General features: G+C 52.9%; 6 protein-coding genes across 7 annotated transcripts; 3 read left to right on the forward strand and 3 right to left on the reverse strand.

The window, feature by feature from the left end:
* Positions 1–6,406: 6,406 nt before the first annotated feature.
* On the reverse strand, positions 6,407–8,882 carry PROCR (protein C receptor). Its single transcript, XM_075417288.1, has 4 exons — positions 8,798–8,882; positions 8,444–8,680; positions 7,007–7,273; positions 6,407–6,923 (listed from the first exon to the last, which is right to left on the reverse strand). Exons 1-4 carry the CDS (start codon positions 8,850–8,852, stop codon positions 6,811–6,813), a joined length of 672 nt encoding a protein of 223 aa, XP_075273403.1. The 5' UTR covers positions 8,853–8,882; the 3' UTR covers positions 6,407–6,810.
* Positions 8,883–10,254: 1,372 nt separating this feature from the next.
* Positions 10,255–16,636, forward strand: PFKL (phosphofructokinase, liver type). Its single transcript, XM_075417705.1, has 22 exons — positions 10,255–10,381; positions 10,890–10,963; positions 11,069–11,146; positions 11,240–11,429; positions 11,609–11,774; positions 11,856–11,900; positions 11,997–12,105; positions 12,353–12,448; positions 12,553–12,645; positions 12,786–12,911; positions 13,015–13,079; positions 13,256–13,319; positions 13,408–13,554; positions 13,669–13,739; positions 13,849–13,936; positions 14,083–14,235; positions 14,395–14,559; positions 14,775–14,836; positions 15,204–15,315; positions 15,396–15,495; positions 15,606–15,711; positions 15,814–16,636. Exons 1-22 carry the CDS (start codon positions 10,297–10,299, stop codon positions 15,959–15,961), a joined length of 2,343 nt encoding a protein of 780 aa, XP_075273820.1. The 5' UTR covers positions 10,255–10,296; the 3' UTR covers positions 15,962–16,636.
* A 1,765-nt stretch (positions 16,637–18,401) lies between these two features.
* Positions 18,402–24,571, reverse strand: CFAP410 (cilia and flagella associated protein 410). The gene is made up of 7 exons (XM_075417706.1): positions 24,470–24,571; positions 24,323–24,341; positions 23,660–23,706; positions 22,647–22,876; positions 21,894–22,065; positions 21,172–21,265; positions 18,402–20,062 (listed from the first exon to the last, which is right to left on the reverse strand). Exons 1-7 carry the CDS (start codon positions 24,544–24,546, stop codon positions 19,937–19,939), a joined length of 765 nt encoding a protein of 254 aa, XP_075273821.1. The 5' UTR covers positions 24,547–24,571; the 3' UTR covers positions 18,402–19,936.
* A 9,355-nt stretch (positions 24,572–33,926) lies between these two features.
* On the forward strand, positions 33,927–53,996 carry TRA2B (transformer 2 beta homolog). 2 transcript variants are annotated; one of them, XM_075417707.1, is made up of 9 exons: positions 33,927–34,042; positions 40,793–40,926; positions 44,971–45,133; positions 45,981–46,169; positions 47,581–47,696; positions 48,903–48,986; positions 52,126–52,188; positions 52,694–52,767; positions 53,581–53,996. In XM_075417707.1, the coding sequence occupies exons 1-9, from the start codon at positions 34,007–34,009 to the stop codon at positions 53,589–53,591; spliced, it is 870 nt and encodes a 289-aa protein (XP_075273822.1). In that variant the 5' UTR covers positions 33,927–34,006; the 3' UTR covers positions 53,592–53,996. The 2 variants fall into 2 exon arrangements, with proteins under 2 accessions (XP_075273822.1, XP_075273824.1); XM_075417709.1 differs by lacking the exon at positions 53,581–53,996 and having other exon boundaries at positions 52,694–52,775.
* A 7,424-nt stretch (positions 53,997–61,420) lies between these two features.
* On the forward strand, positions 61,421–88,710 carry IGF2BP2 (insulin like growth factor 2 mRNA binding protein 2). Its single transcript, XM_075417710.1, has 16 exons — positions 61,421–61,634; positions 62,163–62,223; positions 72,027–72,075; positions 72,457–72,508; positions 72,913–72,976; positions 75,513–75,785; positions 79,810–79,944; positions 80,384–80,506; positions 80,791–80,926; positions 81,113–81,241; positions 83,966–84,034; positions 84,203–84,319; positions 85,734–85,808; positions 85,951–86,082; positions 86,385–86,498; positions 87,070–88,710. Exons 1-16 carry the CDS (start codon positions 61,445–61,447, stop codon positions 87,163–87,165), a joined length of 1,815 nt encoding a protein of 604 aa, XP_075273825.1. The 5' UTR covers positions 61,421–61,444; the 3' UTR covers positions 87,166–88,710.
* A 2,367-nt stretch (positions 88,711–91,077) lies between these two features.
* SENP2 (SUMO specific peptidase 2) lies at positions 91,078–113,614 on the reverse strand. The gene is given in 18 exon segments (XM_075417848.1): positions 91,078–92,084; positions 92,659–92,754; positions 93,459–93,543; positions 94,998–95,077; positions 95,208–95,411; positions 95,826–95,957; positions 97,308–97,457; positions 98,162–98,225; positions 99,935–99,992; positions 101,221–101,318; positions 103,185–103,288; positions 104,190–104,334; positions 106,335–106,413; positions 106,951–107,026; positions 107,875–108,017; positions 109,495–109,550; positions 112,504–112,633; positions 112,636–113,614. Coding segments are annotated over 18 exon segments (2,784 nt in total). The 3' UTR covers positions 91,078–91,979.
* Positions 113,615–129,603: the final 15,989 nt, after the last annotated feature.

The following is a 129,603-nucleotide window of genomic DNA, read 5'->3' on the forward strand; positions in this document are numbered from 1 at the left end:
GGAGGGCAGCTCTGGCCCGGCCCTTGTGCTGCCCTTGGTCTAGCAATGTCCCACCCAAGCATTAAACTCCAAAGGGAGCTGACGCAGCGGAAGCCAGCAGTACCGGGAAGGTTTCCTGTTGGATCCTTTGTTCGTTTGCCTTGGCAGAGCGAAGCGGGGTCTTTGGGAACAGCAGAGAGAGGGGGGCGAGGGAAACCCGGGATGCCAAACCCTTGGTCTCAGTGCTCGTCTTCCTCAAAATCCGTAAGCATAAGCTGTTAATCTCAGCTGAGGCCGCTGCCTTGAGCGTCTGCTTATTCCATGACCAGCTCTTCCCAGGTGTCTGTAGGCAGCACTGTCCCTGCTTCCTGCCTGAACTTAGATTTGCAAGGAACCTCAGATTTCAAAGAAACTCTGCTTCCGATATCCCTGTGCGTGGGGCTGGTTCCTGTTATCTCAGTCCCTCGAGGGTCCGATTACCTTTCTGTCTTCCTATTTCACTGGCACACGACCACGCTGCTGGTGTTCGCCTGTAGCAGTAAAGCCAAAAAGCTGGGACTTCACACCAAATTCTCAACTTCTGCACAGGAGAGTCTGGCTGTGGTGTAGCCTTTCCTACCTGCACCCCTAACAGGAGGCAGTGCATTTATTTCAGGCATGAGTACTTGTTCCTGCTGCTGCTTTTCCCTTCCCTGCTAATTATTTTCCTTCCTGTGGTTTCTTTGTTTTTTCTTTTTCATTGTGGGTCTGTACTCCTCTGAGAGGTCAGTGCTATGCAGAACAGCAGCAATAGTCAAAAGCCTCAGCTTTTACCACAGTGAAAAGAAAAACAGAAGAAAGCCCCAAATCATACCAAGCAACCCCGCTTCCTTGTTTTCCTTTCCTTGCTGCGGTGGGTGTGTGCGGAGCTGGGGCTCCCCGCCTTGCCCACCTTCAGGCAGCGCTTCCAGGGTTTCCGTGCTTTCTCTGCAGGCTGCAGCTTACACGAGCTTTTGCAGGGTCTGGCTCAAACATTTCCACTTGGTTTGGTTTTGGCCTGCTTGTCTGAGGAAAGTTGTGTGGCTTCTAGGATCGTGGGGAGGTATTTGTCCTCCAAGGGCCCCAGGGTGTCTGGCCAGGGGATGCAGAAGCTGTTTGGTGGCTGTGACATCCTGTGTCCCCTATTTCAGTAACATTTAGCTAGTGTGAGTGAGTCATAGCACATGTGGACTTGTCTATCTCCTATAAATGCTTCTTAGGAAGCTTAGATGTTCGCATTGCGTCGTCTTGGTTTGGGACCAAGCAGGCATCCTGAAAGTGCAGACTTCTGAGCTGGGAATCCTATAATGCAGAGTCTTAATTTCCAGCCCCTTCTCTGCAGTGCTGTTCCCAAATTAGATCAAATCAAAAACCCCTAATTTCTTGGTCCACTTTACCCTAAATCCTTGCACAGGTCAAGGATTGTTGATGGTTTAGATTCAGGCATGTTGTTCAGTTCTTCTAGCAAAACACTTGTCCTTGAATATTATTTCTAGAAGTCCTTGCTCTTTTGAGAAGGGGGTGTTTAAACCAGCATGTGGTCCTTGCCTGGCTAAAATGGGATCCTGGTTTCTGAAGGGAATGGTTTTGATTGTCTCCAGAGGTTGTGTGTGTTCCTCCAGGGCTGAACCCCAGGCTCCCTTTAGGATATCGTCTCCTGTCAGTGCTGTGTTACCACCCTTCGGCTGGATCCCGCCCATCCCAGGAGAGCCAGGGAGCAGCTGGTGTGAGGACTCCACAGCGGATAGACGATGGGGGTGAAAACAGAGTTCGGAACCGCTTTTGCAGAAAGCATCCTGCCAACCTGCCTCTTCTCAGGAGGGAGAGGCAAAGCCGGCTGCCCTAGCAGCCTTGTCCAACCCTCCTGTCGCTCCACCCTCCGGGCTTGCTGCCTCTGAAGCTCCTTTGCCCATCCCAGACCAGCTGTTGAAGTTTCGGGGCTGCACATGGGAACATCAGTGTTAGGTACGTGGGTCCTGTGGAGCAGTCTGGCCCCAGAGCGGTTTGTTCCCTGTGGGTTCAGCCACGCAGAGGGCCACTGCTGGCTTATTTCTCGCCACAGAGCATCCCCTCCTCCCCGAGTCCGGGCAGGGGCTGAGAGTGTTCCCAAACAGTGATTTCTTTTCCATGGAAACTTCTCTGCAAGTACAGGGATTGGGTTTTTTCCGAAGAGCTTGTTATTTTAAAGTGCTTATCTATATCTAAACTTTTCTGCCTCTTAGAGACAGGCAGTGGAGATAGGAGGGAAGTGGCTGGTGCCAGGAGAAAATTGCTCTGAGGGCACATAGATCTGCAGTGTTCCTGGATTCAGCCGCTCAGATGTGCATCTGAAGACTTTGGTGGTGTGGACCTGGCTAGGAAGGAAAGGTGAAGCAACAGTTCCTTGCTGGAGTCTTTAATGTGCTCATTGGGCTGAGGAGCAGCGGTTGGAGCATCTCAAGAGGCATGGCTTGCTCAGACAGACGCGGTCCCCAGGGAGGGGGACAGCCCAGTGAGGGCAGGGCAGGAGGTGTGGTGGGACTGGTGCTATCCCGCTGCCCAGAAGCCTCCCTGCATCCCGCCTGCCACGTACCCCTGCTTGGTGTTGACTGTGGCTGGCAGCCAGCCTTCTCCTCCCGTTTCCTCTGGCTCAGTCAGCACTCTGACCTGGGAGGTGAGAGGAAAAGGAAGAGGGCAGCGATGGGTCCTGGGCACCCGTATGCCCTGCAGGGAGGGATGCGCCAGCACAGCCCTTTGCTGTTAAATATTTCCAGGGACCTGCCTGTTCTTGTGTGGGAGGCTGCTAGAAAGCAAATACCAAGCCAGCCCAAACAGCCTCCACCCCAAAACTATGTTGCCCCCCCCAAAAAAATATGTCCCTTGCTCAGGGAGGGCTGGCTGGAGGCTGCGCGTGTTGCAAATCCCCTTGTCCCATTGCAGCCCCTGGGTTAAAAGGGATGTTTGGAAACTGGTGATGCCAGGAATGAAAACATCTGGGGCTGTGACGGTGTGACCTCTGGGGGAATTCAGAAGGACAGAGCTTGTTTAGTCCAGAAAAGCCGTGATGACACCAGCACAGGCAGCGAGTGCATAAGGGGTTGTTCAGTGATAATAATCATCCCTTCTTCCTCTCCCCGGAGACTTAAACCCAGTGCTACCCATTTTCATGATAAGCACTGATGCTTTTTTTTTTTTCCCCACCCAACCCGAGCAGGCGCTGGAGCCCACTGCTGTGGTTTTGGGCAGCTCCTGCAGCCGTCCAGCCCTTTGCCCCAGGGACGGGCAGAGCACTGCAGCTGCCGGCCGGGACACAGGGCTGGTGATGCTGTGCTGGAGGCTCCCGAAGGGCATGGCCAGGGACACCGACCCTGGGGCAGGAGCTGATGTCCCAAGGGCAGCCTTGTGGGATGTGGGCGCAGGGGAAAGCTGGCTCTTCGCTCATTGGCATCGTCTTACTCACTGGAACAACGTTCAAGGCTTGGGCGTCTTATCTCAACCCTTATCCAAGCCAGTGCTAGCAGAGCTGAGTGATGGAAACCATGAGGCACAGGGAAAGCAAAGCCTCACCCGGCGATCGGTGCGGATAACCGGGATGGTGCTCCGAGGGATATGCTGCGTAGGGGGGTTGGTTAAGGCCTTCAAAGGTCTGTGTGCGTGTTTGTTCACCCTCTTGCAGAAAGGAAAGGAAAAAATAATGAGGAGCAAATTAAAAACAACCCTTGGTTGACAGGATGTGCGGTGAAGTGTTGGCCTCTGTCCCATGCTGTGATCAAGGGTGGAAGAACAGCCCAATGTGGGAGAGGATCGGCCACGGATGTGGTGACCAGCTGCTGGAGAGATGGTTCATGTTGGCTCGGCAGCAGGGAGGCAGCCCACCTCCCAGACTGGGGCAGCCAGGCCCCACGTCCCCAGCGTACGGCTCCAGGACAAGTGCTAGTGGCCCTGCGCTGAGGCAGTTTGGGGATGAGGAAGACCCATGCATCAGTACAGGCTTGGGGCGGACCTGCTGGAGAGCAGCTCTGCAGAGAGGGACCTGGGTGTCCTGGTGGACGACAGGTTGACCATGAGCCAGCAGTGTGCCCTGGCTGCCAAGAAAGCCAATGGGATCCTGGGGTGCATTAGGAGGAGTGTGGCCAGCAGGTCGAGGGAGGTTCTGCTTCCCCTCTACACTGCCCTAGTGAGGCCCCATCTGGAGTGCTGTGTCCAGTTCTGGGCTCCCCAGTTCAAGAAAGATGAGGAGCTACTGGAGAGAGTCTACAAGGATGATGAGGGGACTGGAGCATCTCTCCTACGAGGAGAGGCTGAGGGAGCTGGGCTTGTTCAGCCTGAAGAAGAGAAGGCTGCGAGGGGACCTAATGCTTGCAAATGTCTCAAGGGTGGGTGTCAGGAGGATGGGGCCAAACTCTCTTCAGTGGTGCCCAGTGACAGGACAAGGGGCAACGGGCACAAACTGAAGCAGAGGAAGTTCCAGCTGAACATGAGGAAGAACTTCTTTCCCCTGAGGGTGACGGAGCGCTGGCCCAGGCTGCCCAGGGAGGTTGTGGAGTCTCCTTCTCTGGAGATATTCAAGACCCGCCTGGACAAGGTCCTGTGCAGCCTGCTGTAGGTGACCCTGCTTTGGCAGGGGGTTGGGCTGGGTGACCCACAGAGGTCCCTTCCAACCCCGACCATTCTGTGAGTCTGTGAAGAGAAATTTTTGGGCGGGGTGTGGATGTCATTGGCATAGCCCCTTAGCTCTTGGCCACCGTGCCCACATTGGACACAGGTGCTGGTCACTGCCGGGGAGGTGGCCCTGGGGCAGAGGGGCGGCAGCTTTGGGTACGTTGCCTGTGGGCACGGCTCGGCATCAGGCTGTGGTTTTGGGGGGGATCCCCAATTGAGGGGTGCTGCCCCATCCCCTTGCGATTGCTGGTGGAGATTTGAGACCAGCAGCAACGTGGGCTCCTTTCTGGAGCGCTCTCCTGCTGCGACTGACACGCAGAGGGGGCCCAGGGGCAGGAAAAAGGCTTTTCCAGAACTTTTTCAAGCAGAGACTTCCTCATCTGTCCAAAAGATGACGCATTTCAGAAGCGAAAAGCAAAACAAGCCCTGTTGTTCCAAACGTCCCCAGTTTCTCCAGCCCGGGTCTCTCCCAGCTGCCAGCCCGTGTCCGACGGCACCATCGCAGCCCTGGGCCATCACTCTCCCACGGGATCTGTGCTCTGCCCTCCCAGATGGAGCAAGGAGCTGCAGCCCGGGGTGGGACTTGGCATGAGAATCGCTCCGGGTCTTGGAACCAGGGTGCACCGTCTGCCTCCGCGTGCGGGCAGCAGCGATGCCCCAATTCCAAAAACCGAAGCAGAGCTGTGGATGCAGCAGTTTCTTCCCGCTGGAAGCTGGCTGCAAGTGTTTTTATGCCTTGGTGGGAGCAAACCTACCGTGTTTGACCTTCAACATCAGCCTCGTGTCCCCTGATGCCCGCAGCATGGACACGCAGCGTTCGGCCCGCAGCAGAGCTCCTGCTAAGGGCTCTTCTTCAGGGGCCGAGCAATGACTTCCACGTGCCTCAGCCTCCTTGTTTTGGATCCTGAGGCCTCTTGGCTGCCATTTCCCTGTCGCAAAGGAGCCCACTGAAGGGTGGGGAGGGCCCTGGCCCCTGGCCCGGGAACCTGGTGGAGGCGGGGGCTGCTCGGGGGGTGGCCAGCGGCCGGGGTGAGGAGATGTGGACTTTGGAGACCTCCTCCTCCATCCCTCCTTAAGGACAACCGCTATGTCATCTTCCCATCACCCTTCTGTCCTGCGTCTCTTTTCCCGTCTTCCCCCCTGCCTGCCCTTTCTTTCTTGCTTTGAGCCATTGGGAAATGGTATTTAGAAAGGAATGAGCTGGAATTTAATCCAGGAAAGCTCCCTGCTCCCGTGCTGTCCCCACTTGCACTAGCCCAAGCCAGCTCCTGGCTCATGCCCAGCCCTTCCTGCGCTTGGGGCAGCGGAGGTGAGCGCCAGAGGGGTGTTGTGCTCAAAATCCTGCTATGGGCGCAAGGGAAGCGCAGCCAAGAATTTATAACTAATATAACCGAAGCCTGAACAGTCGAAGAGCGGTTTTTAGCTCGCATCTAGATTGCACAAAAGGAAAATAAAGCAGTGCATGGTGTGGTACAGCACTAGGGGTACAGCTCTGCGCTGCTTTAGCTGGTCTGTGGGGAGCGGTTTCTCACCTTGGTGTCCCCAGCGCATCGCCCCGTGCCTGCCCTGCCCCTCGCCCCGTGTCCCCACGCTCCCGTATCCCTCCGGGCAGCATCCTTACGGGATGAAGACGAGGAAATGAAAAATAAACGAAGCGTGCCTGTCCCCGCGATGGACCCGCAGCCCCACGTAGGTGCTGCTGGGGGAAATGAGAGAGACCAAACACGGTGGGAGAGCTGGTGGGCGGTTTTATTGCAGGACATCTCCAAGCAGTGTCACAAAGGTGTGACATCCTCCCTCCCGGGCATTTATCCCCAGGAACAGGGATAAATGAGGGTTTCAGTGCCATCCTTTTAACCCTTTCTTGGCTGTTTCTCCTGCCACTTCCCCACCACCATTTCTTCCATCCGTGCCAAGCGTATTTCTGCGTGAAGTCTCAGTGCATCTCGCCAGCCCGGCGTGGGGACCGTCCCCAGGGCAGGGTGCTGCTGCTGGTGGGTCAGCCCAGCGGGGACCGGGCAGGAAAGCCACCGGTGTCCTGTGGGAGCAAAGCCTGTGGTGCTGGGAGGCTGCATCGCTCGCAGGGTGCAGGCTCGGTTCCCTGCCTCCATGGGGTGACAGCAGGTCTGTCCCCAGCCTCCACAGGGTGACGTGGGACGGCTCCCAGCTCCGCTAGCAGCTCCCTCCCGTGCACAGGAAGATCCCCACGGCCATGCCCAGCAAGGCGAAGGTCCCCAGGATCAGGCCCAGCACCAGTGGGGCGTGCGACCGGCTGCTCTGTTTTCCTGCAAGAGGCAAGAGGGATGGAGGTGACAACTGCGGTCACCCCCACCGTGCCACCGTGTCCCCCCCCAGCCCCGGCACAGACCCGTCGCGGCGCTCCGAGCCCGCAGGATGCCGACGCAGGTGGTGTTGAGGAAATGCTGGAGGTCCCGGGTGGTCTTGGGGTACTTCATCAGCTCCCGCTCGGCAAAGGTGGCCACGGCGTCCGCGCCGGGCCAGCGCCGCTCCCAGGTGGCGTTGGGGACGTGGAAGCTGAGGAAAGCCGTCCCGTTGAGGGTCACCTCGTAGAAGCTGTGGGCCGTGCCGTTGGGGAAGAGGCGGCAGCCCAGGCGGCAGCACAGGCTCTGGGTGTCTGCGGGGACAGAGGGAGGGGGTCAGGGTGAACCCACTGCAGTCGCCAGCACCAAGCTGTGCATTGAGTTTGCCAGGCAGCAGCCCTGCGCCGCCCGACCCCCCCCCAGCTTTGCTTTCACTCGGTTCAGCTTCAGCAGTGACTTTTCCTACGGCTGGGCAGCCGTGCTGACTTTTCCCTTCCTTCTCTGCGCGGAGCACAGCTTCGGTTTTATAGAAACAGGAGGTTTTCCAGTGCAGAGTGAGACGCCCATCGCTCTCACGGAAGGATGCGGTGCTGAGGGGCGAGGGGACGCGTGGGGCTCACGCCAGGGACCCCGAGGTGAGAAAGTGCTCCCCAAGGGCCAGTAAAGAAAAAAACTGGTTCGGGGGTAACAAAGGAAACGAAGGTAAAACACACTCTGGGCAGGAACATCAGAGCTCAGGTGGGCTTGCAGAGCTACGCAGGCGGGAACACGAAACGATGGCCGTCAGCGTCCCATGCCTGCCGCGGAGGATGTGGGGTGCGGGCAGCGTGCAGGCAGGGTGCAGGCAGGGTGCAGGCAGGGATGCAGGCGGGGTGCAGGTGGGGTGCAGGCAGGATGCAGGGGGATGCAGGGGGGATACAAGCAGGGTGCAGGTGAGCCACAGGCAGGGTGCAGGGGGGATGCAGGGGGGATGCAGGCAGGGTGCAGGCAGGGATGCAGGCGGGGTGCAGGGGGGATACAAGCAGGGTGCAGGGGGGATGTAGCCAAGGTGCAGGCAGGGTGTAGGCGGGATGCAGGGGGGATACAAGCAGGGTGCAGGTGAGCCACAGGCAGGATGCAGGGAGGATGCAGGGGGGATGCAGGCAGGGTGCAGGCAGGGTGCAGGCAGGGTGCAGGCAGAGTGCAGGGGTTATGCAGCCAGGGTACAAGTAGGGTGCCTCCACCCCACCACCCCTGCACGCTGCAGCCCCCAGCCCTTCTGCCAAGGGGCAGCGGGAGGTTGAGCATCGCCCTGTTCCCGAGGTGGGCTCCGGGTAAGAAATTCCCAGCTCCGCAGAAGGGCTCCTTTTGCCTAGAGCGAGGTTTTGCACATGGCCATGTCCCCATCCCTTTGCCCACTGAGCTGTCGTGGTGCCCAGGCAGTGCAGGGGGGGCTCCCCTTCCCCCGTGGGACCCGTCCCTGTGCCCCCCCGGGTACCACTTACAGTTGATGGGCCTCTCCTTGCTGAAGAGCTTCACCAGCTGCCTGAAGTAGAGCAAGTAGGTGGTCACGTCCTCCTGCCGCCTGGCCCAGGCGTCCGGGGGCTCCAGCGGCAGCACCTGGGTGACATTAAACCCTTCCAGGAGATGGCTGAGCTGCCCATCCAGGCTGGCGTTCCCCCAAAAGACGGAGCTGCCTTTGGAGACGCGGGTCCGTTGCAGCATGGTGAAGGTGAACGGGGCTGCAAGAGACGCCGGACATCACCCACCGCGCCGTCACCTCCCCATAAGCCGTGCGTGTCCCCCCCGTGCCAACCCCAAGCCTCTCCAACCCCACCGCCACCGTCTCCTTGCCTTACCCGCCTGGTCCGCCCCGCAGCCCAGGGCCCCACAGAGCAGCAGCAACGGGAGCATCGTGTGGACAGGGACAGGATGGGGACGGACGGGAATGGTGGCCCCAGCGCTGGCCTGGCGGGGAGTTAAGCTGGACCGGGGAGGTGGGGCTGCGGGAGGAGGAGAGTGGGAGTCCGGCCAGGTCTCTCCCATTTCCTTAGCCCGAGCCACCCGCACCCCTTCCCTGCCGGACATGGGGTGCCCAGCCCTGCAGCGACTGGCGATGGTGAGGTGGGACAGGCTCTCAGCTGACCCCAAGGCCTGTGAGGGCGTACGGCACCGCTCCAGCCGGCGGGGGAGCGAGTAGCCAGCACCTGCCTCAGTTTCCCTATCATTGGCTGGGCAGAGGCCCCGTCCCCGCTCCCCCCAGGCACTGCGGGAGGCCAGCGGGGAGACAGCAGTGCGGACCACTCCAGGAGAAGGTAGGAATGGAGGGGAGCAGCCTCGCAGCACCACGCTGCACCCATCGGGGCACACGCCCAGCGCCGGTGCTCCCAGCGAGCGCTGGCACGATGAGACCCCTATCCCCAAAGGGGTGCGAGCCCCGGGATGCAGCATCCCTGCAAGCCCCTGGAACAGGCTGGGTGGGAGACCAAGAAAACCCTGGACAGGCTAGCTCTGTATGCTTGATTTTTACATTCACCTAAAATAATTCTAGATTAAAATCTTTAAAAGATATGTTTTCTACTGAAATATCCAGCTCGTCCCGCCAGCATGGCGTGGCGCAGCCTGGGGCGACAGATACCGGCACCGCACCGCCTGCCATGGCATGGTACGGCACAGTATGGCCCTGTATGGCTCGGTACAGCGCTGTATGGCATGGTATGGCCCTGCATGGCTCGGTATGGCCCTGTATGGCTCGGTACCGTGCTATATGGCACCGTATGGCCCTGTATGGCTTGGTATAGCCCTGTATGGCTCGGTATAGCCCTGTATGGCTTGGTACGGCGCTATATGGCACAGTATGGCCCTGTGTGGCTCAGTATGGCCCTGTATGGCTCAGTACAGCGCTATATGGCACGGTATGGCCCTGTATGGCTCAGTATGGACCTGCATGGCTCAGTATGGACCTGTATGGCCCTGTATGGCTTGGTCCGGCACTATATGGCACAGTATGGCCCTGTATGGCTCGGTATGGCTTGGTATGGCCTGTATGGCTCATTATGGCCCTGCATGGCTCAGTACCATGCTATATGGCACGGTATGGCCCTGCATGGCTCGATATGGCCCTGTGTGGCTTGGTATGGCCCTGCATGGCTCGGTACGGCACTGTACGGCCCGCCATGGCGCGACATGGCGCGCCGCGGGTGCGGAGAGGGGCGTGTCGCGGGGTGAGGGGGGCGTGGCCTCCAGGCGGGGGGCGTGTCGCAGCGGGCGGTGGGCGTGGCCTCGCGGCGAGGGGGCGTGTCGCGGCGGGCGGCGGGGCGGGGGCGTGGCCGGCGGCGCCGGTGCCGGGAGCGCAGAGATGGCGGCGGCGGAGCTGGAGCGGCTGCGGATGGCGGGGGCCGGCATGGCCATCGCCGTCCTCACCAGCGGCGGGGACGCGCAAGGTGGGAGCGGCGGGAGGAGCGGGGGCGGCGGGGGGGGCTCGGCCCGGCCCCGTGGGCCCTGCGTGTCCGTGTCCGCCCGGCCCCGCGGGGCCGCAGTCCGCGGGGCACCCGGCCCACGCTGCTCCCCGGGCAAACGGGGCGGGGGGGGGGGGGAGCGGGGACCCCCCCCCATCCCGTTTTCCCCCACCGGGAAGCGGCCGGTGCCTCCCACCCGCGGCGTTTCACCACCCGCATCGAGAACCCTCCGGGGGGGGGGGGTCACGGAGGACCCCCCCGCGTTGCGGGTGTCACGGCGGACCCCCCCACCCGGGGAGAAGCGGCTGTTCCTGACACGTCTCGCTCCGGGGCGGTCGCTCATCCGCAGCACCCACCCGTGCACCGAGTTTCCCCGGTCTCTGCCTGCGTGGGTCGTGTGTCCCCCCACCCTCCCCCGCGAGGTCACCTATGGGATCCGGTCCCCCGTGGGGTCCCTCGGTGCTCCCCCCACACTCACGTCTTGCCTTTCCAGGGATGAACGCCGCCGTCCGCGCCGTCACCCGCATGGGGATCTACGTGGGAGCCAAGGTCTTCCTCATCTACGAGGTTGGGGTACACCCCCCCGCTGCTCCCTGCCACGGGTGGGGGGGAACCGACCCCCCCTGCCCCGTGCCAGGGCACCCCTCACCTCCGCCCTCCGCTTCTCCGCAGGGCTACGAGGGGCTGGTGGAGGGGGGAGACAACATCAAGCAAGCCAACTGGCTCAGCGTCTCCAACATCATCCAGCTGGTGAGGCTCACCGGCGGGGCCGGTGGACCCCCGAAACCCACCCGCCCCCCAAATCTGCGCGACGAGCTGCGTCTCACCCCTTTATCTCTCCAGGGGGGGACGGTGATCGGCAGCGCCCGCTGCAAAGCCTTCACCACCCGCGCCGGCCGGCTGCGGGCCGCCCGTAACCTGGTGGAGCACGGCATCACCAACCTCTGCGTCATCGGCGGGGACGGCAGCCTGACGGGCGCCGACATCTTCCGCTCCGAGTGGGGTGGGCTGCTGGAGGAGCTGCTCCAGGACGGTGGGTGAACCCCTCTCCCCAAAATCCCTGCCTGGAGTCGCAGAAGCATTCAAGGGGTGTTGAGGGCCAGAGGTCCGCCCCATCGCTGGGACCCCCGGGGAGGGCTCTGCGGGATCCGGGCCGATGCCGGGTGGGAACAGCCCTAAAATAACGGGTGGCGCGGGCATAACCCCCCGCAGGGCAGATCAGCGAGGAGGTGGCGCGGCAGAACTGCCGCCTGAACATCGTGGGGCTGGTGGGCTCCATCGACAACGACTTCTGCGGCACCGACATGACCATCGGCACTGACTCAGCGCTGCACCGCATCATGGAGGTGATCGACGCCATCACCACCACGGCGCAGAGGTGAGCGGGCTGGGGGGCCGGGGGCCGGCCCGCCCTGGGGGCATCGCGCCCACCCTCCTTCTCCCACCCGTGTCCTTGCAGCCACCAGCGGACGTTCGTGCTGGAGGTGATGGGCCGCCACTGCGGGTAAGCCCTCCCGGGCGGGGAAGCCCATCGGTGGGACGGGTTGCCATGTTTTGGGGCTGGCGCTGCCACCACCGTGTCCCTGTCCCCCCCCCCCAGGTACCTGGCGCTGGTGTCCGGCTTGGCCTCGGGCGCCGACTGGCTCTTCATCCCCGAGTCCCCTCCGGAGGACGGCTGGGAGGACCTCATGTGCGAGAGGCTGGGGGAGGTGAGCCAGGAGCTGGGGGGAGCTTCCCGCGGCCCCGGCGAAGCTTCGGGAGCTGCCGCCATTGTCCCTGTGAAACGGGGCACTCAGCCGAGCGCAAAGCCAGCCCTCGCCTGCCGGGCCTCGCTTGGCCGCCCCAACCCGAGCCGCCCTCGGGGCTGTGGCCGGTGGGCGCAAAGGATGCTCGGGGCTCGGCTGCCGGTGAGTTCCGGCTAAGCCGCGGCGGCCATTTTCCTCCCCTTCGCGCCAGACGCGCAGCAGAGGGTCGCGGCTCAACATCATCATCATCGCCGAGGGGGCCATTGACCGCAGCGGCAAACCCATCTCCTCCAACTACGTGAAGGACGTAAGCGCCCGCTCCGGCACCCGCTCCGGCACCCGCTCCGGCACCCGCTCCGGCACCCGCGGTGACCGGCGGGTCCCCGGCGTGACGTCCTCTCTGCTCTGCAGCTGGTGGTGCGACGCTTGGGCTTTGACACCAGGGTCACCGTCCTCGGCCACGTGCAGCGCGGAGGGACCCCGTCAGCCTTTGACCGGGTGCTGGTAGGTCCGGGCAGGGGGTCACCCTGCAGAAACCGCATGGTTTCCGAGCCTGGAGGGGTGTCCCCACGCGAGCCGAGGGGAGCGTCTCACCCGGGTGGCCCTGGCGTCACGCAGCGGTGGGCGCCCCGTCCCCTCTGCAGAGCAGCAAGATGGGGATGGAGGCGGTGATGGCGCTGCTGGAAGCCACGCCGGACACCCCGGCCTGCGTGGTCAGCCTCTCGGGGAACCAGTCGGTGCGGCTGCCGCTCATGGAGTGCGTCCAGGTGGTGAGTACGGCGGGGACCGGGCACGCCAGCCCGCGGGGCGGGGGTCCCACTCCCCTCCCCGTGAGCGTGGGGGTCACGGCGCTGTGTCTCTCCCCCTGCGAAGACAAAGGATGTGCAGAAGGCCATGGATGAGAAGAGGTTCGAGGAGGCCATCCAGCTCCGTGGGAGGTGAGGAGCGGGGACCAGGATGGGGGAAGGCATCCATAGCGCGAGGCCAGAAGGACGTGCTGGGATGGGGGCTTCTTTCTGGGGGGAAACCAGTGGCTCCTGCAGCCGGGGAGGGTCGCCGCCATGCTCCCTGGGGTCCAGGAGCACCCCGGGGCCACGCTGCCGTGTCCTTGCAGGAGCTTTGAGAACAACTGGAACATCTATAAGCTGCTGGCACACCAGAAGCCGGCGCAGGAGAAGGTGAGGAGGGGTGGGGAGGGGCAGGGGACGCCATCTCCCTGCCCTGGGGACACGCACCGACATGCCGACCCCACCCCCGGTCCCGCAGAGCCCCTTCAGCCTGGCCATCCTGAACGTGGGTGCCCCCGCCGCCGGCATGAACGCGGCCGTCAGGTCGGCCGTGCGGATCGGCATCTGCCGGGGACACACCGTCTACGTGGTGAGCGACGGCTTCGAGGGCTTGGCCAAGGGGCAGGTAAGGGGAACGGCGAGCCCGGGTGCCGTGGGTTTCCCAGGGGGACAGGTCTGGGGCTCGGACGGGGGTGGCGGGGCGCTCCCCCACCCCGAAACTGAGCGCTGCTGGTTGCAGATCCGCGAGGTGGGCTGGCACGACGTGGCGGGATGGCTGGGACGCGGCGGGTCCATGCTGGGCACCAAGCGGTAAGCACAGCCCCGGGGGGGGGGGAGCAGAGCGGACGCCGCTGTCCCTGGGGCTTGCAGGGACCCCCTGCCCTCACCCCACGCTCTCTGCTCCCCTTCCCCGCCGCAGGACGCTGCCCAAGACCTGCATGGAAAAGATCGTGGAGAACGTGCGGAAATTCAACATCCAGGGGCTGCTGGTCATTGGGGGCTTCGAGGTGCGGGGAAGATCCTCAGCCCCTTTTCGGCAGGGGCCAGGGTGGGCTGTCGGCATCCCAGGCGGTGCGGACACCCCGGGCCGTCCCTGCTGGGATGCGGATCCGGCCCCAGAGCCCGCACGTCCCCAGCCCTGGGCTGCTTGCAGGCGTACGAGGGGGTGCTGCAGCTGGTGGAGGCCCGCGGGCAGTACGAGGAGCTCTGCATCATCATGTGCGTCATCCCCGCCACCATCAGCAACAACGTGCCCGGGACCGACTTCAGCTTGGGCTCGGACACGGCCGTCAACGCAGCCATGGAGGTGCGGGACAGGGCAGGGGGCAGCTCACGGGGCCGTCCCGCTCCGCCATGTTTCGGGATGACACGTGGGAATGAACCAGCATCGCGTCCCGGGCAGCAAAGATGGGTTTTCCTGGTGTGACCACCCCCATACACACCCACACACTTTCTCCCGGCGCAGAGCTGCGACCGCATCAAGCAGTCGGCCTCGGGCACCAAGCGCCGCGTCTTCATCGTGGAGACGATGGGGGGCTACTGCGGGTACCTGTCGACCGTCACCGGCATCGCGGTGGGCGCCGACGCGGCTTACGTCTACGAAGATCCCTTCACCATCCACGACCTGAAGGTGAGCGGGGCAGGGGGGGCTGCTTTCTGGCAGCGTTGTTTGAGTAAAATAAGAAGGAAAACCAGGAAAGAGAGGGCTCTGGGGCGGGGCAGGATTTGGAGGAGCGTGGCCAAGCCCCACAAAGCTGCTGGGTTGACGCTGGTGGCACTTGGGTCCGAATGAAAGGACCAGAGGGACCCCGGGTAGCTGCCAGCATCCCGGCGTTCATCTTGCAGGCCAACGTGGAGCACTTGACCGACAAAATGAAGACGGATATCCAGAGAGGGCTGGTGCTGCGGTGAGCTGGGGACCCCCGGGGACGCTTGCTGAAGAACCCAGCCCCGTGGCGGGGAGTGAGGCCGGAGCTGAGCTCTTGCCGCAGCCGGAGAGGGGTGCCCGGGCGCAGCGGGGTTTGGCAGGGCGGGCGCACGGCGTCCTGCCTGGGGATGCCACGCTCGGCCCGGGGGACAGCCCTGTGCTGGGTGCTTCCGCTGCCGTCCCCACCCCGGCCGCAGGGTCCTGCTGGGGAGGTGGGCTGGGGCTCTGGGCCTCAGGGAGAACAAAACAGCCAAAAAAAAAAAGGTGCTTAGGAGAGCATGGAGGGACTCCCTGGGGATGCCAGAGTAAGGAGCAGCCCCCCCAATGCCTTCCCTCTGCTCCCCCAGTAATGAGAAGTGCCACGAGCACTACACCACCGAGTTCCTCTACAACCTCTACTCCTCCGAGGGCAAAGGCATCTTCGACTGCAGGATTAACGTTCTGGGCCACCTCCAGCAGGTACGGGGGACAGGGCCACACGGGCCACCGCTGTCCCCAAGAGTTGGGCGGGCTTGACATCGCCATTTCCTTGTCCCCAGGGGGGAGCCCCGACCCCCTTTGACCGCAACTATGGGACCAAGCTGGGAGTGAAGGCGGTGCTGTGGATGTCGGAGAAGCTGCAGGAGGTCTACCGCAAGGGTGAGCCGAGGGCTGGGGGGCCGTGGTGGGGCAGGGGGAGGCTGGTGGCACCGGGCAGCCCCTGCTGCCCCAGGCGAGGTGGCCACGGTCGGCTGTGTCCCCCCTCCCAGGGCGCGTGTTTGCCAACTCGGGCGACTCTGCCTGCGTGATCGGGCTCAGGAAGAAGGTGGTGGCCTTCAGCCCCGTGACGGAGCTCAAAAAAGTCACTGATTTCGAGTAAGTCCCCGTCCCCACACCCCAGTGGTTCTCCAGCTCCCAGGGGGACCTTCCCAGGTCGTCCCCAGGGTCGCTTGAGAGCCACATGTCCCCCCCGTGCAGGCACAGGCTGCCCCAGGAGCAGTGGTGGCTGAACCTGCGGCTGATGCTGAAGATGCTGGCCAACTACCAGATCAGCCTGACCGAGTACATCTCGGGGACGATGGAGCACGTCACCCGCCGCACGCTCAGCATCGAGAAGGGCTTCTAGTCCCGGCAGCCCGAGCTGTAGCCCCCCTCCGCGCCCTCCCCATCACCACGTGCTGCTCGGGGAGCACCAGGTCCCCCCGTGTTCTCAGTAGCCCTGTAGCTTTGCCACCGACCCCTTAAAGCAGGCAGAGCCTGGTCCCGGCTCCCAGACCGGCACAATCCTGCCTGAAATCACTGGTCCGGGGTCTGGTCCCTGTGCAGATGCAGAAAAGCAGTGTTGCTAGAGCCCAGCTGCACAGCCCTGACCCTTAATCATCTCTTAATAGTTTATTCCTGTTATTTAATTGTGGGGCATCTTGATTCCTTACTGAGCCAGCTGCTGCTTTTAGTCGCCTGCCCTGCGTGCGGGAGGGGAGCTGAGGAGGATGCGGTGCCGTCCCGGAGCGGGTAGGGGCTGGTCCCGGGGGCTTTCGGCTGCCCCGGCGAAGCCCCGTCCTCCCGTGGCGTTTGCCCGGTGGGGTGTCTCGAGGGCTCAGCACAGAGCACCGGTCCTGGCAAGCCCCTCTTCCCCGGCCACCCTGCATGATGCTTGGCTGCGACCGTCACCGCGTGGCCCCGGGTGCCACCGAAGGGGCCGTGCCCATCATCTCACCGCTGCTCTGTGACCCCCCCCCAAATCTTGTACCGTTCGCGGCGCTGCTCTCCTCCTCCTGAGATAAAACCCGCTGGAGCCAAACCTGCCTCGCTGGAGAGTGGTCACTGCACGCCGAGTCCCCGCGGGGAGGAACGGGGAGCGAGACCTGGGGTTAGGGTGGGGATGAGCAAAGCCGGCCGGTTTGCCGGAGCCGGATTAATGGCAGGCCAGGATGTTTCCCTGCTTCGTGCGTCGTCAAAGCCTGGGAGAGTGGGACCGCGGGCAGCTTCTCCCTGGCCGGGTGCAAGGTCAGCATCCCTCCGCGGGCGGACTTCGCAATCCTGCAGAAAAATTGCTTCTCCCTTGTTTTGGTTCCCACCTTCAAAGAAGGCGCCGAGGCGATTTATCAAGGCGATGTGTGTGTTTGTTAAGGCAGTTTCTCAGGGCGGCTGCCAAGCGTGCCGGCTCCCGCGTGCAGCGCTGGGGCTTGGCTGAGCTCCGCCGCGCTCGGCCGATGCCAGACGGCTGCGTGCAGCCCCTTTCCCAGGCCGCGTTCCTCCCGGGGCTTTCGGCTGACGGCTCCAGCCCCTGGGACATCGCCAGCACTGGGACGCATCACGGTCTTCTGGGTCGAACGTGATTTTTTTCCTCCCTGTGGAGTTGTCCCCAAGTGACAAATCCCCCTTGATTTCAGTGCTTTTCCCCTAGCTGGCCATGTTACTTGTTTTAGGCTCTGGAGGAAGATGATGATTATTGTGTCTTCCCTGCCAGAGCTGGACATGTAGATGAATAGCAGCCTTGCTGATGGAGGCGGCATTGCTGCTATTCCAGGGCGAGCTATCTGCTCTGGGGACCCCAGGCAGAGACCTGGCTGCTCATCCCAACGCTGGGAAGGCGGTGGGCGGGAAATGGGCTCTTCCACCGTCCCATGTGCTGCTTTGAAGGATCTCCTATCAGCCACGGACCCCTGCGCCGCAGCGGTCCCGCACGCCTGCCTCACCGTCGGCCTCCGAGAGTCCCCGAGGATGCTTTGAACGCGAGCTGCTCTGGATCTGCACCCGCAGGCAGCCAGCCACTGGCATCTTCCGCCTGCCCTCACCGCTCCATGTCCCCTGCCGAGGCAGGTCAGGGCGAGCGCAGGTCACGCTGAAAAGCCCCGACGTGGAACCGTAGCCAGGGTGGAACCTCATGCCCGGGCGCAGCAGGCAGGCCTCGGGCGTTCGGCTCCTCGCCGGCACGCGTTTTTCTTCCCCAAAGAGCGGGCAGAGCACAACGCCACGAGCATCTTGCAGCGGAAGGCAGGCTGCCAGGTCCCCAGAGCGAAGAGGGATGAGCCGAAGGGGCCAGCTCCCCCCGGCCGGTGCCGAGAGCGAGTGGGACGCTGCGGGGTCAGCCGGCACGGAGCAGTCCGGAGCACCAGGGGCAGCTTGCCTGGCAGCAGGAGCACCGGCACCGGCCAAGTATGACGAGAACGGCACGTAGGCGTCAAGCTCTCCTCAGGGACCGTCGTGCCGTTGGGGATTAACAGCCCAGCTTCTCCAGCAGAGAGGGGAGGAACTGTGCCAGAGCAGCCTCCAGCCACAGCGATTGCTCCATTAACCACCTTCACCGCAATCGAGTCCCGCTGACAAATGATGACGCTTGCTTTGATCACCCTCCTCCCAGCAGAGCTGGGCGATTCCGGCACACCCAAACGGCAGCTCCCCGACGCGGACAGGCACGACTTCTGCCACCGAGCAAGCTCTCGAGACAGCCTGGGAGAAGACTTGCCCTCAGCACAGGGGCAAGACGCAAAGAAGATGATGGGTAAGTCTCTCGGGCCCTGGCTGTCAGGCAAAGTCTGGTGTGTCATAAATCACACTGGCCATTTCAATGCAGCTGGGTTTAATGCAAAAGGCAAGAACTAGGTCACTGGAAGAGTTTAAGGCATCGGCACTCTTCAACCAAGTGATGAGGGACAAATTGTGCCCCCTCCCACCAAGGTCAAGTAAACAAACTTATGGACACAAGGCTGTCACGGTCCCCGAGTAGCGGTCCTTCCCGGCAGCGCGACCTGGGACCGGGGGGCTCAGGCACCTGTACAAACAGGAGGGGGGACACAGAAAGGCCACAGGTCAGGGGACACAGGGAGGGGGGACATGGAAAGGCCACGCTGCCCGGCTCAGCTCTGCTCACCGTCCCTTTCACTGCCTGCACTCAGTGGCCTTGCCAGGAGGTTCCCAAACAGCACAGTGCCGTGGCACGGCAGCCCCGCAGCAGCTCGGCGCCGCACCGCGGCACGGGGAGTGGGCGAGCCATTCCACGGGCCCAGCGAGGCGGGAAGGCGCAGGGGCCCGCGGGCCTCCTCCTGCTCCACAGGGCCCACAATGCAAGCCCTGACCCAGACGTAATGGAGCCGTGCCCGCAGTCAGTTGTTCTCACTGTGTTCGCTGAACCCCGGCCGCAACTTACGTGCCCTAGAGGGATAACTGGTTTTATTTGGTACGTCAAACGCAAACTGAGACCTTGTAAGGGCTCTATAAAATCCTGGTAAATGCAGCTTTTTCAGTTAAAGAGATAACGCCACCCCTGATGCCCGTGCAAACCGGGCCGTGACGCTTGGCTTGTTTTCTCCTAACTGCAAAGCGCACAGGGGCTTTTTACTCCAAGGTTAAGTTTCCTTAAGCTGCTCTAATGCCTGCAGGGGCATGTGGGGGTGAGAATACAGCTGAGCGTTCAGGATCTAGGAGAGAGTAATTTCTGCTTCACCTAGACTGCGCTGAGCTTTTCTTTGGGCTGCCCGACCACCAAGTCAGACGCTGCATGCGCTAGCGAGGACCAGAAGTAGTCAGGGGCTGAAGATAAATTAAGAATTTGACCTTGACCTTCACAATCTGCACCAGACGGTTCCTGGTGATCGTTTCAGGCAGTGGCTCCCTGTCAGACTTCACAAAACCAAATCTTCGCAGTAGAAACTGCTGCTACACCCAACCAGGGGCAGCCGAGGGTTAGTCTGGCAGCCAGCCACCGACGAGCAGCGACCTTTCTAGCCGTCAGCAGGCTTTGCCATCCCCCTTCGATCACGCAGCACAGCAGCACTTCTCACTGCAGCCCTGCTCACTTTTGCTGATTCCCCTGCAGCTGCCCCAGCAACACTGAGATAAAAACGTTAACGGAGCCTGCTACGTGAGCAGGAATGCTCCCGAGAGCCGGACGAGGTGCTGCCAGCCCCAGGGCGATGTACAGAGCCGAGGGGATGCCAGGAGCTACAGGGGCAGCCGGCAGCCCCCCGTCCCAGCCCCTCCGCAGGGGAAGCGCAGCGGGAAACGCCGGGGCTTTGGCTGGAGCCAGGCACGTGCGGGCAGAACGGCGCTGCGGGTCTGGGGCTGGCTGGTGCTCCAGGGAGGTTTGGGACAGGCACAGTCACTCCTCCTGCAGCTCCTTCTTCCGACAGGCCTGGAGCCTCCTCCCCACCGTCTGCTGGATGATCTCCAGACCCTCCGCGTCCAGCTCCTTCACGAGAAGCAGGATGGCATTCAGGACGTTGTTCTGTCGGGACAGGACAGACCCCGCTTTATACAAGGACATTAATGCCAGCCCGGACAAGGACACTTGATTTTCAAAGAGCTGCTCTTTCTAGGAACCCCACCACCACTCCCAGCAGCAGTTTGCAACAGCCACCTGCAGCTGCAGGGACAGAGCAGCCAAGCCCCCGGAGCAACCATGGGCAGAGACCGCCGTGACGAAGCTAACTGGAACGCAGGACAAACCCGTCCGCCCAGTCCCTCGCAGACTGCCCACACGCCCCTGGCTCCCGGCCGCCCTCCCAGCCGCCTTCTGCCAGGAAAGGCGCAGTCAGGAGCAGCCACCCTCTCTCTCCAGCGTGACCGTGTGTAGGATGGGAAAGGACAGGAACCCTCTGATCTGAGGAATAAGATGAGCTTGCAGAATCGGGAAAGCAGGAGCTGGAAGGAACCCTTGAGTGTCCCCAGCCCAGCCTCCCACCAGTGCAGGACTACTGCCAACACCAGGCCACGGCTCTGTCAAACGACGTCTTGGAAAACTCCAGGGAGGGACTGTGCAGCCTCTCTTACGTAACTGTCCTTCTAGGGAAAAATCTTTTCCCTCACATCCAACCTGAACGTCCCCAGCTGCAACCTGTGGCCACTTCCCCTTCTTTAATGTTTTCCTTGCCCGAAGGCCAGGTAGCTCTCATGCTGCTGCAAAGCAATACACTCCAGTATGCTCAACACAGGAACGTAAGAGAGATTGCAGGCAACTAAGAACGAAGCAGAATGTGATCTAGACCCCACTCTGGCCTTCCCGTGCCGACTGAAGTGACGGCACCGAGCCCAGCAGACATCAGCTCTCAGCTGAAGAGCCAAGATCCATGAGGTTCATCCAAGGCTACACCATGGAGGGTTCTGAGGAACCACTAAACCGTCAATCCAGCAGTCTCCTGTCTGCCAGGTGAACAGTCTGCCGGCTGCATTTCACCCGCCGCCCAGCTACTACCACGTGTTCTTCAGACAGCCCCAGCGGAGGGACACCCATGAGCTCGTGTGCAGACAGATCAAGAGGACAAGCCCCATCGGGCTTTCTTTACGTCTCATGACATCTTAAAGATGAAAAGCAATTTGGTCTTTAAAGGTACTCACTCTCTTCTTTCGGCTGCAGTCTGACTCTCGAGGTGAGAAGGAGGAAAACTTATCCCTGGGAACAGGCTTCATACCAAGCTCCTCTCGAATTTTGCTAAAGAAGGGGAGGAAGAGCAAGCGTTATTACGACCAGCTGGCAGAACCTTCTAATCCTTTCTAATCAGGGGCAACCATGCAAGAAGTATCTGGCTGAAGGACTCCAGGCACGTCTATTCACTCATCACCACTGCCTACAGACCACAGCACCCCAAGTGAAACTCCCACACGTAGCAAGAGCCTCACAGCTATAAAATATAAACGAGCACGCTGCCACAAGGACTCTGCTCCCAGCTCCCCTGGGGATGACACATTCCCACGCCCGATGCTAGCTGGGACCGCAGACCGTGTAACACTTGAACAGCACACGCCACAGCGCGTCGCGGACGCGGAGCTAAGCAGGAGCGGACTGGAGCTCACGCTTCAGAGAGGATCCATCTCTGTCTGCACGTGCAGCTGCCACCTGAGAGTAAGCACCCACCTACAGCAGAGCCTGTTCTGCAGATACAGAACCAGACCCACGAGTGCTATTAAGCCAGCACAGCTCCACCGTGGTGACTGGAAGACGGGAGTTCACACCAGCTGCAGGCCTGGCCCATGGAACGTCAGGGCTGGCTGGCAGGGTCCCTTCATGCTACACGCAAGTTCAGCCCAGAAATCCCAACAGCTCACAAGCAAGTCCTCACTTTGTCTCCTCCAGACTGAAGTTCAGCAGTTCGCTCTCGGTCTCCGTTGTGGATTCAGCAGCACTGGATTCAGTGGACTCGGGGCAGCTGTCCTTCGCGCTCCTCCTGGCTGGTGGGGCCGTGATCTCCTCGCCATCTACCAGGGCCTGGGACAGTTCTTCCTCTGTCACAGCTGCAAAAGCCAAAACGGGGCATGTACTGCTGCTGCAGAGCTAAACCGTGGGGGTTTGGTCCAAAGATTGTCCCTTGTACCAGTCTTTTGCTTTCATTCTCCTGCTGCAATAAAGGTGGCACAGGAGAACGCCAGCAGCTGTCACCAGTCTCTGGAAGTGGGAAAGGTATCAGGGAGGGATGCAAGCATGCCTTCCCATTTCTTGTCTCTAGAGAAGGCTCCAAAAGCCACCAAATTACTGCTACCAGACGGAAAAGCTTCTCATTTTTTTACAGCAGCAGATCCAATTACAGAATCTGTTTTGCCACAGCAAAGGAGAGAGCTCTGAAAAAACTCTTATTAGTGGTACTGTCTCAGCTATAATGAGGCTCTCAGCTAGCATTAACTCTGGCACTGCAGGGAAGGGAAGGGAGAAAACAGCTTAGGAAAGGTGGATCTGCCAGAGGGGACACTCAACCTCTAACACATCCTGGCTCAAGGAAGAGTCAGAGGAGGCCTCAGCGAGAGGAACCAGCACGGCACCGGTTTCCAGTTGACCACGGCCATGGCTCGGGGCTGTTTTTTTACCTGCGAACACCCACCTTGGTTATCAAGCTTCTGCAGGCTGGGCAGGTTACGCAGCACGGTCATTCGGTAGCGGTGGGGGTCCGACCCACAACAGGGATTTTCAGACAGCCACAAGACCCTCAGCCGGGGTAGGTTTTTGAGGTAGAAGAGCTCATTTAGGCTTGTAATGTTGTTCTTCCTCAGATAGAGTTCGCTCAGATTCTGGCACTGATTCAGCGGCTCGAGGTCTGAGATGCCATTCACGCTGACGAGAGATCACGGGATCAGAGCCCAGCGAGCCCACCCCTCCCTCGCTGCACTGTTCAGGCAGGAGCACAGCGGATCTCCAGCCCCCTTTCCTGCAACGGCTTCACTGAGGAGCCTCACCCCGGCACAGCACAGCAAGGGACGTTCAGGGGCCTAGGGTTTATAGCACTTTATCTTTTTAAACAGAAGAAAGAATTCAAAAAGCAGGCTCTCCTCTCTGCTAAGCATGACAAACAGCTTCTGCTTCCCCCAAACACCCACGACACTCGCACCCTGTTCTGTAGCAGCTTCTCACACTCACTGAAGGAGAACCCATGTAAGACTTTCAAGCTAAACAGCTCCAATCGGCAGACAGCATAGGCTCCACGGGATCCCCGGGACAGGTGAAGGACGGGTGTGCTGGGGGGAAGCTTACAGAAACCAAAAGCTTTTTGAGATCCAAGCAGGATTTCAAGAAGCTTTCTGCAAACTGGCCCTACACAGAGGCCCAGAAGATCCCATCTGAACTACGGAATAGGACTTAGGGAGCAACATTCCTAGGAGGTTTTGACACTTCTTGAAACCAGGATTATTTTCTCAAGTAGCAAAGGGAAAGGTGCAGAGGAGCTAGCAGACAAGAAATCTTTTCCGCATCTCTGCCGCTTGAGAAATCGGGCGCGAAGAGCCTGGCAGCTCAGACACACAACCGCAGGAAGGTGGTGAGAAACCGAGGGCCAGGCTGCAGCCCCGTGAGCAAGGCGATTTCCCCGGCCCTCTCCGAGGCCAGCAGCCTGACATTCACCTGAACGTGATCACCTCGATGTTGGGCAAATCCCGGCATATCGATATCTGGGCAGGGAGAGACAGAAACAGTAAGTTGCGCTCCCAGAAAACCAAACACAAACACGAAGCAGTTTACACCACCACCAAGCCAGATAAAGGCAAGAACAGGAATTCGGGTTTGCTTCAGTCTGACCCAGGCTTAACACCACCGCAGAGGCTCGCGGCCGGCGCAGGCAGCAGCTCGGGAGCGGGAACCCAGTCGCCAGCCGTCATCGCACCGGTGCTCCGGCAGCCCCGCAGCCTGCACGCAGGGACCCCCGCTGCCCCGGCCGGCCCCATCCAGCGGGACCCCCTCCAGCGGGTCCCGACCGGACGAGGCTCCGCTCTCCAGGGCTCCGCGCAGGGCCTGGGAGAGGAATTTTCCAGGCGCCCTCCGGGAACAACAGCAACCCTCCTCCGCTTTTCTTTTTTTATTTTTCCGCATGAGGTGCTGATCGCTCCCGACAAGCCCCGCCGCTCGCCCGCCGGCCCCAACCCCGGCCCGCGCCCTCCCCGCCAGCCCCATCCCCTCCCCGCTGCGGCTGCCGGCCCGGGCGCAGGCTTCCCCCCGGCGGGCCGGACCATGGCGGCGGGGCGGGGGGGGGGTCCCTCCTCGCTGGCGGCGGGGCTGCGCGGTACTCACGTCCGTCAGGCGGCTGCCCCTGCGGGAGAAGAGCGGGGGGGTCACCGGGAGCGGGGCGCGGCACGACCCGCCCGCGCCCCCCGCAGCTACTTGGGCCCGCCCGTCCGACCCCCCCCGGCCCCGGGCCGCCCCCCTGCCGCCGCCCACCAGCAGTTGAGGCGGCGGACGCCGTCGAGCGCGGCAGCCTTGGCCCGCGCCAGCACGGCCACCCGCGTCAGCCTCATGGCGGGCCGCGCAGGCTCCTCCCGGCCGGGGCGGGCACCGGCACCGGGACCGGCGGGCCGCGGGGCGTTCCCCCGCCGGGGAGGGCGGGCCGTGAGGCGGGGACCGGCGGCAGGAGGAGCGGCTGAGGGAGCCGGGGCTGTTTAGTCTGGAGGAGGCTGAGGGGGGACCTTACTGCTCTCTACAGCTACCTGAGAGGAGGGTGTAGTGAGGTGGGGGTGGGTCTCCTCTCCCAGGTAACTAGCGGTAGGACGAGAGGCAATGGCCGCAAGCCGGGTCAGGGGAGGTTTAGATTGGATATTAGGAAAAATTTATTTACTGAAAGAGTGGTCAGGCATTGGAACAGGCTGCCCAGGGCAGTGATGGAGTCACCATCCCTAAAGGTGTTCAAAAAACGTGTAGATGTGGCACTTCAGGATATGGTTTAGCAGGCATGGTGGTGTTGGGCGCATGGTTGGACTTGATGATCTTAGAGGTCTTTTCCAACCTATGATTCTATGTATTTATATCCAGCGTTACGTGTGAGCGTACCTAATATATGCTTACAAATATCTGCAGGGTGGGTGTCAGGAGGATGGGGCCAGACTCTGTTCAGTGGTGCCCAGTGACAGGACAAGGGGCAATGGGCACAAACGGAAGCACAGGAAGTTCCAGCTGAACACGAGGAAGAACTTCTTCCCTCTGAGGGTGACGGAGCCCTGGCACAGGCTGCCCAGGGAGGTTGTGGAGTCTCCTTCTCTGGAGATATTCAAGACACGCCTGGACAAGGTCCTGTGCAGCCTGCTGTAGATGACCCTGCTTCTGTGGGGGGTTGGACTGGGTGACCCACAGAGGTCCCTTCCAGCCCCCACCATTCTGTGATTCTGTGATTCTGGGTAGGTACATATCTATGAAGATAGATAGGTACACATCTGTGAAGTGTGCATAAATAAAATGTATCTTTATACATATTTCTACACTGCCTTATGTATTAAGACACAGGCAGCACCGCTGAGTGCAGCGGGAGCCCTAGGCCAGTCCTCCTCCGTCACGCCCCGGGCTGAGGCCCCCGTGTTGTCAGCTCGGCGGCTGCGGGGGTTAAGACGTGGCGGCGGCGGTGCGGATGGCAAGGCCTGGAGGAGCCGGTGGCGAGCGCAGGTGCAGCCCAAAAGAAGGGGTTAATGCAGAGTTCCCTAAGTTTTCTTCTGCATGTTTCCACTTTGCCCGGCAACAGAAACAACCGCAGGATGGGCGCTGGCGGTTATTTAGTTGTTCACGCTGGTGGTTTTTGGGTAAGCGAAGGGCCAAGAGATGCATTTATTGGGATCGACGGGCATGCATTTTTTAGGAAAAATGTGGGATAAGTGGGTTAGGCAGAGCACCCCTCCGCATTTTCTTGTCTCTGTCTCTCAGCATTGGGCTGCCGTCACACCCCCGGACAGCAAGCCGGGCCCTGGGGCTGGGAGGCCAGAGCGCAGGTGTCGCGCTGAGGTTTTCAGAGCGGGGTGGACAAGCACTTGGAGGCGGCTGAAGGAATTTTGGGAGTTCTTGACTTTTCTGCGCGCAGCTGTTCGCGGGCCAGCTGGCGCGAGGTGGCTGCTGAGACGCGGGATTTGGCCGCGTGGGCCGTGGCTCGGTGAAGGCAGCTGGAGGATCCGAATCCTCGGCGTCGCGGGAGGTACACGGCTTTGCTGTGCTTTCGTTGTCCAAAGCCCGGGCTGTTTTCACTTTCAGTGGAACATGGACACACCCAAGCACGCTTTCAGCTGTCCGGCTGAGCAATCCCAGCCCCAGGCATGGTTTGCTGCACTGTTGGCATCGAAGCCTGGCCCTGAAACCGGCTAAGTAGATTAAGGAATCTTCTCTAGGTGCCACAGAGAGATTTTTCTTACTCATCCTGCTGACAAAAGTACAGTTCAGTCAGTGTAAACATATACATCCTCCTCAGTCTGCTCTGACACCGCTCCTGCAACTGAAATATGCACAAAAGATTGTTTTGTTCAGGTTAATTGAATAAAATCAATTTTAATCCCCAGTTCAAGATTGCAAGTAGTATCAATAACAATCTCAGGCAAACCCCCTCCCTGGTCTTTTAAAAAGGTGAGAGCGTAATAGTGTATATAGATATTAAAGTGCGTTAAAGTAGCAGCCTGGAGAGAAGAACAAAAGAACCGCTGAGGTTTGGGACCACACGGTCTTGGGAGGTTGCATAGGACCACCTACAGTCCCTGGCATGTCCCCCTCCCGCTCGCAGCCCTGCAGGGTCACCCAACAGATCTTCCAAGGCTCCGGTGCGGAGATTGGACCTCCCCAACACAAGTTCCCCAGGCTCTCAGATTGTCTCATGAGCAAGATAGCTAAAAAAATTTCGTACCCTTGGGCTCTTATCTAGAGTATCTTCAGTTTGGGCTGCACTACGTGGTAGCCACACATTCTCTTCTTCGTTTAATTGCTTTGTGGAGAGTCCAGGAAAGCCATTTTGTTCACATAATCCTTATATGTATTTTCTCATTTCAGAAAATCTCTCATTTCTGACCAGCTGCTTTTGCTGTGACCCATGATTCCTCCATGCAGGCTCTCAAACACCCACAGCAGCTTCAGAAAGAGGTGCTTGAACCCCTGAGCATGCTGGCTTCTAAACCGAACCTTCCCTGGACGTGCTGTGGGATTGCTGTTGGTGTGTGAGTCACAGCAAAGGGAATTTGAGGGAGCTGGGAGCTGCCACTGATGACGACGACAAGAAGTGCTGCTGGTAGTAATCCTGAGTGTCATCGTTGCTGCCAGGATCAGCACCTTCATGCTTGTCACCACCATCACTGATGGGGTATCAGCGGTTACTTCCTCCGGTGGCCACGGCGGTGCTCATTAACACCCCTGTGCAGATGGCACTGCCTGTGCGGACACGCTCCTCTCGAGTCTTGGCAGCAGGCAGCTACAGGGAGGGCAACCAGATCCACCTCTCATGGTGCAACCCCACATGGTAACAGTGATATCTGCTGACAGCAGGTTTATGTAGCCCAGAAGTTGATCCCTACCAAGCACCATCCTGGTCAGGAAGATCTGCTAAATGGGGTAGAAGGAGCAGGATGGATTTGGGGGAGGCATTCAGAGAACCTGTTTCATCTTCCTGGTATCACGGGAGAGGTGGTCAGCACTCCTGGAGGTGGGCTCTGCTCCCTCCCCTCCTGCGTGGTGGGTGGCAGGGAAGGGCAGTTACTGGGGTTGTTCTTGGGAAAACCCCACGTGTTTGAGGACGTCTCAGCAGTTGTCTCTGGCCGGCAAGTTGTTCCTGTAACTGCTCCAACGTAGTTTAGCGTCATGGCAAGCTTGAGCATGTTGTGGTTCAGAAGATGCTCTGCTCGTGGCAGCCCTCCAGCAGCTATTCCACCCACAGGACATTGCTTCTGTGCAACTGTCACTGCTCCGGGCTCAGCAACACTGGATGGGATCACTGTTTGGATGTTGGCAGGAAGCGCCGTGGTTTGGTAAGAGATAATAAAAAAAATCTGGTCATCATGGAGGCAGACATGTCACCATAGACCCACGCAGGCTCTGTCAGAGGCTCGGGTTTCTCTTTGGGAAGCACCCCCTTCAGCCGCTCTGAGAAGCCAGGCAGGAGGAACACCAGTGTCTACAAGGCCCTGCCAGAGCCAGTGAAGAAGATGAGCGCTCCTGGGGCGCCAGTTGTGCCCAGTCAACAGAGGAGCTTCAACAGAAATTCTGGAAAAGAGCTTTGGAGAGGGCTTCCAGGAAAGCTCCTGCTACCTACAAAAGGGAGGAGCAGCAGAGATTTTCCCGTATGATCACACCAGCCCTAGCACTGTTTCACTGGAGAGCTATACGGACACCACGGCACGTGCTCCTGCAGCCACCCTGGGACATCGCATAGGTCCCGTGGTCGGGCCAGGGCGAGGGATTTCATGACAGCCAAGACCCGTCTAACCCAACAAATAGGAATTCTTAAGACAGCCATCCACAGTAAAAGGAAATCAAACCAGGCCACTTCAATAAACAATAGCTTAAAATTACAACCCTGTCATGTCAAGCAGACTAAAACATAGAAAGCATTAAATCAAGAACTGGCAAGTTATTCATATAGCAAATTGCTGTATTATTAAAAGCTAATCTCATTGGAGCAGCTTGCTGTCCTCATAGCCAGCTGGGTAGAACAAGTATTCAATTTACTGTGTGGACTACAAAAGGACGAGTGAAGAGGCAAAGGCCACTGGGTATGTGGAAGACATCTTTCTCCAGACTCCTCCTCACTCCCGTGCCAGAGCTCTGTCGGCATTTCTTTCTTTTGTTTTACACGCTGTCGTTATACCAAGACAGAAATGGCACGGCAGCATCGCCATGCTGCTGCAGCCCGGATTTGAGTGCTTTGCCATGTCAGCAGAGCTGGTCCCTGGTTACAGCTGCAATGCCAAAATAAGAAATAATTTCCACTGCTCGCAGTGCTCTGTAGACACCGCTATTATCAGTACCTTTTGTCAATAATACTCATCGTATGAATATATTTACATGGGAATTGGGATCCTGCTGATTTGCATATAATCAATGTAAAATATTACGCTTCTTTATGCAGAGCGTGCGATGCTGTGAGATTCACAGGAAAGAACCTGGAGGGCTTAGGATGATAGGTCTCTCCCTTGTAAAAGGAGCAAAAAACCTGCAAAAAGAGCAGAACATTAGATGCGAGGCAGGCCAGAAAGCTCCCTCGTCTTCCTCTTTTCTGAAGAAAAAACTCCACAGAATTAGTGAAGCAGAGCAAAGGGAGCCAAAACACAGCAGAAGCCGTAGTGAACCTACTGCAGTCAACTTACGGGAAGGGAGGTGAACAAAGTAACGGGTATTGGGGGAGAGAGGAAAGGAAAAAAAGTGGAAAAATCCTTCAAAAAGGTTTATTGATTGTTGCAGACGCACGTGGATCACAGCACCAGCACTACAGCTGTAATTACACATAATACTCTAGATTTTGAAGTTGCAGCCAAGTAGCAAATCCAGTAGATTTTTAAATTACATTTTAAAAAGGATCTGGAGAAGAGCACAAGGAGGTAGAAAGAGGTAAAGGGAGCTTAACCAGCACTGCCTTCTCCACCCGGATCTGCCAAGGACAACGCCACTTTGCAGCAAAAATGTTCCTTGCAGCCTGCTCTGAATCCTATTCCTTCCTCGCATCCCCCATTAGGAGGTCAGTGTCACGGAAGAACAAAGATTAAGTGACCATTAAGAACCTTTTAATGAAGATTACTGATTAAGAACAAAGAGCAAGTGAAAAGTCCTGAGCAGAAAACACTGTTTTGTGGCAAGGAGCTGCTGTAATAGCTCCCAGACAGCACTTTCACTCTGTCCAGCAGTAATGTATAATCCCCAAAACTGATCCCGAGTGGAGCAGAGTGGCTTATGCCTGCACTGCTCTGGTCTCCCAAGCAGACTGGGCTGCTCTTGCTGCTTCAAAATCATCTCGTGGTGGTAACCTTTCAGCTTTTCCCCAGCTGGGCAAAGGACTGAAGTCTATCCATAGGTCCCGCTGCTGCTGCAGTGGAGGGGTCGGTGCTGTTTGGCCTGCTGCTGTTAGCGTTAGCCTTAGCCGTGCTAATCAAGATTGACCTTTGGGTGTTAATTTTTCAGGGTTTTTTTCAACAGATAATAGACCAAAGGAAAAAATGGAAAAAACAAAGGCGGAAGTCACTTGAATTCCTGATTTCAAGCGCATTTGAGTATTTTTTAATAAATCCACCAGCATAGTTTCTTTCTGGGATTGATGGAACAAAAGTCACCTGATATGTTTAATATGTTTTATCAGTATTTTTCTGTTCCTGATCAGCTGTCGTATCAAATTAGCGAATTACATGCTAGTGGAATTTCTACATGCTGGGCACAACACAAATGCAATAGCTCTTGTAAAACATGTCGAAAAATGAAACATTTTTATCCTGTGCTGTTGCAGGCTGCTGAGCAAGGATGAACCGCTTATGATCAGCTCCGAATGACTAACAGATATCACATGCAATTCGAGTAAAGGAAAAATCCACTCCCATGAGTAATGCAAGATGAGGAAAAATGATTGTTTTGACAAATAGATCTTTATGATGTAAAAGGCAAATAGCAATGCTCACTCGGGGATTGCTAATTCTTTGGCATTTGCTTACTGAATTGCAGCCTATTAAAAAAACCCGCACTTCTGAAAATTATGAAAAGATGTTTTTTTCGGTGGCGCACTCTGATTCCAACATGTCTGCAGCTGCAGAGCCAACCTGACAGCTCCCTGCTCCCCCTCCACCCCTTCTTGCCCCCGCACCGCCCTGCACGGCACGCCAACACGCTCACTGGAGCACACAGAAACCACATTGGGGTACGAGCCAGCTCAAAAATAATTAGTGAACTGGTGTTAGCCAGCTCTGCTGCCAAGGGTGACGGTCCAGTTTCTCAAACAGCTTTTCAATGGCAGCGCGGGTGTGAGCTCCCACCACCATCTCATTGCACCCCCTCTTCCTGGCTGTGTGCTGCCCAGAACTGTGCCAGACCAAGCACTTGTGCGGCTCTTTGCTGGAAGGGGGTCGGAGAACCAGTCCTGCTAAGAATAATCTTTTTCCTTGAGCGCCGGCTCACCTTGCCGCTGAAAGAGCAGATGGAAATGAGCACAGAGAGGACAGTCACTGATTGAACCAGAGTCGTGCCTAAGCGTGCTCTGAAACCAGACTGCACGAACCTGAGCTGTTTGTAGATTTTGAGGGATCTCTTCTGAAGGAATTAATTGCACCTGAAGATGACATGGCATGTGTGAGACTGCTACTTTAACTGCACAAGCGGTTTTTATAAAATCTGCCAGGAATACGGCTGTGGAGAACACGGTCAGGAGTCCCACGAATGCATATCCACGTTGTAGAAATGCAAGCTGGAAACGGCCCAAGCAAACCGGAAAACATCTCTTAAATCCAGTTCCGCTCCCCTCACAAAGGGAAAGGAAGGGCTGCATCTCTGGGTGCCTCTGAGAGCAGGGAGATAATCTGCTTGGGATCATCTCACACATCTGCGTCACTGCTGCAGCAGCTGAGAACTGTGGGCTCAGACGGTTGCTGAGGGGTAGCTTTGCTTCGGTAGCTCTTGATTAACCAAGTTTAAATATGAATAGAGAGGATCAGAGCGCTCTCTCGGCTGCCCCTTTTCCTTCACACACTGTTCTCCTGCTCAGAGCATTTTCAGGGGCGTCGGGGTGCCTGCCGCCGCTGGGACAGGGGAGCTGAGAGAGGCCCTCACCCCTAGCAAACTCCAACCGATTTATCGCTGGTGGCATTTCCTCAGTCCCGCTGGTGAAGGAGAACAGCTCGAGGAGGGGCAGGCGGAGCCTGCGAGTCACTGCCTGGTTCTGCAGTGGGTGTTGTGGGCAGAAATTCGGCTTTTGCAGTCACAGGACCCTCTCTGAGGGTACAGGACTGCCTAGCTTTATGAATCTAGACCAAGGACTGGAAACAAATGGCCAGTAAACTCTCTACAATAAAAGAAAACCAAAGCAGATTCCGTGGAGAGTTCAGGTTCTGTCAGTCAAAACCCTCTGCCGCACATTTTGGGTGAGTGTTATGGTTTCTAAAGACAACCCAGAAATTCGATGTTATGCTCCTGAGTATTAATCGGCTTTGACAGCTCGTGTCAGATGTCTTTCTCTCCCCCTTCACTGCAGGATGCTCCTTCTCCTTCCTCTGTTACAAGCAGCATATAGGGAAAACTGATTTTTCTGAGCTTGAGTTCTCGGTGATTCAATAAACACAGTGGTGCTTTCTGTGACTACATCCTTCCACCCTTGCTTATGACCTTGTACAGTGCAGTGTATCACTAACTGTGCTGCAACACCAGCAAGCACTGAGATGAAACCATTCAAAAGCAGCATTAGAAAAAGCTGCGGTGTGTTTAAATCAGCGAAAGCTGCGAAAATGCTGTTCACCTTCCTCTTTGGTTGATAAATTCATCTTTGTGTTCTGGGGCTGGGAGGGAGAAGGAAGGCAGCCAAGCAGCCTCTGGCTTGTCTCTTCTCATGAGTGTCAAAGCTAACAGAAGTGGAGCTGGAGTCCCCCTTGGGCGTTTCAGGAGTCGTCACCTAGAAATCTGCAGTGCCGGAGCTGCTCACCACACAGCAGAGCTTGCTGACGCTTAAAGCTGTCAGTCAAATCGCTGTTTTCACTTTGCAGTTTGCAGCCAGCCTCCTGTCTGGCGTTTCCAGCTTTACTGCTCGAGCACGTTCCTGCCACCTCTTAAATCTGTGTGGCAAATGGCGCTGGGAATAACCTCAGCAGCAAAAAAATCCACCGTTACAAGAGGTACTGAGCTGTTCAGCTCTGCCTCGCTGCTCATTTAACAGCACAAGTGCAGGCACGTGCAGAGCATCATCCCAACTCTCACTATACAGAAAATGCATTTAAGTGAAGAAAAATAATAAATGCTGGCGTGTCAGGCGGTTGTGGGAGCAGCCACGGAGTGGGATCGCATCCTTCAGCAGCAGCGTGCGGGGTAACCCGTGCACTGGGGTGTGCCGACCGCGTGTGATGGCTCCTGCTGTCTCCAGACTTCAACCCTCGCGCGGTGCCGTGGTTTCCAGAGCACTGAATAGGTCGGTATTTTGCTTAAACTGAAGGGGTGTATTTTAAGTCATGGCGGTCCGCTCCGTTCGGGTGTTCTCATTCAGTACCCGCACAGCCGGAGCTGCGGTGACCCTTCGGCGATGACGGTGCTTTACTCGTGCCGCTTGTCTTGCCGGGGTGAAATACAAACGTGACAAGAGCCAGTGACAGCCAGAGTGCCCGTGATGGAGGAAAAAAAGGCGCCTGTGTCGCTGCTCGCCGACGCAGTGCTACGTGCTCTGTGAAGAAACAAGTCAAGGACCGGGCAGAAGCGACTGTTCAGCGATGCGATGCTGCCCTCGCCTGGGTATTTTAGAAATAGCTCCGCCTTCCATTCCAACCGGCCCTAAATTAAGGCTTTAAAACTCTCGGGCATCTCCTCCAAGAAAGCCCCTTGCAATCACAGTGATTTTTAAAAACCCTTTCCGCGGCCCCCGCCGCCTGCGGGAGGCGAGGCCGGGGGAGAAAGAGGAGCTCCGGGCCTCGGCCGCGGCCTGCTCCGCCCGCCCGAGCGGGCAGCACCGCCTCCGCCCGGCACTGGAGCTGGCTCTGCAGGGGTCACGCCTCAGGCTGCGACCCCCGGGACCGAGCAGCTCCCGAGCCGCGGGGGCTGCCGACCGCCGCCACACCCGGCGGGCGCCCCGTCATAGAGGCGGGGGGCGGGGCTCCCCTCAGGGCCGGCGGCGCGGGGCGGGGCCTCACCTCGCGGGAGGAGGGGGCGGGGCCTGGCCCCTCAGGGCCGGCGGCGCGGGGGGCGGGGCCTGGAGCGCGCGGGCGCGCCGCGTCACTTCCTCTGCGGAGAGCGCTGGCGCCGGGGACGGTCGGGTCGGGTCGGCGCGGCGGTGGCGGGGAGCGGCGCGGCGGGACGATGAGCGACAGCGGGGAGCAGAACTACGGCGAGCGGGTAATACACGGAGCCTGAGCGCGCTGCCCCGCCGGGTCCGCCCGCGTTTCCCTCCCTCTCCGGGCGGCGCGGCCGTCCCCATGTCCCCGTCCCGCGGCCTGGGCGGAGCGGGTGGCGGAGCCGCCGCGGGAGGGGCCTCCGCGGCGCGGCGGGTGAGGAGGCCCCGGCGGACGCGCGGCGGGGCCGGGGCTCGGCGGGGGGGAAGATGGCGGCCGGGAAGGCGGTGGGGGCGCGCGGCAGGGACGCTCTAGCCGCCCGCCCGCCGGCGCGCTCCATGGTGAGTCTGCCCGGCGCCATCTTGGGCTGGTGACCGGGCGCGCCGGAGAGGGACAAAATGGCCGAGGGCGGCGGGGCCGCCGTGTCCCTGCCCCGGGCGTGGTGGGGCGCGACGGACCGGCTCCGCTTTCCCGTGCTGCCTCAGCAGCGCTGGGGGCCGGCGGCCCTTCAGCCCACGCCGGGCTCGCAGCCGGGCTGTGCCGCGTCCCCCAGCCCTGCTGGGCAATGTCTGGGCAGGGAAGGAAGAACCCGAGGCGGTGGCAGCCTGACCCTCTGTTACACGCTCTCCAGAGCTGCGTTGCAGTTCGCTTTCGATTAATTGCTTTCGAAACTGAACTCCGTTTTGCTGCTGCTCGCGCTTTCTTGTCAAATATTAACTCTGCTTCTTGATGTGGTTGCAGCCTTGCATCTAGGTGGCTTGGTCTCTGATTTAAATGTGATGGCACTAGTCGAGGGGTCGAACCTCAGACTGAACGCTCTCAGTGCTGGGGCAGTACCCTTGCTTGGTGAAACCAAGATGTTCTCTGAAACTGCATAATTCCTGCAAGGTGTTGCTGTCTGGGGGGAATTTTACTAACGCAGCAGCAGGTGACTTGCGAAGCTTCACATTTGTGATGTACATCTGCAATAAAGGCTACCTGTAGTTGTTTTTTCTTCAGTAAATCAGTCTTCGTTTTCCTCGGAGGTCTTTAATTTTTACTGCAGCGGAGAAGTGCAGCGCAGGGCTCATGACTGTTTTGTTGGGGGTTTTTTTGTCAGCATCACACTAACGTTTTAACTTCTTGCAGCATCAGAGGGAGTTGTGGGGGCGATAAGTAGTTTAATTTTAAACATTCTCCGGAGGGCGCAAAAAAAAGAGCACAGAATTGCAACATCTTGCAGCATCTTTCTTTGAATATGACCTTTTCTCATTCAGATTCACTATAGTAAGCTTTAATAGTGAGTGTTACTACTTCAAGATAGGTTAGGTTAGAAAAATTTCATCTCCAGGAAGCTAAAATCGTTAGATGGAAATGAGTGTTGAAAGGCAAGGGACTAAAGAATAGACTCGTACCATCCTCAGTATTATCTTTTCATTGATGTCTTCATGTCACTCTTAACAATGGATGTATCTTTGTGAGGGGTATTACTTCTGACTTGCTCAAGGTGGATTTCTGTGTGGTGGGGTATTTTTTTAAAATTTATTTAATTGCTATTGTGCAAGTCAGACTGAGAACCAGTTTTAAGGTGGTAGCCTAACTTTATTAAAGTTTGTCAGGGTAACATGCATTGTATTTTCAATCAGAATGAGTGGAAATATTAAAAACTTTATAGCAAAATCTTTTTGGAACGTAATTGTGTCGGATATGATAGGACAGCAGTTGCTTTCCCACCCGCTTTTTTATTTTACCTTTTCTGTACTTTTATTAAAAAATATAAATTGCATGCAGACAGTCTTCACCAAGGTTTAAAATGACTTCTGTCTCAGTTTTTGTGAATCGTAAATAGGTAAGTTGTATGCAGTGTGCGTGTTTGTAAAACTAAAAAACCATAGAGGTATGAGTCTGCTATTTCAGGCTAGATCAGGGAGCAGCTTTTCTAATGCTATTGCCAGTGTTATTTATGATTTATTTTGCTTACCTAAGGTTTATATTTTACTGAGTCAATGGCTTTCTGCTTTTTCAAGCTGGAAGCACTAAAGTCTCAGCAGAGTAGAAAGAGTTTTTGGATAAATAATCTAGGATATGAATTTACAACTGTGTTAAGCTGTTCCAAGTCCATGCTGCCAACAAGAATTATGCTCCTGAAAATGCCTTCCCCGCTTTCTCCCTTATACTAGTTCTTGTGTAGTCCGTGAGATCTGGGAATTAAGTCGACTGAATTCTTTTTACTAATTCCATTTCCAGCTGCATTGGTTTGCAGGCTTGACTTGATTGTGTAGCCACGAGTCCTAATGTCAGCATTGGGGATAAAGAAGAAATACCAGGTGCTTTTGCAAGTGATGGGACTTGCTATTTCAGCAGCAACACATACCTTAACTGCCTTATGTCACAGTTTAAAAAGGAAAAAAAAAAGAAGAAGAAAAAAACCCACCCAGTCAAATTCTCTTTTACAGTTTATACTCCATAGTGGAATTAAACTCTGGTAACTTTCTGACTGAAGAGACTATAAATTATTAAATGCTACCAATACTTCAAATACTGTCAGTATGCTGTAATAATCACCATGTTTTTCTGACTTGGTTTTGTTTGATGCTTACTGAAGTGCATGTAATTCATCTATGAAGGGGTTGGGAAGAAGACTGGGTAAATGAAAAAATAATGTCTCATCCTGTGAATTAATACTGATAGTAATTACTTGGTATGTGTCCGATCAGAAACCATTTAATACGCTAGTCAGGTTTTTTGTTTGGTGTTGGTTTTTTTTTAATCAGAGTAGCCTGAATGGTGTAAGTACTCAATTTATACATCTACTTACAGTGCACTTAGCAATAAAATCAGCATTTTTGAAAATGCGTGTGAAGTTGTGGAAGAAGGCCTGAGAAAACTGTTTAAGAAGGTTAGAAACAATCTGATAGCTGCATGCCACCAGAAGGATAGGTCATTCTCCATGTTCTTCCTTCATCAGCTGGCACTTGATCTGACCTCTTGGTGGGCTGCCTCAGTACCCGAAGCTGTCAGAAAATCATCAGCTTTTTGCTGGTGAATTAGTTCCCTGCCAGCTTGGTGTGCTGGGTGAGCCCACAGGGTCAGCGGGAGTGGCAGTGCTGGTGGGAGGAAGCTGAGCTTCTGTGGTCATTGGCCGTTACCTTGGTTTTTCAGAACACATTCTTGTTTGGAAACTGTTGTGGAAAAGGGTTGTTCTGCTTTCTCTCTGGAGTGGAGTCCCAGCCTCCCCAGCAGTGATCCAATCTGATGATTGTGTGCTTCAGGGGGGCAGAAGCAAAACCGGTTATTTTTCTCTTGGATCGGTTGCTAAATTCACTAGTGGAGAGGCTGAAGGAATGTGAGGTTAGCACAATTACACCTTGAATAAATCTGACTGCAGATTTGGTAATGTGAGGCTGCACCTTTCTTCAGGAAAATGGATGGGAATACGTACATTTGTAGGGATTTTTTAGTATTTAAAAATAGTAATAACTTTATCTTGCATTATGAAGTAACTGAAATCTGTAACTTGTATTCCTGTGAGGAAAACTGGATCTCTGAAGTGCAAAGAACATGTGGTCCTCAACATACCTTGGAGGTGCTCGTCCGTGGAAATTTTTCGATCTACTGCCCCCAAAATAATTATGCCGTTGTGACATTCCCTGCTTATAGAGTAGATGGCTGTAATGCATCTTTATGAACGTGCTGAGAGGTGTTAGAAGTATCATCCGTACAGTACTGTGCAGTGTTTTTAGTATGCTTGCAGTGTGGAGAGAATAATTTGGAAACAACAAGCTTGGACTTCAGGGCTTCCGCCTGAATTCCAGTAATGCCTGATGAAGGGGGAGAACTGTTAGTAAAGAAGAAGGGATCTGGTGGTTTTTAAAATCTGCATGTCACAAATGCAAGGTTAGAAAAAAATGGTTATTTAATACAGAGCACCAGTCTTCATCTGCTTACCAGTGGTGTTTGAATATAGGTAGAATAAAGGAGGGTGTTTATTCTCTCTTGCATGTCATAACAGTAGCCTGCTTTGGCATTTTTAAAAAACTTAAAGTTCATGAAGTGAAAGAGCAAAAAGTAGAAGAAGGAAGTGGGTTAAGAAGAACAAAACCAGATAGTAGAAACTCTCCAATTTAAGTGAGCCGTGGGAGTGACTTGTGTGAACCCGCAGTGAGTGTTGGTATAATGCGGCATATGCTGAGTTTGGAGTGCTGCAGGCTCCTGGTGCTAGAAATTCTGGGCAGGGAGCATTTCCTGGGGGTTGGGATGGGGAAGGTAACAGCTTTGAAATTTTAATGGTTATTACCAGTCTTGGTAGTGTCAGGAGCAGATGAGGTGCAGTTAATTCCTTTGAGCCTGGAAGTAGTGAAGAAGTGGCATAATCCTGTAAAACGTGGCAGTTTGAAGAAGGATGATCTGGAAGCAAAACGCGGATGTTTAAAAACTGGAAAATGTTGTAAAGTCCAAAGGAGCTAGATTAAAAGAAGCCAGCTGTTTAATTTTCTGATTTAGATACACAGTTGTCTTGAGGTTTTTTCTTCCTAAGTTTCTTCTCAGATTCTGGGTGTCCAGTTTCCACAACGATATTAATGTAATATAGCAAAGATTGTCCTAAAAAAAAAATGTATCAAGCAGATGAAGACTTCAGTCATTTGCTTATGTTAATACCATTTCTCTGATGATTTCTTCAAAGCTTACTGACTTCTAAAAATGCTAAAGAGGGATATGGGGTATGTTTATGGGCAAGATCCTCCCTGCTGCTTCCCTCCTATCATGCATTTCTTGTGCCCTGTTCAGTGTTAGACCACCTGTATTTGGCCATGGCTCCTTCTGTCTAGCCTGAATCTGTCAAGTGTTATGTTTTGTGAATGGAAGCATTTTTCCTCAAATGAAAAACAACCTTAGTTTTTGTTTTTATCCCTTCTTCAATCGTGTTTTCTCTAACTCTTAAAAAAAAAAAAGAGCTGAAGTGGTCCTAGGGCTAAATTAATACATTAACTCAGACTCATCTCTCTCCATGGATTGTTTTCTTTTGAAGGTAGTCATGTGTTTAGGTTAAATTTGTTATTTGTAGCTTAAATTAGTTCTCAATATTTGCATTGCCCTTAGTAGAGTTAGTGTATGAAGTGGCTGTGGTTTAGAACACCTCCTGAAACACTTTGCTGGAGAAGTATATGGACTTGATCAACTTTGCCTTATTTTTCTGGTTCTTGGTATTAATTGGAAATATGTTTTATCCTGCAAGTTGTGTCTTCCCCCCCCCCCCCCCCCCCCCATTGTATGGTAGGCAATTGTAAATAGCTAAACTTTGTTGTATGGAAATTGTTTAAGCACAGATGAATTTCTGAATGCTTAGTACAGAATGCTCATTCATTTGAGTGTTTAGGTTTAAGAGATGTAACAAAGATAAAACAAGTGATTTCTGAGGAAAAATATGGTACTCTGGTGTTGTCAGTCAGTGTTGGTGATGGCACAGAATTTAGAATTGTTTGTTGGAAAAAATAGGATTCTGCTGCTGAATTTTAAATTTTGTCTAATCTTGAAATAAAGAATACATTCTAGTGTGTTCAGACCAAGTGTTTAAGTCATGTGACTGAAGTTAAGCATTATACTGATTTAAAAAAAAAGTTGAAAATGCTAATTAGGTTATGTCATTACCAAATATGATTACAAGTAAATAGTAGAGTAAATGGGATGTTATTCCAGAACAGTGTTTGAGTCTTTTGCACAAAATTGCATTTTCAGTTGGTGGATAATTATTATTTGCTTGAAAGCATGATGCCTGCATGTGTCATCACACTTGTGCAGGCACAGCAGGTGTGAGTGTGCTTATCAACCTTCAAACTAGGCCTTATAAACTGCAAAAATGTGCCCAAAACTAACATAATTGTAGGTCACTGAAGGACCAATGCGTTGTGCTTTCTGCATTCAAAAAGCACATCAGTTAGTCATCTCTGGCTGCAGTAGGGACCTTACTTAAGTCACTTCTTGGTTTTGTCTTAGTATGTGGCTGACAGTGCAAAGCATTTTGAGTTTCCTAATGCTAGAATTCATGGGTAGATACTCAGTTGATTCACTGTGCGTTTGCTATTAAATATAGACATAAATAGCTAATTCAGTTACTTAGTACTAATTGACTGAATCTGTTTATAAAATAGTAGGGCATTTGGTAGATTCAATTCTTGAACTGCATATATAGTAAAAGTCCACAAACATTTTTTTTCTAGTTTCAGTTTTGGCACTAGATTTTATCCTGGAGTTTTTAAATATTCTTCATCCTGTTCTTTTTCTATTAAGGTTAATGTTGAAGAAGGAAAATGCGGAAGTCGCCATTTGACAAGTTTTATAAATGAGAATTATTTGAAGCTCAGGAATAAGTGAAGCTGAAATTTGAAAAAAAAGAAAGTGAATGCATGCTAATTATCAGACCAGAAGTCCCACTTGTAGAATATTGAGCAATTTGTGTGAAGTGGGGAAGATGAAAGAAGTCAGAATTTGAAACGGAAGAATGAAGAAAAGGAATAAAAATGAAGTTAAGATAAGAAGTAATCTGGAATCTGAAAGCACTACGCTAAGTAATTACTAGTCTGTTTATGTGTCCCTGTATATTTTGCTAAACATGCATGCATTATCTGTTTAATAGCAAAAGTATATGCAGGGTAAAGAAGTGTCTACCAGGGAAAAAAAAAAAAAAAAAAAAAGCTTAAAAATCTAGGCAGTTCTAATGCCAACTGCCCGGACACATAGATATGAATTTTTAGCATTTATTTCACTGGAGCTTGTTTACAGACCTTAGGTAAAGGAGAAATTGTGTACAAATTAGGCTTTCAATATCTGCGTGCAGGAATCCCGTTCTGCTTCCAGAAGCGGAAGTGCTCATGGGTCTGGCAAGTCGGGGAGACACACCCCTGCAAGATCTCGATCTAAGGAGGATTCCAGGCGTTCCAGGTCAAAATCTAGATCCAGATCTGAATCCAGGTGAGTTTACTTCTTTTACCTCTTCCCTGCTCTTCACAAGTCAGATGATGTCAGAGGTGAAGTCCAATTTAGCCCAGTCCTGTTTCCAGAGATAATTGGTGGTCTGTGGACATTGAATACAAAGAGACGTGTATGATTTCGGGATCTGAAAAGCTAAACTATCAAGTTAGATCATTTTGCAACTTTTTCTAAGAGGTAGTCAGCTACATAGGCTTGTATCTCTGCTGATAAGAGTTTGGAGGTGGCCTGCCTTTTCAGTCTTAGAATAATGGCTTGTTTCTGAGCATGAAGCATTAGGAACTCTAGATCTTAGTTTTTCTGTGAATTAAAAGAAATAAGTGCACCAGCAGATTTTCCATTTTAGGTCACATTAATGTATTAAGTTTTCTCACTGGGAGCAGTGATGTTTCTGGAGTAGTTAACAGTATATTCCATGAAAAAAAAACAGTAGAGATAAATGTGAATTTCAACGGACATCTGTCTGACCTTTTAAATATTTATCAATTTAACTTGAAAATTAACAGGCTGGAAGGCTTTAAAGATTAGAGAGCTTTCCAGGCTCTCAAGAAGTTGCTTGAGAAAGCAACTTGCTTATTGTGTTTGTTACGTGGCAACGCAAATGTACGCTGTGAAAATGCCGCTTGTACTCTATTACCTAACCTCATACTCATCTGCTAAACAAGCTATACGCAGTGACAGAATTCCTCTTGAAACTGTTTAACAGACATAACTGAGACACGAAATATGCTGATAGTCTTAGACTGTAAGTGTCACTGCTAGCCACTTTACATTGGCTTTATCAGATGTGTCATGTAAGAGGTACATATTTAATAAAGTATGGAGAGGCAACAAAACCTGTAAATGGGTAAATGATGTTATTTTCTTATGAGTCTAGATAAGTGAATGCTGACTGTGGAAATGAATGGATAGTTCCTTTGTTAATTTGTAAACAATCGGGTTAAACGTGGGTTTCAGCAGTGGGATTTTCAGCTGAGCTGTTCACAATATACTTTCATGTGTACAAGCGATGAATTAGGCTTGCCAAAGCTTGGGAGCCAGGCTGGAGGAAGGATGACAACTGTGGAAGACACTGTGCTATTAGCAGTCACCCACGATAGAAAACACTGCGAGATACTGTGTTTAGGTGTCCTTGCAAGATCAAAGTGATCAGTTTGAAAGGCTTTTGTGCGAAGGAAAGTACCTGGGAAATCTTAAGAGCAGAGGAATGGACTTGTTTCTTCCGTGTGCTTCAAGCGCAGTTACAAGTGTCGAATCACGCACTTGGCAATCCCTGTAGTGCAAGAACAAACATGTCAAATTAAAATAATAAATACTTGGTGGAGTAATACCACTTTATAGAGTATGAAATTGCAGTGATCTCTGGAATTGCTAGTAGTGTGTCATAGGACAGCTCAGGAAGGGTCCAGTTCAAAACCTCGCTCAAGGCAGAGTCAGCTCTGGGCTCAGACCATGTTCTCGGGGCTTTATCCAGTTGGGTTTTGAAAACCTTGGAGGATGGAGACTGCAAAACACCTTTGGGCAATCTTTTAATTTTAAAATAACAAGCAAGTCGGGACCCAGCCCAGCATGTCCTTCAGCACCTTTAATCCATAAGCCTTAGGGGTTTCATACTCTTTAAAGCACCGTGTTTCTGACTTGCTGAAAAACCATAATACTGCGTAGGAATGCAGTCACAAATTGTATTTAATGCTGGAAGAAGCAAAGACAAGATCTAGGATCCACAAGAAACCTGGCAAATCATTTACAAGAAATCACCCTTTAAATAATACCCTGGCAACTGACTTTTTACTTGTAGATGAACAAAAGTAGAAGCTTATGACTACTACGGTTTCCTGAGCATTTAACAGCTGTCTTGAAAATGCCTCTGGCTGGAAATACTGGAAATATATGGCGGAGTTAGAGTGTGTTAGTGTGTGTGAGAGTTAGCAGATTTGGGCAGGATGGTGTCAAGGCACATATTTAGAACCAGCATACTTATCTCTGTTTTCAGTGCCGTCATGTTTGGATGTGATCACGAGCAGGTCATCTAAGTGTGGCTCTCACCAGAGAAATAACTTTGTGAGAACTTTTATATTTCTTGGCAGTTTCTGTTGCAAATGTATTTTTGAGTTACCAGCTTTATAAATTAAACTTTGATTTGGGAACAAATCTGTGTCCTGGCATATTTATCAGTTGGGGTGTGGATATACTCGATTTAAAAATCGGTTTTCAGCAGCAGCATAGCAAGCTTGTTACCTTTGGCTGACTGTGAAGTCTAAACAATTCAAATGAAGGGATAGCATTTTCAGCTGCAGTGGCTTCGCAGCAGAGAGCAATGGCAGTATGACATTTAAGGAAGCAATACAAGCAGTGCCTATTTAAAATCAGCCTTGTTCTTTCACATAATGGATTGCCTGGTTTAGAAGTTTCCAGCTCTTGTTCAGTGCAATGGATGCATTCTGTTACCTGGACCATCAGTTCTGTATTAGCCTTAATTTTTTTTCTATGTCTGAAATTGAAATGTGACTGTATGCATGTGTTGAACTACTTTTTTTGATTATTATTATTTCTGTCTTTCTTCACCCTCTTCCCTGCCTCAGGGAAGTTCACTCACTTTACGCTTTCTGTTGCCAAAAATAATTTATTCTTTCTAAATACGTAGTTAGAAGTGTTGTAATGGGACATGCTGAAGTCATTTCTCCTGGACATGTGTATATGTTTCAAGTCGAGGAAGACAAAACTTAGCTGGCTCACTTCTGATGAGGTTGAAGGCATTTTTTTAAAGAAGCCTGTAATGTGCAGAATGTATATTGTGTCATTTGGCTGTCTGGTGACACTTATTTGGAAAAAGCTGTTAAATGCTCAGGAGTAAAAGCAGCTTCAGGTTAGAGCTTCATGCCAGCATAGTGGTTGGGTTACTGTGAAACACGATTGTGCAGCGGTGGTAGCTTATGATCTCGGCCAGTACTTGCTAGCTTGGCTTCTGCAACCTAGAGGAAGGACATTTAAGACACAAACAAGTGTCTGAAGATTAACAATTTATGACTAAAAGCCTTTGAATATTAAACTGTTTATTGCACTTCTTAGCCTTGCAGCAATTTTCTTTGTAGTTGTGTGGAATGCACATTATTCAGTGACTGCCATCAGTGGGCCAAGCTCAGGCATAATATTCCAGTTTAACTGCCTGCCCAGCTTTTCAACTAAAATTGCTTGTGTTGTGACAGCTGAGGGTTTAGTAGAAGGAATTGAAGTGTTTCAGGACCTCATCTTCTTGGACCTAGTGCTGTTAGAAGACATTTGTGAACTTTTCTGAGGAGGCCTGGGCTAAAAGTAGTGAGCACTGTTACACCTTTGGCTAGGTACACTTGAAGTGTGAACATGGAAGTATTTATGAACAGCTAGTATTAAACAACTGTTGAAGTACCAGAAGGTGAATAAGCCTGCTATAGCTTAATTTCTTCAGTTGTCTTAAGCTCTTTTTCAGGGGCATTTGCCAGACATCTGTGCTTGTAGTTATGCGCTGTGTAAAAAGTGTATTTGCTTCTTGGTGTCACAGAAAGCAGTGCTATTCTGAGTGCTAGAATAAGCAGAAGTGTGCACCTCTGCAATAGTACATGCTTTATGTTAAGTCATATTTACTACTGTTCATTTTTTCTGTTAAGTCTTTAAAAGAAAGCCACCCCAGCTATTTTTATGTAAATGCTACTGTAAATGCTGTGAATATTCTAAGCATATGCGGTGTCAAACCAAAATGTTGGTAGAGAAGGTTAAAAGCTATTGGGGAATGAAAAGCTAACTGAAATGGAAGTTGAGGTTCCTATTCTGCAGTAGAAATGCTCTGAGAGCATCTACAGTAATGTAACTGTAGGGATTTAGCACGCAGTCCTTGAGAGAGTGACAAAGTTAATTGTAGCTGCATCATGCGTTGCTGCAGGTTTTTAGGAAATGGTTATTTGGGCTTTCTGTTTGTGAATATCTGATGCATTTTTGAAGGGTTAAAAAACCCAAACAAACACAACATTGTACCTTTTTTTTTTTCCTCAGGTCTAGATCAAGGAGGAGTTCCCGTAGGCACTACACAAGATCGCGCTCTCGTTCCCGCTCTCATAGGAGATCCAGAAGTAGGTCTTACAGTCGGGATTATCGGCGACGACACAGTCACAGCCATTCACCCATGTCTACTCGCAGACGTCACATTGGAAACAGGGTATGTCTGTCACAGAAGTAGATGACTCTTAAATACATCCTGATATCACTGAATTAATTGGCATTTTCCAGAAAAACATTCTGCTTCCCGCTCAGGTCTATTTAAAAGATATTGTTGAGGTTAATTGTCATTTGGCTTTTGATAAACCATGGCTCAGTGTAAGTTTGCTTAACAGTTGTGGGGTGGGGATGTCTTATTTGTATTTTAACAGATGCTTTTAGAAGTGCTACCAGCGTGCAGGCTGTTGTCAGTATACCTGCTGCTATAATAAATGAGCGAATATATGCCAGGAAGGATGGGGGCAGAATTAGGAGGCAGAAACATTGTGTATTTCTTGATTAGAAGGCCTGGGAAAATAAAACATTTCACATGAAGCTGCTTTGACTGTGTCTTTGTTAAATGAGCTTGCAAACCAGCTTGCTTTTTGCTACTTTACAGGCTCAGGTCGCTGAGTGCGGTGTGGTTCATGCTGAACCAGGGGGGGAAATTGAGAACTAGCACAAATGAAGATGTGATCCAGGCCTCTGTATATATATATCTCCACATTCAACAGTCATCAGCTAGCCTTTGGAGGGAAAACATTTTATATACAGTATGTAATGTGCTGTAATTGTACAGTACTCCAAGAAATGCGAAGTATTTTTATGAAAGGAGTCTTGTGTATCTGTAGGCTTGATAGTAATAGCATCTATTAGCAAGCTGACCCAAACTGAATCTCAGCAGTGTCTTTTTGTTGTTGTTTTGGCTTGAAACTCTGACACTCACAACTTGTGAAATACCTTATACTGCAAATACAGTCATTTTTATTTGAATACCTATCTATCTATCTATCTATCCCTTTCTTTAGGCAAATCCTGACCCAAATTGCTGTCTTGGCGTGTTTGGATTGAGTTTGTACACCACAGAAAGAGACCTGAGAGAAGTTTTCTCTAAATATGGTCCAATTGCTGATGTTTCCATTGTGTATGATCAGCAGTCTCGGCGTTCAAGAGGATTTGCATTTGTCTACTTCGAAAATGTTGAAGATGCCAAGGAAGTAGGTTGGGGTACAGAATGTATGACGTGTGTGCTGTGTTCTCAGTTGCTGGAATATTCTGTGTATTCTGTAATGGTGTGCAACCTGGGGAACCTCACTGTTTGATCTTCAAAATGGTATAGGAACCTTTTGAAGTTAATTCCTTTTGCCTATATGAAATAATCATAATGCAAGCTAGTCCACAGTGTCTTCTCTTCCCTGCCTTCTCGGGGCCTAGAAAATATTTGGCACCCCGTAATAGATGCCAGAGTCTTAATTTGAAGGTAGCTACTGTGTACCAGAGGAGAGAGTGGAGGGGCATGAATACTGGTCCCTGTGCAGGCTGAGCTGTTGTGTCATTCACAAAAGCAAACTTCAGACTAGCCATGGAGCAAACTACACCAACAAGAAAAAGAAAATAAAAACACAGGGTTTCTGCCTCAGTTACAAGATGAGAGTTCCTCCCTAACTCCATGTGTGATCTTACATTAAATAAATGGGAATGTTCCAGGTGGAGCAGACAGTCGTTCCAGAGCTCTCTGTAGGAGCACTAACGTGCGTTCTGCTGACTCCTAGGGCTTCTGTCTGGAAGGGGCGTGGGGAATATTTTCTGAAAATAGAAGGCTGGGCAAATTTACACCGGCCCCTACGTCCCTGCAGATGTCCATGGGAAACTAGGTGAATTGAAGCAGTGTCAGTAACATATGACAAATTACAGGATTTGTGCTTACAAGTGCTATAGAATGGACACGGAATTCTGTACTCCCCAGGTATAGAATTCTACACTCAGACCAGCCATTGGAGAGTGGTGTGCTTGTGGGCTGTACCTAGCCTTACGTTCTGCATGAATTCCACTACTCGAAGTCTCCAGTCTCTTCTTTTCCAAATCTGGCATGAAGACTTCTGTGTTAGGTTGGAGATTTGGATGTAGGTTCTGCTACTTGGCAGAAAAAAAAAAAAAACCAATTATCTTGTGTTTTTTACTTCAGATTTACTCATAACTCTGATATTACTATATTCAAGGTTATGGTAGGTTTTGAGGTTGTATTGGAGGAAAAAACCTTAATAGTGCCCTTCTAACTTCAGAATGTTTTGTTTCATGCCGTGTGTTGGAGTAGTTACATCTCCCTACGTAAGTTCCTCTTAATCATGTTAGAAACAGAGGTACTGAAACAGTTCTTAAATTACATTCTTTTCAGGGTTTTTATGCAGTATGTCACATTTTAACTGGTTACTGAAGCTTACATCCAGCTGGCCTAGAATATCTTACAGTTTACGTTTGGTGTTATGTGTAAGGCATAGGTGAAATCTGGACATGCATCATAACTGAGCCATTTTAGGACTTCGGTTAGTACTTGAAGCAGTGGTTAGAAACTTGTGTTGATAATAAAGTTCATACTTACAGCTAATTGTATTTTATCACCCTGCTCAGGCAAAGGAACGTGCTAATGGAATGGAGCTGGATGGAAGACGGATCCGGGTAGACTTCTCCATAACAAAAAGACCTCACACACCCACCCCTGGAATCTATATGGGAAGACCCACTTAGTAAGTTACCTCTGTGGAACGGGATGAATTGTCTTGTGTTTTGTTAAAAACTGCTCTGTGTCCCCTCTAAAAGACCTGATTCTGTGTGGTTTTCCTAGTTTATCGGGCTTTTGCATTAATGCACTGTTCTGAAAGCGATTCCCTTGCTTCTGTCCTGTGTGCTGTACAGTTTGTGGATGTTTCAGTACTAGAAACTAAAAAAACTGAAACTAAACTGTTGATGACTAATTACATTTCTTTAAGGAAAAATAAGTCTCCTTAACAAGAGCTGTGCTAACGCTGATGTTGTTATCTGACAAAGCTTCTGAAGACTAAAAAAAACTCAACTGATAAAGGAGGTTCTTCAGAATTTAAGGGGGGAAAAGAAAAAGACTACAGGTGGACAGCCATTAGTAGTAATGCATATCTTTCCAGCTCTTTAGATAGGAGGGGTTAATTTATATAGCACTTGCCAGTGACTGATCCAGGGCCAGCCTGGATTACAGTGAGCAGAAACCTGTGTTCCTTAGTTATACAGCCAAGACATGAGCTAGCTAAACATTTAAGTAAGTCTACAGTAAGGGTTTTTTTGACAATTTCTAATTTCTTTTAAGTTGTTGTCCTGTGTACCTTCAGATACCAATCTCTTTTGCAAGCTGAAGTTTTCAAGAGTGAAGTAACAAATGCTAGTTGAGCAGCTCTGTGGCTCAGTTTGCCCTACCCATGGAGTACACTTTTGACTTAAGGTTGCCAAGAATGTAAATTGTTTTCCCAACTCATTTCCCAGTTGTTTTCCCGAGACTTTTGGCTCATGGTACCAGTGGTTATGCAGTTCATGTTGTGTTGAGATGGCAGGTTATTTTTTAATGGGAAAGTTCTTCCAAAAGGAGCTTTCTGAGAATTAAAAGTGAATGAAGAGTTGTCACAGAATGGAATTTCTCAATGTGCCTGTGATATCAAAAGGTTAAGAGGTTTCAGACCAAGGAGGAAAGTAGCTGTCTCAAAGTTCAAGCATTTAAAAAAGCAATTATTGAAGTAGTTCTGTTCCCTTCTGCACTGATGGGAAAGTAGGAGTGCTCACACTCATTTCAACTGTGAGGACGCGAGGTAACAATATAACCCAGTTGAAATAGTGTATACTTGACTGACTGTACACCTACTGAAAAGCACTGCAAACAATATTAATGTTTTATATTTTATGAAATGTAATTCTTTCACTGCTTGCAGTGGCAGCTCACGACGACGAGATTACTATGACAGAGGGTATGATAGAGGATATGATGATCGTGACTATTACAGCAGATCATACAGGTGAGGCAATGTTTGTAACATCCGACTGCTTTTTAAACTGTGCTTTCTCATCTACATTTCCACCTCTATAAGTTAAGCAGTTCATCCCACATACGTATGCCAAAACATTTTTTGCCCTCGCTGTCATTGTGGAATCTTCCTGTGATCTTTACCAGCATGACTGCTCACATGAGTTAGTCTGTAATATTTTTTTTTAATCTACATTAAGTTTTGGAAAAACAAAGTATGTTCTCTGTATGCTTGTTTTGAAAGAGTCTTTTGTTGGTTCATCTGTTAGCATTGAAATGGTGGGAATACAGGTGCAAATGTAATATTTGAATTGGTATTGCAGTGCCAGCTTATGCTTTGAGTGTAATGTTAGAGACGAAAGGCGGGAAGTTCCAGTGGTCACCTGTGTCCCCTACTAATAATTACGGCACCTCAAATGTTGCTGAAAATAAGGAATCGGGAATTGAAACTTTACCTGTTCTGTATTGGAATTTGCATAGAAAAGCTTTTTTAACATTCTCTATCGGGCTGGATGTATGTGTTTTGCTTGAAGGACTCACACCTCCTGTTTCTGTCTGTCTTCAGTCTAAACTTCTGTGTTCGACAGCATGGTAGTTAGCTGAAAGAGGTGAATATTGAGGTGGCGATATACATTGTCAGAGGGCTAGTAAAGTTGATACAAAAATCTGTTGAAAACACAGTCGGTATGTAATCGGGTTTGGTGATAGAGCAAGTTTGTCTTTGCGTTTTCCATTAAGACTTTCAACAAAATTTGTCCCCTGTGAAATCCTCACAATCTGTGGGACGCTATTAAGTTGGATACAAAGAGAAGAGTTATTTTTTTCTGTCTGCAATTACCAGATATTCCTGTAGTTGCAGAATTCTGTAGCAGTACTTCCTAAGTGGCTTGCAAAGCTTAAATGCATCAGCAATGGGTGGATTTATGATTGTTCCCGAATGGCAATCGTGTATTCATGGACATGCATGAATTTAAGTTGCATTATTACATTATAGCTCAAATACAAAGGGAATCATAAACTCTGTGGTCTTAGCTTTTGGTGTACTCTTCTGTTGCTTTCTAAGTGTAGAAGAAAATATTGTCTTTATACTTACATTGATAGCTGTGTGGTCATTGTCAGTGACTGAGGTCAGCTATCTCCTCCTTTCCCTCCTACTTCCAGCCACTATTTCTTCCCATGCTGTGGGCATTCCTACTAATCTTTCTCCCCTCCCTGCCTTGCTGTTGTCACTTAAATCAAGTCCCTTGCTTCTGCAGTGCTTCATTGCTGCTGGAGACAGGGAGTGGGTCCAGGTCCTCCACATCATCACAGTAAACACAGACACAAGGGTTCTGCTTGCATTTCTGGGAAGCAGTCATGAGGGTACTTCTGCTTCTCACAATCCATTTGCTTGAAACATTTGTGATTTAAATGTTTTGGAGAACTGTAGAAGCTAAAATCTGAACTTAATAGTGGGCATACAGGAACCAAGATGTGTTGGTTTTCATCACCTTTTTCATTTCTGATTGTGAACAGATGTCTGTAAAACATTATCAGAAGTTGTAATGATGTCAGTTCGGGGTGCATGCCAGTGAGAATAGTTGCATACTGTGATAGTGACTGAATATAAAGATGAGTACATGCATTAGATGAGGAAGAGCAGAATAGTGAGAAGATGGACCGCATAATGTACTAGTCTGAGCGTAGTGTATCAGAATTCATGGCTATGCTTTGGTCCAGCTCTTTGAGGCAGTCACGTGCTGGGCAATGTTCTGACCTTTCTACACATCTCCCGCCCTGTGTGTGTTGTGAACTAGGGCTTTGGGATGGAAATACTCAGAATATCAACAATTCCAGCAAGGGTGATTTCCATTTCCTGTCTTTAAAACAACAAAACAAAACCACACAAACCCAGAACTAAGCCACACCCCAGTGTTTTAAAGCTCACTGCAGAACCTTTATAAGATACTGAAAGAGTGAAAGTAAGCCACAGATGGTTTGTGTGTGGCTACTTTAAAAATACGGTCTGCCCAGGTCAGGTACCTACTTTCTCATCTTGCAGATACTGGTTATTTGAGGGAGAAATAAAAAGTGTGTGTGTCGTGAGTGCTTCCTTGAGGAAGGGAAAATTAGAATTGTTAAAGTACAACGTTGCATACTGGTACTCTGCCCTAGAAAATCAATTGGTAACGATTACTTTGCCTTCTTTGACCTTTGTGCGGTGAAGCCTTAAGGGGAATAAAATTTCAGATGGGAGTTGTCATCTTAAAACTTAAATTTCTCCTTATTGCTATGGGATGCTTAATCTTGTCTGGAGAAATATCTGTAAACTAAAGAATAACTTTAAACAAAACCAACCTGCACATTGACTATCTACCAAATGGAGAAACTTTTTTTTTTTTAAAAAAAAAAAGACCTGCTGATTGAAAGTGTGGTGTTTGGGGATTCTTGGTCCTTCATATGATTTATGGTCTTTTTGAGCTGCTGAGGCGCATCTCTGACAGTGACTGTTCCATAATCCAAACTTGATTTAGCCTCTTCCTGGTAATGCTTTACTATATCTAAATCTGTGGAGGTACTAGTCCAGCCACTTAATATCGTTACGTACTGTAACGTATTGTTTCAGTTCTAGGCAGCTTCTATATAAGGAGAAGTTGTAACTTGGTTCTCAAATGCCCTTGTTTAAACATGATTGTGAAGTGTTAAAATGTAAGAGTACAGAGGTTTTTTTCTCTGCCTCCACCCTGGAATAATTTTTTTCCTCAGGACAGTGAATTGCTCTTGCTACTTTAAAAAAAAAAAAAAAATTGCTTGCCTCAAGCAGGTAAGCATCTGAGAATAGAAATGGTCTTAGATGCAAAGGCTGTGTACTGATGTTAAGTTGCTGCTGGTTGGGGAGTATGACATCGTAAAATACAATGTTGGTCAGCTGGAACATGAGTCCACTTGAGCTGCTTCTTGACACTGAGTTTAGCCAGCTCATTCCAAGAACATATAAAAGTGAATGTAATGGCATAATCTAGCATCATGCAATGTAGAAGCTAATGTGTTCTTGTCTTCACACCATTTTCTTAGATTATGCTTTTTGCTTCTACAATTGACTTTGTTTATTTTTAAAATGTTCAAAAATCATTCTGCTTTTGTACTCACAGAGGAGGTGGCGGTGGCGGAGGAGGAGGATGGAGAGCTGTGCAAGACAGGGATCAGTTTTACAGGTATGATAGGAAAGCTTCCAGTGTCTGGTCAACAGTGGAAATACTGTTATACATGACATATTTTGAATTTTCTATGAATCAAGTCTAGGATATCTTTGAACATGTTAACAGAAACCAGGTGGATAGTGAGCACTTGCAGCTCTTCAGTGCAATTCGTTTCATCGCAGGTTAAGGTGTGATTTGGCTTACACTGCCTGTTTGGGATGCTCTTGGCTTGAAACACTGAAATCACAGGTAGTCAAATTGTGTCTGCAAGAGAGCTTATATTTCTTTTGCTTGTCCAAAGTAATATGACTCTGACCCAGTAATAAAAAGAGTATTAAGAAAATTCAAATCTTTGCTTTGTTATCCAGTAGAAATGTTAATCAGCTATTTACATGCTTGTTAGCTTTCTCAAGTATGCTCTTGGTACCAGGATGGGGTTAGAGACATCCACAGAAAGCTGCTGCCACTCATCCGCCACAGGCTTTAACCAGGGCGTTGTTTCTGTTGCCCTCTTTCACAGGAGGAGATCCCCATCCCCATATTACAGCCGAGGGGGCTACAGATCTCGGTCCAGATCTCGATCCTACTCACCTCGTAAGTAGCCAGAGAGCTCGTGTATCAAAAGCAAAATTCTGCTTTGCCTGGAGAACTTTTGAGGTTTTGCATCTGTAGAGAGTATTTGACTTGAGTGTGGTATTCTTTTTTGGAACCACAGTTCCCTTTAGGGTTTCATTGAGCAACTGGCAACCTTGAGGACAGAGCAAATATTTAGTTTGCAAGAAAATAAACTAGGTAATACCGCTTGTTTAAAAAGTCTGAGGTACCATTTCATTCTCCAGAACTGTTAAAACAGGAGTTTGTAGAATGCTGACGGTTGGGTTACCTCTAGGACACCAATGTCAAATTCCCAGGCCTCGCACATTGTAACACTGAAACTAAATTTCCCAACGTAATTTGTTAAAGAGGTTAACTTCATCTGAGGTCCAAATAGCGCTTTTTTTTTCCTCCAAATCACTTATTTGCATGGAAGATAAAGCTGCATTTTGATGGCAGGAATTTAGTAAAACACAAGAGCATTCCTAGCGTGCTCCCTTTGTGACAGGTACAGGGTGAGTGACTAGGTCGTGTTCCCGTGTTTACCCTTTGTGTCCGAGTGAAAACGAGTGGGGCTGCTGTTACTGACCCCCAGGGAAACCGCCCGCTGCGCAGCAGTTACAGCACGAGAGAGCCCTCGCTGTGCCCAGCCCAGGGCACGGGACAGGAGCTGTGGCTTCTTGTCACAGGCAAAGCGTGAGGCGCTCCAGTGCCGTGCGGATGGGAGGGGTGGCAGTGAGTTTAGGCAGAAATCTTAAAAACCTGGCAATCCTCCGAAGTCTAACGGCGTATGTATTTTGTTTTTTCTTTCAGGTCGCTATTAAAGCATGACATGTAGAGGAATTTCTAGCTACAGCCTTTGAGTTGAAATTGCAAGTTTGTGGACAATATTTTTATTGTCTCTTCTGTTTAAACAAGTGAACAGTGCCTAGTGAATAGGTGACTTTTACACCTTTTATGAAGACTACTTCTGTGATGTTCAATGCTGTTTCATTCTGCATATTTGTGTAGTTTGGTGCTTTGTTTCAAGTTGTGTTTTGAAAGGAGTATGTTTTGCATGTATTTTTTTAGTCTCAATTTTGACTCCTGAAAGGTTTCTATTGTAAAGACAAACTGTTCAGTTAGTTTTTTCTACTGATTCCAAGGTATTCTGAAGATCAAAACCTGTGTAAAATGCTTTCCAAAAGTGAAAAATAAAATAAAAAGAAGTTTTGTTTTTTCTTTTCCTACTTACTTTGCCAAGTGTCAGTTATGGGTTGAAAAGGGACTTGCAACACTTAGGCTATGTATTTGGGAATAATGTTTAAGGTCCAGAAGTAAAATTCACCCTAAATTTGGGTAGCTGCATAGTTGTTCTGTAAATGTCATACCTTCGGGGCGGTGAACCCGGTGCGTAGAGAAGCCTGTGTGCAAGCCGTACGGCAGCAGGAGCGAGAAGCATCATTCAGCAGCACCGTACGCACGCACCAAGACTCGTAACAAACCCTCGGTAATGCTGTCGAGCTTTGAGGTGGGCGAGCTCTTCAGCAGATGGTCACCTGTAACGTGACATGACGTGAAATGGTTGGTGGATGTAGATAAGCATACACTTACAGAGGCAACGGAAGAACACTCAGGCTATGTTTTTTTTTTCTTATTTATTCACGGATGGTTGTCCTTCTTGAGAAGAGTACATCTCTATCCACTCATGGGGCTGAAATGCAAAATAACTCTCAAATGGTGCTTTCCAACCAGTATAGTGCCGCTTTGCCTACTCGCGTTCATGAACTTCATACGCTTAATGAAAATCCTGGGCAAGATTTGAAAGCGCTTTGGTCAGACTAGAGCTTCCCTCAGCCTTGTGTCACAGCTCCAGTGGTGACCGAGCATGGTCATCAAGTCGTGGTCACCAAGTTACCTCTGCTGCTGTTCTCTCGGCTTTTGAACACCAACTCCTCTGCTTTTTTCCCTGCATAGTAATTCCCACACTTTTCCATGAACTGATTGGAGTTACAGGACCCTGTGGACCTGCAGCCTCTTGACCTTTTTTTGATGGTTTCCTGCATGGGAATGGAACAGACAGCTTCTCTCTGCATTTCTGAGCCATTTCTAAGCAGCAGCCGCTGTCACCTCTTGGCTTACTGTTGTTTTCACATCTTGTTAGATCTTTGCGTGGAAGTTTTCAGTAGCTTCACTCTTGAATAATTTCTGATTCTGCTGTATGTTTGTCGGAGGGGGGTGGAAGGAAGGAGCAGGGTGGCCCACGGTGTTCCGCAGGCTGAGGAACCCATGGGTTTATGTAGTAAACATAATGCTGATTCTTTCTGAGAACCGTCTCGCCCTGACCCTGGTTTGGTTCTGTTGAGTACTACTGAGCTGAAGGTTTTCATACAGCGACTTCCAGGAGCTGGCACCGGCGGATGAGTGACAGGAGCCTGACTCTGCAGTCTGCCCTTCGTTAGAGGATTTAACACGCGGCTGTACAGGCTGCTGTGATGCACTCTGCTATGAAGAGCCCCCAGAGCCATCACAGGCTGGAATTTAAGTGGTAAGCCTGTTGTACCCCCAAATTTTTTTTATTCAGTGGGAGGTGTGTTTTAATCTGATGTTGGAGGAGACACAGTGAGGTTTCTACTTTGGTTTACGGTGAGAATATTATTTTGTGTGTAGAAATAGCGGTATCCTCATTTCTGGACTCAGAAAAAAATGATGTTCCTTACTGGTGTGGGCAAGAAAATGCTTTCCCCTCTTGCTCTCTTTGGTGCGTGGTGTGCAGTGGCTCCGAGCAAGAGGCCGAGGAAACCAGCCCGGCCTGCTGCGGCTGCCTGGAGAGAGGCAGGCTAACAGCAGTTCGCCACGCGTCGCAGGGAGGTTTTCGCAAATACCTGGATATATTTTTAAACCCCTCTCTACTTTTACAATCCGGGATGGACAACGGGATTTCGGCAGTAATGATTTCCATCGGAGGTGACACCCCGCCGAGGGCTGAGCTGGTGCCCGCATTCACACATCCGTGGAGCCGGGAGCATCCCCGATCCGCGGTGAGCATCGCGGGGCTGCGGTGTGCTGTGCGGCAGCGAGCGTGCTGGGAAGCTGGAGTCCCACCGCTGGAGCTGACCTTCCTCCTCTGCCGAGCACGCTGTCCCTGCTTTCGACTGCGTTTTCTTAGTCACAGTCTTAAGCTTCCTTTGAATCACTCAGCAGGGGTTGAAAAATGCGGAGTCAAGAACATGTGTCCTTCGGTAAGCTGCGTTTATGTTTTAGTAAAAGGGGGATTTCGCAACTCGTGGTGCGCAGTTCCTGGCAGCTGAGTTCATCTGCTGGCTGCTCGCTGCCGGGAGAGCATCCTCCACCCCTTTCCCCCGCGGTGGTACCTGGTGCTAAGGCTCGGACCTGCCGCGGAGCCGCGCTCCAGCCCGGGGGAAGGAACGCTTTTCCTCCGCGCAGGGCGCAGAAGGACCGGGGAGGTCGTGTCGGTGGGAGGCAGCGCGCCGAGGCGCACCCTAAAATCTGTTTTATTTCTAGGGTTTGGGAAAGCTCTGGCGCGGCCGCAGCCCGGCGGCGGGGAGAGCCTTTTGCCTGGGTGTTCCTGCCGCTGAATCACGCCGGCGGCCGGCCGGGCCAGGAAGAGCCCCCGGTCAGATGCTCCCCGGCGTGTGTAATGTTGCCCCGTTACGCGGGAGTGACGGATGGCTGTGGTATGCGATGCGCTTCTGAATCACCGCTGGACGCCCTGACGCTCCGCCAGCGCGCGACGCGGGAGCAGCGGAGGGGGGAAAGCCAGCCCCGAGCCGCCGCAGGAATCTCGCCACCGGCCTCTGCCACTGCGAAAGCAACGTCTGCTGGGGTGGAGGTGACAGGCTGTGCCCTTCGCTGACCCGCTTTCCCGGCACAAGTAGGACCAATAAAAAAACTTTTAAAAGCAAGGAAACAATGTTTGTGCCATTGGGCTGCTGGACTCTCCCCACCATGTGCAGGTGGAGTTTGCTCCGGGTCAGTTTGTGGCTTTCGCGGTGTGAGCGATGCTCCAGTCCCCGCACGGCCCCGCAGCATCTCCTCGGTCCCCTGGGTACCAGGAGGACTGCTGAGCATCGGCACGCAAGGCTTGGGGTCGTCAGGGGTAGTCGTGGCATTAAGATGGACTCGGAGGGTGGCTTACAGGCACCAATTAACTTGAAACGGGGTCTGGAGAGCAGCTGGGTCCAGCACAGGGACTGGAGACCGAAGGGAGAGCACAGGGCTGCGACTCTCCCAGCACCCCTTGCACAAGCAGTGCTGCAGCTTTCAGCTCTCTGCTGAACCTCACGAGTTCCTAAAAATTTGTGTTTTCTCTAATAACTCCTTAATTTGAGTTCCGGTAACATGTTTTCTCATTCACATTTCAGTTCCAGCAAATCAATCGCAATTCAGGACATGGTTTAGCAGGCATGGTGGTGGTGGGTTGACGGTTGGACTGATGATCTTAGAGGTCTCTTCCAACCTTAATGATTCTATGATTCTAAAGGCAGGTGCTGCTGCCCTGCCAGAGCTGCTTTTGGAGCCAAGAGAAGCTGATCCTTTCTTTTTTCTGCTTCAATATGACAGGTATGGCTCCTTGGGGCTCGCTTGGGTGTCCACTTCTGGCACCTGGTCTCTGCTCCACCACCTTGACCATAGGCATCCATACCTTCAAGACCCTCTCGGGAGAGTCAGCAAAACTTCTAGCCTGTTGGGCAGGAGCTACTGGTATATCGCTACTGACAGTCTCTGTCCGTCATTCCCATAATTAAAAACTTGAGTTGGGGCCCAGTCATGCTCAGCCCCCATACAGGTGTAATTAACAGAGACCTGGTTATTAATTCAATTACCCATCATGGCTGCCTTGCACCTCGGCATCCCCGAGTGCTAAGGGCTGATGACATGAAAGCTTCTGAAATTCTGTTAGGAGTTCGTAGATTTTCACTCGTGTCCTAGCAAAGGGTGAGCAAAACGATTCCCCCGTGGCTTGAAAGGTACAGAAGCATTTTTCAACCAAATTCTGAATTATTTTTCTCAACTACGCTGTTCGTGACGGAGAGTCTCACCCTAGCGAGGTGGACGGCGTTCGTGCTGGGTACTGCTGACCGCCGCCAGTTCTGTGATGCTCTTCCCTTGCCTCCGCAGCAGCTGCTCCGTTCTCTCACCGGGAGGTTTCCAAAAGCCACAAGGTGCTTTTAAGAAAGTTCCTCGGTGCTATATTCGAGTTGAATTTTGGGTGTCCTCCAGCCTCGCGGTGCCTCGTGGCGATGGAGGGCAGGCGGGCGCCGCTCCACCCGCGCACACCGATCCGCGCGCCATGGCACACCGGCTCACCTCCGTGGCTTGGTCAGAAGTAAAAATCAGTCCTTTTGTAAAGGAAACAAATTTAATTTGTAGTTAATTTGTAGGAGAGGGTTTGTTTGGGGCTTTTCTTGGGTTTTTTTTGGTACTGCCTCTCCCACAAAGTCTTCCCCGCTGCCAGCGATGCACGGTGATGAGCGGCTGCATCCCATCTTGCTGCCGAACTGGCAGGGACTGGCAGGGATGGGGCAAGGCTCTGCTGAGACTTCTCCTGCGCGACGAAAAATATCCTTAAGGATTCGGGGATAATGGGCCGTTCGGAGAGACGAGCCGGGTTCCTCCTCCTGAGCTGGGCTGCTGGGCTTTTGCCGCTGGATTAATGCAGCCCCTGGGGAGCACGGCGAGTGGGTGGTCCGGCCAATTTTCCTCCCACTGCACAGCCCATTTACCCACCCGTGGGGCGAGCACCGGCGGCTGTAACCCTGCCGTACTCGGCTGCAGACAGCAGGCATGCAATTTTCTCGTCCGCCTGCAGGAAAGCCACGCTCTTCTCCTGCCTGGGTTTGACCAATGGATCTGGCCAGCCCACAGCCAGATGTATTTTCCACCAATGCTTTCACATCCCCTCCAGCCATGGGGCATGCCTGCGCTCCTCTGACCCTTGGTGACAACGAGGGATGGCTCACAGAAGATGTCCCCTGTTGGATCACCCCCAAGTCCAGCTTGCTGCCAGCTCTGCCAAGCACGCCACAACTTCTGGAGACCCTCTACTGGTGGAAATGTGACGGCTTCACCATCTCCTTCCCTCTGGCTCGAGGCAGGACCCACCATCACTGTGCTGTCCCGTTCCCCATACCCTCTGGGGACGGATGCTCCAGTTGCGGGATCCAAGGAGGGATCTCAATGCGGATGCCTCGGCCAGGCCCCCAGTGAGACCAGTCCATCAGAAAAGGGTGATGAAGCCTGATGGCCTCAACCTGCCCGCTGCGAGACAGGCTTACCAAAGGCTTGGGATAAAACAGAGTTGTGGGTCAACCTGTTTATCCCGAGCTTGGAGGGGACTCGGGGATCCCTCAGGCCAGCACCAGCACCAGGGTGGATCTGGCGGTCCCAGATGTTTGTCCTCCCTCCTCCCGAAACCTCCAGCCAAGGAATGCCACCACCTCCTCCTCTTCCCGTGTCTGACCAACCAAACACTCTGTTTTTTTCCCTAATTTCCCCTGCCTGTTCAAAGCAGCCCTTCACACACACACAGGCCTCTTATCTTGCCCTCCTCCAGACTAAACAAACCTTCCTTCAGCCTTCCCTCGCTCTTACGGTTTTTGCTCTTTTTATCAGTCTCGCCGCCGCCTCTCAGACTCGTTCCATGTCAGCATCTCTTTTCGCAGAGGAATGATCTCGCCGCACATCCCACCTGCGGGGTTGCCCTTAGAAGAGGACTTGCTTTTCCTACCGGGTTCTGCACCACCTTTGGGACCATTTACCCTGAGCTTTCCCTGCATGCTTGCTGCCTCGCCAGCTATTTTGTATCAGTGCTCTTACATCTTCCTCTCCAGAGCATGTACTTCCCTTGACCATCTCACCCGGACCAAGACCCGTCCACCAAAGTTCTGGGAAAGAGAGTACCAGCTCCGCAGTGTTGGGAAAACGTCTGAAGAAGGTTGTCAAGCTCCTTCTGCAAAGCCAAAAATCAGGGGCTGGAGGGACGAGGTCACGCATAATAGCAGGAGACTTCCTACATTACATCCAGCTCCTGCAGAAGACTTGAGCGACGAGTCATAAACGAACATCGCAACCTGTGGGCACTAATTACTCCAGAAACGTCCGGTTTCTCCCGCCGCTTCCCAGCGGCAATGACCTCGTGTGATGAAACGGCAGCTCCCTGCCCCGTTACTGTCAACAGCTCATCACTGAGGGTGAATCAATGACCCAAACGAGGGTGAGCTTTTTTTAAAAGGGCCTTATCAACACTTTTCAGCCTAAAAGCACCCCAAAAAAGTGCTGGGGATGGATAAAGCCCCCAGCCCCGCTGTAAATGGCAGCCCGGGAGGAGCTGCACTGAAAGCAAAGGCGAAGAAATTGGAGGAGAAAGGATTCTTCTCGCTTTGCATCATCGCAGTCCAACCACATCTATTTTTGCTACACGCGTGGCATCAAGCACCCGTCACTGCTATTCCTACTCCATCCAGCACCTCCGCGTGACAGGGGCAGAGTGGCAGCGGGACGCAGCGCGGCAGAAGGGAGCGTCGCTTTTAATCGTCCCGCCACGCGGCTTAAAATCTGGGGAATGTGATCGCCGCCCTTCACCCCCTCCCTGTAAAGGACGACTGACCCTAGGGCACAACGCTCCGCTCCAAGGACACTCGTCCCCTCCTGTCATCCAGTATTACTTCCACACCTTATTTTAGTCTCTGGTCATGGCCCGGACGTGCTTCCGCAGGGGTTTGGCGTTGTGTGCTTAAGAAGAGAGAGAAAAAAGCCGTTTCACCTGTGGCGTCCAGCCCTTGGCAGATGGGGCAGGTGGTGATCCTAACTCTTGGTCACTTGAGGACATCCTTCAGTGGGGCGCTTGAGAGCCAGGTGCCCCGAAAGCTGCGGCAGCCGTCTACCGCTGGGCTGAGAACAGGCAAAACTCAGTGCCGGGATGTCGGAGCGCCGGCTCGCCATTTCTTCGTTCCTCTTGCTCACCATCTTCTTTCTTCTCTGCCTTTCGGATGATGGGCTCATGCTTGGCAACGGCAAAATCGGACCTGGGGTGGGGTGGGTTTGCACAGCTGCGCTTTCCAAAAAAGCGCGTTTAATGCAGGCTTTGGGTTATTTACCGTTTTTTTGAGGAGTGAGATGGTTTCCCTGCCCCTGAAGGAGCTCCTCGTGGTTTCGAGGAAGGACAGAGCGGGATCTGCCCGCGGGATGCTGGAGCCGGGCAAACCTTCAGAGACGGGGTGCGACATGTTTAAGGGCAGAGGTGTTGGGGTGCCGGGTGGGACCTCCTCACCCACCACGAAGAAACCCCCTCCCCAAACGGCTGCGACCCCTCTGCGGGGGTCTGCGGGCCCCGGGGGGGGGGGACGGGACCCCTTCTCCCCAGGCTCGGCACCCCCCAGCCCCGAGGCGGGGACATCGCGGCGGGGGTCCCCCCCGCTCCACCTGCCCCCGAGCCCCGCGCCCCGACGGGGCGGCCCCGGGGCCGGGCTGGGCTGGGCCGGGCTGGGCTCCGCCCGCTGCCCGCCGCGGCTGCGGGCTCCTGCGGGGCTGGGGCTGGGGCCGGGCGGGTGGCGCAGAGCCGAACCCTCCCGTCCCCGCGTCTCGACCGACCGCCGAGGGCGGGCAGGAGCCGGGGGTCGGGGGGGGGGGAACACGGGGGTGGGGGGGGGCGTCGGGGGGTTTTCCCCCCCTCCCCATGAAGCGCCCGAGGATGAACAAGCTGTACATCGGGAACCTCAGCCCCGCCGCCACCGCCGACGACCTCAAGCAGCTTTTCGGGGAGAGGAAGCTGCCCCTGGCCGGCCAGGTCCTGCTCAAGGCCGGCTACGCCTTCGTGGAGTACCCGGACCAGAACTGGGCCATCCGGGCTATCGAGACCCTCTCGGGTAAGGCGGGCGCCGCAGCCCCCCCCCCCTCGCCCCCCGGCATCGCCCCCCCTGCCCCCCCCCCCCCTCCGGGTCTCCCCCGTCCCGCTGACCCCCCCCCCCCCATCCCGGGCATCCCCCCCCGCCCCCCCCCCCCCGCTCCTCCCGCGGCCGCCCCGGCTCTTTCCAACCTCGGGTATTTTTCGCTGATTTTTTTCTCCGATTTTATTGAGAGGCGGCCGGGCGCGGTACCCCGGGACCCGCCGCTCCCCCGGCCCCCGCTCCCCCCCGGGAACCATTTTACGAGGTGCCCTGGCCCAACTCGCCGGGGGCGCGGAGCAAAGGGCGGCCGAAGGGGCGGCTGGGGGCCGGCGGGCGGGCGCGGGCAGAGCCGGGCGAGGGCGGGCACCGGGGGGGGGGGGACGGACACGGACGGACAGACAGACAACACACGGTGGGCCTGGGGATGGGGGGGACGGACGGAGAGATTGGGGAGGGGTCGGGGGGGGTTGCCCCGGGGTGATGCTGAGCGCCCCGCTGTCTCCGCAGGGAAAGTGGAGCTGCACGGCAAAGTGATGGAAGTGGATTATTCCGTGCCCAAAAAGCTCAGGTAACCCGTCACACCCCCCCACCCCCCCCCCCGGCATCCCACCGAGGTGGGGGGGAAGGCGGGAGCCCCGCCGGGTTTTACTTTCGCTCCGGAAAGCGGAGGCGGGGGAAGGGAGCTCCCGGCCCGCGGCACCGGCTCCCACGGGGGGGTCCCGGCGTGGGGGGCAGCGGGTCCCCCCCCGTGTACCCCCTCCTCCGGGGGGCGAGGGAAAAACGGCTGCTTTTGGGGGGAAAAAGGGGTTTTTCTTCCTTTCCCCCCCCCCCCCCCCCAACTTCTTCGTAGGGGGTGGGCTGGGGTCGAAGAGGGAGCGAGGTCGTGCCCGTCGGTATTGTTTTTTAATAAGTTTTTGAGAATTAATTCCGCCGTTCGCTCTTCCCGGACGCCTCTCTCCGCTTTTCCGCGGCCCAGAGGGGCCAGAAAAATCCCTGCGTCGGTAACGTCGCGTGGGAGCGCGCCCTCGGGTTTTGATCAGGTGGAGGGGAGCGGCGAGGCCGGCCGGGGACACGATCGTTTCACGGAGGAAAATAAATCCCGGGGCCGCGTCCCGCAGCTGCCTCGGCGCGGGATGGGGTGGTTCCCCCCACCCCGCCACATGCATCGGGGTAGAAGGTCCTCGCGCCTGTAAAATCCCGTCGGAAGGTCCTGCCGGAGAATTTGCTGCCGCTTGGCGTGGAGGTTTGGCCTCAGATTGATGCTGGAGTATTAAATTTTGAAATTATGGGGAAGGGGGGGGGGGGTTTGGAAATGCTGTTGTGTAATTGAGGCTCGGTGGGGGAACGGCTCGTGCCCGGCGTCACGTGTGCCGGAGCGGGATTTCGTCTTCGTCAGGGATCACACGCTCTCTTACCTTCAAAAATCTTTAAAAAAACAAGCAAAAAAAGAATCCCAGCTGGAGTATTTCTAAGCTAAACCTCTGCGGCAGCCTTCGGCTGGTCTGCCGGTGGCTTTTTGAGGGTGATGGAGCCAGAAATTGGGAGTTCTGGGGGACAGTATGGACCCGGGACTTGACCTTTACCACGCACAAAGAGGATGTAAACAAGGAATTCATCTTTACCTAAATTATCCATCGGGTTGGGGTGCTGCTGGTTTTCCTTCTGATTTTTAAAAGAAAAAAGACATTTGAACAGCCCAGAAATAAACGCTGATTTATTTTGCATCGGTCTGTTTTCAGCTGGCTCCAAGTTTTCTGTTCCAGCTCGGCTCCCCAGCTTCCCCAGGTTATTGAGATCTAATTTAAGCCGATAGCTTTTTCTTTTTTTCCCACAGTTAAAAAAAATATATATATTGCTTTTATTAATATATCCCATTAGGGGGGCCGTGCCTTTGCCTTGCTAGACTATAGATTTTATTTTTATAACGTGATTTTTGGCAGGGAGCAGAGCCTCACGTGGTTATGTTTTAGTTTCCCCCCTCTCCCCTTTAAATTTGTAGAAAATCCAATTTTTGCAGTTGCAGTCGAGTCCTAGAGAGGCGCTGAGATTTCAGAGGGGGGGCTCAATCGGGGTACAATCCCCTGGTTATTTAAACGAGTTTGTGCTTTAATTGGGGTTGGGGAACCCGAGCCCCTCTTGGCTCTCGTCCCCTGGCGTTTCTGCGTCACGGGGATGAGAACCAGGAGCCTGGTGCCCAACGTGTCCCCTCCGCGCCCGCCTTCACCTGGAGCGCTTTATTTTTATAACCAAATCTGGCCTAGGTACATTTTGCCGATGCATTCATACACGTATGAATATGGTTCGGTAACAGATGGGTGGGAAAACACCTCTGACATCTGGACGTGGGGAAGGGATTTCCTCGAGGTGCCGCCGGGAGCTGCTGGCAGGGGGTTGTTGCTGCGAAGGCACGGATTGAACGTGCTGGCCGTGGGAAGGAGCGGGGATCCTGCCCGCCCTGCTGATCTGCCTCGCACGAGGTAAAAATCAGCCGTTCTGCTGCCGGGCAAGGGGTTCTGGCTCCTATAGGAAGGACCCAACCGTGTCTCGATTGGTTTTTTTGCCCCTTGTATATGCTGCATTGTGCCTTGGAAAATTAAAGGGGGGTGGGGGGGGGGAAATCCCACCCTGTTTTTTTAAATCAACATTTAAAAATTCCTAAGTTGATTTTTAAATTCAGCAGGAGCAGAGAATAATTTTATTCGCTTAAAGCGAGGTGACGCCGTCGCGCTTCAAGAGCGTTTTGTATCCGGAGCGTGGCGGTGAGGGAAGCGTCAGCGTCCTGCCCCGTAAGGACAGGTTGCACGTCTGAAATCTTTGAAAATCTTGTTAGCGGGCAAGAAAGTTATAAAAAAAAAAAAAATCAGGATTGCTTGTGAAAGATGGGAAGTAAAACACAGCCACCGCGATGCTGACGTTTATACAAGGATTGGATAAAAATGATGAGTTTAAGAAGTAGCGAAGCCCCATCTAATGTCTCCAACCTGGCGAAATTTTCGGGTTCCTGATTGCCAAGGTGCCATTTAACTTCTGCTTCTGCCGTCATTTTCAGCAAGGAGAAGCAAAAGCACGAGGGAGGTTTGAACAGCGTGGCGGGGGGGGGAGGCTGGAAATCACTGCAATATTTAAAAAACAAAAATAATAAATTTTTTGCTCCTCCAGCAAATGGCAACTCCTGGGTGGTGTTGCCCCGGACGCAGGTTGCTGGGTGGGGAGCGATGAAAATGCCCGAGCAGCTTTGCTGGGGGTGATTTTATGGGATCTGCAGGATTTTCTCCTGTTTCAGACGGAATTATCCTTAAATAAGTTTCCTGTCTTGAGCATCAAGTCAATTCTCATTTCCGCGTATTTTGGCTTTATTTATTTATTTATTTAATTTTCCCCACCCCTTTGTTTTCAAACCCAAAATGCTGGTGACGTTAAGGCTCGGAATAAACGTACGAGCCCGTTTGTCTCCCCGTGGGCAACCCACCTTTCCTTTTCTTGTTTTTGATGGCTTGTCATCGGTGAGGTGCTTAATTAGGGGAGGGGAAATCCTCGTGCAAAGCAGTTGCTTTGCCAGGAAAAGCCACCAGCACCAATTCGCGCCCGCGTCTATAAATACACACGAGGAGCAGGAAAAAACCCTCCCGTGGCGCTCCAGTTCTAATAGCTCTGATTTCAAAAAATGTCCCTGATTTTTAAAAAAATAGGGAAGCCTGAAGAGCAAGAAGAGATCACTCTCCGGTGGTGGTTTGCTGTGCTCTGCCAAGAGAATTAAACTTGCTGGAGATTTCCTTGTGTGTAGTATGTTGGGTTACGTTGGATTTAAAAGGGAATTGGGAGTGCTAAAAGTGGGGCTGCTCTGTCCTAGTCTAGGTTTTAAATATATGTATTTAGTATCTTTTTATATGTATATATAAAATAAATAAAGTATCTTTTAGTATTTAAAGTATTTAATGTATTTTATCTGTATATAAATGACAGATAGTCCGTATGTACAAGGATACTGTATGTATGAGATACTTTACGTTTACTATTTATAGATAAAAAGATACTTTTAAATGTCTGTTAAAAATATATATTTAAAAAGATACTTTATGTAGATATACATAAATATGACATTGCCAGGGTGCCGCAGGTCCCCTCGGGCGGGGGGAAGCCCCCTCCTGCTGCCGGCCGGGTGCGCAGCAGCGTTTCCATAGGGCTCGGGTGCTGTTCCCTATGGAGCTGGCCCGGAGAAACCCCGTCGCGCTGATCCTTTCCGGCGCTGGTGACAGCCAGGAGTGACGCTGTCGCTCGTTTAGTTTTGCGTGTTTTCGGGTGTGGATTAACTGGGAGCTGGTGGCACTGGAGTCGGTTCGTGTTTCTGCAGCCGCCCTGTCGCGTGGTTCTGTGCCGCCCGCCGGGGTGCGGGGATGGGAGCGGGGTGGCCTCGGGGATTTGGGGATGGGAGCAGGGCGGCACGTGGGTGCGTGGGATGCCAGGAGGTGACCGAGGCCACGCTGTCCGTGCCGTAGCGTGCTGGGATGCTTCCTGGTACTGCCACAAAGCCTACCTGGGTTTGAAGGCATCGGGGAGACACCAAAGCCCAAAGCAAAGTTATGCGTGAATATTTATCGTTAATTCCCTAATATTTTTGTGGGTTTGTAGTTCCTCCAGTGGCTTGAACGTGCCTCCTGCCCTGCTGGGTGGCTGTTGATGCCCTGCCTGCCCCGGCTCCTGTCTGCCAGCCCTCCCCGGGGAGAGGCAGGCGCGGGGCTGGGGCACGGCGGTGGCTTTGGGTGGCAGAGGAGGGAGCGTGGCGTGGCCGACCCCCCCGTCAGCAGCTCTGCGCGTCCCCCTGCCCACCCAGCACAGCGGGGTCAGCAGCCCTGTTCCTGCGCAGGCCTTGGCTTTCCCCTTCATCCCAATGCTGAATGGGATCCCTCCCTTTCCCCCCGCCCTGCTTCTTTCTTTCTTTCTTTCTTTCTCCCCCCCTTTCTTTCTCCCTTCTCCTTCCCCTTCTTTCTCCCCCCTCTTTTTCTCCCCTCCTTTTTCTTCCCCCCTTTCTTTCTTCCCCCCCCTTTCTTTCTTCCCCCCCTTTCTTTCTTCCCCCCCCTTTCTTTCTTCCCCCCCCTTTCTTTCTTCCCCCCCCTTTCTTTCTTCCCCCCTTTCTTTCTTCCCCCCCTTTCTTTCTTCCCCCCCCTTTCTTTCTTCCCCCCCCTTTCTTTCTTCCCCCCCCTTTCTTTCTTCCCCCCCCTTTCTTTCTACCCCCCCTTTCTTTCTCCCCCCGTCCCCTTTCTTTCTCCCCCCCCCCTTCTTTCTCCCTCCCCCCCTTGCTTTCCCTCCTCCCCTTAATCTCAGAAAGCTCTGCCAGATGGGACATTATGCCCATCCGTCCCTGTTGTCACTACACCCCCAGCTCACGGGGGTGCATCCATCATGAGCAGCCCCCCCACCCCATCCCTGGGCAGATTGTTCGGCCGCGGATGAGGACCGGGCTTTAACGGGAACGGATTTTAATTCCTTAAGAGCGTCAAAGCAAAGCCCCTGGGCTGGGAGGGGAACTGGAGCAGACGCATCCGCGATGCTCTTGGCAACTGGTTGAAACTGGGGCAGCTCTTTAATGCTTATCCAGCCCAGCGCTGACGGAGCTGTTGCTCGTTAAGATCCGCTGCGCGTTAAGATCCGCTGCTGGATTGGGTTGGGCGAGAGCAAGACTTGTTGAGGATGACCCCGATATAGACTGAAAAAAAAATACAGAATAGTCAAGAGAGGCAAACCCAACAGGTGCTTTTTTCCTGCCCGGTGAGGGGAACGTGCCCGTCTCTGTGCTGCTGGGTCTGAAAAATTCAGGTGACACCGAGTTTGATCCCTGCCTGATGATGAGCATCATTTTTTGTACATGTTTTCTTGCCTGGGACAAATATTTCATAAAGCAGGCAGGGCTGCCGGGGACACGGTTGGTTTCCAGCACATTTCCCCTCTGTTTTTTCCCCCAGTTCTCTTCAGAACTGATTTTTATTTTAAGCAGAAGCTGCCAGACAGTGTGTTCTCTGCCCTCAGTACCGACCTGAGGTGGAAGGTGGTAAAATCCCTTTATGGCTTTATTACTGTAAGATAATACAAAGCTCGGACAGAAAAAAAAATGTTCATTTTTTAGGGCAGAATGGTGAAGCCATCCCTTACATCCCGTTGTAAGGTTACTATTTAAGCCAGCTTGGTGGAATCGAGTTTCTGGTTCACTGGTGGGAGAGGAGGTGGAGATGAAGATGAAGCCCCTCTGGAGCAGGAGGCGAGGGGACGGCAGGTGGTCCGTGGAGCTGCAGACCCAACGGCAGGGGAAGGATGGGCAGACGTGGAGAGGGCTCGTGGAGGTTGGGCGGGAGATCTGGTGGCTTGTTTTCATTTCACGGCTTCGTCTCATCTTTATTCCTCTTCCTCTGTGTCCCTGGGTTTCGGGGTGGCTGTTGTCTGTTCCTTCCCTGGGAGCTCTGGGAGGGGTAGCCACAAAGCCGCTGCTGCTAACCTGGGCTGCTGGAAAGGCAAGAGATGTACCAAAAAAACCCCAGTCCACCTGGTTTTGGGGAAAAAACGGCAAGTTTTGAGGCGTCTTTGGTTTTATTGCTTGATTTCAGCACGTGTGGATACCTGGCACACAGCACGTAAAGCTCTCATCCGTGGACACCGGCTGGTGACGCTGGCGGGCTGCGGGTGGCTGTGGCTTTTCTGTCCCTTTACCGTCATGGTTGCAACATCAACCTGACGATTTCGGTCTAACCGATGCGTGGAATATAGCACAGCTCCATCGTGGATTATTTCATGAACCCAGCTTACAGCCTTGCTTGATTAGTGAGCCGCCTCCTTAGTCCCTTGTGTGATGCTGACCGGCACGTGGTACCCGAAACCCAACTCTGGGATGGAGGAGATGTTTCCTCCTCAAGCCAGAAGAGCTGCTAGTGAGCAGGGCTGGTTTTGGTTGAATTTAGAAGGGCAAAAAAGCAGATGAACCTGTAGAAGTCTGGTTTCTTTAGCACTTGAGGCTCATGATGGGTTGCCACCGGGGATTTGGTCCTGGGCTGGGCACCGAGATGGCTGGTGGGAGCGTGCAGGTAGGGAAGAGCAGGAGGGTGATGTGGAAAGATACAGCTCCCGTGGTTATCTGAGGGCAGCTCGCTACGGCAGGGCTAGTGGCACCACGTAATCAAGTATTTTTCCACAAACTCCATGCCTCTAGTTACTGGTTATTATATTTTTTTTTTTATTTTTATTTTAAATTCCTACCAGCCTGCTGCAAACAGGTTGGGTAAAACGAGGCTGCTGCCTTCGTCACAAGGTCCTGCGCTGAAATCACTCCCTGGTCTCCCAAGTCTTGGGAGAAACGAGGAAAATGAAAATAAAGGAGGTTTCTACCCCAAAGTCCTCCCAGGAGTGGTGTTGGAGGAGGGTGGCCTTGAGCTCTGCTGCCCTGTCCTGCAAGGACCACATGTGGTCCATGCCCCAGCTCTGGGCGTAACACATCCATCTGTCACGGCCCTGGATAATACATCCATCGCTCCGTCAGTGGTGACCACGCACGGTGCAACATCACATCAGCCAGGTGGAGAATTCTGAGCGCTGTGAAAAATACACCCAGGAGGAATAATAACTATATTTTAAATGCTGAGTGATGGTAATGAGCTGCTGGGAGAGCCTGCCAGGGTGAAGCCTTGGGCATCACTTGGGTGTCTTCAGATGCTCTGCGTCAGCTCAGATGGATGCTGGAAGTGGGAAGATGCTGTAGCATCCTGTGGAGAAGAGGGGTTGTGTGGCACCTCGCTGTGGTCCTTGTCTTTGGGTGTTTTGGGAGGCAGGTGAGCAGCACGGAGGGGTGAGACAGCACCTCAGGGGACCGGCACTACCCTGGCATCTCCCTTGGCAGAGGTGTGGTGGACGATGGCCCCGGTGCAGTTCAGTTCACGGCAGAGGCTTTTCCAGAGTCGCTGCCGACACTGTGGCGAGGGGATCGTGTCCAGCCAGCATGCTGGTTGTGCTTGGATGAGCTGCTTCAGAGTCCCCCGTGTCCTCTGGGCTGCTGGGCTTCAGTCACGGGGCGAACCAAGCCGAAGAGACCTCAAAAGGAGGGTGGTTTCTCCGTGGTCCAGCCTGCAGAATCCGTGGGCACAGATGCTTCGCAGCCTGGGAGAGGACGATGGTTGTAGCGATGCGTTGGCTTGCAGCTTATCTTGGGATAAGGCGGGTGAAGGTGCCACCGGTTCTGTTTTGGGGCTGGAAGGTGGTAAAAGTAACTGGGTGGAATGTCCAGTGCTCTCTGGCAGCGGGGAGAAGTCAAGTCCTGGGCTTCAGTTGGGCTTTCAGAGCTGAGAAGGGCTTTTCCCTGGAAAGCTCTCAGGTGTTGATGGCTTGAGACTCGCTGGGGTTTGCCTGGGCAAACTGGCCTCGCCGTGTACCTCGGCTTGGCTCGGGAGCGGGATGCATCTCTCGGGGCAGGCAGGAGCGGTCCTCCCGTGAGCTGAGCACCTCCTGGGACTGGACCTGGCTGCCTTAAAATAGCCCCTCTGGGGAATGTTGGTCGGTTTTAAAAATGAGTGTCCCGTTCTCTGGAGCAGGACCTACCAAGCGTCTGCACCAGGAGGGGTGTTGTGGGGTCAGCCACGGGTGGGTGATGAGGACAGGCGGGAGAAGGGGACGGCTTAGGCTGCTGGTGGGTAGCACAGGTTTGTCATTGCCATGGCCCCCCCTGGGCCAGATCTTCCTCACCGCCTCCTTCCTGGCATGGGGTGGGATGGAGTCAGGTTGGATGGGATGGGGTGGTGTAGGATAGAGTGGGGTGGGGTTGGGTAAGATGGGGTAGGGTGGGATAGGACGGGATGGGGTTGAATGGGATGGGTTGGATCTTGCTCCTTGCCTCACAGGGATCTTACAGCTGCATGCCCAGCTCTGAAATCCCTGCTGGCAGCTGGGGGCAGAAGGAGTACATGGCTGCTGGAGGAGAGGGCTTTGGGAATGCTGCAGGAGAGCACCATTTTCTCTAGCTCTGGCTGCCCTACTTTTGTTCAGTGACAGGTTTCTTTTGATGGGCAGAGCCATCTCCACAAAGAGACACACGGCACGGGGGCACGTTGCATGCGGAGCAGGTTCTTGGCTGTGGTGGGGGATGACTGTTCAGCAAGGACAGCCGTACGCAGGATCCCCCGAGGAGGATCTGACAGGGGCTGGCCTGGGGAAGCCGGCTGTCAAACCCACACAGGGTGTTACTGAGCTCATCTCCTCGGTTGGAGGTGAGCGTAGGGTTTGTTGTCCATTGCTGATCACGCCGCTGACCATACCTGCTGGCGTAGCACCGTGAGATACGATGCTCCTTGGTGGTTTCAGCTGCTTTGCTTGACCGTGGTCCTTCTCGTGGGATGAGCTGTGGCTTTTGTCTTGCCCTCGCAGCCCACATCTCAAGAAACCTCCTTTCCCTGCTGTCCCTGTGTTGTTTGGAGCCTGTGTTTTATCTGCCTAGCGTGGGGCAGACGTCCCAGATTGCTGCACGTGTTCTCCAGCATCCTTATTGTTGTCTTGCTCGTGCTGCACCCTGAGTTTGTGTTTCACAAGGCAGATGGTTGTCCATCACAAGGTTATGGTTGTCCTGTGCTATTGAATCTGGGGCAAGCGGAGCGTGCTGCCGAGGCAGAAGGTGAATGCTGATCTAGGTGGACAGTGGATGAATTCATGGCTTGGCTGGACTCGAGTGTCTCAAAACTCCCCGCTGTTCGAGCACGTCTTCTTGCGGCCAGGCTGGGAGTGTCTTTGGTGGCCATTACCTCTTGGGAAACCTTTTCAGCGCTTTCTGTGCGCGGCAAGGTTGGCTGTGTGACCGTGTGAAGTTGGGAGTGCAACCACGGCAAGGTTGGGTGCATTGGCCATCTCCGAGGGTGTGCATCCGAGGATATGTGTTTCGGTTTTCACATGGAGAGCAGCCCCACGTTACTGGGAAGTGGTGGGCTTCAGTAGGACGCACTTTTGGAGAGCCCCCCTCAAGGGATAGCAGGACTGGCCATGGTGGGTCTCGGGGACCTGTCCCCCTGTCCCCACACAGCCGGCCAGCCTGGGGCCGCGTGGTCAGGGGTGTGCGTGCATCCCGGCCACGCCTGTGCGGCCGTGACTCTGCAGAGGCTCCTTTCAGGAGGTTTCCTTGGAAACCAGCACGAGGAGGGAGCGTTCCCGAGACAGCTTCAGCCCCGGTGGGTGGTGACCAGGGCAAGGCTGGGAGCAGTGGCTTTCCCTGGGGCAGAGCTGCTCCAGCTCGGCGTGGGGAAGCGGGATGCTTCGGCAGGCTCTCGCCAGCTGCTGCCTGCTGCCCAGAAAGCTTTTGCCCTCCTGCTGTGGTGTGCCTGCAGACCCTAACCCAGGGCTTTGTCTTTGCAGGAGCAGGAAGATCCAGATCCGAAACATTCCCCCCCACCTGCAGTGGGAGGTAAGAAGCAGATAGAATCCCAAAAGTAGCCCGAAATTCACCTCATCCTCCGTCAGCCATGCTGAGCAGCACGAGCTGTGCTGCTGGAGGATGTGGTCTGCACGTGGGCCACCCTTTACTTTCCTAGTAAACCCCAGGAGGAAGGTGGAACGTCAGCTGGGCTCTGTCTCCTGCCTGCTTGTGGGTCCCCAGAGCAGCGGGGGAGCTTTGAGCGGTGGGACCTCACTGGGATAACGGGATGCGAGTGGGTGAAGGCGTTGAAGCAGTTGGGTGATGCTGGCCCTTTGGAGGGTGTCTGTGGGTGAAGCTGGCTCTTCCCGTGCCTGTCTGACAGCCTCCCCTGCCTGCCTCACCGGCTCTGTTTGCTGCTCTCTCCCCCAGGTGCTGGATGGCCTCTTAGCTCAGTATGGGACAGTGGAGAACGTAGAGCAAGGTGAGATAGTCCAACGTGGCGGTCTCCATCAGTGCAGAAGTCCCAGCGCCACTCCCCCAGCTCTGCCCGTGCTGGGGAGAACGCAGTGGAGTGGAACCTGGTTCTCCTAGTTGATGGTACTGGCCTGAAATGGTTTTCCCCACGGACACAAGCCCTGCTGGCAGAGGTGGGACCACCCGTCCGGTGGTGGGATGGCATGGACCATCAGTTCTGCATCCTTCAGCTGGGGAAAGCACAGCGGCACGCAAGCACACACGCTGCGTGGTGCCGGGGCCGTGGGACAGGCATCGCCCTCCCACCGTCCCCACCTCCATCCCCCTTCAGGGCGGGCTGGGGGGCCGGGAGCGGTGGCGGCAGCGTCTCCTCCCCTACTCTCATGCCCCTACTCTTGCTTTTTCCCCCAGTCAACACAGACACAGAGACAGCCGTTGTCAACGTAACGTATGCAACTAAAGAAGAAGCAAAAGTGTAAGTGGGCTTCATTTCATTTTGTCCCGTTTTTTCACACCACCTGAACTTTTCCCAGGGAATCCCAGATGTCTTCCAGGCTTCTTCTTGTCTTCTCTCTAATCTCCCTTGGGTTGTTTCTAAGGTCTCGCAGTGTGCGCTTCAAGTCCCTTAAGGGCTATCTGTGTATCTTCTCAAGACACAGCAGGCAGATGTCGGTTTTATCTTGAGCTGTGTCATCTGGCATGTCTTCTGCCAATGGTCTTCTCTTCACCCCACCGCTGGGCGGTCTCCTGCCGTCTCCCTGCGCGTGGGAGACAGGCTTTCTCGTGGTGCCCCATCATACACGCACAGGCACTGCTAGACCAGCTTGGGGCCATCAGCCCTGTGGTTGTCCCCTCTTTGTGTCTGCTCCCCTTGTCTCCAAGGGGCTCCCAGATGTGCCATCTTGGCAGTTCCCTTTGAACGCTGTCCTTCCTGCAGGGTCCTCTGCAGAGTCGCAGTGGCCTTGTCTCCAGGGAGCAAAGTGCTGTAGAAAGCTGAGGGTCAGGTCAGAAAAGCAGGGAGTCGTCTTCCCAGCTTGGAAGTCCAGGCCAAAACTGGGCATGCACCAGATTAATCACCAGTCCAGCCACCCAGCCTGAGCTGCTGAGAAGGTGGATTATGGTGAGGGAGGTGGGAGAGACGGTGGAGAAGCGCTGTGATGGTGGGAGATGTAAGTACCCTCTGCCATTTGGGGAAAATTGAAGGTGGAGACCAAAATGTTCAGGGATTGTTGCTTCCTGGAGCCCAGAGAAACCGGCTGATTGACTTCTGAAGGGCTTTCGGGAAGTTCTTCTGCTGTGGACAAGAGAGAGGGCCTTTGGGTGGATGACTGGCTGGTTAGAGGAGGTGAGAGGGAGGAGAGGGGTCCCTGGCCGGTTTCTGTAGGGGAGGGAGAGCAGCAGAGAGTAAATTAGCTGCATGTTGCACAGAGGAGTTGGAAAGAAATGCCACCCATCAAGAAAAGCTTTACAAGGGTGGAAGATCCTGGCAGGGCTGTGCATCAGCGCGGCAGGGCTGTGCGAAGACACGCCTGAAGGTTTGTCATAGCCAGCAGAGGGGGAAAAAAATATAAATTAGGGGTTGTTTCAGAAAGGTGAGGGCTGTTTCAAGCAAAATGCTTTGTTGCAGGCTTATAGAGACTTCAGCCCTGTGCTAGAGACCACTCTATAAGTAGTGAGCGCATCTCAGTGGCCAGGGTATTTTTGATGTGACCAAGAGCCAGTCAGACCCCACGCGAGGAAGGACCTTTGCCAGAGTCCGTTTTCAGATGGATGATGTTCCATCAGCTTCCCATCTGAGTTGACCATCACGAGGTTGGACTTGTGAGGGCAGAGAATGATCTGCTGGTCCAGGAGGCCAGAGAACAGTCCACCTTGCTCCAGTTGGGGTGACCACACCGAGTGTGTGGCCCAGCATTGGCTGGCCAGAGGAAGGTGGTTGACAGCAGGTGAAGGCAAGGTGCCGTGGACCACAGATAACCAAGGCATGAGCTGCAATGTCTTGGGAGGTCTGGCAAGAAAGGAAGACGAAGAGTCTCAGCGACACAGCAGTCCTTGGTGCTTTGGGGTGAGAGTCTTCAGGATTAGCAAAGACGCTACGCTGTGGTCTGTTGCGTCCAGCTGGACTGACGCTTGTCTTTGGTGGTGCTCAGCTGCTCAACGCAGAAGCGAGTGATGGGAAGAAAGGCCAGGGTGGTTCTTGGATACGTGTGTTTGGTTTAGGGCACGTTGTGATAGGAACAAGTTAAAGGAAGACTTCGGCTGAGAGATCGGACTGCAGGGCGCTGCACTGATTTCAGAAAGGTAGGGTGAAGCTGCAGAAGTCCTCACTGGGTGGGAGGTTCAGGCCTAGCAAGGAGCTGCTTGCAGTGGTGGGTTCGTGCATCTGTCTGTAAACAGCTAAAGCGAGATGCGGTAGGAAGAGGAAAGTATGGCTGAAGCCATCACTGCTCGCAGAAGTCATTGCAGCCTCTGGCACAGCTGAGCATCGCACTGCCGAGCAGGGTCCTGGGGGCATGAAGGGCCCAGGTGCTGCACCCCCAGCCCCAGTAGAGTGGGAAAGGGAGTCGGGGTTCCTGGCAGAGGGGCACCACGTGCCATGTCCTTCTCCTTAGAGTGGCAGCTCTTGTTCGGAGCCCCTCTGTCACCTTTTCCGTGTCCAAAAAGCCCACAAGACTGTTTTCATGCTGTGGGATAGCCTCTGGCCAGAGCGTTCCCTGGGTGAAGTGGCAGATCCCCAGGCTGGCATCCCACCTCTGCTGGGGGGACACGCCGTATGCCAGTCCTGGCATCACCCACATGGGAGGGGACATCGTCCCACCACGCTGTGGGGCTTGCTCGGCACGGAGAAGGTGAGGGGCTCTGGCTTCCCATGGCCACCTTCTCCAGACTGGGGAGGGAAGACTGGGAAGGTGCAGGGTTGGGGAGGGACCACAACGTGCCAGGGCAGGTTCTGGAGGTGTACCCATCCCCGGAGAGCCCCTCACCGCCCCCTGCTTCTCTCTGCCTTGCAGAGCAATTGAGAAGCTGAGCGGCCACCAGTTTGAGAACTATTCCTTCAAGATTTCCTACATCCCGGATGAAGAGGTGAGCTCCCCTCCGCCCCCGCAGCGATCCCGCCGCGGGGGCCACTCTTCCAGGGAGCGGGGCTCCTCCCCGGGGGGCTCCTCGCAGCCCAAACAGCTCGATTTCCCACTGCGGATGCTGGTGCCCACGCAGTTTGTTGGTGCGATCATAGGAAAGGAGGGCTTGACCATAAAGAACCTTACTAAGCAAACCCAGTCCAAGTAAGTACCTCGAATGGTTTTGTTTCCTTCCGTAGGGTGCTGTAGGTCCCTGGCATGGGTCCTCCATGCACTTGGGGCTTTGGAGTGCCGGCCAGTGCTGTTTTCTTGGGGTGCAGCCTTCAGAGGATGGTGGCAGAGCCCATGTCTTAAACCATTCCGGCTGGCCGGGGGATCTGGGTGCGGCAAGAGGGGGATGCATGCTGAAAATGGCCAGGGATGGGTTTCTAAAGCCGAATCACGAGAACAGCCGGGGAAGAGGCTGTAGGGAAAAATGGCAACTCTGGGGCTAAAGTGCTGAAGGGGGATCCTAGGCACAGCGTCCCGTGCCCCTGCGGTCTTTGCCCATGGGATTTGCTCATCCTGCAGTGCCCAGTATGGGCTAGAGCTGTTGTAGGGGGAGAGGGGGCACCGTGGGAGCGCTGCCTCGAGAAGGATGGGCTTCTCATAACTGTTTGAAGCCTTTTTTTGCAACCTAAGATTTTTATTTTTCAAAGGGAAAAAAGAAGGGGGGCGGGGACGGGACTGTGGACTGTCTTGCCAAAGTTTTCCATGTTTCTCTTGCCAATGTTCGCATTGATTTCACCTCTGATTTTCTGCATGGTTTTCCTGCATGGTTTGTTCCTGCCCAGATCGGTTTGTGTTTAACCCAAAGCTGTCTTCTCCCATGCTCATCATCCTGTACCTGGTGGTCCCACAGGACGTAGGACTCCTGTACCAGAACATCCTCCAGGGCATTCTGGTTCTCAGAGAAGCTTTTAGAGGCAAATTATTTGGTAATAGCGTGTCTGCTGGAGCAGCAGGTAGGAAGATGCGCCGCTCTGCAGCTGAGCGAGCCGAACCCCAGCACTGGGTTTGCAGGAAGAGGTTTGCATGGAAAGGGGGCAGACACGTAGGGACAGGAGCTCTTTGAGCCTGGCTAGCCCTAGAGCATGTCCACCTAGTAGCCACAAGCTGGTCCTGGTTGGCTGCAGGCCTTCTTGTCCAGGTGAGTCCCCTGGTGTGGTGAGCAGCGGGTGTAACCGTGTCCTTTCTGCTGAAGACTGGAAGGGTGCCCTATGCATGCCCTGTGCCGGGCGAGGAAGGTGGGAGGCACTGGCTCTGCTTGCTCCCAACCGTGAAGCAAAAAAGCTGCTGCCTGGGGCAGTTTCTGCCACCAAGCCGTCCCTCCTTGTGGGTTGGTTCCCTGTGCCTGACCCGAAGACGTGGTGCCATGAAGGAAGGCCATACTCTATGCTCTCACCTCTCCTGACCTGCCTGAGGAGGCCATGTGCCATGGTGGGCCACCACCTCCGCTCCAGCCTTGGGCAAGGGTGACCTCATGCACCCGACCCGGGCGGTCGCAGGAAACCATTGCCTTCAGTTTGGGATGTCAGGCCACAGCTCTGTCTGCTCAGGCCACCCTCACCCACCGGTGTGCCAGTCCTAGGGACGAGGGTGCTGGTGACATCCTGTTGCCCGGCCCCTGCTGCTACCCAGAATGATGTTTGGTCCTGGATTCCTCTGGTCACGTAGGACTTCACCGCTGTCTCTTCATGCAACAATGGCCAGAGATGGTCTTCAGCTCCAGTGGACAAAACTGTCCCCAGGTTGAGCCATCTTCCTCCTTGGCTGAGAACAAACCCAGACGAAGAGCCCACTCCACGAGACAACCTTCCACAGTGATTGCAGCCCTGCTTGTAGTTTGATGAGGAGAGAGGACCATTGCTACTGAGCAGCCACAGGGCGAGGACAGCCCAGGTGCACGCTCGGTCATCCACTTGGAGAGGGCTGTCCCTCAGAGCCACCACTCTCTGAAGCCTTCCCAGCCCCTGTAAGGTGCCTGGGGTCCCAGGCAGCTGCAGTGGGGTGAGGGGGTTGAGGGTCCCTTTCCACATCTTCCCGTTGGATTGGAGCTGTGCAGCAGCAGCACTGGGACGTGCTGGGAAGTCCAGAGCCTTCCTCCACCCTCCAGCTCTCCGGGGCAGGACATGCCTGAGTGCAGCAGCCCCTTCCTGGCACCCCATCTTCTCTCTGCAAATGGAGCTGAGGCCTTCACATTCAGGTGTGGGATGGGTTGGAGGTCAGCCAGAAACCTGGCCCGTCTCCCTCTCCTGGGCTTGCCCAAGACACTCGGCACGTCGGTGCGTCCGTTCAGTCCATCTGTGGCTCTTGGCCCTGCTTCAGTGCAAAAGCTCATGCTTAGCTGCATACCCCATCTCCACCAGCCTCATCTGCTCATGGGTTCAAGAAGGTGCCGGACTCCTGTCCGTGGGTTTGTTGTGGCAGCCATGGATTCCCCATCGGTTCTCCCCGGCTGGGAGTGTCATCCCGGTGTGACATTGCAGCACTGCTCTGGAGCATGGACCTGTCGTCGCGTCTCATGGCACGTCGTGATGCGTTTGCCTTCTCCCTGGTGGAAGGGGTGGCAGTGGGTGTCCCCATGCCTGCTGGGCATGCTGCCTCTGAAGGAACAGATCCTCCAGGTCAGCCTGCTGGAGCTCCGTGGCTGGGAGTGCCGTAGAGGGTGTCACGCATGATGACAGCATGCAGCTAGGTCACCATGTGCTGCAGACAGAGGCAAAGGGCAGGGAGCGCCTGGCCGTGGTGGTGTCTCCGGCACCTCTTCGCCCAGTCCAAGCAGGACAAGTCTCCTGCCTGAGCAGCTCTGGCTGCAGGATACTGCAACAGGAGATCTGGAGAGATGTAACCTGCAAAGGGCATCAAATTCTGTCTTCATTCCTTCTTCACTGCTCAGATGAAACCACGCTGGAGTCCGTTTTGGAGCTGGTGGGATAGGCTCTTCCCTTATCTCAGGGAAGTTTGACCCCGCTGCTCCCCCTCTACCTGTAGATGAAGCGTCCCTGTTCCTACGTGCTGGTTCATGAGCTCCTGGAGGAGTAGACCTGTGCAAACCCACCGTGACCCTGCAGCATCCAAATGCGGTGCTGGTTAGGGGTGACTCTGCACCACAACCCTTGGCCGTGCATGCACAGCAGCACCCGTGAATGATCCCATTTGGGATAAGGACCTCTTACAAAAACAGAGATGGGACTGGAGGGCACCGTGTTGGAACTGAGCGCTGGTGGCATTCACTGAGTGGCTGAGCAGCCACTGCTGCACCTTCTCAGAAGATCTGGGCCAGCCCCACCCTGGCTGCAGCAGTGACAGGGACCCCGAGGTGGTGGCTGATGGCAGGGTGGCTGCACGGCGTCATCCTCCGGTGGGAAGAGCGCATGGACTCGTGGAGAAGATGGAAAGATTGCTTATCCCTGTTCTTCAAGACGCGTTGTTGATGTGCGGGAGTCTCCTACCTTGCTTTCCTCTCTCCCTCTCTCTCAGGGCCTTTGCCAGGTACGGTTGAGCGGTGAGGAGCGAGCTGGAGGCACGTGCCTCCTCCCCGCCATGAGCTGAGGGGAGGACCAGAGGAGCTAGAGCACGGTCCCTGCCGGTGCGCAAGGGAGAGCTTTCTGGTCTCCCATGGAAGGGCGTGAGTACAAGCGCTGTTGTTGACGCGTGCCTCCGTGTCGTGACAAACGCTGCCTACGGGTAAGTTGTCTCTCTGTCCCGAAGGACACGCAGCGGTTGTGGCAGCCGCTGGTCGCTGGACAGCCTTGGGTGTTGTGCAGAGAGAGGTTGAGATTGGAAGGGACCTCCGGAGACCTCTGATCTGGTCTCCTGCTCCAAGCAGGACTGGCATCTAAGATGATAGACCAGGTTGCTCAGGGCTTTGTCCAGTTGAGGAGTTGTTCTGCCCCCTCTTGATGCACTGTTTGATGTTGATTGACATTCCTCAGCTCCCAGGCAGACCTTAGGTCAGAAAGGCGAATGTAGCTCAAATCTGGTCTAAACCAACCGAAGCGAAGCACTGCCTGGGCTTGCATGAGACCAGGTGTGTCAGCGAGACCCAGGTTTACCCCAGAGCTTGAGCAGGTGTTGAAGTGAGCTTTTGTGTGAACAGCAAGCTCAGCTCCTGAGCTCTCAAAAGCCTTTGGGTGATGCCAGACGCATCTCAGGGGGCTCCTGTCTGCTGGTTATTTCACTGTAGGGTTGACATCCATCGGAAGGAGAACGCTGGCGCCGCTGAAAAGCCTATCACCATCCATGCCACGCCAGAGGGGTGCTCTGAAGCGTGTCGCATGATCCTTGATATCATGCAGAAGGAGGCTGATGAAACTAAATCGTAAGTATGACACTCAGTGCCCCTGGCTCAGCAAAACGGGCAGGTTTGGTGGAAGGGAGGTAAATCCAGCTGTCGGTGGAGAAGAAGCCATCTTCTGTCACCCCCAACCCCCTGAGGGATCTGTTGGCATTTGGAGTTTCGGGATAGAGTCATGGCTCAGCTAAGAACATACTGACTTCTCCGTGGTGTGGTTGACAGTGCTGTAGAGACTAGGTGGTTCCAAAGAGCGTGTAGAAAAACTTGCAGAACAAAACCCCATGAAGTATAGATGTGCCATCGGGCTTGGAAAATCCCTGAGCTCCCATTCCCCAGAAGCTGAGGAGATACAGTGGTGGGAAACGGTGGTGGTTCTCCTCCTTCCACCACATCGCTACTGGCCCTTGCTGGAGACTGGTTTCCTGGCCAGATGGACCTTTAGATTTTTTTTAATCCATTTTAGAGCAGAAGAGATTCCCTTGAAAATCCTAGCACACAACAGTCTGGTGGGGAGGTTGATTGGCAAGGAGGGCCGCAACCTCAAGAAGATCGAGCAGGACACTGGTACGAAGATCACCATCTCCCCGTAAGTCCTGGTGAACACCAAGCCATCCCCTTGCATCTAACACGGTATGGGCAGCACTGGAGCCAGAAAACAGAGCATTTGCATCCTCCCTTGCACGTTCTCTGTCCCAGCTGGGTGTTCTCCATCCCAGGTGGATGGTGGCGTTGGGCAGGGAGAGGGCGCGTGGTCCCATGCTGCCTCGGGGGGGAACCCTCATCTATGAGTTAAGTTTTCTTTTTTTCTTTTTTTTTTTTTTTTACTTGGAAAAATATTTAACTGCTTCTCGGGTTTTGTCTGTGGGCTAGTTTGCAGGATTTAACCATTTATAACCCCGAGCGGACCATCACAGTGAAGGGCAGCATGGAGGCGTGCTCCAATGCTGAAGTGGAGATCATGAAGAAGTTGCGAGAGGCCTATGAGAACGACGTGGTGGCTGTCAATGTAAGCTTCCAGCTCTCCTGCCTGGGGTGCCCTTGCTTTCAAGCCACTGCTGAGGTGGCCGGAAGAAAATTGCGGGGGTTGTCCATCTGTTGCAGCAAGGGTTGGCCCTCACCCATCATGTCCACACTGTGTGGTGAGAACCGTACTCTGCCCTTCACACGTTTCCCCATGTGTTTGCTTTCCCAGCAACAAGCCAACCTGATCCCTGGACTGAACCTCAGTGCTTTGGGCATCTTCTCGACGGGGCTGTCCATGCTCCCATCCACGCCGGGGGCCCGAGGGGCTGCGGCAGCCGCCCCGTACCACCCGTTTGCAGTAAGTGCAAGAGGTTTTGAGGTGCATGGGACGCGTTCTTGAGGGCAGAGTGGTCTCTAGACTCTTCTGCTGTAGCTCTTGGGTTTGGGTGGACATTGTAACTAGAGGAGCCGTCTCATGGGGAACCTTGAACAAGAGCTCTGACTCTTGGCCGTTCGGGGAAGATGCTCATCACAGCAGTGAAGTGGAGAAGACAGTGAATGATCGTGGCTTGTTCCTCCATGGATTTAGCTCCCTGGGAAGATAAGCTGCATCCCCATATTGTGTTGAGCTTGGTCTCACATGTGTTTAAGGACTTGCCATGTCCCAAGGGTGCTGCTCTCTGAAGGTGGCCGGGGGTAGCCTGTGCCGATGGAAGAACCATGTAGGTGGTCTTCAGTCCTGACCTCAAACCCACCACTGGGTTGTGATGGTGTGGAATCGGTTGTGCCCCGCGGGTCTGGTCCCGGTGGCCACCTGAACCTGCCAGCATCGCCGCAGAGCATGCGGAGCGTGACATGAAAGGGGACGAGCAGCACGCCCTGGGCAGCCATCGGCCTTGATCCCTGCCCTGGCACTCAAGGGGTCATGCGTGCCAGGAGTTGATCTTCACCTGGTTTTGTAGGCAAAGGTTTTCCTCCTCCTCAGGGTGCTGTGGCTGCTGAGACCTGGGGCAAAGCAAGCCTGGGAGGCAGTTTCAAAGCAGCTGAGGTTGCACACCAGTAGGGCCATTCCAGTGTGGGGAGACATGTTGGCCAAAGTGCTGATGGAGAAGGTCCATCCCCAACCCCCTCACGCCTGCGGAGCACCCTTAGGATGTCCAGGCTCTGCGGTGTGTGTCTGTTGGTCTGTAAATTCATCTGAGAACCTCTGGCTGCACGGCAGCCGGCCCGCGGGTTAATTTACTTGTGCTGTTTTCTTTTCCTGGCGATGCCAACCGCAGAGCGGTCGGAGGAGAACGGTGAGTGCCGGGCTGGCGGTGCGGAGGCGCGGATGAGCGTGGTGTGTGCCGTGGCTCTGGAGAGCACCGAGGGGGTCGGTCGCTCGGTCTGTCTGTGCACTGCCAGCCCGCAGAGGGGAGGACCCTCTGCCCGCGTCGGCCGCGCGAGCGAGCACAGCCTTTGCGAATGGTGGGTGTCAGGAGGATGGGGCCAGACTCTGTTCAGTGGTGCCCAGCGACAGGACAAGGGGCAATGGGCACAAACTGAGGCACAGGAAGTTCCGTCTGAACCTGAGGAAGAACTTCTTCCCTCTGAGGGTGACGGAGCCCTGGCCCAGGCTGCCCAGGGAGGTTGTGGAGTCTCCTTCTCTGGAGATATTCCAGACCTGCCTGGACAAGGTCCTGTGCAGCCTGCTCTGGGTGACCCTGCTTTGGCAGGGGGTTGGACTAGATGACCCACAGAGGTCCCTTCCAACCCGTACCATTCTGTGATTCTGTGAAAAGTCTGCTTGAGCATTCGTAGGTGTGATGGAGAGGAGCTGGGCGCATCTCCTGAAGGGTGGTGTTCGATGTGGGCTCCTTCACCCCACAGCTTCGCATGGGCTTGTTCAGACCACCCTGGAGTGTCCAAGAGGCGCGATTGCTTCTGCCGTCATTTTTTGTAGTAAAACAAGGAGCAGGCAAAAAAAGACCTAACAGGAAACCAGCTTGGTTCCGTGGCAGCTCCTTCCCCCCGAGTACTTTGTGTTTCACACCTCAAAGTGATCGTTTCTGACTGTGTCCCCAGCAGGACCTGGGGCTGGTGGCTGTAGCTTAAACCAGAGCTTTAGAGACCTGGTGAGGATGCAGGACGGGGAAGGAGCCTCATGGTGGGAAGGAGCTGGGGACACGTGGTGCCCTGCCTGGCCATGAGAACCAGCTGGGCAGGAGAGGACATGTTGGTGTAGGAGACATGGAGCAGCCTGTGACCACAAGACAAGGCTGAATGTGGGGAATATGAGCTCGGTGCAAGGAGGAGCACAAAACCTCAGCGTGGCGAGTTTAAATAGAGGGCTGGGAGCGAGAAGGGCGTGGACAGGGGAGCTGGGTCATCTCCTCCGCCCGAGTAACAGCGGTTTGCGGGTAGCACCTGGTTGCACTTGCCCAAATCCAGAGTGGGAGAGAGTTGTGTCTACTGCCAGGAGAAGTATCTGGTGTGTTTGAGACACGGAGGAGTTGAAGAGGAGTTGGGTTGGGTTGGGGTGCTGGCACACGCCCCTTGCTTTTGGCTGTTGAGCGAGCCATTGCTTTCTCCCTGTGAGCAGCCCAGGTCTTGGGGGAATGTCTTCTTCAGCCTTTGCTGTTTTTTCTCGTGGGACTGGAGAATGGAACTGGTGATGGAAACCAGAACCAAACCAGACATTTTGCTCAGTTCTCACCAAACCCCCACCTTCGCTGCGGGGGACTGAAGGTGGTTGCAGCACGGTTTTGGCTTTCCAGGGTCACGGCTGCTCCGAAAGGCCGTGGGGGCCGGTTTTCCACTACAAATGCTGGACACAGCTGGAAAAACAGCAGTGCGGAGGGACTTGGGGGTAACTGGGAGCCCCCATCCACCCCTGGGCCCCACTGCGCTGTGCCGCAGGCACAGGATCCGGCTGCAGCTCACCCCGACGCGCCCTCGGGTGCACCCGCGCTCTCCAGGAGGGGTTCCAGGGGCTAGAGGTTGTCCCCGTGTCCCCTGCCAGGCTCCGCATTGGGCTGGGGTGGTTGGGAAGGGGCAGGCACGTTGGGGACGTCAGTGACCCTCATTTTCTGTCCCGTCGCAGAGCTCCTCAGCGTACCTCTCGGGTCTGTACGGAGCCCCCCCAGCCGGCGCCTTCCCCCATCAGCACCCCGTAAGTCCCCCGGTCGCTCCCTCTCTGAGATCTTCGCTCGGGCACCTCGGGAGGGCAGGCGTGGGGCCGGGGTGGGCAGGCGCTGCCCTGGGATGCTGGGAGGGGGGCAGACACCCCTCCTGCTCCGGCTGGTCCGCTGACCGTCTCGCTCTCCTGTGCCCTCGCCAGCTGCCGGAGCAGGAGGTTGTGAACTTGTTCATCCCGACGCAGGCGGTGGGGGCCATCATCGGGAAGAAGGGGCAGCACATCAAGCAGCTGGCGCGGTTTGCCGGTGCCTCCATCAAGGTGAGCAGGGCGCTGCTGGGCTGGTCCTGCCCTTCGTGCCTCGGTTTTCCCTGCCCGCTGCCGAGGGCTGCTGTGGATGTTGTCTCCCTAGACTTCAGCAAGGCTTTCGACACACTCTCCCATAACATCCTCCTAGGGAAGCTCAGGAAGTGTGGGCTGGATGAGTGGTCGGTGAGGTGGATTGAGAACTGGCTGAATGGCAGAACTCAGAGGGTTGTCATCAGCGGCACTGAGTCTAGTTGGAGGCCGGTAACCAGTGGTGTCCCTCAGGGGTCAGTACTGGGCCCAGTCTTGTTCAACTTCTTCATCAATGACTTGGATGAAGAGTTAAAGTGTGCCCTCAGCAAGTTTGCTGATGACACCAAACTGGGAGGAGTGGTGGATACACCAGCAGGCTGTGCTGCCATTCAGCGTGACCTGGACAGGCTGGAGAGTTGGGCAGGGAGGAACCTGATGAGGTTCAACAAAGGCAAATGCAGGGTCCTGCACCTGGGGAAGAGCAACCTCGTGCATCAGTACAGGCTTGGGGCAGACCTGCTGGAGAGCAGCTCTGCGGAGAGGGACCTGGGTGTCCTGGTGGACGACAGGTTGACCATGAGCCAGCAGTGTGCCCTGGCTGCTAAGAAGGCCAATGGGATCCCGGGGTGCATTAGGAGGAATGTGGCCAGCAGGTCGAGGGAGGTTCTCCTTCCCCTCTACACTGCCCTAGTGAGGCCCCATCTGGAGTACTGTGTCCAATTCTGGGCTCCCCACTACAAGAAAGATGAGGAGCTACTGGAGAGTGTCCAGTGGAGGGCTACAAGGATGATGAGGGGACTGGAGCATCTCCCCTACGAGGAGAGGCTGAGGGAGCTGGGCTTGTTCAGCCTGAAGAAGAGAAGGCTGCGAGGGGACCTAATAAATGTTTATAAATATCTTAAGATTGGGTGTCAAGAGGATGGGGCCAGACTCTTATCAGTGGTGCCCAGCGACAGGACAAGGGGCAACAGGCACAAACTGAAGCAGAGGAAGTTCCGTCTGAACATGAGGAAGAACTTCTTCCCTCTGAGGGTGATGGAGCACTGGAACAGGCTGCCCAGGGAGGTTGTGGAGTCTACTTCTCGAGATATTCAAGACCCGCCTGGACAAGGTCCTGTGCAGCCTGCTGTAGGTGACCCTGCTTTGGCAGGGGGGTTGGACTGGATGACCCACAGAGGTCCCTTCCAACCCCGACCATTCTGTGATTCTGTGAACAGGATCCCTTGGGGAGCAGTTTTGCTCCCCAAATTTGTAGAAGCCCAGTTCTGCAACACCCCGGTTATCACCCGTGCTGAAATGTGAGGGGATGCCCCTGCATGTGGGGGCATCCCACACCGGGGAGGTCTTGCCAAAGCGGGGACCGTGCTCATGCTCCTCCTACCCCATGCCTCCGCAGATCGCCCCGGCAGAAGGTCCCGACGCCAGCGAGCGGATGGTCATCATCACGGGGCCGCCTGAGGCTCAGTTCAAGGTGCGCTTGTCACGGCGTCCGGGGGCTCTTCGCTCAGTGCTGTGGTTTCGATGCTGCTGGACATCAGCACGTCATCGCCCTCAGGGGTGGGGCCAGGGGACCACTGCCTGCCCGTTTCACTTCCCTTATGTCTCCTTCCCAGGCCCAGGGGCGAATATTTGGGAAGCTGAAAGAGGAAAACTTCTTTAACCCGAAAGAAGAAGTGAAGCTTGAAGCCCACATCAAGGTGCCTTCCTTCGCCGCCGGCCGCGTGATAGGCAAAGGCGGCAAGACGGTAGGTGGGGGTTGCAGGGATGCTCCCCCTGCCCGGGGGCTGCGGAGCTGGGCATCGCCCGTCACCCCTGCCCGCCCCGGGAGGCGAAGCCCGGGTGCTCGGTGGTCGCAGCAGTGTCTCGGCCCCAGCCCCGCGTCCTGGTGGTGGCTCGCATTGGGTGGTGACCGTCCCAAGGTGGGGACGGGGTGCGACCCTCAGCGGACTGGGGCCGTGTGCTGGCTCGGAGCCGGGGTGACACCGGCGGTGGAGGATTTTGGCTCTTCCCCAGCAAAGCCCACGCGGGGCTCTGTCGTTTGCTCCAGGTGAACGAACTGCAAAACTTAACTAGTGCAGAAGTCATTGTGCCACGAGACCAAACCCCGGACGAGAACGAGGAGGTCATCGTTAAAATCATTGGGCATTTCTTTGCCAGTCAGGTGAGCTTCTGCCGGGGTTTTTCCAATATTCCCAGGCAGTTTAGTCCATGGAGGAAAGCTGCCAAGCACAGCACTGCCCGAGCGTCCTCCCGCCCTGCTGGGATGGTTCTTGTGCACCCAGGGCGCAGCGGAGGTGTTCTGGCAGCTCTCCCAGGCTGTGCTGGCATTAAAATTCAAGATCAGCTGGACTTAGCTGGAAGTGTCTTGGACACCATGCATGGTGTCACCCGGGGTGGGAATCGGCTCCTCCCTGGCTGCGGCATTGGCTCCCGCATCCCACCTTGGGTGCGCGTACCGCAGCCTTGTCGCCGGACCGCTCGAGGGGGACGGTGGCACCCCAAAATTTAGGCTCTCGGGGAGCAGTGGAGGAAGCGCAGCGCTCCGCTTGCGGTTACGAGGGAGCCGAGTGGCTCCTTCTTTAGCACATCCTTAACTGCGGCTGCGCCGAGCCGCGGGCTCGTCCCGTGCTCAGAAGCTCAGAGGGCGACGAGCGGCGAGATGCTGGGGGGGGACGCAGCCGCTCGCGGCGCCCGCCCTGACCCCCGGCTCTTGCTTCCCCACTCCCCCCAAGACTGCACAGCGCAAGATCAGGGAAATCGTACAGCAGGTGAAGCAGCAGGAGCAGAAGCACGCTCAGGGAGCCCCGGCCTCGCAGCACAGCAAGTGAGGCTCCCGCCGTGCCGGCCAGCACCGCCCGATGAATGTAACCCTGCCGCCGCCGCCGCCGGGCCCCCCCAGCAGCTCAGGGGAGCAAACCAAAGACCCCCGAGCCGCCGCCGCAGCCGGGACGCTGCGAGGATGCGCAGCGGAGGGGGAAAGGGAGGGCTCGCTCCAACCCACGGCCTCCCCCTCACTCCATCGCCTCCCGACGCTATCCCTTTAGTTGGACTAACGTAGGCAGAGAGAGAGATTTTGTTTCTGTTTTTTCCTTTCTTTTTAATTTCCGAAAGGCCACCCGTTTCATCCAGGCACGGCCGGAGGAGCTTGCCTGGCGTGGGGGGGGGCTGCGGCGCACAGCGCGGCGCTCATCGATTTTTAGAATTAATATATCAATAACGAAACTAACGCCGATTTTTAAGTTTTGTAAGGATTTTTTTTTAATTCTTTTTTTTTTAATTTCAGAGGGGTCACGGGGAGGGGGATGTTTGTTTTTAGCAAAAGCAGGCTTTTCTAGACCTTTACGGAAAGGAGCTAGTCCATTGGTTCTCTAATGCACGGTAGAGCAGAGATGCAGGATTGCCAGCAGGGGGGGAATAAAAAAAGTATTGAATGAGTGTTAAAAAGCCATTTCTTAAGGACTTTGAGAAGAGCAGTGCCTGTATGAGCCAACAGAAGGGATACCGTCTCCTAAAAGAGGGATTTCTCTTTCACACGCCCTTTCCTCTTCACTTCAGAGAGTCCAAAACTGGGGTTTGCATCCGTTCTGTCCCCCCTTTCCAGCTGTCCGTCTGTCCCCTCTCTCTCTCCATCACTGCCTGACACAACCATGCGTGGCATGAACAACCCCAGGAACATCCCCAGGGTCTTTGGGGAAGGATCCCTGGTGCAGGGAGAGGAGGAGGAAACAGGGAAGGAAAACCAGATTTACAAGAGGTTGTCAGCCCAGGGCTGGGGAAACAACCAGCAAAATTTTTTTAAAATTAAAAAAACCCCACCAACCCAACCCCCCACGACACGCGCATACAGACACACACAAGAACTACCTCAGGTTTTCGTACCTCAGCACCTTGCGCTTGTGTTTCCCTTTTAGAGATTTTGTATGCCTTGTAAAACTGATAGTTGGAGCATTTTTTTATTTTTTTAATAAAAAACGAGTTGGAAAACGATCTCGACCAAGTCAGCTGCGAGGCGGGAGAAGGAAAGCATCCCACGTGTCCCAGAGCTCTTCTGTAGTCTCCTTCTGCTAGCCGAGAGCCAGTGGCCATTCCTTCGGAGAAAGCTTGAGAAATGTTTAAAAAGAAAAAAAAAAAAAAAGGAAAAAAAAAAAACACCAAAAACTCCAACGTAAAAAAAAGAGGTAAAAAGAAACAAAAAACCCCAAACCCCCATCCAATGGAAGCAGTGAAACCCGACGGGCAAGAGGAGGGACGGGAGCAGCGCGCCGTCGGCTGAGAGTGCCGGGGCTGCAACGCCGCGTTTTCCTCTGCTGCAGAGCGTTCTGTGAAGATGACAACCAACCCAACAACAGTGAAAAAAAAAAAATATATATATATGGAGCTAACAAGAGCCTGAGCTTGCTATCTGTTGCTTTCTTTCGAGTGCCTTGCGTTGGTCGTGGCCAAGCGGAGCGTGGGGGGTTCCCCCGTGGGCACCCCTGATCCCTGGCTCCGGCGCTGGCAGGCGGGGGGAGAAGGGGTGGATGGGGAAGGGGGGGGGGCGGTTGTATTTTTTGGGGGGGTTTGTGGGTGTGTTTGCAGGCACGACCAGGCATGGCTTTACCCAGTCACTTGGGGAGGTGTTGCCATCGCAGAGCCGTCTCTCCCCACGCTGAACCAGGGGCTGTGCATGGCCGCAGTTGGCACGGCTTAACCGATGCTGCGGCACTGCTGCCGTTATTAACAGCTCCCTAATTACGCTGGTGTAAGCTGGGATGCTCTGGTGCCTCTCCTCCGGCTCGCCAAAACCTTGGTCTGCATGGCAACAGAGGAACCCACCTCCAGGGCGGGTGGAAGGGCGACAGCAACAGGGATGGGCCCAAAATGGGGCTTGGTTGTCCTTTGCAGTGGCAGGGGTGGGTCTGCTCCCGGGCGTGGGGTGCTGATGGACGCCACACTGAAGAGAACCCCATGGCCCCCAGAGCCGGGCGCTTTCCCCGGGACACGGTGCCACCGGAGAGCTGGCCCCTGGGGAGGGCAGGCCCTGCTGCCACCCCCGTAAGGTCCCAAAGCACCAAACCACGTCACTTGTCATGCCCACGTTATTTTGGAAAGGTACAGGGAGCAAAGTCCCTTCCCCACCTACAGCAAAGCGATTGCAAAAAGAGCATCATTCGCGTGTGCTGTCCGCCCACCAGCCCCAGCCCCGGGCGGCAAGGAATGACTCCGCTCCCGGCACGACCGGCGTGGCTCCGGAGGTAGAGCCACGCTCCCCAGCTCTGCAAGGCTCGGTCCGATCCAGCCTCGCCACGTCCCTGCTGTGAGTCAGGACCATGTCACGGGGCCGGCGGCAGCGTCGGGGCTGTGCGAAGCCGGCTGACGAGCATCCCCCTGCCCGGGGGAGCAGCTGGGGGACGCAGCCGTGACTCACGTTGTACCATGTTCTCCCGTCAGCGCAGGAAAGCACAAGCTCGTCACCTCCCAAAGGCCATTTACTAACGAGGAGCATTAGTAAATGACCCCGTGGGGTGGTCTCAGAGCACCTTCTGGGGCGTGAGGAACCAAGCTGCAGCTGAGGGGCCCAAGCCCACCAGTTGACCCTGTAGCCAGAGGGGATAGTGACTGGTACGTGCGCAATTTCCCCACCATCCCATACCCCGAGGCTTTCAGCAGCCACAACCCCACAGGCACCAATAAGTGACCAGTGCAGGTACCCCCTAACGGGGTCTACACCCCAGAAGTGCTTTTTGGTTTGCGTAGAGGACAGGGAAGGCACCGGCTGGCTGCGTGTCCAGCATCACCCTGCCCCTTCCCGCTAACGTCCAAGCCCCCCCCCGGCTTAAGGGGCACGCATAAAGAGGACCTGGAAAGCACCCTTACACCACCAGCCCCTCCACAGGTGGTGTTTTATTGTTGTTTTTCCTCCCCCCCCCCAAAAAAAAATTCTGCTTTTACAATCAGCAGGCTGCAGGGTCAGCCTCCAAATTGCATCCCCCAAACGGCAAGAACTGAAGCAAAGCAGAAAGGACACTTCAAGCTTGCAGTTACTAGGTCCTAGCGTTAACAAACAGCTAAAATCTTCAAGTCTTCAGGGATTCAGGGAAGATTAAGTATCTCATGTAAGGACAAAACATGACAGACTGCCTTTGTAATAGTTCTCTCTTTGGAGAATCTCCTCTGATTTTGTGACGGATTAAGCTAATCGGTTTGAAAGCTGCTGACCCGCAGCACAGCTAAACCACCGCATCAGCCTTCCCAGGAGAGCAGATCTCCAGGCAAGGAGCAGTACCGTGAAGGCTGGCTGTACCCACACAGACAGAGGGGATGCCCCCCAAAATCACCATCTATTCCCCCAAGAGCTGAGGAGAGATGATACCTTGTCACCAGGCAGGACTCGCGTCACATTACGGTAACTGTGTCATTACAGGAACAATCTGACATGGTTATTTATACAAGCATTTGATCCAGTTACGGGGCAATCTTTCCTCTGCAATGGTAAATGAAAGACCTGAAATCCCATTCCATTTCCGGAGTGTAACCAAAAGGGGAAAACAAAACAAAACAACAAACTAAAAGAAAGTGGGAAACACCATGTTTAAAGTAATTAAGCTCGGTCTGACGGTAACAAAGTGAGGATTCACACAAGCTCTCCATTCGGCAGACATGTGGAAGCAGAGGGGCAGTAAGGCAGCAACACCACTGAACCTGGCAGGACACATGTCCAGAGCCTGGCATGTCACTGCTACCACATTTTCTTCCACTTCCACAGCAGCACGCTGCAGTACTGCGTGGAGGCACCCGTATTAGCCTGAAACCGGTTCCGGCACCAGACAGCCCGTGTTCACCAAGCTGCGCACACAGACTTTGTTTTTTCTTACTGAGAAGTCAAGTGAGCTACCCCAAAGAGAAACCTCCCACTTTGGTATTACCGGGATTGTGCTTGCTCATCTCGCTGCTGAACAACATCCTGACTGTCCCTTCGGGATTTTGTGACAATCGCTTAAAGGCCTTTGTGCTCTGATACTCATCCTTGTTAGAGGCTTCGACTTTGTCGATTGTAAGTGAGCGAAACAACACATTGATATGTCAAACTGTTTTTCAGTTAAAGAAAATCACTATTTCATTTACCAGGTAGTTTCATTACAGTAAGGCTCTTTATATAATTTAGATATTTATTTTAATAAAAAGAAATAAATACTTCTCTTTTCACATTAGGTAACTCCCTGGAGACAGAAAATAAAACAAAACAAAACAACAAACCAAGCCCAACTACTGGGGCTTCACTACGGATTTGTTACAAATCAAAAGATGGTTAAATGCTTTCTTTCTGTGGTCATCACAAATCCAGCTTTAGGCATCAAGTAGATCATAGATATTCCAGAAACAGAAGAAAACTCTTTGAGGAAACAGTAGCTAAGCACATTGTCCTTGGGAAGGTAAGTTCAGCTAACACAACTGTTAGCACCACCACAGATGAGGCTCCCATTTGTCTGTAACGTGGCCACGTGTGCTGCGAGGTACGAGCATCAATCTCCCCATCAGGGGGAGGGAAAAAAAACCAAAAAACCCCAAACGTAACCGCTACTTCATAGCTTAAAGAAGAAAATTTGTGTTCCTGATGCCTTTTCAAATAAGGTATTAGAAAAGTAAATAAAATAAGAGTCAGTCACCCCAAGGTGATCACAGTGTTACTTTGATAGTGCATGTCTCACAGTAGCTGCTGATGGATTATTTCCCACACCATCCTCCTGCGGAAGTCAGGCATGTGTTTCTGAAAAGAAAAGAAAAATCCATTAAATACAAAGTCATGGCAGAAAGAGGCAGAAAATACGCATAAACACCCAGTTCATTCTTTGATATGAAGTTCCTTCTAAGAACTGTCAACACTTGCCATTTGGGTACAACACGGGTTTCACCCACACAGCTCCCAAGGGGGTGACATGACAACCCAAACCCAGATTTACCTGACTACACAACAGCTTACAAGCACTATTATTAAAGACCACTGCTTGGAAAATAACCAGTGTCTTAACCGGTCAAAGGGCGAAACCCACTTCTCCAAAAGATACAAAGGCCAGGTGTCACAAACCCACCGGCTGCAGTGTCTTGCCCAAGAGGAATCTCACCGATTCCACCAGGAAGCAGACACCAGGCATAAGGATGAAGAACAGCTCTGCCCTGCTGAGGCCGCTTTGAAGGTCCAACCCAGCAAGCATGCACCAAAACAGGAGAGAGGTACTAAGCCTCAGCCCCTGCCCCAGACACAATTCACGGCTGCTGTGTAACTTCGCTCGTGCTTGTATCTGTGTGGAAAAAGTCTGGAGCTGTTTATAACCTTCACTCACCTCTGTAAAGGTTATCGGTTTGTCTCTGGAGATAAAATCTGCGAATTTGCACATAAAAACCCCGCAGTCGCTTCCATTCGATTGCTGAGGGATTTCCTAATGAATGCAAAGAAGAGGGAGAATTTTCCTCTATCTCAAAAGTAATTTGGAATCAGCTCCCACAACCCACACCACCAATACGCTAACCAGACACTCATGAACCTACTTGCATAATCCATTTACCGCTCCCGAACACAAGGAACAGACCCAAACAACTGCACACCATCCCTCCCCTCTGCTGCCCCTGCTTGGATGTTACCATCCAAATTCTCGGCAGGCTGATAAGGGACAGCAGCCTTCCTCCCTGCGAGGCGTCTTCAGGTTCGCACAGTGTCGTGCTTCTTACATCGAGTCTTTAGATACTGTTTTTTACTATTAACTTGCTGAGAAGCATCAGCTCAACCCTTTGCTTTGTCACACACCAGGATCTGTGCTCCAAACAAGAAGCCCACATTCTCCGACAATAGTTAAACAGATTTTTAAATTTGATTTGTGAAATTGGGGCAAAGTCAGACTCACCTTAATGTGGCAGACTAATTAAAAAAAAAAAAAAGAGAAAGTATTCAGCAAGCAAGGAGAGATGCTGCTTAAAGATTTCATCCCACCGTGATTTCCTGGTCCACTTGCAGTCTGATGTGGTACCATAAGAACACGAGATGCTTATGGCCGCCCTCTAAGGGCTTGGACTTATTAGAAAGCGTTAAGACCTTCACGACGAGGAGTTATAGTTCACATTTCAAATACAAGCAGTGCTCACGTACATGTGACTCCATGCTGTAAAGAGTCCACTCTGAAGAAGTCAGCTCCAAGTTTCTTTTTGCCCGGCTTTCTTCTTGCAGGTATTGGCTGTTTAAAACAAAACAAAAATCACTCTTCATCTCCATAATTAAGGCCAACAGAAAACAAGCTGCTGAAGGATCACAGCAAGATGATGGCAGGACAGTAAAATGTCAGAGGATCCTCACAGCAGCTGATTTAAGGCACTTGGAGGAAACATCCAAATCTTAAATTTATAAACACAGTGAGAGGCTGCGAGCTAATGGTCAGGAACGAGACCAACAATTCCAACAGAGACTTCCACAAAAGCACAAGCTCATTGCTTAGCAGAGGTCATAAAACCCCAAATCACATGTTATCAGAGGAGGAACAGAAGAGCCAAGCAAGGAACCACAATGCCATAATTCCGCCGAGTGCCTTCATCCCACATACTGGGTGCACCTCCGGAAGAACAAATTCAAAAGCTTCTAGGCTAATGCCTCTGCCTGATGAAGTTCCCAGGCCACCAGCTGCTGCAACAATACTCTCGAGGAAAAAATTGTTCAGTGCAGACCTGTTCTTATACCCTTTCCCAGGCATCTGCTGTTAACTGTTCAGGAGAGCACTGGACTAAAAACTTTGGGGCTGAAGACCAATACCTGCTCTTGGTCTACAAAGCTACTGGATTAAGGGTTTTCACTGCTTTCGCATCAGTGGCAAAGACACCCAAGGACGCTGGCTTGCACAACATGAAAAGCCACGTATGCCATGCCAGCTGATACATCTGGAAAAGCTTGCTACAAGACATCTGTCTTGAATGAGAATGTCAGAAATACAAATAACAGACAGAAAGGACATGAGGGTAGCCTGATGGGGTAGGCTGGAGGGAAATACAGCGGCTTTGTTTAAAATACTGGACAGAATAGAAGAGGCATAGACAAACTGAGCAAGTTACATAGCTCACTACAGTAGAAAGGACCAACATTACAAGTCGGGGGGGAAAAAGGTCAAAATACAAGAAAAGGATGAAAGAGCTAAGCAATAAAGTGTAAAAGTATATGTGTAGCTGATCACAAATAGCAGTGTATATACCCTAGGACACCAACATTACTGGGCTGCAATCTGAAATTCCTTAAAGAAGAGGGAGTTAAAAAGCTCTTGGAAGACTGTAATCCTTTTACAGTCAGGTTGGTATTTTGAAACACTTCCCCGAAATTCTTCCCTCTCGTCAATAGCCCAGTTTTATTGGTTACTAACAAAGTCAGTACACGTGTGCCACGGGGCTATCATGTATTTGACAGTGACACTTTGTCTGTGTGTATAGCAGGAAGGGGGCAGAATCCAGGCATCCAAGACCCTGGGGGGAGGGGGTGATGTGAGACTAGATAAATAGTCAGTGCCGCACAACTCGCAGCAAGTGAATCAAAGATTTCTGTTTCCTTATTTACAAGAAATGTGAAAACTTGCAGTCGTGTTACTGGGACAAAATTCAAAAACCTTCTCATAATTCACAATATAAAAGCAGTGACTGAGCAGTTACTTACAACAAAGTTTTACAGATCTTGTCCTGTTTTTGTCCCATTGAGTCAAAGTATTTGATAGTCTTCTTTCGGACATCTATGACCTGTTATTAAAAGGTGATTGTTAGGCAAAGCACAACCTTGTGCTGCACACACACAACAAAACCTAAATGACTTTTCTTGCTATTTTTTTTCTTCCCCATCCAATTCTAAAAAAAAACCAGTTTGACTCACCACTAGTGTCCAGTGCACTCTCAAATGAATGGGCACCAAGATGAGGTCCTGCTTGAAGAGATCCACATCTTTGGTCCATCTTGTTACTGCTCTGTAGCCCCCAGAAATTAGTTTGGGATAAAAGAAAGTACTAAAAGCATGGACTGCTGGATATCCTTCCTTCTTATTTCTTTCCATCAGAAGATTCATGTAGAAATTAATGACCTGTACCATAAAGAGTAAATTTGCAATGTAAAATAAGACACTAGCTTACCAAACAAAAAACCCAGCAACGCATCTCTGCTGGCCACCCTCAAGTACGCAGCTGAGAGAACTCAGCCTCAACTGTCAGCTTCTGTTCTGAGAATTTTGCACTTCATTACTTTTGCAGTTTGGTAAGAACACTTGCCACCCACACCAATAACCTAGACTAACTCCTGGAAGCTGCATAATACAAGAAGAAAAGGAACTTCCAGAAACACAAGAACCTTAAGTACCTAAAATAAGAACGGTACAGGTATTTCTAGGCTCTGCAGTGGAGGTCATGGAATAGCTTTGAAAAGACTTCTGTACACAGCAAAGGGGTATTTTTAAACAAATGTTGAACTAAAATTATCATTGTGCTGCAGCTAGTTTTACCTCATCATTTAGCCAGCAAAGGTTCCTCAGTGTGTGGATGTCCTCACGAGTGACCTTTAGTTTGAAGGCACTGCTCATGATCTCATCGGGCTCACCGCTGTCAAATGCGGCAATGACCTCTCTCTCCATGGCCTGAAATGAACAATTAAATGGGGAAGGACTTGTGAAACAGAGCATTGAGCACACTAACCTGTGGGCAGCTTTCAACTGAAACAAGGCCTGTAAATCAAGCTCAGGTGACCAAGCAACTGGCTTTGCCAGTTTTTTGCTAAGTTAGCAGTAGCACTTTTCTGTTTGTCTGTCTGTTTCCGCATTCTAACTTTGCACTTTAGAGCACAGGTTTGCTTCAATTTGTTTTCACACAGGAAACTGATATAACACACGTGGACTGGCAAACACACTAAAGCAGACGAAAAATGAACAGAAGTACAGCAAACACCTTTCCCATGTGATGCTGCAGCCCTCGCAATACTGAAGTTTACACCAACCACAGAAGGCATTCTCCATACCAAGGCAGCTAAGTCAGGAGCCTGAAAGAATTTGAAGGCGGGGGACTTCAAAGGGAACTGAAGTAACAGAAAAGGGGGAAACTGAGGCAAGTACACTGGAGTCAGGCAATTAAGAGTCCAGGTCGTGCATGCAATTGGTTATAATTTGGATGCTTCCGTCTAAGTCTGCTTAAGGAATGCAAATAGGCCACTAGGTCAGTTAGTATAAAATAATCTGATCTGCAATAGCATCTCCTTCTTCGTTGAGTCCAGGCTAGCACAGTATGAAAAATCACCTGGTTTTCCTTGTACTGAGCATCACTCTACAGACTTTGTAAACTCTTTGTTTGCTAGCCCCTTCCAAGTCAATCCTCAACGGGAAAAAAAAGGAGGTGCTTAATTAGACCAGCACAACTGCAACTCCAAAGAACAAAAGCCAAATTTCATACAAGTAGGGCAACTCACACTCCCTGCTGAACAGCATAACTGAGTTAACTCCTGTGACCGCTGTTACATGCAGTGGAACCACGCCCCAGTGCGCACACAGGACTCTGTGAGATCCTGAGGATATACACAAGATGCTCTGGTCCCCTGCACGCAATGCAACACTGTGTATCAGCAAAAGCTTTTTTTTTTTTTAGGTTCTATCACCATGGTAGGACAGGCTAAGAGGCAGAACCAAGGCAACTGTATGAATCAGGTTAGCACTGCTCTAGGAGACTGTTATTAAGCCTGGACGAATTTTTGTCCTGGTTGCAGAAGGCCCACAAACCCTTAGGTTAGTACAACTGCAGGAGTGTTTAGCACAATAAATCCCTAAAACCAGCTCTACTGCTGACCCTTGGAGTGTGAAGTCACAGCTGCAGACACTTGGTAACAGGTTAAATGCAAGTTCTTATCTCCAAAAGCCTGAAGAACCACCTATAATAAATGGGGTTCCTTACAGCTGTTTCACAGCCTTCTGTTTTGTCTAGCAGACTGTCAGCTACGATACCTCTGTGAGTGGAGCAAAGTGTTCTACTGCTTTTTCTGAGCTTGGGAATTTCTCTTCTTCCGCACCAAAGGCAGGTGATTTTCTCGACAGAACAGGTGGCAGATGTAACTGGGATAACACCCCTTCTGAGATTTCAGCTCCATATTGTTTCTGTTGGACAAAAGGACATTAAGCTAGCAAACAAGCACAGAATTGTTTGCTACAGGATAGTGCAGAAAATCTTGCTCATGTATAAAACTGGAAGGGTTTTTGTACACACATCCAACCAGCAAACTCCTAAGTTACTTTTTATTGATGACTGCATTCTAACTGTGCCCCCATGTAGTGCTGCACTCAAAACTAAATGGAGGCAAGAGAGGCAGAAAGTTAGTTGGGCTTGGACTAGCACTAAGAACCCCAGCAAAGCCTCCATATGTAGGTATCAAATTGAGATTGAGATTAATATGTCTGATTTCTATGAGTAAAATTTTATTTTTTATCTAAGTCCTGATCAGAGATGAAAGTCAAAGAGATGTACTTCCTATCTCATAAAATAAGAGAAGACTAAAGATACTGCAGTCCAGCTTTGCAGGTCAAGTAAGTCCATGCACTAAAGAAATTGAAGCTATTCCCAACACATTAAAAAGGAAGAATAAAAGTCATATAGTGTAGTGTCCAGAAGCAAAATTAATGGCAGTGGGAAACGCTTTGTGATAGCACTACTCATCAAATAACTCTCCTGCTTTCCCTAGAAAAACAACCAAGACAAATGTATATATTGTTGAGTAAGTAATGTAAGTGAAGAGTGCAGAATTTTCTGATCACAAACAGCTATATTTTCCTAAAAAGTGAACTAATGAATAACACAAGCTTACCCCTGAAATGGCTTGGAACATTGGTCTTCCCTGTTCATGAGAGTTTCCTGTTGCTGTGCAGTATCTGCGAGGAGAGGGAGAGAGAAAGAGAGAGACAAATGAGCTGTGTGTCCACACTGTCCCATGTAATTCTCCAGAATTCACCTTCTGGATAAGAAATGCTTTCAAGGCTGATTCTGACTAAAGCCTCAGTTGCACACATGAACACATGACAACATCGTCTCAGCTTCCAGCACCATTCTTTTGTAGCAGCAAGAATGGGACAGAGCGAAAGCTAGGAGCTTTGCAAACCTTCTTCCATCTACCTGTGCAAGACTCCTTTCGTTCCTCTTTATCAGTTTCACTGTTTGGAAAACCGGGAAGCAACCGGCACTTCCTCTGTCAAGTGCTTTGTGATCTACTGGTGATGAGCACTGCATGCTAGGTGTTACACTGCACAGTATAACAGGAACATCTGCAACTATACTTGCATCCAAATATAGTTAGCTGACGCAAACTAAGACCAGCACGTTGATTTAAGAATGGGACAGCTACAGGATATTTACTTGCCTTCTATAGGCTAGTCAAGAGAGTGACTATCCCCATTTGGAGAGGATTATCATTAAAACCACGCAGACTCTGAAGAGCAAACGAATACACAGACATTAAAGTTGTCCATATATGTGTCCCTTCTTCAAAAACAAGAATTTGCATTGTCACCAAAGATCCCCTTTTTCAGGAGGGAGACCTACAACAGACTCTCGTGGTATCCTACACTTCTTCTGCTTTAAAGGCTTTCAGTCCAGCATGGCTTGTGATACCTACTCTTACCATGTCAAATTACTTCAGTTAGAAGCTAAATCTGCAAAAAAAAGGGCAAGAAAATGTTCCTTCTACTTGAAGACATCACACTCTGTCAGTTATTTTGTTTCCTTCTCTCCCCTCAAACTTCGGGGAAACGGTGACAACTTAAGCACAGGAAGAGCGATGCGCAGCTAAATATAGCGCTGGTGTTTAAAGCGGGGAGAAGAATAGGGACGGAATGAGCTAAAGAGCAGGACCGCCACAACTGCCTCTCTCTCTGCTCTCATCTACGTTTTCTCCTCTCTCCTTTAAGGGCAGGTCACTGCAGAAAGACGCGTGCATCAGACTGCCATACAAAATCTCTCCCTGTAGCTGCACTTACTGCAACCAAAACCCCGTTTCCCTCAACAACGCAAACCCATCTGAACTCACAGTCCTGCCAGCTCAGACAGCCATGACAAATGAGTCCACTGGCCTCTCCAACAGGCAGACAACCCAACTGCCTGCTTCATTTTCGCCCTCATATTCAAACTGAAGGCATCCTCTAAGTCACAAAAACTGCCTCAGTCCCACCAGGCTTTACAAGCTCTCTAATCCTTATGCTTAGAATCCTAGTTTCAAAGTGAAAGAAATGAAATGTCAGCTCATGAGAAGGCAGAAGGAGACTCATAAGCAAAAACTAATTCGGCAAACCCATGGACAACTTGGTACGGCCACCACTCTCCCCCTCACTGGCTTTCGCCTCCCAGCAAAGCAGACAGACAACACCACACCCGCACAACCCCGCGTGTCACAGAGCACGGCTCTAGCATGGGAGCTGTAGCTGAGATGCAACCGGCTTGTGAGCAATTCCAGAGCCACAAGCTAGCTACTCCTCTTTGACAGTACTGAGATGATCAATATGATTTGTCTTCTTCTGGACACTACCGGAGGCTGAGACACACGCACAGAGCCAAAACAAACAAGAACCATGTTTAAAAGAGACTCTACCTGATCACATCAGTTCTCTGAGACGGCTGTGGGCTGCAAACATCTGCACATTTGATACCTGCACAGAAAAGCAGTACCATGAAAACAAGAAGTCAACTTTGAATTACCACCAGATGTACAGAGTTCTTGGTTTCTGAGGGATAAATACAAAAAAAAACCTTTAGTGACAACTGTATGTTTAGGAAGTTCAAACTCTGGCGAACAGCTGGAACTTTGAATATCATGTGCGGGTGTATGAGAGCTGAAGCAGGGCATTTAGGAAGTTTTAAATCCTAGATTGCATACTGAACTAAAGAAGTGATGTTTGCAAAACCAGATGGTCCTCCAGGCTCAGAAGAATACCTTGTCATTTTCCATGACAAGACAAGCTTTCCCCCAAATTCTAGCAGCCGCTCAGAAATAGTTAGAAAACCCCTATGACTGCGTAATAGTCACACATATGTAAAAAGAAGTATTGATGAAAAATTACATAATGAACAGAGGAAAAAAAGATTGGGATAATACGAAACATATACCCATGAACACATGGTGTTATAACACACTGCTGCTACAAAAGAAAATAGCTCATCAGCAAAACAATTTAACTAGCCCACTCTGCAGAAGAAAACTCAGGGCACCTTCCGTAGTTACGGGTCTTCAGCTCGCGAGAGATGATCTACTGAAGCAGTTAACTTGAGATAAACAGTGATAGCGTGCAATTAGCTTACTTGGTTTCAAAGCTGTGCTATCATAGAAATAGTTCTGTATAGCATTAAAGGGGGATGAAAGAGTAACACATAACCACAACTGAGTTAAGTAACGGGCATCTTGGGGTGTGCAGTAATGTCTCACCCTTCTCTAGTACAAACAGCCAGATATGATGACGTCCTCCCATATAGTGCAGTTACATCTGCAGTTACAAGCATCACTGCTACAGTAACGTCTCTGAAGTACGACTTTAAACAGACTTTTTCACCTGAACAAAAACCTTACAAAGCCATTTTAGCCAATAACTAGCTATGGTGGGGCTGGGGGGGGTGTGGGGGGTGTGTTCCCCCCTCTTTCCCACCCCACCCCCCTTTCTTTCCAGAGACAGCTCATTTCATTCTAAGCGCTGACATAAGCTATACTAGCATAAACATGCTGGCTGATTCAGATTTCCTTACAAACAGACACAGATTAATGATACACTAGCACTGACAAATTGTTTTAGCATAATCTGTACTTTCCAGACTTAAGAAAATGCCCCGTGCTGATCTCAAGTCTACCTACGAAGTCGAACAGATATGAATCACGGGGATACTCACTGGTCCTTGGTATTGTACGTGGATAAACATCTCTTCCATATTTCTGTTCTTCCAGGTGACCCTCAGTCATCGCTGGTGCCTTGGAGTAGGCTTGAACACTTTGGTGCAGCAAAAAATAACAGAGAAGAACCACAGTTTTTATATGTATGACATTTGTTATCAGTGCATACCAATTCACTAGAAAGGACACAATTTATTCGTACACAGCCATCTACATTAGAGTTGGACGCCACGGTTAAAGTGATAGGAACGTATAAAGTAAAATCAGGTTGTTTAATCCCTTCACAGAAACATCCTGTCTCCTGCACAGATTTCATGACAAAACGCAAAGGGCATTTACATGCAGAGGCAGCTTACATTCCGAAGTTTGGCTACTTTCACCTCGGGCTTACTGAAGATACAGGAGTCAAATTTTCTGTCTCTTCAGAATTTCAAAAGAGATGAATCAATCATGAAATTTGATTCCTTTACCTTTTCCCTGGCAAATTAGTAGCTTTTTCAGTTTTTCTTTCAAAAGAAAAAATATTCTTTGCACATCCTACAGATACCTGGATTAACCTGAGCAGGCCATTTTATTTTATGGGACAAGACAGCATTCATTACAACCATCCTTGACCAATTCTTTTCAATCCACTTATTAAATATTATGCTGACACTGAGAATGCAATGTACACAACATACATACTTCTGGGATGTTTTACTTCAGACCTGCTCTACTCTGACCTCGGGGACTACATGCCCATCAGCAGTCGGAGTGCATTAGACACATTCCACAGGGACTCCCTCTGGTTTAGGTTCATCTGAAAGGAATCTGTTTCACATGCTCAAGGTCTGCCCGGAGACATGAGCCAAACCACAATAATCAACGACTGGGAGATCAGATGCCAAAAGCAGAGTCTTCGCCCACCCTAAACTGCTATTGACAGTGCACCTAAAATTACACAAGATACTGTTTTCCGTACCATTTTCATGCACCAGAATGTTTAAACATGATATGCTGTTCTGCAGTCACGTGTTTACATGTTTTCTAGCTGTGAACCACCGAGCGGAGATGGGAATTTTTCTAAGCCTTGGTAACTACCCATGTTTCACAGCATTTAACGGAAACTGCAAGAAAGTATGACATTTTCTACTATCTTAATGGGTGGAAAGGCACACTGGAACTTCAGCACCATCTTGGCATTGCTATTTTACAAGAATTAGGCCCCTTTTGCACAGCTTTGAAGTGTAATTATTCAACTAAGATAACGGCTTCTATTATTTTTGTGTTTTTTTACTTGCGGCATTAACTTCGTGCAATCCCTTGACACAGTTATCAGGTATCGAATATACTCATCACTGGTAACATACGAATCAGAATTACACACAAGTTCCCCTCTGCAGGTTGCTTTAGGAACTGGAATTCTGCACGTGAGTAGGATTTTGTGAACTTAGTGCAAAGAGAAAACTTCCTATAATTTGTGTGAGAACGACTCGGGGAGGTGGAAAGGAACAGATAAAATTCTGGCATTCCCTGTGTTTACCTTTAAGTTTCACATTCTCAGATAAAAGAAGATTCCTGACCAAGGAAAAACCCATCAATTGCAAACAAGAGGAAGATAAATTCTTTTTAATGGTGCTACAGAATACCTGGTGTTGTGGATTTTTCTACTAGAAGTTACACTGCCAGCACTAGAACTAGACACTACCTTTCTTAACACAGAGACAAGATTCTCAGAAAGAGAAACACATCCTATCAACAAAGGAATCATCACCCTTAGAATTACATTCAGAGAATACTCATGCTTCATTGCAGGGAGCTGAAGGGGGGGTGTCGGTCTTTTAAAAATTAGTTTGCCCCAACACCTGCCCTGGGACACTGTCCAGAACCCTGAGAGCAGGAAAGATGAATTCCCCTCCACTTCCATGTACAAGAGCTACAAAGTTACCACCAAAAAGTGAATAGCTATTTTTCCTATAGTTACTTGAGAAGGCTTGTCGGCTGTGGATTAGGGCGGCTTCTAAAGTATTTTTCCTTCATCAGCTTCAAGAGCTGTCTGTATTTCTCCTTTTCTCCTCGCTGAACATCCTAGCAGAACGGAAGGAAAAAAACAAGCAGATTAGAACCACTGCACACGAAGCCCATGTCTGTAATCTGAATATAGTGCGGACTGCTCAGGCTGTTCCCAAAATATTGGCACATTATTGAAGTTTACTTCAGCAGGAATTCCCACACCTTCATTTTGTGTTAGCCCTGCTCTAGGAACTTGGGTCCCACTATAAATCTCAGAATTCCTTCTGCAACTGTTTCCTCAAACAGGGGCCTCTTCTCTTCAGCTGTGGTCTGCACCTCTTGCATAATAATTCAGGCTAATATGCATTTCTGTCAATATACATAATGACCGAGTGCTACGAGTCCCCACAGTATCTCAGTTATACCCCACAGCTTGCCACGACCTGCTTCTCCAGTACTTCAGTGGAAGTTCTTCTCCCTTGTAAGCTAGGTTTATCAGGAATTTTCCAATAGTTGCTTCAGATATTGGACAGGGAAAGACCTCTCAGATAGTCCTGTAAGGAACTTAGTGGTTTTTTGCCTACATTATCCTTTTAAAGTGGCTATGTAAAGATCACAGTTGAGCTCGGTTAAGGACAAACTAGCGAAACATCTCCGCAACAAATACACGCTTAGCGACAAGGCAGTATTGCTCCACTTACAAGTGAAACTGGCTGGAGGGTCCTCCCTCAGTACAGCATTTCCATGAAAATGGTTTAAAATTCAGTCTTTTGGCAACAAAGCACTGCTCTGTTCCAAGACTTGGTGCATGTAAAGGCAAACAAATGCTATCTGCTGATTTTGCAGATGCACTCCTTCAACTTCATTAACTACACCCACGGTGCTGTTACAAACTGCCACTTCAGTGTTTACACACAGCTTTGTTATAACTGCTAAGTTGTCTCATTTCAAAAGACACCTTTCTCACTGAACGTACCTCTTCAGCAGTACAGAGAAGTTTCCCCATTCTGTTGACTTCTGAAGTAAAGGATTCTGGCACAGTGCACTCCTTAATGGGCGGCCTCAGTGTTAAGAAGCTGTCTGGAGCAGGTCTGATGCACTGTTTGACATTCCTGCTTGTGCTAAAAACATCAACAGCAAAAGAAATAGTATCAAGAGAACATTCAGCTATGCATCTCCTGATTCAAGCTCCACCACCAACTATTTTGTAAAGCATGTACACAGAAGATGATGGAGATAGACACGAGGTGTTTACGACTTTCAGAGGAAGACCTGCTGTCTTCACCTGGCTAATGGGAAAGTACAGAGAAGTAAAAGTGAAAATCAGAAGAACTGCCTTGTATACGCACTGTTATTTGGTCCACATGTCACAACTGCACTCAGAGACACGTGTTACGTCCATGGCAGTCCAAGCCCTGAGTCCACACAGAAGACTAAAGAACCATGCAGGTGCATTGCTCATACCATCCAACCCTCAGCTCTACTAAAAGCCAGCGCACTGGCACCAAAGTGTAGCTGCTGCTTTCCTTACAGAATCATTCTGCCAGAGACCTCTGGAGATCATCTGGTCCAAACGCCTGCTCAAGAAGGGTCACCCACAGCAGGCTGCTCAGGACCATGCCCGCTTGGGTTTTCAAACATCTCCAAGGACAGAGACTCCACAACCTCTCTAGTCAACCTGTGCCAGTATCTCACCACTCTCAGAGTAAAAAAGTGTTTCCTGATGTTCAGATGGAATTCTCTGGTTTTCGATTTGCGCCCATTGCCTCTTGTTCTGTCAGTGGGCACCACTGACAAGGGCCTGGCTCCCTCCTCTTCATTCCCTCCCTTCAGATGTTTATACACATTGAAGAGACACCTTTGAGCCCTCTCTTCTCCAGTCTGAACAGTCCCAGCTCTCTCAGCCTCTCCTTGTGTGCTAGATGCTTCCCTCCCTTAACTGCCTTTGCAGCTCTTTGCTGGACTTGCTCCGGTAAGTCCAAGTCTTCCGTGTGCGAGGGAGCCCAGTGCTGGACACAGCACTCCAGAGGTGGCCTGAGTGGAAATGAAGGATGACCTCCCTCCACCCGCTGACAAAACCATTCCTAACACAGCCCAGGATGCTGTTGGCCTTTGCCATGAGGACGTGCCACTGGTTCATGGTCAGCTAGTTGTCCACCAGGACCTCCTTCTCTGCAGAGCTGCTTTCTAGCTGGTCAGCCTCCAGCAGGTACTGCTGCATGGAGCTGTCCCTCCCCACATGCAGGGCTTTGCATTTCCACTTGTTGAACTTCATGAACTCTCTGCTGAGTTCTCCAGCCTGCCCAGGTCCCTCTGGACGGCAGCACACCCATCAGGTGCATCAGCCACTCCTCCCAGCTCTGTACCACCTCTGAACTTGCTGAAGGCGCACTCTGTCCCATCGTCCAGGTCATTAATGAGGACGTTAAATAGTGCTGGCCTCAGTACCGACCCCTGGGATACTTCGGGACTGGACTTCTTTGTAACTTTGTCACCACAGCACCTCCAAGCTGCGGTACGTGCAGGACTGTCAATCCTATTTTGAGACTGGAAGGCGAACAGTAGCACCAAATCGCATCACGACCCGTTCCTGTCTTCCAGCTATTTCTGACTCTGAGGCGAGTGTACAAACAGCGCCTCAGCATCCCCCAAACTATACTTCACAACAATCAAATCAGGAACTGTTTCATGCCAAACATCATGGAGGTTTTTTGGAGGGAAAGTTGTAGGGTTTTGTGGTTTTGGTGTTTTAAAACCACAACTTATTTTTTCCTGTCAAATCAACTATTTAGGACTTTTTCACAGGCACTCCTGGCCTCAGCCTCTTCTCAAGTTCAACACCTTCTTCTACCACAGACCTTTAATATTTATCTAATCTCCTGTGTCTGTGAAGTACCTGGATTTAAAGAAAAAGTTGGATTTAAAGTTGGTTGAAGGAAAAAAAAAAAAAGCGGCTGGAGACCTCCCTTTGTATAGCAGCCTGGAGAAATTCCAGAATACCTTGTAAAAATATTATTATATGGACACAGATAAATATATTCAGCAACACAGAAGAAGTTCCAAGAATGAAAGACAGCAAACCTTTCAGAGACAAAGTCAAAGTAAACAGAAGGATATTTACCTCAGACATGGAATTGTCTTGTGAGAAAGGGATAGTGTTTCCTTAGCCAAGCAACTATTGGTTTCACAAGGCATTTTATCTACGAGACAAGAGCATAAGCCATCAGCAACTATAAAAGGAAACTGAAGAGTTTTATGAGTTTACTGTAAAGAGCTTCACCAAACATAAATTATTTTCATTTACTCTCTCACATCATAATATTATTTGTGTTATGTTACTTTAGGATATTTTCAGATTTTTGTACTGGCAACTACAGAAAGCTGCGCACACAAAGTATTGCCAGCCTAAAGCTGAAATAAAAAAGGGTTATCAGGATCTACTACCTAAAATTAGCATTTAAAACAATTTACTTCTGGCAAGCTAAGAGTGGACGTATGAGAACTGAAGGACTGCATCCAAGGCAGCTCTTGTACTGAGATGACAAGATAAATGCCTGGCCCTAGTCCAGCAGCAACGCAAGGATGCAGGGAAGAAACAGAGCTCATACTCAAGTATTTCTAGACGTTACCTAGATATTGTGCCTTCAATAATCTGTACATAAGCCTAGGGGTAGAGTTGCACAGTACACAAGGTAGGGTTAAAAAGAAATGAGTTAATAACTCGATGTCAGCCTTACCAATTTTTATCATTTCTATATCTAGCGCAGAAGCTGCTGGTCTTTTAGATGAACGGACAGAAGTGGTACATGGAGTCTTAAATAAAAACAAAAGAAATACCAACGTGAGTATAACCTGAATGTCAACCAAGCAATCAAAATTCCTGAAATTTAGTCAGCTCTATTATGACTTGGGGACCATGATTTGCTGGTTCAGGTTGTAGCAGAATGCAAACCTTTGCAGGATCTCTGACACATACACTTTAGTTTTTTAAATGCAGGCTCTCACACGTGCAGTGATTAAAACAATACAAGCTTATCGCTGAGTTCTCCTCAGTCAGCCCCGAACCATTCCAACATGTGATAGCTTAGCCCTTGAAAAATATATTTTGTACAAACAAGAGTTACTTTCTCAGGAACAAATAATTACAGCGTAACATTTTCTTATTCCTCCTATTCTACGGGGCAATAAGAAAAATACGACCACACCTCTGAACCAAACTAGGGAGTCAAGCAGTTCATGACTCATTTCTACAGAGCCAAAGTCCTACAGGAATCTTCTTCTGGACTGGAGGATAACAAACCTAGCAGAAAGAGGTTTATCCAGAGGAATTTTGCAGTTTTTCTTGTACTGTAATGTATTTTGACTACAATTTTGAGAAAGAGAGTAACAGTTTGCAAACATACTAAAACTATAAACTTGAGCAATTGTAAAGCATCTGGAAGACAACAAACATTCAGCTCTTTCCTCAGCCACAAGTGCTAGAGCAGAGTACGTGAACCTGAGTAAGGCAAACCCAGCACAAGAGCTGCCTGCTGTAAATGGAGAAGAACCACCTCCTGCTGTACAGGCTCAGAGCAGGCCCAACTTCCAGATGCATGAGGGAGAGCCGCCTCCTCTTTCACCTTGCAGAGATTCCACCCAATTTCAAAATCCTTGCTAACCTCTTTTGCAGACTTTCTGATTGGAGCGGCATTGCTGACTGCAGCCTTCTGGCATTCACTTCTTGCCTTGGCTGGCAATGTCACTGCAGCAGAAACTTCTTCAACTTTCTCTTTACACTCAGGGATGGCGCAATCTACAAAATCTAAAAAACAAAGACAGATCATATAAGAATATGATTTTAAACGGGATTAGGACTTCTATTTGCATTAAAGCCCATCACCTTAATCCCACCTAAAGCAGTGTGACTCATTTCAAGTTACACACCCTTCTGCCAAATGCTCCTCACCCCCTCCACACGTGCACGTACTCTTGCAGTTTATTATGTGTCACTCGTGTCCAGTTGAGAGCAGCCGCTCGTTGAGGTCTAGAAACCAAAGCTACCCAAGCCTGTTCTTTCCAGCACTAAAGCAGCAGAGACATGCAAGCCCTCAGACGCTACTTCCAAACACCAACAAGCCAGGGCTGTCTACTAAGGGGCTGTGTTAGATTAAATCATATTAGACAACAGCATTTGTTTGAAGATAAGACAATGACATTTTAGCAGACAAGGGCATAGATGGTACCACATTCTTAGAAGCAGATCTGGCCTGCTGACTGAGACGTGGCAATTGCTCCTACCAAGAGTTGGTCACGCTGCTAAAAGGAGGAGGGATAGGGGAACAAGATATCATTTTGACGTATTTTTCAATTGTTTTACGCTCTTAAGCCTGAAAAGCACACTAAGAGTTCAGCAGCCCCTACCATTAAATAAGGGGTAGCATTGTTTGCCAAGCACTAACTAGGAAGCTCCACGTCTCCCCATAGAACTTGTGCTAGGAAACATCATACAGGCTAAAGAGCAGCACTTCTCCGTCTTCACCAGTAAAGACAGAGGAGAGGAAATGTCCATCTCAAATCACGACCAATGCAGCTGGCATCCAGAAGCATCGACATGGCTGCAGGCAGCTGCGTCGTTTTACCCTTAAACACTTTGTGGAGGGGGTATCAGAAAAAGCCTCACCGAAGAAATCACTTCTCTGCCCCGCTGTTCTCTCCTATGCCCGCTGCATCTCCACCCTTCTTTACTCATCCTTCCTCTATCTTTTCAAAATGCACATGCCAAAATTTTCAGATTCAGACTAAAGTGACCCTTCTGTTTTCAATTCAGCTTCCCCCCACCCCCAACCCACTAGCTCGCAGAAATACCATTTTTCTCTGCCTGACATTAAAGTTACCTTCCTTCACATCCCAGATTCTAAGTGATTTCCCATAAGACATATGGGTATTTTGAGCTGACTGAGGTACACTGCAAATACAGACAGCAGGGAGCACACAAGCTTTGATTTAAAATACTCTTTCTGCCAACGTGCACGGGCTTACCGCCAGAGAGACCTGGGCTCTCTCCTGCTGGCAGTAAAAGCACTGTGTCCTGCCTCAGCCAACACTGATAACACCTTAGGTAGGGCCAGGCGCTACCATACACCCTCAGGCCACCAGCTACACAGATGGCCACCAGGGAAGAACGGCTTCAAATGCCACAGTTTCAGCAATAATGCCGAAGTACAAAAGCCAGAGTTTCCTAAGGTACACGAAACCCAAGAAAAATCAGGCACGTCAAATACTTCTGTAATGTGCAATACCTTTTTTTTGCTTTTTTGCTGGAGTCTGGTCAGGATCTTCCACAGGTGGCGAAACGCTGAGGAAAGAACACACAGACAGTGTTTTGCAATCACCCTTAAGCTTCCAGCAGGCTGACTTCCCTTCACAGGGCCCAAACGTCCAAAGTGAGTTTTCATACGCCAAAGGTCTCCCCCTCCACGCGCCCCTGGGATCATCCCAGACCCCCCCCGCCACTTGCCACTGCTGAGCATCTCTCATCAACCCCCCCACCTCTCCCAGCCAACGCACCGCTCACAGAGAGCTAATTATCCCACTAAAGCATATTAGAACTCTTTTCCTAATTCTGTTAACGCTTCCCAGTGTTCTCCGCGCCCTCCTATCACCAAAAAAACTGTTTAAGTTAATATGTATTAAGTTTGCCTCTTTCCTCAAGGAAAGAAGCATACCAGAAATTACTAAGTGCGTAAGTCACTACACCGAGTTGCAAAGAAAACTCTAAGCAGGACAGCAAATAAAAGGTGAGAAAGCAGCTCTTGCCTACACCCACTTACATAACTTACTGTTAAATGAGTGCTCGTGAACTAGCTCTTGAAATAATTCTTAGCTGCACCCTTGCTTATGTGGCGTAAGTCCAAGTTTTATACCAGTTGACACCGATGATAAAATCTAGTAAAAATTTTTACTTTGGGAGCAAAGCGCAAAGGTTGTTCCTAGCAGTTTCCAGTTTTTTTCCTATTTGCCTCCAAAAACGCCATGACAGGCAGCAAGGATTTTTTGAAGAGTTCTTTGGTCTTCCTTACACAAAATAATTTATGTGAAACTGTTATGCTCCTGAACCCTGCTGGTATCATCGCTTCTGGACTATCTTCTGTCTGTATCAGGAGCACAAAAAGTAACCGAGATCCTTAATGGCACCTTTCCTACAATATAAAGAATATTTGCTACTACTGTGCTATTAAAGTCAGGCAGAAAATATTGCAGGGTGGCTGTCAAATGCAAATCTATTCCTACAAAAATGCATTCTTACTCAGTTTTACTGTCCGAAATATCAAACATGCTACGGAAGGAAAAATCCGTGTATCCTCCTGCTCAGTTTTTAGCACGAGCTAACTCGTTCTGAGCTGCTCTTCAGTGAAAACTTCCCAGCATCAGTCTTCTGCAGGGATAAAGCACAACCCAGCCTCCTCCAGGCTACATTCCGAGATAAGCACAGTTTAAATACCTGACTGCGGTTACAATAGCTGGTTTTGAACAGAAGTGACTCTTCCTCCAGCTTTCGCAGAGCACACAACACCCACGAGAGCACCTTTTGTCCTTTTTTACTTTACCAACCACTTGGAGGTTTAGAGTTCATCTGATCTCAAGAAAAGATGAATTCTCTCTTCGTAATTCAGAAACAAATCGGGAAATCTTTGACATTCTGAAGTAGGCACGCCCAGGCAACGCACGTGGGCAAAAGGCAAGGAAAATCTGTGCTCAGCTGCCTCTGTCTCTGATGGGAATGCGCAGCCCCGGGAAAGGGCTGGACTGTGTCGCTGCAACTGGGGTTTCGCCAAGGGCTTGGGAGAAACAGGTAAGCGCAGAGGGTGGGGAGCAGTATTTGAAACACGCTGAACAAACGGGCCAGAAAATAAAATCCACGTAAAGATGCGCTCGTGTCCTTCTCCACGCTCTGGAGAAGACAGCATCTATTTATGCCCAGCATTTTACGTGCCTCCTTAGCAACGACAGGCAAAAATTAAGGTACTGGGAAAACTCAGTACTCTGCACACCCCCATCTACGCTCAGGCTCTCTTCTTTTCAAAACTTCCTCCCCCACCAGCATCGAGGATGGTTCATTAATAATTTTTTATTTAAATTTGTGAAAAATTCAAATTTTCACAGGCTACCCCCCCCCCAAAAATCACTCGCTGCGCTTCAGTGGTGTGGCACCAAGGGCAGCTAACGCTTATCTACTCTCCCCACCAGTCTCCCTGCCCATGCCCAGAATTTTTCATCTTTCTACCGTGGGAAAAATTTAAGTTGAAGAAATAACAACCACCCTGCGGTTTGGATTTCCTGGATGAGACTCGCGCGGTGGAGCTGGGGACATCTTTTGCCACCGTACAGCGTACCTCAGAGCGCACTGCTGGAAAACTTCATTTCAGCAGGACAGCTTCTGAAACCACCTAACACAGTTTCACTTGAATTCCATCCCAACTGCCTCGCCTGCCATTCCCAGCGACCTCTTGGCAAAAACCGGGTCTCCTGGTCAGACCGTGAGGCGACAGCCTGCAGCGCCTACAAAGGCGTGCGTTCTTCAGTTTGGGGTCGTGCTCTGCGCCGAACAACTACTTGTGCAACAAGGGGCTCTTTCCAGAAGATGTCCGCCTTCCCCGCTCACTCCAGAACGCGAGGCTCCAAGCAGAGCCTCCCGGAGCAACAGTTTCTCCCAGAGAGAGCAACCGCGCTTCCAAAACCCAGCACCTAACCCACAGGTTCCCTCTCTTCAGGGAGGCGGGGAGGCGGCTTGGCCACCGGTCACCGGGAGCTCTGGGGCAGCGGAGTGGCATCCCCCTTCCTTCCACTCCACCTGCAAACCACGGCCCCCCCGACTGCCCGCCACCCACCCGGTACACCCTGCATGTACACACGTGTCTGCCCACACCGCTCCCTGCGGCACCCCCCGCCCCCCTCCTCCCCTCCAGACCCCCGCTACGTGGGTGCAAAGCAGAGGAGGGGGCGGGTTTGCCGACGGGGGTGGAGCGGGAGCCCACAGCCGCCTCGGCGGCATCAAGCCTGGACACCGGTGACCGCGGGCAGGGGGCGGAGGGGCCGAGCCCCAGCCCTGGGGCGGGCAGCCGGAGCGAGGGGATCCCTGCACCGCGCCCGCCCTCGCCTCAGGCCGAGGAGAGGCGGCCGGGCGGGCTCCCGCTCCCGCCAAGCAGGCCCCGGGAGGGGTCCCGCGGGCCCTCCCACCCCGGCCGGCCGCGGAGGCCGGCAGCGGGGCGAGGCGAGGCCGCGGGGCGGCCGTGAGGCGGCTCGCTGACCTGGGGGGCGGCCTCTTGCGCGGCGGCGGGGCCGGGGCCGGCGCGGGGCGGCGGGCGGCGGCGAGGAGGGCGCCGAGGGCCCCCAGCAGCCATTGGTACATAGGCCCCGGCCGCCCGCGGCGGAAGTGCGCCCATCCCGCGCGACGCCCGCGCCGCGGGGCCGCCTTCCCATTGGCACCCGCCGCCGCCCTCGGCCTGGGGACCGCCCACCGCCCCGGGAACCGCCCCTCGGCTCGGGGACCGCCCACCTCCCCTCTAGGGCCCGCCCACCGCTCCGGGGCCCGCCCCTCGGTTCGGGGACCGCCCACCTCCCCTCTAGGGCCCGCCCACCGCTCCGGGGCCCGCCCCTCGGCTCGGGGACCGCCCACCTCCCCTCTAGGGCCCGCCCACCGCTCCGGGGCCCGCCCCTCGGTTCGGGGACCGCCCGGGACCCGCCCACCGCTCCGGGGCCCGCCCCGCGGGGAGGGAGCGGGGTAGAGGTAGGGCGCGCGCCCATGCGCGTTGCCGCCCGTCCGTTGCCCGCATTCGGTTGCGCGGAGCGGCCGTTAACGGCCCGCCCCGCTCCGCGTTCTCCCCGCCGGGCCGCCCCTGGCCCGCCCCTGGCCCGCCCCCGGCCCGCCCCCGGCCCGCCCCCGGCCCCGCAGCCCTCTTGTGTCCGGGCCAGGAGCTGTTTCCCTTCAGAAAGCCCGGAGCCGGGCTGCGGGGTGGGCGGCGGGCGCGGGGAGCCCTCCCCGGTCCGCTCTCCCCCGGGGCAAGCCCCCTCGACCCGCACGGGCCGGGGGAGCCTTTCCGCGTCCCGAGAAACCCAGGCGGGGGAGACAGAGCGGCGGCGCCGGCCCCTGCCGCTGCCCGCCCACCTCCCTGCTGCTCCTCTGCCCTCGAGAGGGGAGCGGACGCCGATCCCGGCCTTACCCGGAGCTGCCCTGCGAGGGCGCCGGGCGCTTGGCGCCCGCTGGCGGAGCCGCAGGCAGCGAGCTGCCGAACGGAGCCATGACCGCGGGCGGACTGAGCGGCCCGGCCGGCCCGGCGTTCTATCGTACTGACTGCAGCTGTGACGTAGCGTTCTCGAACGGACCCGGTTTGGCGGGTTCCGAGGGGGTTCGGCCGGCATTCGGGGCCGCTGGTACCCGTAAGCGCGAAAGTTCCACTAACGAGAGTGCCTGTAATTGAACTAGGGTAGATCCTGGATGTTGTGAGAAGGCAGGAAAGCGCTAAGAGGCTCTTAATTAACACCACTTAGAGAAACGTGACTGGCTGTTGGGGGGGGTAGGAAGGCTCTCAGAGAGAGAGACTCCTAAATAATGTTATTGGGCCTCGGGAGGGCAGGTGCACCAAGCCACAGGGGCAGGGAGGCACCGAGAGGGCACAAGGACCAGAGCAAAGCAACCTGGAAGGACACGGTACACGCGATCTTAGAGCTGAGTTTGCGCAGAAACAAAGGCCAACCGGTGGACACTGTGATGAAGAGTACAAGCCTTCATCTTAAGACCCCCAAAGGCCACCCGAGGATGCTAACAGGCATGTGTGAAAGACATTAATATATGCTAAGTAGTTCTTGGAAAAGCCATGAATATGATAAGCATTTCTCAGAAATATAATGAATATGTATATAGTGATTGTATTTAACCTGACATGGCAGGGTGTTTGGCGCGCATGTTTGGAGGAGAGATCCCCCATGTGCTGGGCACAGTAATAAAGAATACCTGCTTAATAGTCATAGCATCATTAAGGTTGGAAAAGACCTCTAAGATCATCAAGTCCAACCATCAACCCAACACCACCATGCCTGCTAAACCATGTCCCGAAGTGCCATATCTACACATTTTTTGAACACCTCCAGGGATGGGGACTCCACCGCTGCCCTGGGCAGCCTGTTCCAATGCCTGACCACTCTTCAGTAAAGAAATTTTTCCTAATATCCCATCTCAACCTCCCCTGATGCAACTTGAGGCCATTATAGAATCATAAAGTAAAGCCACTCTGCTTCTTCCGTGGACACAAAGTTCTTAGCTGCACAATCTTACAAAAAAAAATCACATGAAAATAAACTATATATAGTCTTCCAACTACTGAGTCTTCAATTCTGGCTTTTCAGGGCATCACCGCCCCTCGCCCTGCCCTGCTCCTCGGAGGCCTTTCCAAGGCGGCGGCTGCCAACCCTGGTCAGCCGTGACCTGGGCGGGAGGCGGCAGGGCGGTTTTGGGGTGCTTCTGGCCCCGCTAGCTTTGCACGCCTGCGGGGAGTTGGGGTGGTGGTGGTGGCTGGTTTAATTAAAGCGACCTTCCTCGTTACGTTAGGAGCTTAATTACTGCTCTGCGTACGCGCTTCAGGGCTTCGGGCGAGGAAGGTGGCCGAGCCTCGGGCGCTGCAGGGATGGGTGGGCAGTGGAAGCGGCATGGCGGGGCCCGTGGCTTGGAGATGCCTCTTCGTTCAGCTCCTCCGTTTGGTTTTAGCTGAACCCAGCAGCTGAGAACTGTTGGTTTGTTTGAATTCCTGGCTAAGCAAAAACACAAGGTTTTTCTCGGTCTAGCTCTGCAAAGCCAAGGCTCGCCTGCAACGCTCCCGCTGTTCCTGTCCATGGATAAACTGACGGAGAGGAAAAGCGCTGAACCCGCCGGGCAACGTCCCACAAGCTAGGGATGGTGGAAGGATGGTCTCTTGGGGAAAGGCCCTTTCCCCACCCGTAAGGTAGACGTGGCGCCTGCGAGGTCCGTACAGCTGCCCAGCAGCGCTCACCCGCTCGCTGCCTGGTCAGCAGGGACGGCGTGGAGGCTTCTGTCCCGCCCTGGGACCCCCCATCCCGAGCGCAGGTGTGGACCCAGCCCTGGAGCTGCAGGGTTCCTCCGGCATCCGTGACCCCCCAGCTGCGGTTTCCTCCACCCCGCGGTGTAACCCACGGCCGGAGAAGTCTTAGGGTTCAGAAAAAATACGAGAAATCTTCTCAGGGATTGTGTTTGCTATTTTAAACAAGCTCCTCTGTGCCTGGTGATAACACCGCTTCCTCACCCTCACTGGGACAGTGCAGGGACAGCGATTTTAATGCTGTTCAATGGTCTTACGACGTCTGTGTGCGTGGCTTTGCGTGTCTTGACTGTGACAGCAGTGTCCGTGCGACAGCGGTGCCCGTCCCATGTCCTGTGCAGCCTGGGGGTTTTGTCCCAGGCGTGTGGGGACAGTCAACGTGGGGTTACATGATCTGAGTCTTTTTCACATGGTGTTTGGTACGAAGGCTGTTGCGATCCCCAAAACATCAATAAGCAAATACATACAGAAGTTAGAATTTCATTAAATTCATGCCACCAGACTGTGGGAGATGGGTCTCTTGTTGCACCTTACATTAAATGTTTTTGTGTTTGTTTTTTTTCTCTCTCACGTCTATGGCAATAATTTCCTTGTTTTCCTAAAGGAGAATATAACAATAGCTGGATGTACGAGAGGGTCTGTGTTGTAACTCCTGGCGTGTCTCTACAGTGCAGTTTTACATCGGTTACATTTCTCAATCCCTGTAATTCATGCAGCTGATGGTTAACTTCATGACTTAAATCTTTACTATGCCTTTGAGCCTCTTGCTCAGTACATTGATGTGTAATGACTCAAAGTTACGGCATTTGGTACATGTAAATCCAGAATCCTGTTACTGGCCATTTAAATACACATGGATTACCTGTGTCCCATCTCTGATCCGACAGTGAATGCAGTTAATTGCAGAATCTGGGCTCGTTAACTGTGCATTACCCAAATGGGTGTCTACCTTCAGAGCAGCTTCAGTGTGAAAGCAATGTCGTTCACACATCTGGGTGCTAAAGCATCGTGTTTTGAGTTAGTGGGACAACAAAGGAATATCACCAAGCAATTAGTTTAGGGGGTAGAGGAATGATTGGTAATTTTAGAAATACACCGAATTTTAAGTATATAAAGCATAGCAGACTTGATCTGTCATTTAAATCTCGTTGTTTTACATCTGTTCAGGATGAAGTCCAGGTGGCACAATGCTATACCAAAGAGCTGTTTTCCAAAGAGATGTTTCCTCGTTCCCCCCCCCCAGTCTGAAACCGAGAGGGGCTGGGTTGGCTCAGCAGCTACGATCCCCGTCCTCGTCGCACGGCTCTGGGCGCTGCGCCCGACGACAGCCGCCACTGCCCGAGCTTTCACTGACTGCCCACAAACCGGGGCTTGGCGTGCGGGTTGGGAGCTCAGCCCTCCCAAACCAGCGCGGCGAGTCTCGGCGGCGCGCGTTTGCTGATGCTTTCACATCGCTGGCTCGCTAATCTTTGCGATTCTTTGCCTTGGGTATCATGCCACTAAATATGACTCAATTTGTCAACATAGCTGCCTTGTGACTCGTGTGTGTTCAGCCGGTCAGCCCATTTTGTACAGTCACTCTCTATCAAGTGGGATCGCATGCGACAGCAGAAGCGGTTGGGAAAAAATAGCTTTTATTTCACCCCGGGTAGCTCTGAGGCTGAGACTTGCTCGCTCTTTCCCACTGCCCCAGTTCAGCAAGGCTGCGCGTTACAATGCAGCGCCTGGAGTTAAGGTGCATTTATAATACTGGTTCGCATCGGTTGCATTTTTCGTTCCCTGTAATTTACATAGCTGAAGGTTAAGTTCACGGCTTCGCTGTGTATTATCCCTTTCAGTTTCCTGCTCGGGACGGGAATAGCTCTCGGCACATCCCTGCTCGGCTGCCCGTTTACGCCTGTGTTTAGGGTGCATCGCAGCCGGTGGGGTGGATTTCACCCAAGCGCCCGTGTCTCCAGGGTGCCCGGCTGGGTGACCGCAGGCGCACGCAAACACGGCGCCGAACAGCACGCGGTGGGAGCAGAGCCGGCTCGCCTTTGAGGACCTCGCAGCTTGTCCCTGCTTTCCACCCTGAAACGGCCGCTCCAGCAGGCAGACTCTGTCTCGTGCCCAGGCGTCAGTCTGGGCAGTCTTACTCAGGGTGTAAAATTGCAGAGCATGAACTCAGCTCCTGCCTGAGCTGAGGAGGGCAGATCTGAATCCATGCCTGTCTTCTCACCCACCCACCGACGCCTCCCAGATATTCCTCCTTCCCCTTGGGCCATTGTGGTGTCGTTTGTCACTCAGCTCAGAAGGGTCACCACCATCTCCCCTGCTTTGTGGTCCAAGAAGGATGCTAGGTGCAGGGAAGGGATCCCTCAGCTTCCAGCCACCGTTACCGCAGCAGGGGCTTGCGTGGAGGTGGCACGTCATCTCACCAAACCCCTGCTGAGTAACAGTGCGGTGTCTGGTCCACATCTGAGCTCAGCTCTCCACCATCCTCGTCCTGCGGAGACACTGCTCGTAGCAGGGCAGGATTCATGCTGTGAGATGGCCAAGCCCAGAGAGCCCAACCCCTGCCTGCAGCCTCCTGCCCGCAGCCCCTGGGCCCGTGAATCAGAAGAGGAGATTGGTGTGCCGTCCCCAGTGCCCACTCTGAACACAGCCAGTGGTGTGGTGGCCATAGGACCTTCTCAGCCTCACCCTGCTGTGCCTTTAGGGCAGGTGGTTAACGTTGCCTAAGGGAAGTGGAAGAAGATGGGCGGGATGGGATGGGATGGGATGGGATGGGATGGGATGGGATGGGATGGGATGGGATGGGATGGGATGGGATGGGATGGGATGGGATGGGACAGGCAAGCAAGGCAAGATCAGGCAAAGTAAAGGAAGGCAAAGCAGGGCAGGAGGCACCTGAAGCACCCTGACCAGGTCTCCAAACCCCATTTTGAGGTCAGGATGGTAAGTCCCACCTGCGCCCTAATGTTCCCCCACCTCCTACCCACATGTGGTCCCAGCCAGGAAACAGCCCCGGGGGAGCAACGATGCCCAAGGCGATCATCCCTGTGCTGGAGGCCTCTGCGAGAGCCCAGAGCATCTCTGCTCTGAGCCACCTTTGGAAAAGGGCTGCAAACTGAGACCTTGGCAGGTCTTGGTGTGAAGACAGACTGTGCAGCCAAGGGCCCCAGCCTGCCCAGCATCTGTTGTGGGTGACAGCAGCAGTCCTCCAGACACCGGGTCTCCTGACCGCCGCGCTCCTGGGACTTTATCTCTGACCCTCTCTAGTGCAAGCAAGCGATTATACTTGACCACTTGCTTCCCAGATCCACCACTCTTTATCACATTTCATCGGTGGCTGCTGAATTCAGGGACCCTCCAGTCCCTGCACGGCACTGGTGTGTGCAGCGGCCGCTCTCCCTCAGGACGGCTCCTTGGCCACACAGTGTGACTTTATTTACCTTTTCCAAACAAGACGGGACTGGGACTAGTGGGCCAGGTGCCGCTGTCCTGCGGCGAGCTGAGTTGTGGCATTGTTCTGCGGTCGAGGGCAAACAGAAATACCGTGGTGCAGAAAGCAAGGCTGGTGATGACTCACGTCCCTGCAATGCCACGTTAAACTTCCTAAACACAGCCAGCTTTTTTTTTTTTTTTAAAGCAGATGCTGAACTTTGCAGATGGGAATTGCCAAGCTAGAAGCCTCGGAGGACTTGAGAAAGCCCCAGAAAGGGAAGATGCTGGCAGGGTCCCGGGAAGGGACAGCACGCTCAGCACAGCCGTGGCCACCTTAGGAGGATGCTGCTGGGAAAGCTGACATGCAAGCAGGGTTAAGCTCAGCTGCTAGCCGGGAGGGCACAGGCGCTGACAGGTACGATCACAGAAGAAATGCAGAGCCGTGCATTAAAGCCAGTCCTACTTACTGGGACAAAACCAGTTTCTGAAGGACACATTCATGTCCCAGCTGTGAGCTAGCTGTCGAAAGGTCTCCTGGACTTCTGCTGCGTCGGCTGGTGATGAACAGCAGGCAAGAGAGGAGGGCCACAAGGAAACTGCTTGCAATAACGATATGATGTGCTGAGATGCAGACTCCCAGGAATCTGAGTCATGTTTCCCACATCTGGATCCCGTGGAGCATCCTCACAGCCTTCTGCGAAAGCTCGGGCTGCGGGAGGGGAGCTGGGCTGTGCTTTTGGGGCAGGCGGCCCCACTCACGCCTGAGCGTGGGCTGCGATTTGGGATAAATACTCGGGGCAATCTGCATCTTAGTGCACGGCAGATGACTTGTTGAGCGTGTAAATGAGGATTTTATTCTAGGGTAGTGACTGTGTTCAGCTCTGGGGTCCCTAGCGCAGCGAAGACCTGGACCTGTTGGAGCGGGGCCAGAGGAGGGCAACAAAAACAGGCTGAGGGCTGGAGCACCTCTGCTGTGAGGAAAGGCTGCGAGAGCTGGGGCTGTTCAGCCTGGAGAAGAGAGGGCTCTGGGGAGACCTTAGGGCAGCTTTTCAATTTATAAAGGGGGCTTATAAAAAGATGGAGAGAGACTTTTTACCAGGGTCTGTGGTGACAGGACAAGGGGCAACAGTTTTAAACTGAAAGAGGGGAGATTTAGATGAGGTATAAGGAAGAAATTCTTTGCTATGAGAGCGGTGAGGCACTGGAACAGGTTGCCCGGAGAAGCTGTGCGTGCCCCATCACTGGAAATGTTCAAGGCCAGGCTGGATGGGGCTTTGAGCAACCTGGTCTAGTGGAAGGTGTCCCTGCCCATGGCAGGGGGGGTTGGACTAGACCGTCTTTGAAGGTCCCCTTCTGACCCAAACTATCCTGTGATTTAATGATCTCAAGCGCGTGCTTCCCTTTAACTCTCACTTTCAGCAGATGGCTTATTTCCTTACCAGTCCCCTCCACCACTCTTCCAGAAAACTGGCTGTGGGTGGGAGCTGGAGATGCCTGCCGGGAGCAGCCACTGGCAGCTGCGTTCGGAGCAGAAGTGGACAAGCCATACGTAACTAGGCGAGGCTGAATTCTGCTTTCTGCGGGGTGGCTTGCAGAAAGATGAAAAAGGAGGCTTTATGGGGCAACTGATCCTTTCAGAGGGGAAAATATTTCCAGCTTATGAAAATTTCTGAGCCTGCTAGCTTTTTTGTCCTGCAGGGCTTCTTCCCCTTTGTCACCTGAAGATTCAGAGCCTGATGAAGAGTCCAGATTATCCCACAACACATAGTCAGGACTAACTGCACAAGTGTGAGTTCATTGCACAAATCACTTGACAAACAGGAGCGAGTCCTGGGAAATACAGCCAGAGAGTGAACTCCCTTGAAAAATCATTTCAAACTAAAAAAAGGAAGTCCAAAAGAGCATCTGAGAAAGGGGAAGCACAGCATTTGGACTGGGTTTTTTTAAAGAAACCAAAGTGCTGTTTCCCTCCTGCCTTTCTCATGGTCCCTTGAAAACCCATAAATGAAAAATATTGCTGCTGTTTGTCAAACAGCGACAGCCAGGGACCAGCCAGGGAGTGAGCTGGTCAAGCAGCCCAGGAGACAGGGCTGTAGCAGCAGCTGAACCCACCGGTGGGACTGGACCTGCTCTAGCCTGCTCATTTCCCTTCTCGTTCAACCCTGCTAATGCTCGAGGAGTGTTTCACTGGGGGCGAGCGGTTGCGAGGGCACCGCTGCATCTCCTGGGTCGGCATCTGGGACCAGAGAGGATGGGAATGCTTGCACTCGCTTCGGAGGGCTTTAGGGTAGGATGGGAGGTAATGGGTATCGACCCAGCATGATGACTGTGGCCCTCAGGCTGGGGGGTCTCACTGGCCGGAGCCAGAATAGGGGGTCTCTCTGCTCTGACGGGCTCGGATTCGGCGTTGCATTGATTCGGAGTGACCCCTGCCCGACTTGCCTAGGAGCAGGGCTGAGCATTTCCAAAGGAAAACTCACATTAAACTCTGCCCGAAGGCTCTGGTGAGCATATGGAGCTGGGAGAGGGGTGGGGGCCAGCCCTGACCTTTATTGTACGGAGGGCATCGCCGCTGACCCTCTGCCTGGCCCCTGGGGTGGCTGTTCCCATGCAGCTCAGGTTGTTCCACCCAGAGCTCAGGGCCCTCTGCTAAATAGGACAATTAAATCCTTGAGTCCAGGTTTTAGTGTTTCCATGTGCCGCCAAGTATCTTAATCTGGGCTGTTTGGGGAATTTTTATCCCGTGGATCCCTTGGTATGCCTGGAATGTTTGCTTTTCCTACTGTGTGCGTGTGTTTGAGGCACTCCTGTAAAAACAAGAGCTTCCTGCCTGCCTTGTAAATCTTTTCTTGATTGGTAGAGTCGCCTTCGGTGATTAATCAAGGGGTGAGCCGAAGCTGACACCCTCGGGGAGCTCGCCCCTTGCAAATGCCCAGCACGTTGGTGAGAGACCTGAGAGGGGGACCAAGGGAGCTGGCCGGTCTCCAGAGCCTGCCGAGGAGACACATGTGGTGACACCAGTTTTCGGTAAGAGCCTGGGAGAGGAAGAAATAAACGGAAATTCCAGCGAGCTAAGGAAATGCTCCAGAGGGCCGGGACTTTGGAGGCATTTGCTATTGTATCATCGAGCGCACGGCTGAAATATGTGGCTCTGCTTGAAGGTCTTTGCTCAGTGGGCAACCTCACCTTCCCACTTGGGCTAGGGAAGAGTGGGGTTTGCCCCATGCACGGATGAAGGTTTCCCCAGGAGACAGGCCCAGGACATCATGAAAGGGGAGGCTGCTGAGAAGCCCAGGACCACTTTGTTGGTGTGCTCAGGCTTCATGTCCACGTTCCTCTTGGAGGCTTCCAGGTGTCGCAGACTCTGCCTGTATGTGATACAGCAGTGCCAAGTTAGCTCTGAAGAACAGGTCACCTCCAGAATAACAACAGTAGCTCCAGCACCCTGGCCAAAGGGGCTCTAATTTGCCCCAGCTAATGCAGCTATTGCTCTTCTGACACCCGAACTTGCATGCCGGCACCGTCCTTGCCCAGAGCCAGCTGGGATTCCTGAACTGAAGCTGTGTTGTGCAGAGCAGATGTATGGATGTGTCCCCGTGTCCCCACGTTCCCAGCAGAGTCTCACCGTGGGAAACAAAGCTGGTTCATACAGCAGCGCTGCAGGCTGCCAGCCACAGAGCCAGCCACAGACTCGTCACTGCAAGTGAGAAGGTCTCCAGCATGGAAGTCCGGTGGAAACTTGCCACCAGAGAGTTCAGTACCCATCATTTTCAGGTCCTGGTCTTCCCCCTTTCTTCTTTGTTTTTCTCCATTATTAGAGGCAGCATCCGTGCTGCGTGCCAGGAAAGGGATCCTGCCAGGACGAGAAGGTCCAGGAACAGAGCACTTAAGTGTGGGGGCTCTTCTCTTCACAAGTAGCCATATGGAGAAGACAAGGGGCAATGGGTACAAGTTACACCGTGAGAGGTTTCATTTCAACATAAGGAAGAAGTTTTTTTGTAGTGAGAACAGTCATTCACTGGACCTCCCCAGGGACGTCGTAGAGTCCCCATCGCTGGAGGTTTTCGAGATGCAACTGGACAGGGTGCTAGATAATCTCAGCTAGGCTCCCTTTCCCACGAAACGTTGGACCAGATGATCTTTCCAGGTCCCTCCCAACCTGGGCTGTTCTGTGATCCTGTGATCCTGACCTCCTCCACTCCCTTCCCTCCGTCCTTTACCCGCCATGTGCAGCTTCTGCTGTCCCTGCAGGGCACGGCTGATGCCCCGGGGAGGACATTCATCACATCCTTCTCCCCTACCCGCCACCCCCTTTTCCAGGGTTTGTAGGAAATGTGTATTTTTGAGAGCTCCACCTCTCTATGGGTGCAAAAGGGCAACGGTTTCTAACTTCACCAGAGGGGATGGGCTGATGGCAGCACAGACACCCTCCCACACCAGCCGCATCACCCACATCTCCCGAGCACGCCACGAACAGCTCCAAGAGCTTCAGGGGCAGATCCAGTGACTCTCCCAAGCCCTTGTGGCTCCAAACCCCAGAGATGCTGAAAACACTGTGAAAATTGTCAGCTTTGGGCTTCAAATGGAGTGCAGCAGGGAAGCTGGGAAGCCCATTGCCATCCATCTGAGGGACGCCCACCCCTCTCTTTGGGGGGGATGCTCTGCCATGGAGTTGCGTGCTTCATCTCCACACTGTGACAAGCTGCCTGGGCTGGGGCTGGTTCTCACTGCGCAACAAAACCTTGTTAGACACAGCCCAAGCCAGCCAGCTCCTGCAGCGTTCCACAAAGAGCAGTCACATTTTAATCTGATGAAGAGAGCCAGTGATAACGCCACCGAGCCTGATCTCCAGGGTTTCTCCTTCTCCCCAGGGATGCCTGGAGGCAGGCTGCCTCTCCCCTGGGGATGGCCACCATCCTGTGGAACCTCGAGGTGACAGAAATGCGGCTGACCTCCCTCTCCCCCAATTCGGGGGGCATGGCATGGTGTGTGCCAAGAACTGACCTCTGGGGCATCCCTCACCCTCTCTGCCCTGCTCTTCACCTCGACCCAGTGCCTCTCCCTTGACACTTCTTTCTGTTGAGAAATGGTCATACCCACCTCCTCCTTTCATGATAGCTGAGCAGCCCCTGAAGAAATGGAGGCATCACTGGAGCTTCGAAGAGTTTGGCTATTTAATTGGTGTACTGATAAGACATCATCATCTCTACGGCATTTGAATGGAGGAAAAAGGAAGATACTTCCCTCCTTGCGTCCTTCTTTCCATCCACCCATCCACCCATCCATCCATCCATCCATCTCTCCCACGGCATATTCCATATTCTGCAAAACAAAGTTTGTCTTTACAATTTCACAGGCAGTTAAAAACCTGCTGCTAGCTAAAAAGTCCAGCCTGGCTGCCCGGAGAGGAAGGTCTGTTGGAGGAGGAGCGCAGTGAGGGCTTGGGGGAACATCTGCTCTTTCTCGTGTTTGCTTTTGTAATTCAGTATTTGCATAAAAATTTAAAAGCAGGTGGTTCGGTGGCTGCTGTCTCCCTTATTCCTGGTGCCAAGCTGCTGCATGAAAATGTCTCTCACTTCTGCAGAGGAGCTGATGTGCAAACAGCAAACAGGGCTGTGGGTTCAGAGATCCCACACAGCTGTCCACATACGCAGGAGATGGCCGCAGTCATGGGTGCACCAGGGCACGCTCCTTGCATCAGGCACCGATTCGCCTGGAGGGGAGGTCTGAAGAGCACCTGGTGCTTCAGCTCTCACCAGAGAACGGGGAAAGCAAAGTCCTCCCCCCAAATCCCTGTCTCCTGCGGCTTCTGAGCAAAGGGCAGGTGGTGGCAGGGACCCGGCGGGAGCTGCTCCAGGAGGCTGTGGTGCTCGCATTCGGACACACTCCTTCCTCCTCTGCTGGAGCCTTGGGATGAGCCGCTGGCATGGAAGTGCCTAATTCGATGTCCCACTCGGTGGTGGAGCCCTTTTGCAGCAGGACAGGAACACCACGCTCACACCTGGAGCTTGGTGCCCACCATGGCTGCTGGAAGGTACACCCCAAAACCCCGACATAGTACCCAAAACCGATGCCACCCGGCGCACCTGTCCTGGTTATCCCTTTCCTTTCCTCCTGTGGGTAACGTCTTGAGGTGGGAGCACCTCCGAGTAAAGCTGCATGGCACGGGGTAGGACTTGGGATCCTGGACACCCTGTGAAGGCGCCAAATTCCTCCTGCAGAGTTGCCAAAATCCCTCCAGACAGACCATCTGCCAGGGCAGGCAGGAGAGGCAGCAAGAGGGCGACAAGTTCCTGCTGCATTTGGGCTCCAGCGATGAAGAACAACCCCTGCCCAACGCCCTCCTTCCCACTTCTCATTTCACTTCCCCCGTCCATGCACTGGAGACAGCTGTTTGACAGCCAGCTTCATAAAGTGTCATCATTAGGCACAAGAGTTAACAGCCCTTTTCTTTCCCCTTCCACTGCCCCAGCTTGACTCGGGCAGGTCTGCTCTTCCAGGATGGATAGTTATCACTTCTTCTATGTTTGGGGACACAACACCGAGCTGATTTTGCCCTGGCTGTGGCCCCAGCAGGTTATCCTCACAGCTGGGAAGATGTGAAGCTTCCTTAGGGGCCCAGACATGCGCACTGATTTTCATCCTGAAAGAGTGATGGGGAGTGGGGTGGCCGGTGTCCCTCTGCCCCTCTGGGTGCAACCCCCCACCATCTGCAGCTGGTGGCTCCAAATCAGGGTGCTGATCCCCCGCTTGGCCGTGGGGAGGGAGCGCAGACAAACCTGGAGGTGCTCTGGAGCAGAGACAAGCGTGCAGACGTGGCCAGCGCGGGGATGCTGCCCGTGGCCACTTGCCCGTGGCACTTTCCCCCGTGGCAACCATGTCACCCCACGCTCCGACCCCGTGCCGGGGCGGTGGAGGGAGCTGCCCCTCTCCCGGCGATGCCGGAGCCATGGGGGGTTCCCTGCCAGCCCTCCCGTGGTCAGGAAATCGCACCGGGCGCTTCGCATTTCTCAAGAAAGAGCAAAAATGCCTCAAACGTGAGAACGTGGCCAAATGACAGCGCAGGGCTTTGCTATGGAAATGCTGAGCAGCGTCCCCGGGGCTGGGGGCTCCCGGCATCTCGCTGGGACACGGCGGGTGGCTGTGCTCGACCTTTGTTCTTGCTGGCATCTCCTTGGCGGATGCCGGCGACTGCAACCAAAGCCCCGAGTCCCACCGCGCCGGCAGGTCAGGAACAACGAGCCCCTTTCCGGAAACGAGGAAATAAAAGAAAGCAGAAAAGGACAATTTAACATCCAGGAATGGAAATGACTCAAGGGGTTTAAAATGCAGAGTAAAAGAGGAGGAGAAGGGTCCCCGGCCCCTTTCTGATGGCCACGTGGCTTTGTCACAAGTTTGCACGTTGTCCCTCGCGTTTCCTACCTTGTCCCTCACGTCAGGGTTCAGCCCGTGCTGCCTGTGCAGTGGGGCTGGAGGGCACAGAGGCTTCCAGCCTCGCTGCCTCCTTGCTGGGCGCTGATGGCTTCCCGAAGGCCGCCAAGGCTTGGGGCTGTCCCCGACGCCGGGAATTGGTTTTGGTCCTGCGGAGCAGCTGCCGGAGCTGGAGGCTGGTGTGGGGGACGGCCAGGAGGGTGAAGCCGCGGCACAGCAGAAGACAGGGGTGCGCATACCCAGGAGCGTGTCCCTGACTGCGTCACGCTCACGAATCTGTGTTATCCCGTGCATGAGGAGCCGCCAGAGGGTTTCCAGCCACGCTTTTCCCCTCTTCAAATTGCTGAGAAGGGGCTTTGTGAATGCACCCATGGCATCACCTCCCTAGGGGTCTGATGGATGGAGAGCCGTGGCAAAGGTACCCTTGCTGGGGAGCTGGGATGTCCCCTGGGTTACTCAGGTGCCGGTTTTGGGACATCCCAGCTGCACAGCAGGCGTCCTGCCCTGCCCCAGGTGAAGAGGGCAGATTTAGATTAGATATTAGGAAGAAATTCTGCACCATGAGAGTGGTGAAACCCTGGCACAGGTTGCCCAGAGAAGCTGTGGCTGCCCCCTCCCTGGAAGTGTTCAAGGCCAGGTTGGATGGAGCTCTGAGCAACCTGGTCTGGTGGAAGACGTCCCTGCTCATGGCAGGGGGGTTGGAACCAGATGATCTCTAAGGTCCCTTCCAACCCTTACCATTCTATGATTCTATGATTCTAAGAAGAGAGCACCCAGGACGAGAAGTCAGGGGGAGCAGGGGCACCCCAACCTTGTGCGACCCTCACCTGGGGCCAGACCCAGCATCGCCCCAGACAAGGGGCAGTCTCAGGGCTCCAGCTCCAAGGCGTGGAAGCAACCTGCTCTTTCCTGGAGCAATGGGGCAGGTAGGAGCAGTGCTGGAGCCATATCTCGGGGGACAGCTGCCCATGGGGACATCGCCATCAACCTCTTTCCAATGGGGCTGGCCCTGGTCCCCCCATTGCTCCAGCTGAGCCCCCAACAAGGCTGCTTGGGTTTCCCCCTGGGCAGGGAGGGATCTTTCTTCTCCTTCCTCCACCGAGGAAGAGTAGTATCAGTCACCAACTCACGAAGCAGCAAGAGAAGGAGTGAGGAGACTGCGCAAAAGCCAGGAGGACCCCATTCCCACCACATTGAGTAGTGTTCTCTGTCTGGGTTGTGGCCGTGGGAAAAGCCACGGGAATGGGCTTTGCATCCTGGTACCCTCGGGGACAGCCTGGAGGCTCCCCCCCACCGTGCACCCCACACGGATCCTGGCACCGGGAAACAGCACAGGAAAGGCGCTTGTGTGGTTCCTTGAACTCCAGCTCTCCTTCCCACCTGGTTGCACCTCGAATCGGGAGCTTGGGAGAGAAGCCGGTACCTGGAGGGAGCTTCACAGGGCAGATCACCATGGAGCGGTTTGGGGGGTTCAGCATCCCACAGCTGGGGGTGGCTGGGGGACGCTCTCACCACCGCAGCCCAGCCTAAAGCCGGCTGCAAACCTCCTCTCCATCGCAGGCACGTCCAGCTGCCTGCAGCGCCCCGGTTACCCGGGCTCGGCACGGCCGAGGCATTTGGGGAGCCGCGAAGACAGCCGAGGTGATCTCATCCCACGAGCATTTTCTTGGCTCATTTGTCTCGCTCCAACGCCTCCCCGATAAGGCCCGGCGGTGAGGTCAGTGGGAGGGTTTTGCATTGTGGAGCCGTGTGTCACCCGCGGAGCCGGGGACACTGGCACCTGCGCTCGCCTGCCGCTCCCATGGATCCATCCAGAGCCGCGAGTCCCTGCCCCACTGCACGGCCCCGGCCGGGCTTCCCACCCGCTCGCTCCCGCCTGGGCAGAGGGTCCGTCCAGGCAGCACCCGCCTTCCCCCAGGGGGAAAATGAAAAGTTCGAGGCCTTTCTCACCTCCAGCATTAGAAAGAAAAAGAGGAAGCTCTTCAGATCACTTTCCAGAGGGGTGTTATCAGCCCAGGAGGGGTTTCCTCCTGCCAAAAATAGAGCGGTGTTAAGATAGGAAGGGAAGTGGGATGACGCAGGCATAGATAAGGCTGGTGGATGAGCCAGGAGAGACACCCCGGCTGCCGGGGGAGCTGGGCTGGGTCCCCCGGGGCTCGGGAGGGGTCACCCCATCCCCGTGGGAAAGAGCAGGGCAGAGCCACAGCTGGCTACCCCGGAACTGCTGCCGCTGGGCTCAGAGCGGTGTGTCCGTCCATCCATCCAGCCATCCAGCCTTCCATCTGCCCGGCGCTGGGCCTGAGCTGCTGTTTCCAGGCTCAGCATGTGCTTGGGGACATGGGGACAAGAGCCATGCTCCCTGCAGCAGCAGGACCGTCTGCACGGCACAGACCCTTGCCGGGGTTTCAGGGTCTCCCCAACACCCGCAGGGCTGGTGCTGATCACCATCTCCAAAACTCCAGCTGGGTGGCTTTGACTTGTCACTGATAAAACTGGGCTGAAAAACTTGTTTCTTGAGCCCTGTTACTGTCTGATGAGCTCCTGGGTGCCAAGCACAGGCTCAGGACCTGCCTGGGTGGGGATGCTGTCAGGCTTTGTTACGCTCAAATCCTGACTGATCACGCCAGAGCCGCATCCTTCATCTCCGGGTCTGTAACGCGGCGCTCCTCTTCCTCCAGTCACCGACTCCCCCTCCCTGTGCACCTTCTCTGCATGCTCCCCCGCCTTTCGGTCTCTGCTTCACGTTGGGATTTTTTCTTTCTTTTTTTCCCCATTTTTTGGAAGAAAACCCAGAGGGAGAGGGTTGCGCCTGCAGCCACCTGCCTGCTATCGCATCCCGTGGCTTTCAGGGCGCTTGGGTTGGCCCCGGGGGTGATACCGGGGTGAGACGGGGTGGACCGCACACCAGCAGAAGCAGCAAATCGAGGAGACGAGGCTGGAGACCCCCGCGTCCTCCCTCCCCAGAGTCTGCGGCGGTCAGAAGATGCCGAGTTCCCTCTCACAAGAATGGGAGCTTAATGTCCCGTAGCTAATTAGCAATTTTCCCCTGCACCTGCCTTGCCGCTGCCGCCTCCCCTCCGACCATCTGCCGTCTGTTTGGGGTCCGCGCCGGCAGCCTGGGGCACGCGGGGCCGAGACGGGGTTTGGGGTTTGGGCTTGGGGGTGGCTTTGGGGTTGGGGGTTCTTGGTGTCCCCCCAAAGACGAGCTGGAGCTCTTTGGTGTCGAAAGGGCGAAAAGGAATTTGGTCTGACATGGCTCTCGCCACCTCCTCGTGTCCCCCAGCGCGGCGGGTGCCCAAGCCCCGCCATGGTCCCGCGGCCGTGCTGCAAAACGCGACGAGCGGAACAGAGGCCGGGGGGAGGCAGGGGACACCCGAAGGTGCCGAGCCCAGCGCCCGAGGGGCGAGAGCTGGCGGGGCCGGCGGGGGGGCCGCGGGGAGG

This window comes from Opisthocomus hoazin, chromosome 4, assembly GCF_030867145.1.
Source record: "Opisthocomus hoazin isolate bOpiHoa1 chromosome 4, bOpiHoa1.hap1, whole genome shotgun sequence".
Lineage (NCBI taxonomy): Eukaryota > Metazoa > Chordata > Aves > Opisthocomiformes > Opisthocomidae > Opisthocomus > Opisthocomus hoazin.

What these genes read in the sequence shown, in the direction of transcription:
- PROCR (XM_075417288.1), bottom strand. Translation starts at nt 8,852, where the DNA reads ATGCTCCCGTTGCTGCTGCTCTGTGGGGCCCTGGGCTGCGGGGCGGAC. An exon ending in CAAGGAGAGGCCCATCAACT is followed by an intron (nt 7,274 to 8,443) that starts GTAAGTGGTACC and finishes CTGTCCCCGCAG; the next exon opens with ACACCCAGAGCCTGTGCTGC. An exon ending in GGCTCGGAGCGCCGCGACGG is followed by an intron (nt 6,924 to 7,006) that starts GTCTGTGCCGGG and finishes TGCCTCTTGCAG; the next exon opens with GAAAACAGAGCAGCCGGTCG.
- PFKL (XM_075417705.1), top strand. Translation starts at nt 10,297, where the DNA reads ATGGCGGCGGCGGAGCTGGAGCGGCTGCGGATGGCGGGGGCCGGCATG. An exon ending in CCTCCAACTACGTGAAGGAC is followed by an intron (nt 12,449 to 12,552) that starts GTAAGCGCCCGC and finishes TCTGCTCTGCAG; the next exon opens with CTGGTGGTGCGACGCTTGGG. An exon ending in TCATGGAGTGCGTCCAGGTG is followed by an intron (nt 12,912 to 13,014) that starts GTGAGTACGGCG and finishes CCCCCTGCGAAG; the next exon opens with ACAAAGGATGTGCAGAAGGC.
- CFAP410 (XM_075417706.1), bottom strand. Translation starts at nt 24,546, where the DNA reads ATGAGGCTGACGCGGGTGGCCGTGCTGGCGCGGGCCAAGGCTGCCGCG. An exon ending in GCAGAAGCTTGATAACCAAG is followed by an intron (nt 22,066 to 22,646) that starts GTGGGTGTTCGC and finishes TGGCTTTTGCAG; the next exon opens with CTGTGACAGAGGAAGAACTG. An exon ending in ACTGCAGCCGAAAGAAGAGA is followed by an intron (nt 20,063 to 21,171) that starts GTGAGTACCTTT and finishes CTGTCCCGACAG; the next exon opens with AACAACGTCCTGAATGCCAT.
- TRA2B (XM_075417707.1), top strand. Translation starts at nt 34,007, where the DNA reads ATGAGCGACAGCGGGGAGCAGAACTACGGCGAGCGG. An exon ending in AGATCCAGATCTGAATCCAG is followed by an intron (nt 40,927 to 44,970) that starts GTGAGTTTACTT and finishes TTTTTTCCTCAG; the next exon opens with GTCTAGATCAAGGAGGAGTT. An exon ending in ATGTTGAAGATGCCAAGGAA is followed by an intron (nt 46,170 to 47,580) that starts GTAGGTTGGGGT and finishes CACCCTGCTCAG; the next exon opens with GCAAAGGAACGTGCTAATGG.
- IGF2BP2 (XM_075417710.1), top strand. Translation starts at nt 61,445, where the DNA reads ATGAAGCGCCCGAGGATGAACAAGCTGTACATCGGGAACCTCAGCCCC. An exon ending in AGTGGAGAACGTAGAGCAAG is followed by an intron (nt 72,509 to 72,912) that starts GTGAGATAGTCC and finishes TTTTTCCCCCAG; the next exon opens with TCAACACAGACACAGAGACA. An exon ending in CCTTCCCCCATCAGCACCCC is followed by an intron (nt 84,035 to 84,202) that starts GTAAGTCCCCCG and finishes TGCCCTCGCCAG; the next exon opens with CTGCCGGAGCAGGAGGTTGT.